This window comes from Rhinoderma darwinii, chromosome 7 (assembly GCF_050947455.1).
Source record: "Rhinoderma darwinii isolate aRhiDar2 chromosome 7, aRhiDar2.hap1, whole genome shotgun sequence".
In the NCBI taxonomy this organism is placed as follows: Eukaryota; Metazoa; Chordata; class Amphibia; order Anura; family Rhinodermatidae; genus Rhinoderma; species Rhinoderma darwinii.
In genome coordinates this window covers 27,124,758-27,264,781 of record NC_134693.1, presented here as the reverse complement: position 1 = coordinate 27,264,781, position 140,024 = coordinate 27,124,758, and the positions used below count along the sequence as shown (strand labels likewise).

Below are 140,024 nucleotides of genomic sequence, written 5' to 3'. Positions count from 1 at the left end.
TGGTAGAACATTTTTAATCAAGACTATATGCAGACTTTCTTCCTTTTTTATTGTACATGCCCATTTTCCAAAAAAAAAAAGAAGAGGTTGCTGTCTCAGGGTGGGGTCAGGATTTACAGGCTGTAGAGCACATATATGTTTTACTGATAACTCTTTTAGTGTTTTCAGTATTGCGTAATAAACAAAATTGTAAAACTTTCTACATATAGTACATCTATCCAGTTTTAGCAATACATACAACAGCAAATTCATTATAACAAAACTTCTAATTGGCCCACAAAAATGTTAATGTTTTACATTTTTGTCATCTTACAAAAAATCTCATCATCTACCGAGACTGAGGCTGGTTCATAGTTTTCTTAATTAAAAGCTCATGAGAAATGACAAGTTAAAGTGGAACTGGCATATTTCACTAGGAAAGTGTGAAAGCTTTGTTCTGCTTTCACAAGGTTTACGTTTTTCTTTATTGTATATTTCGTGTTCTAATATTTGGTTCTAATGTATGGCTCAATGGGGCAAGAATAGGATTTGTACACCACACCCCCATTTTTAAAGTATCCCTGACCTAGATACTAAACAGACATGTCTACATGTTGAGCAAATGGCGCAATATATGTAGCATGCATTACACTTTTATCTGGTCCCATAAGTACTCAGAAAGCTCCACAGACTCATATGAATGTCATCAGTGTTTTAGTAGGATCTGGCAGTAGATACGTAGTACGAACGTAAATGCTGACTTTTACTTGGAAAACTCTGCTGGAGAAGTCTATCCATCTTTCTGATATGATGACAGGGCATTGCGAAAATAATTGTACAGGCATAAATGGCAATGGATGCCCGCCGACTCCAAAGCTAAGTACAGCATTAAGAGAAATGAGTGTTAGATCTACTAATATGAGAATTTCTGCCATGACAGCTGCAATAGGTTTCAACAATCTCAAACCACTTCTGCAGGAATAAAGACAACACTGGCATGAACCCAATAATTAGATTTTCTTAAATTAAATTCATAATAATGATATAGTATTAAAGTCTGTGGATTTGTCTGGGAAGATAGCTGCTAGTCAAACACTATATGATGTGTATGGCCCGCATTAGACTCTCTAGACAATGAAGATGATCATCGATGTACCCTAATGAAAAAGAGCTAAAAGACTTTAGAAATATATAGGTAACCATTGCCCAAAATTATCCCACTGGTGCCTGAAGACCATGATAATCTGGGGTAAACGTACTGCACTATACAGAAACCATTAATGCTGTATCAGAAGATATGGATGAGTCTGAAAACAAGGATAAACCATTTTGGGCAATGGCTCCAGGGTAAATTGATTGGTTCTATATACCATCTGATGTTCTTTAGGTCATGTTGTGAAAGCTGTATGAATCCTCTATCTGTGCCAGGGAGACTGTCCAGGATCACAATAGATTTTTTTGGCACCTTCAATAAAGTCAAAGAATAGCATCATCCAATTATTACTTTATTTTTATTAATTTGGCCTAAATTATTATGTGCTTGTAAAGCTGGAATACATCCTTAGTATTGGGTGGGGACAGCAGAAAGAGGAGTCCTAGAGGCCAAATTTCAAAAGGAAAATCTTACATGTCTCATTACTATTCAATACACGTTTGGCAATCCAAAAACACCCTCTCAGCACCCCATCAGCATCACTTTCTTTATAATAATAATAATTATCATTTAAGAACCAGACACAACCTTGGACACTATAGATGCGCAAGAATGACAAATTGTCAGAAAATCTTTCCCCAGTGTTTGTTCTTAGGGGCTTGAGAAAGACCACACAATTACGATTGGTCGAAACGTTGCTTTTTTTGCTACTGATGTTTTAAAAATGAATACCATGTGGAACATGCTGGAGATGTGCGCTGTTGTCCAGACACTGGTGGAAAGATTACACGAAATCGGTAAAGGTTTATCTGATATATGACGACATAACACTATCCCATATACCGGGGCTTGTGCTGCTTCACACTTCTCTTTTTATAAAATTGACAAACCCTGTCTTAGAGTAGAGTCCAGGCCTATTGGTAAATACTGATCTCTAACCTAATACCACTTTAGGACCACAATGTTACCACGTCCTACGGCTTAGATCTCTCATGTGAATAATGGAATCCTAGAATTTGGCATCCCGGCAAGAACAAATGCAAAACATTAAGGATGAGTCCTGGTCACCATGACTTTTAAGATGGTGGGACATCAATTTACTCTTTACAATCTGCATTATTCTCACACTAAAAGAAACAGCGGGGAAAACATTTCCAGCAGATATTTTTAAAACCGATTCCTATAAAAAAAAAAAAAATTGCATTTTTGGGGCTGGATTTATGTTACATACAGTTTTTTTAAATAACATTTTATCCTTTTTGTAATGAATGGAGAGAAAAAAAACAACACAAATATGCCATGGATTGGGCAGACTGTGGTTAAAAGGAACAGGTCCATAAAACTGCTGTCCCCACTAATTTATGTGTGTGAACGGGATTTCATATATTCCCATTCACACTCAGAAATACCTTGTTGGATGTTTTATGAGGACACTCTAGCATACAGTATTTATGTGGACACTCTAGAACTGTTTTTAATGAAACGCACGCACTTCACGGGATGCCCTCATTATAGGCCATTTGGGAGCAGGGCTTATGTGTTAAAGGTCTCCCTGAAAGCAATACTCAAAACTGGACAATTTCAATATATTGAGTCATAAACATCTCCATAATCTACAATTACGTGGCATGTCCCTTTCTCAATGTATCTCAAAAACATTCCCACATCAACACAGAAAAATCAAAATCAATATTTAACATTGATTCCTACACACATTTTAAAATGTATCCATCATTTTTTTACTACCCATACACAAAAATCACAAGTAGGATACTACAACTCCCACTGGGAACCAGAACAAAGGGGCTGTAGCGCTCTCGAGCACTGTCCCCTTCGTCGCTTGTTGGCCTCCCGCGCCTTCACATGGGAGATGCATTGCGCCATAGACTGGAACATTCACAATGACTATTCAGAGGACAGGTCGGATAATGACACCATTTCTTGCAGGTCCCTTTGTATCGACAGGAAGCTGTCCAGATAACACATTGGGGATAAGAAATAATGCCAGAACTTTCAGTTTCTGCCTGAAGTTACATTTTATATACAAAGTAATCTAAAATATATTTATTGAAGCAGTATGTACAAAATAAACAGCTTTATGAAATGTCCTATGTTTATTACATTTTAATTAAAATATGTGGCTCCCCTACAGGGCTTTAGAACTTGGGTTTTCAAACTATCAGTCTGCCAACTTTTTCATTGTAAAAACATTGTACTATGTTCTACTACTATATAACTTTTTTCCCCTCGAATAACACACACACGCACACACACACGCACATGCACACGCACATGCACACACACACACGCACATGCACACACACACACACACACACACATACACATATATAAATTAATTTTTTACACCGTAATACAGTATATATTTCACTTTTTTTTTTAATCCATATAAACCACAATCGGTTTTGGACAACCTTTCAGTGGTGCAGAGTCTTAATACCGAACCAATAGAGGTACATGAGAACATACTGTGCCTCCATATTGCCTCCTATTTCTTACAAAGGCACACAGAGGTTTTAACAGTAAGATTTATACAGAATTCGACAGAAAATATTAAGGCATGCTCCATCAGATGTCGTATTATGGAGGCATTCAACACTATAAGCATTGCTTACCCGGGAGACTACACCCATATGGAGATATCATACGGCAACACATGGACAGGGTCTTAGTGTGCCACTGTACGGGCTGCGTGTACAAAGCTCTTCTGTGTGTATGAGCCCTAGGAGGGATCCCTCTCCCATTTTGTGATGTATCCACAATAGTATCTTATATAAAAAAAAATCTCAAGCAAGCTTAGATTTTTTGCAACCCTCATAAGGTCGCTTCGTAACTTGTGCACAAAATTAAGTCACCATGTAGCCTAGGTGGTAAATTGCATAATTGTGCAACATTCTTGTGATTTGTATTTGTCATGTAACACTTGTGCTAAAGTCATGCAACAAAAGCTGCCATGTAGCGCTGTGCAGCCCTCGCATTAAGGGTATGTACACACAGGGTGGATATGGTGCGTAAAAGTACCAGCTGGAAAACCATACCAAATTGTGTTGCAGTTGTTCGGCCGGAATGTCCAAATGTTTAATCCCATGTGACTGCTGCAGCATTTGATTGGCTGCAGCATTCACATGGGATGAAACGTCATCCGAGGAGGCCAGCCTGGACGAAGAAGCACAGAATTCTGGGTAAGTGTAAGATTCTTTTTTCTTTCTAAGGCTATGTTCACACAGAGTTTTTTTGACGTGTTTTTTTACGCAGAAACCGCGCTGCAAAACTCGTCAAAAATGGCCCGAAAATGCCTCCCATTGATTTCAATGGGACATGCCCTATCTTCGGGTGTTTACGCCTCTGACATCCCATTGACTTCAATGGGAGGCAGAGCAAGTGTATTTCGCAGCGTTTTATGCCCGCGGCGCTCAATGACTGCGGGCGAACAACAGTGAAAAACGTGGCGAAAATCGGCATGCAGGGAGAGGAAAATCTGCCTCAAACTTCCAAACGGAATTTTGAGACAGAAATTCCACCTGCAAAATACTCAGTGTGAACATAGCCGAAAAATGGCCAAAAAATCGGAAGCAGAACGCCTCCAAACATACGCCGTTTTCAATGGGAAAACGGCGTTCTGTTCCGACGGAGCGTTTTTTGCAGTGTTTTTTTACGCGTAAAAAAACGGCCGCGAAAAAGAAGTGCAGGGAACTTCTTGGGACATTTTTGGAGCCGTTTTCCATAGACTCTATTGAAAAAAGCTCTAAAAATGGCCGTAAAAACGCAGCGAAAAACGCAGCGAAAATCGCGAGTGGCACAAAAAACGTCTGAATCAGGAGCTTGAAAACATCTCCTTATTTTAAGACATTTTTGACTCTGCGTGTGAACATACCCTCAGGGTATGTTCAGACGCAGTGGTTTCAGACGTAATTCGGGCCGTTTACACCTCGAATTACGCCTGAAAAACGGCACCGTTACGCCTCCAAACATCTGCCCATTGCTTGCAATGGGATTTACGGTGTTCTGTGCCCACAAGGCTTAATTTCACGCGTCGCTGTCAAAATACGGCGCGTAAAAAACGCCCGCGAAAAAGAAGTGCAGGTCATTTCTTGGGATGTTTTTGGAGGCGTTTTTCATTGACTCCATTGAAAAACAGCTCCAAAAACAGCTGTAAAATACGCCGCGAAAAACGCGAGTTGCTACAAAAACGTCTGAAAATCAGGAGCTGTTTTCGCTTGAAAACAGCTCCGTATTTTCAGACGTTTTTTGCTAAGCGTGTGAACATACCCTCAATTGCGATTTTTGCGGCGGATTTGTAGCTTTTCTGCTGCAAAAAAATGCAACATTTGCTATTTGTTGCGGGTTTTACCTCCCATTGAATTCAATGTGGAAAACCTGCAACAAAAGACCAGCGATTATGCAAATACAATTGACATGCTGCGGATTAAAAAAACGCACCGCCGGTCAATTTCTGAGTGGTTTTCCACTTATCATTTACACAGTTGTTCAAATCTCATCCACTCTGCTGCAAATGTATTATACTGCGCTTTTTCCGCAACTGAATACGTTGCGGATAATCCACAGTATTTACGTGTGAACCCGGCCTAATAGATAACAATTGAATTAAATAAATAGGAGGGGTTGGTGGATTTACTTTATTTCAAATTAGGAGGGATTATTCCCTTTTATAATATGTTACAGTTCTTTTGCTTCTGGAATTCTTTATGGTATTCCATTTGTATTATTGAAAACCACGTAATAAAAAAAAGAAATAAAGTAGAACAAAGTAGTAAAAACCAACAAAGAACTAGTTATACTCATATCTCATGTGATCAATTTATTTTGTGAAACTCGTATATAAATCGTATTTCATTTTTTGTTTTACTGTTGTGGTGTTTAATTATATACCAGCCAATAAAATGTATATATGGAATTTACATTTGTAACTGTTCACACATGGCTTCATTTTTAAACTGACTTCAATTAATTATGGCAGATCCCTTTGACTTGTAATGGAGTCCACCAGGTTTTTATTGGGGTTCTGATATTTCTGGTAGCAAGAATAGCGCAGCAGACTACACTACTCTTGCTGTCAAAAATGCTGGAGCCTGACAGAAAGGGTATGTGCACACACACTAATTACGTCCGTAATTGACGGACGTATTTCGGCCGCAAGTCCCGGACCGAACTCAGTGCAGGGAGCCGGGCTCCTAGCATCATACTTATGTACGATGCTAGGAGTCCCTGCCTCGCTGCAGGACAACTGTCCCGTACTGTAATCATGTTTTCAGTACGGGACAGTTGTCCTGCAGCGAGGCAGGGACTCCTAGCATCGTACATAAGTATGATGCTAGGAGCCCGGCTCCCTGCACTGTGTTCGGTCCGGTACTTGCGGCCGAAATACGTCCGTCAATTACGGACGTAATTAGTGTGTGTGCACATACCCAAAGGGAACATTAATGTAAACAGGGACCTACCAGAGGCATAGCTGTGCTTTCCACCTATACACTGAGTTTTTTGCCGGAGGAAAATTCTGCCTCAATATTCCGGATTTTGAGGCAGATTTTGACCTACCTGCATGCCGTTTGCCGCGATTTTCGCTGCGTTTTTCTCTCACGCCCATTGAGTGCTACGGGCAAAAAACACTGCGAAATACGCTTTCTCTGCCTCCCATTGATGTCAATGGGAGGTCAGACGCGTAAACGGCCGAAGATAGGGCATGACGCTTCTTTTTACCGCGAGACGGTTTTTCCGCTCGCGGTAAAAAAACGCCTCCGTCTCCCATTGAAATCAATGGGAGGCATTTTCGGCCATTTTTTGGCGTGGTTTCTGACGCGGTTTCCGCGTCAAAAAAAGTGTCAAAAAAACTCTGTGTGAACAGGGCCTAAGGCAAAAATTCAGTTTGCCGTCCTAACTAAATACCCTTGATAGGGCATAGTTGCTTGCTGGCGCCTCCTCTGGCTCCACATGCACCACCAGCCAACACTCTCAGATAAGGGTGTATTCACACGGCGCAGTTTCGCAGCATTTTTTTGCTGCGCGGCCGTAAACCGCGCAGAAAAAAGCATACGTTTTTACCGCAACTTTCTGCGGTTTCAGTGTTAACTGCAAAACTGCAGCAAATTGTAGTTAAAAATGCATGTGTTTTTTCAGTGCGGTTTTCGGCCGCATTGCAAAACCGCACCATGTGAATACACCCTAACAAGATGCAATTATAATTTATCCAGTATCTGATAGTCCAGAGATTATGATAGTTTGGTAGTTGTTTCAGGCACAAAATAAAATAATCTGGAATCTCGCAAAACCAGTGGCAGAAGAGAAGGAAAGAAGGCAGAAGGAAATCACTTTGGGTGTATTCACACTATTCGGTTTTGCTGCGTTTTTTGCAGCGCGCCCGAAATCCGCACCGTGTGAATACATCCTTAAGTAAGTGAGTGGCATATTTTATATCAGATTCTTAATTTGGGCTTCATATTATTATTATTATTACTACAAATATATTATGTATAGTTTTCTATATTATGAACACTTTACTATGATCATTCTGTAATCATTAATATTTAATAATTTGGCATCTATTAAAAGAATATGACTGTATATCTGCAGTTCTATCTACTCAACAGTTATTACCATACCTTCATCTTGAAACTGATAGAAATACTGAAGACATGAGTCACAAATAGAGGAATGGCAGCTTATCTGACACCAGTCGTCTTCTCAACAACATAAAGATGCAACATGCAACAGTATCCGATCCTCCCGGTTGAATAATTTCACTGTACGTCAGTACCTGGAACTGACGACAATCATGTTTGTTTCTTTTTTCAATTCATAGAAAAATCCTCTGTAATGATTCCACACAAGCGTTCTACCCAGAGCACAGAGGCAATAAGAGTTTTTCACGTCAGAAATAGCATGAAATAGAAAGCAGATGTGCCAGGCCGATCATTCCTCAACAATGTTTCTAGAATAAAACATGGCTACAAGACATGTCAAACAGCTGAAAGCTGCCTCGCACTATTGCCAAACCACAACACCAATGAAGTTTATAATCATCTCCGACAATATCAGACACATAAGGAAAGAAAATCACTTGCCTTTCCTTTGTGGTTGCTTCATACGTCCGATAATCAAACACATACAGATGGGCATGAATGGTAATCACTTATAGTCTATTCAAGCATTGCAAATGTTACTCTGAAGACTGGCGTTTTATACGCCGATTTTTAGGGTATGTTCACACACTTAACGAAAAACGTCTGAAAATACGGAGCTGTTTTCAAGGAAAAACAACTCCTGATTTTCAGCCGTTTTTTTAAGCCACTTCCGTTTTACGCTGCGTTTTTTACAGCCATTTTTGGAGCTGTTTTCAATAGAGTCTATGAAAAACGGCTCCAAAAATGGCCCAAGAAGTGACCTGCAAAACGGCCGGTTAAAAAAACGGCTCGTTGGAACATAACGCCGTTTTTCCCATTGAAATCAATGGGCAGATGTTTGGAGGCGTTCTGCCTCCGATTTTTCAGCCGTTTTTCTAAAATAAGCCGTGTGAACATACGCTAATAAGAAACTAACTGGAGTAAGATGCAACGAAGAGGCCCACACTTTTTAATAAGTTTGTTGCATCATCGGCTGTCCATGTGCCACTAAATCAAATCTACGCCAGCAAGGAGCTGGCGTAAATTTCTGCTATCATTTATGCCAGTTTCTGGCATAAATTATAGTAAATACTATGGGCCACAGGTGGCCATGCCCCTTTGCTACGCTCTGTCCACTTTTAAAAAAAAAATGTCAAGAGTGCTGGAAACAGTACGAAATTCGCAATTCTTTCAACTTTTGGGCTGTTTGTGACTTTTCTATGCCAGAAAACTGGCGTAGAAACTTCTGGCTGCCTGCAGTCACCACTACCCTGCTGCATACTTTTTTATCATTCAGTGCCATGCATGAAGCTTATGAAATATGCTTGAAAGCTTCCCCTAGTGGTGGCTGCAGGTAGCCAGAATATTAACATTTAAAAAGAATCTGTCAGCACGTTTAGGCCCCATGAACACAGCCGTGTCCGTAATCACGGTCCGTGATTGCAGGCACAGCCGATGGCCGCGGACAGCCACCCGCATTTGCGGGTCGTGCTCCCATATAAAGTATGGAAGCATGGTCCGTGAAAGGCAAAAGATAGGTCCTATCTTTTGCGGAGGATTTCTTCGACCCGGACACCTTCCCGTAAATATACGGGATGATGTCTGTGGACAATAGAAGTGAATGGCTGTAAATACGGAGCGGTTTTCAAGGGAAAACACCCCCCGGATTTTCAGCTGTTTTTTTAAGCAACTAGCGCTTTTTGCGCTGTTTTTTACGGTCGTTTTTGGAGCTGTTTTCCTATTGAGTCAATGAAAAACGGCTCCAAAAATGGCTCAAGAAATAAGTTGTGTGAACATACCCAATGTCTATACAAGGGATTCAAAAATCTGCCTCAAAAAACGCTTCAAAAAAGCCTGGATTTTAAAAACCTCCACTAAAATCCTGAAAGAAATTTGGATGCAGATTTTTTCTACTTGACAAAAAACTCTGTGTGAAGATATCATGTGTTCACCCATATTTGTGATCCACATTCAGCGTTTTCTATTGCCCTCCTGTGCTGCACTTGGCACTCGTCTAGTTTGTATGTAAAGTATATAGAATCGGAATAAAGTCTGGTGCAAGTCAAGTAAAATTTGATGTATTATCAAAAAGTCAGTTAACCATGAAGATTTATCAAACACTTCTGAGGAATACAACCCATACAGATTGACAGAAATATTCTTTGGGACCACTAAATGAATGTAAATACCCTTTGGCATGTCGCATCTTCGGCGTGCCACAGGCTACATACTGCCTTTCATTAAGATCACTTCTTCCATTAGTCTGAATTCTTCCCTCTTAGATTTGGGTGTGTCAAGGTTTCACTGTAAAAACCAAATTTTGTTAATATGTTTTCTTTCCAGTGGAAGAAATTAAAAAGTTCTGAACAGTGTGTCCGATTTTCCACTCACATGCATACGAGCATGATGTGAATGTATGGCAGTAACCTTCTCATTGTCATGGGCCGTCATTCATAGAGCAAAGCACGTATAGATTGAGAAGAGCAGAACATATTAACACAACTGCATAGACATGGCACCATATGATAGAACAGCTTAGGAACACAGATTGGGAACCAAATTTGCCTTTATGTTCTGGCTTCTTGAATCCAGAATATGTATAGAGGAATTTCCTACTCCATTTACCTTTCCACAAACCAACCCAATGTAATAAACTACCAACCAGACATGGCCTGTTCCTGAGGACACTCATGTCTCTCTTAGTGCCATCATTGGTTCCTCAGCAATATCTCCAGATATCTACAAGTCTCCACAAGTCTACAGGTAGTCTTTAGCGGGTAGTGGAGAGTGCAGGCTTCTTGGACTGTCAATTCGATGATGCCAGACACAAGATTGCCTGACACTGCTAAAACCTCGACCTCCTTTAAAAATAGCAGTTATGGTAGCATCATTTCACTTCATCGCCATGGTAGTCAAAGCGAATTGTGGTCCCAGAACGAGGACTTGCCTAGGTCAGCATAAGTTTGAATCTGGTTCCTCACCACAAAGTCTTTCATTGTTCCATGAAAAAGGATAGGCCATCAATATTTGATTGGTAGGGGTCCAACTTAGCTCCCACAGATTTTTAGAATGAAGGGGCTGCAGGGCTTGAATTTAAATGAGCTGCAGTACCAGGGATAGCCACAACCATACGTACGGCACTGTGCGGCACTTTCTGTGGCCCCTTCATTCTGTGCTTATCAGTGGTGGTCCTTCAAGGGAAGTGTGGCTTTTTTTGTTAGTAGCAGCTTTGCCGCATGTTTATCAATATCTAGAGGCAAGGAATTTCACATGTATGATGGGCCAGACCTGGCGCATATTGGCCCACATTTACTAATGCTGTCTAATAGTTAGACGGCGTAAAGTTAGTCACAAAATGCGCCAAATTTGTCACAATGGTGAATGCTGTATTATGTTTTTGCCACATCTTGCATGACCTGTTAGACACTTTTCTGTTTCTTATACCACCTTTGGTTTGGCTTAGTTTGCGGCAGAATTTTGTGGCAGTTTTTTGGCCCATTTTGGCGCATTCAAGCCATGCCTCTTCCTTGCTACACCTCACCCACTCTTTGAGATATTTTTAAAAGTGTATAGTGCAGTGCAAACATCAAAATTGTGCCTGGATGCACCAAAATGTGCCAAATTGTGCCCAAACATTGGCACATTTTCTGACACATTCTAAACATGTCAAATTAGTAAATCTGCCGTTTTATAAAGAGACATTTATCTATCTATATATATATAAGCTATGTGATAGACATTACTCAAATATATGACAGAATTTAGATAGCACCAGTACTTGTCCCTGTGCCATTATTGATACATTTTTATCCATTGGGGGAAATTGATCTAAACTAGTGCAAATTAAAAGTGGAGCAGTTGCTGATAGCAGCCAATTAGGTCACTGCTTTCATTTTCCAAAGGACCTCTAGAAAATGAGAGCTGGAATCTGATTGGTTGCTGTAAGAGTCCCGCTTTTCCCTTGCACTTATTTTATTAAACTTTACCCCATTGTGTACACTTGCCTGCTGATTTCACCCATGAGAAAGAAAACATTTTAAGTAACTATTTACTAAGCACCTGCGAGGTCTATCAAATCTAATCCAACTTGTACCACCATTACTGAAAACAATAATTTCTCCCATGATGCCAGTTCACCTGTTCAGCAGCAAAAGATCAATCACCATGAGAAAAGTATAGAAGAAGCCAAATAGAGAAAATGGCCTCAGTATATGAATAGTGTAAAAACCAAACAGGAGCGCGCTTAATTTTACTGTAGAGAAAACGAACGTATTTCCTCATAAAACCTCCAAATATGCCGTTATTCTGATTTACTAGCTATATAGGTCCAGTGCAGGGAGTCATAAATTACAAGCTGTTTCTTTAACATATATAGCGCTGCCAAAGGTGATCCCATGTTGTGAATATTTCTCAGCTTATGAAGGGAGAGTTTTCTATTTGTGGGAAGGCAGAGAACTTTGTACCATTGTATATAGTGATGTTGGCAGCATGGTGACTGACAGTGCCACATTTCCACTGTAATATGGAAACATGACGGAGCACTTCAGGAACGTGAGGATCCAAATAAACCAGACTATGTACGGTATCTTCACAGACAGGGGTGGGCAACAAACAATTATATGGCAGCCACGGACAAATAAGACGGATACAAGTCACCACAATGTAGGACAGTTTAGGGCCCGTTCACATCAGCGTCACACTTCCGTTTATGGGTTCGGTTGGACCTTTCCGTCAGGGGAACCCATGAACGGTAAGGCAAACGGAAACCATAGCTTCCGTTTGCAATACCCTTGATTTCATGGTAATGCTTCCATTTCAAATGATTTCCGTTTGTGTCCGTTCCGTAAGGTTCCAGTTTTTTTTAGCGGAAACAATAGCGTAGTCTAAGAAAAGATGCTGTAGATCTGTTATTTTATGGGCAATATAAGTATAGTGAAGGAAATAAGTATTTGATCCCTTGCTGATTTTGTAAGTTTGCCCACTGTCAAAGTCATGAACAGTCTAGAATTTTTAGGCTAGGTTAATTTTACCAGTGAGAGATAGATTATATTTAAAAAAAAAACAAAACAGAAAATCACATAGTCAAAATTATATATATATATTTATTTGCATTGTGCACAGAGAAATAAGTATTTGATCCCCTACCAACCATTAAGAGTTCAGCCTCCCCCAGACCAGTTACACGCTCCAAATCAACTTGGTGCCTGCATTAAAGACAGCTGTCTTACATGGTCACCTGTATAAAAGACTCCTGTCCACAGACTCAATTAATCAGTCTGACTCTAACCTCTACAACATGGGCAAGACCAAAGAGCTTTCTAAGGATGTCAGGGACAAGATCATAGACCTGCACAAGGCTGGAATGGGCTACAAAACCATAAGTAAGACGCTGGGTGAGAAGGAGACAACTGTTGGTGCAATAGTAAGAAAATGGAAGACATACAAAATGACTGTCAATCGACATCGATCTGGGGCTCCATGCAAAATCTCACCACGTGGGGTATCCTTGATCCTGAGGAAGGTGAGAGCTCAGCCGAAAACTACACGGGGGGAACTTGTTAATGATCTCAAGGCAGCTGGGACCACAGTCACCAAGAAAACCATTGGTAACACATTACGCCATAATGGATTAAAATCCTGCAGTGCCCGCAAGGTCCCCCTGCTCAAGAAGTCACATGTACAGGCCCGTCTGAAGTTTGCAAATGAACATCTGGATGATTCTGAGAGTGATTGGGAGAATGTGCTGTGGTCAGATGAGACTAAAATTGAGCTCTTTGGCCTTAACTCAACTCGCCGTGTTTGGAGGAAGAGAAATGCTGCCTATGACCCAAAGAACACCGTCCCCACTGTCAAGCATGGAGGTGGAAACATTATGTTTTGGGGGTGTTTCCCTGCTAAGGGCACAGGACTACTTCACCGCATCAATGGGAGAATGGATGGAGCCATGTACCGTCAAATCCTGAGTGACAACCTCCTTCCCTCCACCAGGACATTAAAAATGGCTCGTGGCTGGGTAAACCAGCACGACAATGACCCGAAACATACAGCCAAGGCAACAAAGGAGTGGCTCAAAAAGAAGCACATTAAGGTCATGGAGTGGCCTAGCCAGTCTCCAGACCTTAATCCCATCGAAAACTTATGGAGGGAGCTGAAGATCCGAGTTGCCAAGCGACAGCCTCGAAATCTTAATGATTTACAGATGATCTGCAAAGAGGAGTGGGCCAAAATTCCATCTAACATGTGTGCAAACCTCATCATCAACTACAAAAAACGTCTGACTGCTGTGCTTGCCAACAAGGGTTTTGCCACCAAGTATTAAGTCTTGTTTGCCAAAGGGATCAAATACTTATTTCTCTGTGCACAATGCAGATAAATATATATAATTTTGACAATGTGATTTTCTGTTTTGTTTTTTTTAATATAATCTATCTCTCACTGGTAAAATTAACCTACCCTAAAAATTCTAGACTGTTCATGTCTTTGACAGTGGGCAAACTTACAAAATCAGCAAGGGATCAAATACTTATTTCCTTCACTGTATTTACTAAAACAGACATGTCAGGAGAGGTGACATGTCCTCTTTTCTATTTGGTTGCTAAATATCGACCGTTCATACAGAGGGACAATGGAATATGCTTAATTTATACTTAGAGAAAGGGAAGTCCCATACTACTTGGCACTATCTACCTCGTGGAAAGATGGTATTTATGTGAATCCTTCAGCAATAGACAAACTGTATTCTGATTTTACCATTAAATATGTATAATGATGTTCACTATTTCCATCTCTGGCCAGGCTAGTAAGTGTTCCTCTCTCGAAAATGAATGGAACCAGAAGTCCTGGTGGTCCTGAATTGGCTTAATTGCTAGGCACTGCCCAAAAACACCAGTGATGATAACAATTGATGTAGAAAAAAATACCATGGAATGGCAGTGGCTGGGGAATGGTTTTAAACAGGATGAATAGACCAAGCAAATTCTGCTACTTTCAAGCAATCATGACAGAACTGGTGAAGACTGATGCAAACTAATGCATTAATTTAAAGAGGCTCTGCCACCACATTATAAGTGCCCTGTCTCCTACATAAGGAGATCGGCGCTATAATGTAGGTGACAGTAATGCTTTTTATTTAAAAAACGATCTGTTTTCACCACTTTATTAGCGATTTTAGATTTATGCTAATGAGTTGCTTAAAGCCCAAGTGGGCGTGTTTTTACTTTAGACCAAGTGGGCGTTGTACAGAGGAGTGTATGACGCTGACCAATCAGTGACCAATCAGCATCATGCACTCCCCTCCATTCATTTAGGCAGTGCATAGGGATCCTTTTAGATCTTTATGTGCTGTCTTATACTAACACATTAACAATACTGAAGTGTTTAGACAGTGAATAGACATTCCACGGGATGTCTATTCACAATCTCTGCACTTCGTTACTGTTTCTGTGGTAGTTACAGCAGAGCAAGCGTAATCTCGTTGTAACCTGTCATCTACAGCGTAATCTCGCGAGATCACGCTTCCTCTGCTATAACTACCACAGAAACAGTAACGAAGTGCTGAGATTGTGAATAGACTTCCCGTGGAATGTCTATTCACTGTCTAAACACTTCAGTATTGTTACTATTCCTTTCAGTTTTTAATCCATTTTTGGTCATAAAGTTACTTTATATTAGTTCAGCGTCAAGAAATTAAAAAAGTCACCCACATGCATTATAATAAGAACCCCAATTGGATTGAGATTATTAAAAGTTATTACAAAGGTGTTTTGCAAATCTCCGTTCATCAATGCACTAGGGCGCAAGGACCTTATGATAACTGGAGACTGAGGAGCATGCGGAGAAATTTGGCAATTTAATAAATACATTTTATATTGCACGTTTTAGTGCAGTGCTGACAGATCAAGCACAGGCTGAAGTATTAAAGGTACGTCATTCATTCAGTGCACATTGAAAATGCTACCAAGTATGAAAAGCCGGACCCTGCAAGGAAATTCTGAGCTCATCTGGCAGATTCTAGAACTACTTAAGAAGTTTTATTCTCACTTTAAAGTGAGAAAAACGTCTTAATTAGAGAACTGCAGAGACCATCCAGTTCTGTTTTCAGACTTTAACTTGAAATGTCACTTTCAATTAGTATAAAGACAATTTTCTATATTCCCATTATTAATTTCCTAAATCTATATAGTAGAAAAATAAGCCTTACAAAAAACAAAAATCTGAATCAAACCATGTAAGTTACGTGGAACCTAAGGGCTCCTGTGACCTGGTTAGTGGTTCCCCAAAAGACTGCAACAGCGAGCGTTGTCATATTTACACCATAATTGGGGTAGTTGTGGGGGTGCCTAAGGAGGGAATTTTTTTCAGGGGTTCCCTCTTGGTAAAAAGGTTGACCTGGTTTAGTATGGGGGTGCTTGAATGTATCTAATATTTTTTTTAAAGATGCATGCACCAGGACAGAGGGGTAGTATTTGAACAGAAGGGGTAGGGGTCTATAGACATCAATATATCCCTTTGGATAATCTGTCAGGTGGTTTGGAAATGCAGGGGAGGTTAGTCACGTATTTAATGTCACATATTGCCAGTTAAAAATTCTAAAGTTTTCTTTTCTCCTTTGCTTTATCTGTGCCCCACGTTTACAAATTTTTCTGCTAATCATCTTCTAATCAAGAGCATTCAGGGGTTTGGACCAATAACTATAGATTTTGACTGCATTATATTGTTCCGATCCCTTTAAAGAGGCTCTGTCACCAGATTTTGCAACCCCTATCTGCTATTGCAGCAGATCGGCGCTGCAATGTAGATTACAGTAACGTTTTTATTTTTAAAAAACGAGCATTTTTGGCCAAGTTATGACCATTTTTGTAGTTATGCAAATGAGGTTTGCAAAAGTCCAAGTGGGTGTGTTTAACAGTAAAAGTACAAGTGGACGTGTATTATGTGCGTACATCGGGGCGTTTTTACTACTTTTACTAGCTGGGCGTTCTGAGGAGAAGTATCATCCACTTCTCTTCAGAACGCCCAGCTTCTGCCAGATCACGCTGTGACGTCACTCACAGGTCCTGCATCGTGTCGGACGAGCGAGGACACATCGGCACCAGAGGCTTCAGTTGATTCTGCAGCAGCATCGGCGTTAGCAGGTAAGTCGATGTAGCTACTTACCTGCAAACGCTGATGCTGCTGCAGAATCATCTGTAGCCTCTGGTGCTGATGTGTCCTCGCTCGTCTGACACGATGTAGGACCTGTGAGTGACGTCACAGCGTGATCTGGCAGAAGCTGGGCGTTCTGAAGAGAAGTTTTTTGAAAATTTAGTTACATTATGGTGGGGTGGGTTTATCAAGTAGGTTAGCTGCCAGATCCCACAGATGGGCTACCCCTGCACCTCATTTAGAGTTTGAGAAATATTTTGTATAGTGTATCCAATCAATAATGTGCCTGAAAAGCAACACCACATCATATCCCCTGATACTTAGGCGCTTCATTCTCACACCCTTCCTTGGAAGCATGAGTTTGGAACATAAAGATTGCTATTGCCATATTATAATAATTGGTCTTGAAAAACTCATAATTAAGACAGGAGTCATGAAAGATAAGGGCAGGTGTTTACATCGTTTAAGTTCAGGAAGAATTTTGGCTATTAGTGGGTTGTATTTTAGTGAGGACTATGGGTGTTTTCCGATCTTGAGTCCCAGAAAGGTTACATGGGAAGTTGCCTATATTATCCCTGCTTTGGAGACTCGGCTAAAATGATGGAGCTCCATCATTTTACCAGAGGTCAGTGATACAGAATTTAAGCATGGTTATGGATAGAGGATGTTAGATTTAACAAATGCACTTTTATGCATCTCTCAAAACTTTCACGATTGTTAAAATACTGTATAGTATTAAAACTGTATTGAGAACCTAAGGATAACTTGCAGGGGTTTGTTTTTTTTAATAAATTTTTTTGTTAACAAAAAAACAGAGCACAATTGATCTGCTGACGGATCCTATTAATTTCTATTGGACTTAAAGAGGCTCTGTCACCACACTATAAGTGCCCTGTCTCCTACATAAGGAGATCGGTGCTATAATGTAGGTGACAGCGGTGCTTTTTATTAAAAAAACGATGTGTTTTCACCACTTTATTAGCGATTTTTAGATTTATGCTAATGAGTTGCTTAATGCCCAAGTGGGCGTGTTTTTACTTTAGACCAAGTGGGCGTTGTACAGACGAGTATATGACGCTGACCAATCAGCCTCATGCACTCCTCTCCATTCATTTACTCAGCGCATAGGGATCCTTTTAGATCACTATGTGCTGTCTTATACTAACACATTAACAATACGGATTCACACGAGTGTGTGCGTTTTGCGTGCACAAAAAATGCAGCGTTTTGCGCGCGTTGCACTGCCGTGTGTCATCAGTATTGGCTGCGTGGCTGCGTGATTTTCACGCATATGCCATGCTTATGACACGCGGTTTTGAAGTTTAGAAAAAGAAATTAAGGAAGTGCTTTTATTTTTTCCTTCATTTCTTTATCTACTGTTGCGCGAATCACGTGCGACACATGGAAGTGCTTCCGTGTGCCGTGCGCGATTATCACGCACCCATTGACTTCAATGGGTGCGTGATGCGCGAAAAGCGGCCAAGTATAGGACATGTCGTGAGTTTTACACAGCAGACATACGCTGCGTGAAAATCACGGACTCTCTGAACAGCCCTATTCACTAACATAGGTCCGTGCGACATAAAAAATGTTCATGTGAATAAGGCCTAATTCAGTAGAATGGGATAATCTATCCTATAGATTATCCATTAGAATTTATTAGATTTATACCCCTAGCCTTCTAAGACGTGTCGGAATTTTTCCACTGAAAATGTTGCTGCAGATTTGTTGCGAATTTGCTGCAACATTTTCATATTTGACAGGTAAGGGTATGTTCACACGCAAAGTCAAAAACGTCTGAAAATACAGATCTGTTTTCAAGGGAAAACAGCTCCTGATTTTCAAACTTTTTTTAAGCCACTCGCGATATTCATTATCGCTGCGTTTTTCTTGCCGTTTTTTACGGCCGTTTTTGGAGCTGTTTTCTATAGAGTCTATGAAAAACGGCTCCAAAAACGGCTGAAGAAGTGACAGGCACTTCTTTTTCGCTGCCGTTTTTTACGCGGCCGTTTTTCAAAACGGCTGCGTAAAAAAACGGCCCGTCGGAACAGGAAGCCGTTTTTCTCTTTGAAATCAATGGGCAGATGTTTGGAGGCGTTCTGCTTCCGATTTTTCTGTCGTTTTTCGGGCGTTTACGGCCCGAAAAACTTCAGAAAATAGGCCGTGTGAACATACCCTCATTCTGACGTTGTGGATATCACAGCAGACTTGCTGCAGATTTCAGCCTTTGCAATGCAAATGCTGAAATCCACAGTGAAATTCCGCTACTTCTCCGCAACATAAAGAGCATGCTGCGGAGGGAAAATTCTGCACCGCAGCCTAAATTCCGCACAGTTATTTTCCACAACATCTCAACTAAGTTTCCTAAAAATGTATAGAAACAAATGTAAAAAACAGCTGCTGCAGAATTACACTGCAGACTGTCCACAGCGGAATTCAACAGCAATTCCGCCACGTCTGAATGTGCCCTTAAAGTGCATTGGGACTTCACTTTGAGAACATGGCAGGAAGGGTCTACAAAAGGGCTGGGTTCACACAGATCTGTTGTGGAGAAAAAAAAACACATTAAAAACTGCAATGAAATTACACTGTGTGAACAAGGCCTAATGCATTTTTTGCATCAGTTTTCCAAACTGTTAAAAGACCCTGCACTTTTTCTCCTGTATCAGAGCAACTTCTTCCTCGGGGCTTACAAAACCTGTGTCCTGCGGCACCTGATCAATGCTGCTAGAGCATGTATAGAAGTTGGGGGGACCCTCCTTAAGAAACTTGGTGTACTGAGTTAACATCTTGATGTACATGCAGGACTTGGTAGCCTGGCTGCAAAATATTACCTCCACCCTTATATAAACCGGTTTTCACTAGATGGAGTTCCAGAATACAGGTGACTATGTGACCTTCATGTTGGAGCCAGTAACCGAACAACTCATATAATATTTTTTTTACTCCCTCCACCACTTTTTTGCGTATCCCTTTTCTAATTGTCTTCCTTTCCAATTCATAGCATTGTCTAAAGTCCCCTTCGTCTACTATTGGTATCTTCCGATCTGATCTGCTCGTCTGCCTCATTCGTTTGTATTACATTGCCTACGAGCCTTCCTGATATTTTGTACTTCTTGTCATATGCTTCTACACAACTGTTTATAATACTGGAAAAAGTTCTAAAGAATTTAAGGCATGTTCACACGTGGCAGAGTTTTTCCGCTGCAAATGTTGGTGCAGATTTGGGGCAATTACGCAACGAATCTGCACCAACATTTGCATATTTGACAGGTAATTCAGACGTTGCAGAAAACACAGTGGACTTGCCACAGATTTCAGTTTTTGCATTGCAAAGGCTGAAATCCGCAGTGAAATTCCGCTTCTTCTCCGCAACAGAGGGAAAATTCTGCACCGCAGCCTATGGTCCTCAGCGGAGTGTTCCGCAATGTCTGAACGAACTTGCCACGTGTGACCATGCCCTTATAAAAGAGAATGCTTCCCAATCAGCGTAGGTTAATAGCTAAATAAATGCCTGAACAAGACGCCGGTCCGGCGTTGAAACGCGTATCAGCACATCCTTTTTTATCTCTTTTTATTGTTTTATATATACGTAATGTCCAATAAAATATTTATATTTCATCCAATGGGTCTGTAATGAACAACGCACCAGTTACACGGAAGCGCCCGAGACAAGGAGCTATTTTTTATCCCAAAAAGCAAGTTTAAAGACCACGTCGAGGAAACTCCAGCACAGGAGGCATCCACCGTGGGTCCGCTCCCAAGGCTAGCACAGTGTACCGGAACGTTCACCAGACGAGCAATAAAGTCAAGTTGTGCTGATGATCCTGCACAACCATATCAGGTGAGTCGATTACAACTTCACCATACAAAAGACATTATCAGTACATACAACATCACCCCAGCAATAGCTAAATAAAGTAAGGGGGGTTTCGATGCTATATGCGAAATGCAGGGACTCTAAGATGTAACAATCATTCTGGAGGCTGCATTGCTCTCACCACAAGAAAATGCATTTGCACATTGTACCATTTTCCAGGGTTAGATCAAATCCAGGATCCTGTTACGGATTAGGAAGAATAGCAAAATTAGGTTCAGCTGGTTCCTTAGGATTCGACCAACTGAATCCTGATATGTAAGCAATTTTAGTGCACAAGACATCACATTATCAGTTCCAGATGATAATATATTGCCCCTATAAAACAAGAGTAGCCTTTAGGCTTCTGGTCTTAAAGACTTTGCTATGACACAAAGCTTCTGCAAAAAGCCCTTTATTTAATTGCACACTATTTGAAATACTAGATTTAGTTCCCTGGTCAAATTCTGAGCAAACTTTGTCCTGTAATTTTTAGATTTGAAAAGAGGCAATAACATTTCTATTCTTTTCTTATTGACTTTACTTTACTAGTAAAATATCTGCAGATATAATTGTACTCCAGGATAACTGCTGTTGTGTTGGTTTTTGTTCATAGACTAATGTATTGCTAGAAGATGGTGGCACCTGTGACAGATTTTAAAATTTGTGAATTTTTTTATTTTGTCACAACTTGAACTAAGAAGAGCTTGTACTTCAATTAAAGAGGCTCTGTCACCACATTGTAAGTGGCCTATCTTGTACATAATGTGATCGGCGCTGTAATGTAGATTACAGCAGTGTTTTTTATTTAGAAAAACTATAATTTTTGACAGAGTTATGAACGATTTTAGATTTATGATAATGAGTTTATTAATGGACAACTGGACGTGTTTTACTTTTTGACCAAGTGGGCGTTGTGGAGAGAAGTGTATGACGCTGACCAATCAGTGACCAATCAGCGTCATACACTTCTCTCCATTCATTTACACTGCAGATAGTGATCTTATTACATCACTATGTGCAGCCACATAAACACACTATAACGTTACTCAAGTGTCCTGACAGTGAATATACATTACCTTCAGCCAGGACGCGATGTCTATTCAGAATCCTGACACGTCTGTAGCGTCTGTGTGATATTTACAGCAAGGCAAGTGTAATCTCGTTTTAAATGACAGTTTGCCTTGCTGTAAATCTCACACAAACGTTAGCGAAGTGTCAGGATTGTGAATAGACATCACGTCCTGGCTGGTAGTGATGTCTATTCACTGTCAGGACACTTGAGTAACGTTATAGTGTGTTTATGTGGCTGCACATAGCGATATAGCTATATCGCTATTTGCTGTGTAAATCAATGGGGAGAAGTGTATGACGCTGATTGGTCACTGATTGGTCAGCGTCATACACTCCTCTGTACAACGCCCACTTGTTCAAAAAGTAAAACACGCCCAGTTGTCCATTAAGAAACTCATTAGCATAAAGCTAATATAGGTCATGACTCCGTAAAAAATGATCGTTTTTCTAAATAAAAAACACTGCTGTAATCTACATTACAGCAACGATCACATCATGTACAAGATAGGCCACTTATAATGTGGTGACAGAGCCTGTTTAAGGTCAGAGGCGAGACAAGATCTCTTGTAGTCCAAGACAGGTGTTTCTGAATGCATCCCACCACCATCCTCATGATGGACATTAATTTTTGATCTCCCATAACTAGTAACACCTAGTGTTCTTAATAATAATACATACTCCGAATTTAAAAAATGTAATGGTTGATCACTGTTTGTTATTGTAAGTCATGAATTGTGCCTCTTCCATAATGGCGCCCTAGTCAACCACTTACGCCGTTTACCCCTTGTCATGGCCCCGGTATAAGAATATTCCCCTTGTCTCTTCTGCAAATAACTGGCGCAATGAGATGATACAAATGTCACAGCATTGGACTATATGGCCATTGGGGTATTTTTTCTGCCATCTATATAAAAAAAATGCATTTCTGCCAAAGCCAAGCAGTGTACAGAGCTGGATAGTGACATTACAGAGGGTGGGATATCAGATGGAGGAGATTGTGTAGAGAGAAGGTATGCCGGATGTGCCACAGATGTGCCCTCAATGGCACCTAAATGTATAAAATATCTTTCCCTTTAAGAGGATTATTGCATTGACACAAAGCAGGGGAGAAGGCTAAATTGAAGGGGAACTTATATGGTTTTGAGGGCATTAGACAGTTGTTAGTGCTAAGAAATTTACTTAGTATTTTTTTGTCATTTCCAAGGCGTTTTTTTTTTTTGTCATGTGCAAAAGGTTGTATGGCAGCACACAAAGTCTCTGTGGCTCCAAACTATGGAGTCCAAGTCCCACATAGGGCAGAATAGCTCCATAATATGGCATTCAATTTTTTCTGTCGTATTAGGACCCCATGGAAGTCTATCAAAACACATTGATGTACACTTAAATTCTCCAGAGTGACCCAACGATCATAGACCAAGCACAAAATGGGGATGTTTAGAATCCCCACATATAGGAAATGTCTTAAAAAAAAATCCCTTATTTTAGTTTTAGTAATACAACGGTTCAGGCCTATAATATCCGATTTCCATAGTAGCGTACTGCACGCATTGACTTATCTCCTTTGTAGGTGGATCTCCGTTTCCCGTTTTAAGGATTTCACTCCCTTTCTAAAGATATACTGGTTGCTATGGATACACAACCTAACATTACAATCTTTTAAAGTGTGTGTCCCTAGCAACCAGTCTGAATTGGTGCTGAGGGCAGAGAAGGGTTAAGGGGCTTGCAGATGGTTTTTTACAAGGTTTGAACTGTAAGCCACTATGTCCTTTTAAATGCCATGTGTCCTTCAAAAATATGTGAACCTCTGTTCATCCACAAATTTATGTAGTTGGATGGAAACGTAGGGATATTTTCACAAATCATGGTTCTATAGCAAAGTACAAGACCTGCTTTGTGCTTAAAGGTGCATATGACATGTCTACGGGGTCGGAGTGGTGGGCCCAGACTTTAACACAATAATAGGCCTAAAGGTCTAGCAGAAACCCCCCTTTTGAGGTTACTAACCACTTGCCACAAGGGTCTATTTCTTAGGGGTTAATTCACAAATAACCTATTCGATCCTATTGATGATATGTCCTGTGTGTGCAATGATAACAACAAAGATTATGATACGATTAAACTTGTACATGCTCATTCTCTGTATAGATGGAGGGTGGGCCCTCAAGATTATTTCCTCTCGTGGGCCCAAGATACCCCAGTCCGATGTTGCATGTCTACACGTACTTTGAATTGGTGGGGATCTGATCCCTCAGTGGCCCTGTCAACCAGGGAAGGAAGGAAGGAAGGAAGGGAGGGAGGGAGGAAGGAAGGAAGGAAGGAAGGAAGGGAGTGATGGATGGATGGATGGATGGACTGGGGAGAGGAAGTAGAGCTTTTTGGAGCAACGGTGACGCCCTCATTGCACCAAACTCCTCATTTGCATATTATGAATAAACGTATATTTCTGCAACAGAGCCACGCATCTGAAAAAGGAAAACAGCATTATATTCGGGTGATGCTACATAATGTTACTGTGCTGCTGCTTTTATATGGAAATTTCTGGTGACAGACTCACTTTAATGGTAGACTTATATACGACCCCATTCTCCAATAGATCATTGTACGATTCTGAAAAATCAAGTCCGCGTTATTTGCTCATCATAAATTATCTCTTAGACTAAGAAGAATGGAGGAATGCAGAGAGAAAGAGAACCAGTTCAGAATGGGCATGATAGGAGTATGAACAAGCACAACTTATAAACTCCAGGTTTTTCTGTGTGATTTTGGACATCATTTTCTTGAATTTTTCCCAATCTCCACTCTAGAGAAGAATGAGCTTGGAGACTTTAATGTTTCAAGTTAAATGAAACCTGATTAAAAAAATATGTTTTTAATAGAGTGAAACTGGCTGAAGCCACACAGCATCAAACAGAGGGAATCAGTGCCCAACAAACTGGCTCTGCTCGACTCAAACAATCACTGCATTAATAAGAAACACACAGCAACCGCACAGAATGAACTAATGTACAACAGAGTCAGAGAAACTGCTTGTAATTGATCAGAATGAATTCTTCCAACTGCCCAGTAATTACGGGCTAATGCACTCAATAGTCACTTTTCTTCTTCCCATGGGATCTAGAGTTTTCTCATTCTTGATAATGAACAACCATAGAACACTTAGGCTGGGTTCACACGACCTATTTTCAGGCGTAATGGAGGCGTTTTACTCCTCGAATTATGCCTGAAAACACGGCTCCAATACGTCGGCAAACATCTGCCCATTCATTTCAATGGGTTTGCCGATGTACTGTGCCGAAATGTCATTTTACGCGTCGCTTTCAAAAGACGGCGCGTAAAATAACAGCCTCGTCAAATAAGTGCAGGACACTTCTTGGGACGTAATTGGAGCCGTTTTTCATTGACTCCAATGAAGAACAGCTCCAAATTACGTCCTTAAAAGACGGCTCACAAAACGCCAATACATGCAATTACGTCTGAAATTACGGAGCTGTTTTCTCCTGAAAACAGCTCCGTAATTTCAGACGTAAATGCAGTTATCGTGTGCAAATACCCTTAATGTTAATTCCCATCAGGTAATCCCATGTAGCTTTCTTGCATAGTCCTCCAATGGAAGAAGATTTTCCCAAGTAGGAAAATCATCTATATCAGTGGTTGTCAACCCAACATATTGTGGTGGACTTAACTCCATCTAATGGACTACATCATATTCAGCAAGGGCTGGATCAAGAGGTAGACACACACCCACCTATGACTTTTTTTCTTTACACAGCTGTAAACGGTTGTGTTTGTGGGATGGAATTTTCCCATATATTTTATTAACCCCTTCCCATAAAACAATGCGTCTGGTACATCGTAGTGCGGGGGGAATATATGGAGCGCGCTCATGCGCTGAGTGTGCTTAATACGCTGCGGGTGTCGGCTGTGTTTTACAGCTGACATCAGGGACTAACGGCCAGGAACAGCGATCGCACCGTTCCTGGCTGTTTAACCCCTCAAATCCTGCGGTCAATCGCGACCACAGCATTTAGGGTGTTGAAAAGAGGGGGGTGGCCCCCTCCGACAGCTCGTCACTCCCCCCCTTGCAGTGAGATCAGGGGGTGATGATGGTTGTCATGACAGCCCAGGGGCCTAATAAAGGCCCCCAGGACTGCCTTCACTCTGCCTCTGCTTCAGAAGCCTGTATAAATGACAATATATATTAGTATTGCAGTATATTGTACCAGCGATCTAACGATCATTGGTTAAAGTCCCCTAGAGGGACTAATGAAATGTATAAAAAAAAGTGAAATAAAGTTTTTAGTGGGGAAAAAAATAAAAAAGTTAAAGTTAAAAAAAAAAACCTTTTCCAATTTTTCCTCTAAAGTAATGTAAACAATAAAAAAAAGTTAACAAAATTGGTATCACTGCATCTGGAAAAGTCTGAACTATTAAAATATAGCATTATTTAATGTGCACAGTGAACGCCGTAAAGAATAAAACATTTAAAACACCAAAATTGTTGTTTTTTGGTCAACTTAGCTTACAAAAAAATGCAATAAAAAGTGATCAAAAAATTATATGCACCAAAAAATAATACCAATAAAAACTCCAGCTAATCCTGCAAAAAAGAAGCCATCACACCGCTCAATTGATGAAAAAAAAAGTTATGGCTCTCAGAATGTGGTGACACAAATCAAATGTTTTTTTAACAAAAAGTTTTTTTACGTTAAAAGTATTAAAATATAAAAAAAACTATATAAATGTGGTATCAACGTAATCATATTGAGCCACAGAATAAAGTTGTAGTTTTTACCGCGCGGTGAAAGCCGTAAAAACGAAACCCAAAAAAACAATTGAGAAATCTACGTTTTTTCCAATTTCAGCCAGCAAATATTTTTTTTTCAGTTTACAAGTATATTATATTGTACTTTAAATGCTACCAATAGAAACTGCAACTCCTCCCGCAAAAAATAAGCCCTAACACTACTCTATTGATGGAAAAATAAAAGAGTTATGACCCTTGGAAGGCGGCGAGTGAAAAACGAAAATGAAAAATCCAACAATGACTTCGTCCTGAAGGGGTTAAGCTGAGGACTAAAAATCTGAGATTTGCTTATGTTTTGGGCAAAATACCTATGGAATGAACGCAAACCACAGACATATAACAGGCCTATACATACAGTAGATATATATATATATATATATATATAAACACACAACACAACTTTTGAAAGTGGGAAAGACACCATAGTGCCCCCATAACAGAAGAGAAAACAGAGCAGCTCTTTTGTTGGCCATAGATCTCAGTGTGCAGGAGCACTCAGACCTAATCTTATGCAGAGGAAAGTACCATATAAATTTCCGTTCCCCTGGGGGAGGGGTCGCACATCCGAAAATCGATCCACCACCACCCAGATGAAACTGCAACCAGCAGAGGGAGGCAGGTCTGTGATAAAGTCCATCGCTATATGCTGCCAGGGTGCATTGGGCACAGGCAATGGCTGGAGCAGACCAGCAGGTCTGGAATGGGTGGCCTTGTTGGCTGCACATACAGCACAGGAAGAAACGAAGTCTACAATATCCTTGGGCAGAGTGGGCCACCAGAAATGACGAGCAATCAAATCCCGGGTCTTACGTAACCCAGGGTGACCTGCCAGTCTAGAGGAGTGTCCCAAGCGGAGGATTCTTCCACGATCAGCCAGGTGCACAAAAGTCCTCCCTGGAGGAATGTCCCCAATTTGCAGGGGATTGACCGAGACAATGCAAGATGGATCGATAATGTTCTGTGGACTCTCAATGGTGTCTTCTGTCTCGAAAGACCTGGACAAGGCATCGGCCCTCACATTCTTGTCGGTCGGGCGATAATGAAGCTCAAACTGAAACCTTGCAAAGAACAGTGACCACCTGGCCTGACGAGGGTTCAGCCGTTGGGCCGTCTGGAGGTAGGTCAGATTCTTGTGGTCTGTAAAAATCAAGATCGGATGAGCTGCGCCCTCTAGTAGATGTCTCCACTCTTCCAGAGCCAATTTGACGGCCTGTAACTCCCGATCCCCAATCGAGTAGTTGTGTTCTGCGGAAGAGAAGAGCTTGGAAAAGTATCCACATACCCTTGACTGGCCCTTGGGACCTCGTTGGAACAGGAGTGCACCAGCACCGACAGAGAATGCGTCCACCTCCAACGAGAACTGCAGAGAGACATCTGGATGATGGAGGATAGAGGCAGACGTGAAGGCACACTTCAGGCTATTGAATGCGGACTCTGCCTCGGGAGTCCACACCTTGGCGCTCATACCCTTCTTCGTAAGGTTAGAGATGGGAGAAGTCAGTGAGGAGAAATTCTGAATAAACTGCCTGTAAAAGTTAGCAAATCCCAAAAAGCGCTGTATGGCCCTCAAGCCTTGAGGACGTGGCTACTGCAGGACAGACTTTACCTTCTCAGGGTCCATCTCGAGACGTCGATTCGAGACGATGTAGCCCAGGAAGGGTAGAGCATCCTTGTCAAATACGCACTTCTCCAACTTGGCGTACAGACGATTCTCCCTTAACCGTAGCAGAACCTGGCGGACATGTATATGGTGCGTCATAGGATCTGGGGAGAAAATCAAGATGCCATCAAGGTAGACTACAACACAAACATAGAGGAAGTCACGGAAAATGTAATTCACAAACTCCTGGAAGACCGCGGGAGCATTACACAGGCCGTAGGGCATTACTAAATACTTATAGTGTCCATCACGGGTGTTAAATGCAGTCTTCCATTCATCACCCTGGCGAATCCGGACTAGGTTGTAAGCCCCACATAGATCTAGTTTAGAAAAAATGTTTGCACCACGTATGCAATCAAACAGTTCGGAGATCAGTGGCAACGGATATTTATTCTTCACTGTGATCTGGTTGAGACCTCGGTAGTCGATGCAAGGACGAAGAGAGCCATCTTTCTTTTTGACGAAGAAGAACCCGGCTCCTGCCGGGGAGGAAGACTTTCGTATGAAGTCCCTTTCTAAGTTCTCTTTCACATAAGAGGACATGGACAGAGTCTCTGGCAAGGAGAGAGGATATACCCTACCACGGGGAAGGGAAGCACCAGGAATCAGTTCAATAGGGCAGTCATACGCCCGATGTGGGGGCAATGTCTCCGCCTCCCTCTTGCTAAAGACGTCCGAAAAGGCAGCATAATGACCCGGCAATACTACCAGAGACTGAGGCAGCGAAGGCTGAGCCGAACGAATCCGCACCAGGCAACGACCTTGACACTCAGGGCCCCACTGCAGAACCTCTCCAGAATTCCAGTCCAGGACTGGGGCATGCAGATGGAGCCAAGGCAGGCCCAGCAACACAGGGTTAACAGCTTTGGGCAGGACATAGAAAGGCAGAAGTTCGGAGTGAAGAGCTCCCACTTGGAGCCTCAGTGGCTTGGTCACAGCTATAACTGGGTCTGGTAGAGGTAGTCCATTTACTGAAGCTACCGTCAACGGGCTCTCCAGAGGGGTGGTGGGCAATTGCAGAAGGTCCACCAGATCTCTGCGGATGAAATTAGCAGTGGATCCAGAGTCCAGATACGCAGAGATCTGATGCGTTCTCTCGCCGGACACTATGGTCACAGGTATGGACAATTTAGATGGAAGTCCATCTTTACCCAAGGTCGTCACTCCAAGCAACCCTAGGTTTTGGAATTTTTGGGGACACAGGCGCACCAGATGGCCATCGAGACCGCAATAAAGACAGAGTCCAGATGTGCGTCTTGCGTTGTCTCTCTTGGGTAGATAACTTATACTGATCCGTTATTACCGATTTCTTGGGAGGATCGACATCTGAGGACAGCAGGGGTTGCTGCAATGTAGGGACCAGACTAGGAAGGGCTCCCTCCCGTTGAACCTCTTGGAGGCGTTCACGGATCCGTATATCAATCCGGGCAGACAGAAGGATGTAGACGGCAGATCCCGGGCGGCAAGTTCGTCTTTAATTCTGGAAGATAGCCCAAGCCAGAATGCAGCCACCAGAGCCTCATTGTTCCATAAGAGCTCTCCCGCCAGGGTGCGGAAGTGGATGGCGTACTCATTCACGGAGGTGTCCCCTTGGCGCAGGTTAATCAAAGAGGCAGCTGCAGATGAGACCCGTCCAGGCTCCTCAAACACCATGCGAAAAGTCCGGAGGAAGGCAGGGAAGTCACGGGTCTCTGGGCCTTGTCTCTCCCAGATAGGGTTCACCCATGCAAGAGACTTTCCGGTGAGGAGAGAAATGATGAAAGCGACACTGGCACCATCAGACGAAAATGTCCTAGCATACAAGCTGAAGTGGATCAGGCATTGATTAAGAAAACCACGACACGTACTTGCTTCTCCATCATAGCGGTCAGGAAGTGGCAAAGAAACACGTGGGCCAATACTGCCAAGAGGTGTAGACTGAGGATCCACATTGCCAGGAGGTGTAGTAGGAGGAACGGCAGCTTGTGCCCCCTGCCGACGCGCAAGAATATTCAACGCCTGGAGGAGTTGGTCCTGTCGAGACCAGAGGTCCAGCATATCCGCTCGCATCTCCTGTGTCGTCGTCATAGTCTTGAACCGACCAGCAGGGTCCATGGCCTGAGCGTACTGTCACGAAGGGTCTGTGGACCCACTGGGCCGTACCGCCTTGGCGGTAAGGCAGCTGGCCAACAGGGCGCAGGTCAGAGTCTATAGTATATAGGGTACCTGTGGCAGCACGGACAGTAGCTTGGCAGGAGCTAGGCAGCAGGTAGACGTCAGGCGTGGAGAAGCAGACAGGCGTGGTATACAGCACAGCACGACATTTGCATAGACAAACTATAGGGATCACAACAGTGCCCAGGCATAGAACTAGGGGGCTGGACCCTTCTTATAGTCCAGGGTACTCACGGGTCAACGTTCGTCCATGAGGTCCGGTGCGCCCGCTGCCCCTTTAAGAGCGGGCAAGAGCGTGCGCGTGCACCCTACGGGATCTGGCAGAGGTGAGTGGACGCAAGCGCTGGCGTCTCCTGAGGAGGAGGCTGGGGCCAGCGCTTGCCGACTCGTGGCTGCGGCTGTCAGGGGGAGTTTGGAGCTGACAGCCTGCAGCCACGGACATTACACCATCATTGTCAAACCCAGGTTTCCAATGCATATTTAACCTCCTCTAAAAACTAAATCTATTTTGGATTGAAGTATTTACCAGGATTTACATGGCCAGACAATACCAGGAAAAGTACTCGTTCATTATTACATTACAATATTCAATCAATTATTTTCTAACATAATTTTTCTTGCACTGTGCATAGGGATGGAACAATAAAAAATAAAAATATAAAAAATACGAAAAATTTGCTAAACTAAACAGGGATAGTTAAGGAACATGTTACATGGAAAGAGTAAATAAAGACCTATGTAGGAAAGCCTGGATTGATGAACTGGAATAAATAGTCCCTACAATTGATGTGGAACCGCAAAGGTAACTCTACGCAGAAGGGACTTGCATAATCCGAGGAAGTAAAACAGCATGTTCCTTGAGGTGTACAATACAAAGATTTGCATGCTATCCACACTACCAAACATAAAGAACACAAGGGTCAGATATCAATGATTGGCTTGTTGGCTTTACTACAGGGTAAATCATCCAGCCTTAATAATCCATGAAATTGGATAGAACTTTTTTCCTTTTAAATGTAACCGTTCATCACTTTCATTGGATTAAATAGATGTCAAAAAGTGCTAGTTGATTAGAACTGTTGGTCGTAACCTGGATCCAAATCTTAAGGTATTTATCTCGACTGAATGGCTTTTTAGGTATGGCAATGCCAAGTAGAATAACAAAGTATGGACAATCTTGCACCTCAACAGTTGCTAAACCTTATACCGTAAATGTAGCATTAATGGGTATATAGCAGATCCCAAACCACATATCTCAAACTTATATGTCAGATAATATTTCATAGGAGATCCCATACCCCACACCAAAAATTCCACTTGACTACCAAGACCATTGTTTCCCTTTGCATCATTTTTTATTTATGAAACCACTGGTGTTACTTGAAGTTCCTAGACAAAAATGCTCACAATAATACCCCACTACGGGAATAATAATCGTAGTGTCACAGCACAGGGAAAAAAGTGAAGTAACAGTACGGTATGTGAATAGTGACAATCTATGTAAAAGCGCTATGGAATATGTTGGTGCTATATAAGCAATGGTGAAAAAACCACAGTAATCACAGTGATGTCACACTGAAGCATAGTTGCCAACTTTTAATTTTTTTCCAGGGACATTTAGGGTGTGGCGTCTCTGGTGGGTGTATTTTATGGAGGCGTGGCTTATCTGATGAGGGCGTGGCTTTCCAGAATTTCTGCATACAAATAAACAAACAAAAATTTCCGCATTAGTTTGGCTGACAACTATTTTGGCAGCCGGTATCTCTCTCTGGTTTTCCGGTTGTATACAGGCAGGTGATGTCTCACTTTGTCACTAGGGCTAAGCGATATGTGCTGACGACTGCTGGTAGTGTAATAACCAGCGTAGATAGTGCCACACTCAGTGCCCCTTGTAGATGATGCTCCACACTGCCCCCAGTAGATAGTGCCACGCACTGCTCCCTATAGATAATGCCACATGGCCCCCCTGTAAATATTGCCACGCAGTGCTCCCTGTAGATAATGGCACATCGCCCCCCCTGTAGATACTGCCGCACACTGTTCCTTGTACTGATTGCCACACACTTCTTTCTGTAGATAATTCCACATGGCCCTCCTGTAGATAGTGCCACAGTGCCCTCTGTAGATAGTGGCACACATTGTTTTTTTAGATAGTGCCACAGTGCCCTCTATAGATATTGCCACACATCCCCCTTGCAGATAGTGCCACACAGACCCTTTTTAGATAGTGCCACACAGACCCCTGGTAGATAGTGCAACACAGCCCCCTGTAGATAGTGCCACACAGCCCCCTGTAGATAGTGCCACACAGCCCCCCTGTAGATAGTGCCACACAGCCCCCTTTAGATGATGCCAGACAGCCCCCTTGTAGATAGTGCCACACAGCCCCCCTGTAGATAGTGCCACACAGCCCCCCTTTAGATGATGCCAGACAGCCCCCTTGTAGATAGTGCCACACAGCCCCCCTGTAGATAGTGCCACACAGCCCCCTGTAGATAGAGCCACACAGCCCTTCCTGTAGATGATGCCACACAGCCCCCCATATATGATGCCACACAGCGCCCCGTAGATGATGCCATAGAGTCCCCCTGTACTTAATGCCACACAGCCTCCCCATAGATGATACCACACAGCCCCCCTGTACTTGATGCCACACAACCCCCTTGTACATGCTACTAGCACTCTGCCTGGGACTCCTGTTCTGCTCCTGACATCACTGCCCATATATGGACAGTGATCAGGGGCTTCCCCAGAGCAGGAGTCTCGGAGCAGAGCACTAGTATAGTCTCTGCTCTGGGACTCCTTCTCTGCGGAAGCTCCTGATATCACTGTCCATATATGAGCGGAATCCGAGGCAGAGCATCAGCAATGCTCTGGCCGGGGATTCCGCTGCAGGAGGTGCCCTGCCCTGACGTCACTGCCCTTATATGGACAGTGAAGTCAGGGGCTCCATCTATGAGCGGAATCCCCGGCCAGGGCATCGGCAATGCTTTGGCTGCGGATTCCGGCGCTCCAGGAGGAGTCAATGGCAGAAAAGGAAGCGGATAGTTTCCTGCTCTGCCATAGTATTCAATTGGATCTGTGTCCCGAGGACGCAGATACAATTGAATGCAGCAGTTGCCGGGACACGTCCCGGGATAGTAATTTGCCGGGACTGTCTCTGTAAATTCGGGACTGTCCCTGCAAATTCGGGACTGTTGGTAAGTATGGTGAAGGGATGATGTACACAGTGATGTTAAGGTACAGTAATCATGGTCACAGTGTATTACTAAACAGGAATAATAAGTGACGTCACAAAACAGGAATAGCAAACACACTTATGACACAGTACATGGATAATAAACACTGTGAAGCCATAAGAAAGAGTTATTCCACACAGTGATGTCACAGTTTGGGAATAATGTACACAGTGATGTTGCAGAATAGTGATAATAAGCACAGTGATGTCACAGCTAATGGCTAAGGACCATGTGATGTCACAGCACAGGAATAATAAAAAATAGCATCATAATACAAGGATGATGCACACAGTGATGTCACACTACTGGGCAATGAACTCAGTGATGTCACAGTAAAGGGATAATTAATGCAGTGATTTAATAGTACAGGAATACGATAAGGGTATGTTCACATGTGCACGTCCGTTACGGCTGAAATTACGGAGCTGTTTTCAGGAGAAAACAGCTCCTGAATTTCAGACGTAATGGCATGTGCAGGCGTTTTTCGCAGTCTCCATTACGGACGTAATTGGAGCTGTTTTTCTATGGAGTCAATGGAAAACGGCTCCAATTACGTCCCAAGAAGTGACATGCACTTCTTTGACGCGGGCATCTTTTTTACACGCCGTCTTTTGACAGCGACATGTAAAAAAAATTACCGTCTGCACAGTACATCGTAAAACCCATTCAAATGAATGGGCAGATGTTTGCCGACGCTTTGGAGCCGTATTTTCGGACGTAATTCGAGCATAAAACGCCCGAATTACGTCCGTAAATAGGGCGTGAGAACATACCCTTAAGGTAAAAGATAATGCACACAGTTATCTCATAGCAAAGAGAATAAAAGCTGCTATTGTCTTATATATGGCCTTTCAGCCCCCCTCAAGAACAAGTTCCCAGGTGTTTCTGCAACCTCTGCATACCCTATAATTTATACCTCTAGATTAACCCCAACCTGCAACAGAAGAACACAGATTACAATGTTTTAAAAATTTATCAGAAATCCTGCATTGTATGCATATCCCAGTTCTAAAATTATGTATTTCCTCCATTTATGATTAAATCACATTATTGAGGTAATTTAAATATACAACATTATAAACCCCCCATACTTTTCAATTTCATAAATATATTAACAGGGTTTTCCTGTCCCATAAAATTGATGGCCTTTCCTGAGGATAGGCCATTAACATGTGATCGGTCGGGGTCCGACTCCCGGCACCCCTGCTGATCAGCTAACGGAAGGGGCCACGGCAAAAAAGCGCTGTGGCCTCTTCAAAGCTAACCAGGCACAGCACTGTACACTTCCATTGCGGCTGTGCCTAAGATTGTAGTTTAGGACCCATTCAAGTCAATGGGACTGAGCTGCAATCCCAGGCACAGCCACTACGGATGTGTATGGAGCTGTGCGTGGTAAACATTGAAGAAGCCGCAGCCTTCGTCACCTCTTCAGTCAGCTGATCGGCGGGGGTGCCCGGAGTCGGACCCCTACCGATCTGATATTGATGACCTATCCTAAGGATAGGCCATTAATATAAAATGTCCAGAGGACCCCTTTAACAAAAATTTACTGTACTTATGTATACTGAATGGGCTAAATAAAATGCCCGGAGAACCCCTTTAAGCTCCACAAAAGTCAGATTTCTCTTATGTTGACCTTTTTTGATTCTTGCATTTGGCATTTTAGAAAAGTTTATTCATCTTCGTGTTCAGTTAGAAAACGGCACACTGAATCACTACAATTTCATACTACAGAGCCGTAGGCTGTTGTATGATGCTTCGTACTGTATGACGGGGCTATTCGCCCCTAGAAGAAGTCCTCTGATGGAGTATATTGCATATACTTACTGTATTGTGTCTGTTTGTAATGGAGGAGAACTAAACAAATAGAAAACAGTAAATCCCTAACCACATAGGCACATATTATGCAACAGCATATCCTAGGAGCACATAATAAACAAATTATATAAGAGTAATTCCCGAATCTCATACCGAACACATAATATGTAGCTCATCACAGAAAACATACTGAATGCATATAAAATAACAGAGGAGCAGAAAATGAATTCCTCCCATACTATAAAAACATACTGATAGGTTTACTGGATTCCTATGAAACCCTCGCATGTTTTTGTGTGTGTGAAATAGGGAAATTATGGGGAATTGTGAGGCCCACTAGGGATGGGAGTGATTACAAAGCAGCTGTAGAATATGTTGGCGCAATATAGATATTTATGCCACTTTGGGTTGAGTGGTGCGGTCTTCAAGAGCTCTGGTTACCTGGTTATGGTGGCAATCACTTAGATAGCCCCCCATATCATTACCATGGGGGTTTGCACAGCTCAGAAGATTTGAATCCCCATTCATGGGACATTTTAAGACTGTCTTCAAGTTCCCCAGGATTGTACATAAAACCTCCCAAAAAATGACCACTTTGGGGAACATTTACATAAACCTACACCCTTTAAGGCCCCATGCACACGACTGTAGTTTTTATCCCATTAATTTCTATAGGCCACGGATAACTTTCTGTATATTTACAGATGTGTGTCCGGGCCGTAGAGATGATCCAAAAAAATATAGAATATGTCCTATTCCTTTCCGCAATTGCGGCACTGACTCACCCATAAAAGTCTATGGGCGCGTGCAGAATTGCGGACGACTACTAATGTGCATCCGTAGCCGTCTGTAATTGCGGAAGCATTGTTATGCGACAGTAGAGGATTCCCCAAGAAAATGGCGCCTGTGCGATCATGTGACATTTTCAAGGGGTTGGGACATGTTGGTGAAATAATTTGTAGCCTCCCTTTTTTTTTTTTGCGGATCCGTAAATATGGCATTCGGAGAGCGTGCCAGATATACAGATGACTATTTGCGGACAGTAAAAAAACACTACGGTCGTGTGCATGAGGCCTTAAGTCCCATGCACACGACCGTAGAATCCGTCCATAATTGAGGACCGCAATTATGGACCCATTAATTTCTATTGACCACGGGCACCTTCCCGTATATTTACGGGAAGGTGCCCGGGCTGTAGACATGTCCTATCTTTTGCTTTTTACACATGCCAAAAATGCGGGTGGCTGTCCGCGGCCAGCCGTGTCCGTAATCGCGGATCATGATTATGGGCACCACCGTGTGCATGGGGCCTTATGTTTGTTTTGCAGGGGAAATTCCACAAAAATTGGACAGTAGGGAGTGATCATTTTACAATACACAGAGTATCTACCTACTGTGCCAGTCATCCAGTGTGAGTAGAGAATTTAGGTGGAGGGATGTGTCAGAGCAAACAGAAGAGAAACCAACACACAAACATGGGAAAAAAATGCAAAGTCCATAGAGATGATGCCCTGGTGGAATTTGAGCCCATGCAAACTATTAAGCCAACATAATGCCAAATTATTGCATGTGTCATTTTTCTCTATTGTCTATTCATTGATTTGAATCAACATTTGGCCTTGAGAGTCCTCCTGCCAGTATACAAATGGAGATCATTTTGGCTGTAATTTCTCGGCTGGCCTCAGAACTTGTTGAGTCGCCAACATTCTTACCCGTTCCAGAACTCGGCATGGTCTGATTCATGAAGCTGGGTTGTGTATGTGTACCTTGTCTTGGATACCGGCATGTGGATATCATTTATGGCTATTACCACTGAAAGCTTGTCTTTTCTATTTGTGTTGGATTACATCAACTTCAATACTTCTGGGTTTCAAAGAATTTCTCTCGATGAAAGTTATTTTGCTTTAAACATAAAATTGTCCTGTCAATTCCCTATAGTGATAAACTTGAATAGAAAAGATAATATGTTTCAAATACAAAAATACCAAATAAGACCAATCCAACAAGCTTTATTGCAGAATATAACTGATCATGATTATGAGTACACATATTGCCAGAGACAGGCCAAGCTTCTGAGAAAAACATTTTGAAAAAAAATTTGCTTATATCAGATATAACCATTAACAAGTACACACATACACATATACACACACACACACACACACACACACACATACACACACACACACACACATATATGTAAATGTGTATATTTATATATATATATAAATACATATATATATATATATATATATATATATATATATATATATATATATATATATATGACACCCATGGCTGCGGAGCGTCAGGATTACTCATCCCCCAACAGCCGCAGCCATGGATCAATGAGCCCTGATCCGCATCTCCTCCTGAGGAGACACCAGCGATCACTTCCGCTTCACTCTACTGTGTCCCATAGGGTGCGCATGGGTGCTTGTGCCCGGCCTTAAAGGGCCAGCGTGTGCACCTGAATTGTATATCAAATTAGCCCATGATCACCCTGGACTATAAGGAGGGCCCTCTCCCTTCCTTCATTGCCTGAACGTTGTTGTGTTTACCCGTGTTAGTCTTTGCAAATGGTCCCTTAGTGTTTTCCAGTTCCCAGTGTTCCCGTACCTGCTACCTGTATCCTGTATCCTGTGCTACCTTGTTTCTGTGCCATTGAGCGTTGCAGTCGTGTTGTGCCGTATACTATGCCTTCCGTGTTACACCACGCCTGGTGTCTGCTTCTTGCCAAGGTCCCATCCGAGCCTACCATCGCTACTGTCTGAAGTTACCACAGGTACCCTTATTCGAACGATAGACTTAGACTTGGTATCTTGTTGGCCAGCTGCTATCCCGCTACGGCGGTATGGCTCAGTGGGTCCACGCACCCATCGTGACAATATATATTAATTACTCAGGAATCAGGGACATTTTACCACATAGGTGCCCCCATTCCTGAAATTTTTATACATATAGGTGCCCCCATTCCGTCTACCCCCACATTTTCCTGAGTGAAAGCTGCAGCAAAATCACACGAAGTACGTCATGGGGCACTGAATCAATCTGCATTACCCCCAATGTCTCAGTATGTGTCAGATACAAATGCCTCCTACTCTGCAGTCATCATGTGCATGAAAGCACACTTATATACACTCATCACATTTATGGACACATTCATATGCACTCTTTCCACATAAAAACACACACTTATATGCACATTTCCACATAGATGGACACACTCATATGCAAGCTCTCAACATACATGGACGCACTCGTATGCATGCTCCCCGTATACATGAATGCACTCATATGCACGCTCCCCACATACACGAATGCCCTCCTATGCAGGGACGCACTTATATGCACGCTCTCCACATATATGAGTGGACTCATATGTACGCTCCCCACATACATGGATGCACTCACATGCACGCTCTTATTATACATGAATGTACTCATTTGCACACTCACAATATACATGGTCTCATTCATATGAACGCTCCCCAAACACATGGATGAACTTATATGCACGCTCCCCACATACATGGAAGCTCTCACATTAATGCTCTCCACATAGAAGAACAATCATATACTCTCTCCACATACATGGATTGATGCACATTAATGCTCTCCACATAGAAGAACGCAATCATATACTCTCTCCACATACATGGATTGACTTATATGCACGCTCCCAACATACATAGACGCACTCATATGCACGCTCCCAATATACATGGTCGCACTCATATGCACGCTCCTAATATACATGGGCGCACTCATATGCACGCTCCCAATATACATGGACACACTGATATGCACGCTCTCAACATACATGGACACACTCATATGCACACTGCCAATATACATGGATGCACTCATATGTATGCTCCCAACATACATGGACACACTCATATGCACGCTCCCAATATACATGGACGTACTCATATGCATGCTCCTCACATGCATGGTATCTTTCATATGCACGCTTCCAACATACATGGATGCACTCATATGCACAGTCCCAATATACATGTCCGCAATAATATGCATGCTCTCCACATACATGGAAGCTCTCCTATATAAGCTCACCAAATACATGGACACCTATATATGCATGCCGCTCTGGATATGTAATATCCGCTCATATAATGTAAATAAAAGTATTTTTGTAGTTTGCACAACCCCTTGTCAGACAATGGATCCTCCGCTGTAACCAGAGGATCTTGGGGGATGCCTAAGGGCCAAGCTACTATATAATTCCTCATAAATACATGTCTAAATAGCGGCCAATCAATGTGCATCCATCTTTGATTTAAGTTTACACTATAGGTCTTCCACATCCAAGAGTTGTGCTTGACATGAATCTCAGCTCTAGATAATAGAGGGATGTCCTGAATGTGGGACCCTTCTTACAGACAACATTTTCAGAAACTTCTATGTGATGGTTTGGATAATTATTCTGATACTGCCCAGTGTGCCCATTTAACAACAATAGCAGATTTATAGCAAATGTTGCCTATTCTCTATGAACTCCGAAATGTATAATTGAGATGCTGCTTCCCGTGATGTCATATTTCAATACATTTCAAAAAAGTATCAGATTATGTAACATTAACAATGACTGTTTGGAGTACTTATCTGCTTACCTTGCAATCTAGCTGTGAGGATCGGTGGTCATATCGCTCTATTCGATCCTATGAGTGATTGTGCTGGGAGAGTGCTATGACTACGCCGCATCTCTAGCCCTTCTGCCCCATGCACACATAATTTGGCCTATATTAAATGTTGCATTCAGTAATCTGGGCAGCTATGGTAAACAATTATTTCCCTCAACGGAAATATTTTGCATAGTTGGAAAACGTATCCTTTAAAAACATTTTCTTGGCAAAATATCATTACGATTATATTCATAATTTTCAACAGAATTCCGAATGTTAGGCAATTCACAATTGTTTTGATCTGTGCTACAATTTTGATTTTGGCACATGTTTTTTTGATAAATGTCCTAATAAAAAATAAAGGGAGATGGGGTAAAGTATCTCAGTATAAACCTAGCATTTAGAGTTATCTGGGAGAAATTCTGCTTCGAAGTTATTACTTAAAGGGGTTGTACCAGAATTGACAATCATCAACTATCCACTGGATAGGTGATAGTAGGTGATAGTTGCCTGATCACTGGGGGCCCCACTGCTGGGACCCCACCAATCACGAGAGGCCGGGTCTTGAACCCACCGATCATCCTCACTGCACCCCCGGGCAGTGAGGAGGTGCATAAATGAAGCGGCAGTTGAACAAGCACCCGCCGCTCCATTCAATGTCTATGGGACTTATGGGAACAGCTGAGCGATGTACTCAGAGGTTTACGTAATTCCCATAGACTTAGAATGGAGTGTCAGCGCACATTCTTGACCGACACTACATTCAATGTCCTCCTCACTACAGTCCAGCAGTGAAGAGGAATAGGGAGTTTGGGACCCCCGTTCTCATGCTTGGTGGGGCCCCTAGTGATCAGGCAATTATCACCTATCCTGTGGATAGGTGAATTTTGGGGATTCTAGGTATACACCTTTAAGCTAGCCATAGACCATTAAGAATCCCTCTCCCCATCCAACCAGAATATAATGTTCTTGGTTATTGGGACTTTGATAATTCATGACTACCAACCAAGCAAAATAAGTCCAATAAATGTTCCAAATGATTTAATAGATCAGTTAAGAACAATTATTATAGCAGCATATACATAAGGATTATAATTTAGTGAGTTGACTTGTTTAGAAAGCCCATTTTCAAATACCCTAAAAGGGCTCATTTGGGACCTCCATCAAGTAGATGGAGTAGAGAGCGGTTATATAGCATCTTTGCCTCTGGAGGACCCGGCATGAACGTGCATTACACAGACAGCCCAATGTTTTCTATGGACATTATGTAATGCTTCACTTCCCCTGTGGAGGCACTACCTGCTACAAGATTTTCCCACAAAATTCAGCTGATTGCTGGGGTTCCAGTGATCAGCTAATGTTTAGTTGGAACTTCCTAAGAAAAAAGATGGCAGACAACCCCTGGAGATAAAAGCAGACAACCCCTGGTGATAATTGTGACACATATGTCCAGCTTTACTTGCTGTACTGTACATGCAGAGATTAAGTTGTATGTAAATCAGCCATAGTAAAAATTTCAATCAGAAAACCACATTACCCTACGTTCTATTGGCACAAAAACAATATTTCCAACCTGTGGTGTTTTATTTTTTGCTCTACAAATTGCTTGGGTTTTCTCTAAGTGCTGCCTTGTATTTAATTCACTTCGCCTTTGTAAAAAAAACATGCCCCTTTTATCAGCTTTTAATACCCCAAATGACTTAATCAAGACCACATGGCTCATGAATATCGTCTGTCAAACTGTATTAGACTCATGCTCACAACTACAAGTCCATGGGCAGACACTTTGTCATGAATGTGCCTTGAAAACATTATATCTTCCACGGAAAAATCAAACCACGTGTGGCCTCTGACCGAGACAGACTTACAAAAATGGGACTTCAGGTATTATCTTCTGCATTCCAAAAGCCTTCAAATGCTCATAATTAATTGCGTACAAAAACTATTTTACTGTACTGGATGCTGATTTGTATGCAATGATCAAACAGTTTCGGAGCCTGCAAGGCACCTGTTAATAGGAGACTGCTGCTTCTGGGCTTATGTCAAGGGGGATCTTCCAGTAAAGTAGTAAAAAGGTTAGCAGGGTGCTAAGCGCTGTTATTAATAGGAAGGTCATAAAGCCAATACATACTATTTATTTTGTGTGTTTAATAGTAAAAGTGTTGGAACAGGCATGGGATCAAACACGGCTCTGGAGAAGCCTACACCTCAGAACACACATATTCCTCATCTGTTCCTCATTAACATTACCGAAACGCGTCATACATCCTATTCCAGAATGTCACTGGTATTTTCTGCGTTCTCAGATCTTCAAGGTTTACGGAATAAAGGGAAGACACAATTCAAAGCCGCCATCATCACATGGAACAACAGTGCTGGTGATGGCATTTATAGGTTTATTCTCAACCCTGTCCAGTAGCACATAGCCAATTAATGGTATATAAAAGAAGATAATAAATGCTTTGAGAAATACATTGTTATGACTTTTTATGATTTAGTGGAAGATCCAAGAAGAGAAAGGATATGCTTAGCTCTGATCGGACTGCCCATCGAATAAGTGCGTCAGGAGAGCGAAGACACCGGTGACCAAAGGTTCACACACAAATCCCAACTTAGTGGGAAGAAAACAAACTGGTCTAGATAAGAGTAGGGCTACACAGAGATTTCATCCTTTATCTGCACGTTTATATGTGCACTACTATGGGGCTGGCATTACTACTTGTGGTTTCCGGGACTAGGACACCATAGTAAACTGGACACCAGGGAGAGATCAGAAAGTTTTTTAAGTCCCGACAAACCTCCTTTCCCTTTCTCTGCCCTTAGTTAAAGGAGAAATTCACTCATGTCTGATAGCATACATTCTGATGTGTGACAAGACCCCTATGGATCTGGACCACCACTGTTCTTTTTCTATAGAGAGCTCAGACATTCCTATTACTGAAAATCTGACACATAATACTAAACAAAGATAAATCAGTCGCATCGTGCTTAAGTTTTATTTTTTAAGATTTATAGTAATATAGTAACAGAAATCTCCGAACACTGCCAAGGGGTTAAGGCGCTCTATAGAGCTCTTACCTCAGTGCAGAGCAAAGCAGTCGCCCCCCCCCCCCATACAGTGCCTAATTATCAGCGTCATATAGGATGGTGTTAAAAAACAATATTGTAAGTTGGGCAAATAACACTTCCATACACGTCTAAATAACAATACTATAAAGTGCCGTCAACAACATATACTGAAAAAATAATATGCTTTACGGTGCCTAAAGGTCCATTTACACCAGCCAATATGAGCTGTGAAAACGAGCGACGACGAGACAGCTCATTGATCGGCGCTAGTTTTCTCCTTTCACAATGAACAATGATTGGTTATGTATGAGGACGAGCGATCATTACTACGTTAGTTAGTTCGTCCCCATACATTTCCATTATGTCGGCAGCATATCACCCTGTTTACACAGGGAGAGGTGCTGGCGAAAAAGATAATATTTATTGCTGCATAAACGAGCAGATCAGCCAATGAATAAGCGTTTGCTCGTTCATCGGCTGATCGTTGCTTTGTTTACACAGGCCAATGATCATGAATGAGGGTTTATATGAACGCTCGTTTGCCTGATCATTGGCCAATGAAAAAGGGCCATAAATAGCAGTGCCACACAATGCCTAAGTAAATACCACCATACAGTGCTCAAATAATACCAACATACAGTCACCAAATAACAGCTCCGTAGTTCATACCTAGTAACCATATTGGCTGACATTACTAAGCAGAAAAGTTGAGAGCATCTTGTCAGTAGTCATTCCCCATCTTAGGTGGTGGTATTAGATTTCTCTAAAAACATTTTTAGGTAGAAAACCCCTTTAAACCATAGGGGAAGGGTTCATTTAGTTTGCTTTGCCTCGGACACCATTTGAACTTGTTTGCCCCTGCATGGACCTCATCTAGTGAAAAGCTCAAGTAAACGGCAATATATAAATCTGACCTAAAAGTAAGCATGATTTTCAACATGAAAATTTACATAAGAAAACAAGTAATAGATTCCAGTATAAAGCAGAACAGACGATACTAATGACACATATTAAAATGTGAAACTGCTATAAATTATATAGTGCAAATAACTCAAATTGGCAGTAAAAAGATCCTCAAACTGATTTTGGAATAAAACTATAAAATGTAATGAAAAGTCAAGACAGATGTAAATGTCTTCTAATGGATCGAGCGTGATTCTAGGGATGAACGCACATTTACAACTCTTATATAACTTTAGTTCATCCATTGTCCACATTTGTTATATACAATGAGTCTTTGTTGTTGCACAATCATCTCAACATTTGTATTACTTTGGTTTCTGCCTCTAGTGTCTTCATGACTAAGGACCTGAGGCCCAGGAGATGGCCGCCCCTGCTATTTTTCATCCGTCTTCTGTTATTACTCCACCTATAGTGAGTTTGGAAGTCTAAGCCAAAACTAGACTTAAGGGCTATTACACGGCCCGACGTGGGCCGTGAAAACGATCGCCGATCAACGAGACAGCTCACTGATTGGCGCTCATTTGCTTCTTTCACAAGAAGCTAGTATTGGGACGAGCGCTCTTTACTACGATCGCTCGTCCCCATACATTTCTATCATGTCGGCAGCACATCTTTCGGTTTACATACAGCGGGATGTGCAACCGACAGCAATAATATTTTCGGCTGCATAAACTTTACAATCAGCCGATGAACGAGTGTTTGCTCGTTCATCGACTGATCGTTGTCCTGTTTACACAGGGCAATTATCCGTAACGCTTGTTTGCCCGATAATTGGCCCGTGTAAAGGGCCTACAAGGAGCAGTAAGTGTTGTAATAAATGATCAACTCTGTTTAAAGGGGCACAATTACGCATCAAGGGAAATCTAAATTAAAACCTTACTCTGACTCCTAAAACTGGTTCATCGAGGTTTGTACTAATCTCCCACTTTTCCCTTAAACCATACAGCAGTCAGATCTACGCTCCTTTCTATAGGAGGTTTTTAGTATTTACGTGTGGGGATCCGCATCATGGGTTTGTCATTTTATATTCTGTATTTTATTTTGTATTTAATAAAGACGTAGTATTTTGCATTATACTGGTTATGCTGCCTGTATTTTGTGATAGGAGTATTTGATTTGTTATTCAGGTGGGATCAATTATTGGAGATTTGTGAGTCCTTTGTTGGAGGAAGTTCCACGTATTGGGTACTTTAGCTTTCCCTATGCCTCCAACACAGACATTCGCTAACAATATAGTGGCTCTACATGGATAAAGGGGTTGCTCGGTTTGGACAATCTCTATCCATCTCAAGGGTCCCCATATGATAAGATACTCGGCTGGAGGAAGTCGTTGGCTATATTGCAGGAGAGATGAAGTGTTATATGGCACACACCGAAATTGATGACTGTATATGTAATTCACAGCCAGGTTCTCCAGAGCGAGAATCCCGCAAACCGAGCCACAAAAGGGTGGACTTGACAAAAAGGGGCGTTTTGGGGGCATTTCTGTGTGGGCATATTTGGAATTTAAATGTTGGGTAGTATGATATTACGCTATCAATGTCACTACTTTGCCCAGTATGTGAGGTACATGCCTAATAACAGGGAAGTTCTTCTCATCATCTGTCCCATTTTATACAGCAGGTGCTACACGCAGTTTAGATATAAGTTCCAGCTTTTAAAGCACACATATTTTTGTCCTCCAGCAATAACAGTATTAAAATTCTGATGTATTCATTGAAGCATGACACTGTGTGACATGATATCATCGCCCATGCATAATATAACACCAAAAACCCTCTTATGTATTTCCAAGATGAAAAAGGGTTATTCCAACATTCACTATCCTGCTGGCTCAATACAAGTTAAAGGGGAACTCCACTTAAAGATACCCCTCTTCCTCTATTTAGTACTTGATATGTATATTCACTTTTTCACGTGTGCTGCATACTTTTCTTACAACTTTGCCGTTTTTATCCTTTTCTATCCAAGACACTTTCTCATGGATATGTGATAGAGTCCTACTTTTAAAGAGTGACTAAAAGTCAGACTAAGGCCTCATTTACACGAGCGTATTATACGCGCGTGCGACGCGCGTGCTTTTCACGCGTGTCGTACGCACCTATAATAGTCTATGGGGCTGTTTAGACGATGCGTGAATTTTGCGCTGCGTGAGTGCGTTGCGTAAAACTCACGACATGTTCTATATTCTTGCGTTTTTCACGCAACACGCACCCATTGACTTCAATGGGTGCGTGAAAACAACGCATGCCACACTGACGGTCCTGCGTTGCATGCGCGAAAATCACGCAAGAGCTGTCAAAAGGATGAATGTAAACAGAAAAGCACCACGTGCTTTTCTGGTTACAAACATCCAAACGGAGTGTCAAATTAGAGATGAGCGCACCGAACTTCACCGGGTTCGGCCGAACTCGTTTTAACCGAACCCGGCAAAAAATGTTCGGGTACGCGACGTCAGGAGACAGTCACTGCCCACGGTGCTCAAAGACTTAAACTGTTTCAGCACCATGGACAGTGACTTTCGATCACAATATACATATACGTGTAAAAAAAAACAGAAGTTCTGACTTACCGATAAGTCCCGGCTCCTTCCTCCAGTCCGACCTCCCGGGATGACAATTCAGGCCAAGTGACAGCTGCAGCCAATCACAGGCCAAGCACAGGCTGCAGCCAATCACAGGCTGCAGCGGTCTCATGGCCTGCCGCGTCATCCTGGGAGGTGGGGCCGGATGACAAGAGAGGGACGCGTCACCAAGGCAACGGCCGGGAGACCGGACTGGAGGAAGCAGGCAGTTCATGGTAAGTTTGAACGTCTTTTTTTATTCACAGGTTGGTGTATATTGTGATCAGCATTCACTGTCGAGGGTGCTGAAAGAGTTACTGCCGATCAGTTAGCTCTTTCAGCACCTTGGACAGTGACGGGCGTCGACTACCTCATCTCTATGATGGCGGCTGCGCGAAAATCACGCAGCCGCGCATCATACACGGATGACACACGGAGCTGTCAATTGCCTTTTGCGCACGCAAAACGCAGCGTTTTTTTGCGCGCGCAAAACGCACACGCTCGTGTAAATGAGGCCTTAGGCTGGAAACTTTTAGCCTGTAGCACAAGCATGTATAACCATTTTTAGATTTTATGGAAAAGGTTTTCCACAATGAACCCATTAATAGAAAGTTTAAATATAACCAGATTAGCAAAAAATCTCAACACAAACAAAATAAATAGCAAGCAGAGAAAGTACATACCGAGATCTAATAAATAAAATTCTTAAAAAAAGTCCTGCATCCTGCCTTATTGTATGTTACCATTACAGATAGGAACTCTACAGCTGTGCAGGAATGGCAGCACAGTCCCATTCACTCGAATGGCACTATACTGCAGTTCCATGCACAAGGGCAGTGAAGGGGCAGCAGTGTTAAAGCAGCACTGCGCTCTCTGGATCGTTGGCGGTCCCGGCAGACAAACTCCCACAGGTCAAAAAGTGATGTCATATCCTAGTGATATGTCATCACTTTCAGTGATGGGAATAACCCTTTACCCCATCACTATTTAGGAATTGTAGGTTGGCATTATGTGGACACCTGATGGCAGTATTGTGTGGGTATTGTATGGAAGTATGATTTGGCACTGTATGGCAGCATTCTCGTTTTAAAGGGGTTTTCCCACTATCATAAATTATCACCTATCCACAGTGATAAGATTTTGATCGCTGGGGGCACAACCACTGGGACCCACTCCAATCGTCAAAACGGGGGACCAAAACTGCCAGATCTCCAAATTGGTCGACCACAGTGAGGAGGACATTGAATAGAGCAACTGTCGAGCATGTGTACTGCCGCTTAATTTAAAGACTGTGAAAATTATGGTCTGGGGGTCTGTATTTAGGGGGTCTATATTAGTTTAAGTGGACTTGGGTCGGTATAAAGGGGGCCTGGTCTGGGGTCTGTATTAGTTTAGGGGTCTTTATTTAGGGATCAGTATTAGATTAGGGGGTCTGGGATCTGTATTTAGTGGTCGGAGTCTGTATTAGTTTAGGGAGTCAGGTCTGGGGTCATTATTACTTTAGGGGGTCAGGTCTGGGGTCCGTATTTAGGGGGTCTGGTCTGATTGTTCTAGGGTCTGTATTTTTTATGTGAAATATTTTTATTTGATTTTCAAGAAAAACTCAAAACAAACATTATATATTCACAGTATATACACTTTGACTGGGTATAATACAAAACTGCACCTTACAATAGGTTCACGTATCAAAAGATTACATATTGCAGTTTAAATAAAAGTAGGGGTCTGTATTTATTTAGGGTGCTTGTTCTGGGGTCTGTATTTGTTCAGGGGGGGTCTGGTTCGGGGACTGCAATAGTTTAGAAGGTCTGGGGTCTGTATTTAGGGGGCCTGGTCTGGGGTCTGTATTAGTTTAGGGGTCTTTATTTAGGGGTCTGTATTAGTTTAGTGGTCTTTATTTAGTGGTCTTTATTTAGGGGTCTGTATTTAGGGGGTCTGTATTAGTTTAGGGAGTCAGTTCTGGGGTCATTATTAGTTTAGGGGGTCAGGTCTAAGGTCGGTATTTAGGGGGTCTGGTCTGCTTGTTTAGGGGGGTCTGGTCTGGGGACTGCAATAGTTTAAAACGTCTGGGGTCTGTATGTATTCTAGGATCTGGTCTGGGGTCTGAATTTATTAGTCTGAGTAAAAAGGGTTGTCCGGGCATGTAGATAGGCCATCAGTATGAAAAACCGGTCCGTGCCCAGACAACCCCCTTCATGTATGGACCTGGGCCTTGGTGTCTGAATTTCTGTGTTTCTATAGAGGCTGGAAATGTCTGCAGAAGCGAGGAGCAAAGATGGCTCATCACGAGAAGTTACCATAACGGTCTGTGTCAGATGGAGAAGAAAAGAAAAGAGAACGACTCCCATCAAGGAAGACATCATTTGTGAGTCACTGGATTTAGAGAGGAGCTGTCACCTCTCCTGACATGTCTGTTGTAGGAAATCCTTGTATTCCACATAAAGGCTTTGTGTACCGAGGACTAATAGACAAATGCGTGTTACCATTCCCATTATCATGAGGATGTGTCCCTACATACTGTCAGCGATGGTTGGAGACTGTCAGTATGTAGGGACACACCCATTTGTCAATGCTCGCACAGAAAGGTGGTGCTCACTATAGACATGGCAGAGCGGAAGTGGGGATGGGGGGCCCAAGTTTGGGGAACAGCCCAGGGCTTATGGTCTACTTAATCTGCCACTGGTCCCAGCGGTGGGGCCCCCAGCAGTCAGAAAATGATCACCTATTTTGTGGATAGGTGATAATTTATGATTTTGAAAATATACCCCTTTAACTTTAAGGGCAGAAGCGCATATGTATCTGTGATTTTTTTAAATAAATAAATATATATATATATAATTTTTTTCTTAATTACGAGAACAACCGTCTCAAATTGGCCGAGTAGATGAATCCTACATTACTTGTTGCCCAGGGCCCAATTTTCTAAAAAAAAATTGCAGTTTCATGGTGAAGATGAGGTTTTGATTATATGATGATTCTACTGCTGTGAAATACAGGCGACTGCAGGGGGAATGCCTTCTAATTATATAATCATGGTCGAAGCCCTGTTGCAGTAGTCAGATCTCTTGTGGTCTAGCTGCTTGACCTAACCACTAGTCAACATAATCTAACAGGTCTGACCACCCAAGTATGTGACAAATCCAAACTTATGTGACAAATTCTGGTTTTTTGAACCAATTTAAAAAAAAAACAACAGAAAACTCCATTAGATCTGTCTTGCACAAGAGACATCGTGATTGAAGACTTTAAAATCTCGCTTATTTCAATAGATATATTTTTGTAACATGAGAAATTCACACATTGTCCAAACAAATCATTAGTTTCATCTGCAAATAAACAGAACTTTTCAGTTTAATTTGAAGCACAAACCCGAAACTTTAATTTCAATGTGGAGAAAATTGTAGCGACAGGATTAGCGCAGCCCTTGTAAAATGTAAATACAGTCTGATCTCATTTTTATATAACAACAAGCAGAAATTAACAGCAGATTTCTTACATTTCAACATTTTCACAAAGATGTATTATTAAGTACAATAAGGAATATTTCGCAAAAAGAACATGCAACGCAGAACAAATCACAAAACAACAATTTTCAGTTTAGGACAATTGTAAAGACAAAATTAGAAATAGTAAATTGTATTTACTCCAACATTATCCAGATCCCTTTGGCTGTCGTCAAAATTAACTTCTCACAAAATTTTAAGAGAAATTTTATCCCAAGAAAAACTCTGCCAGATTACACTTGGAGGCAAAGAATTGTTTATTAAAGCTGTGCTGGAAAATCGAAATATATATATATATATATATATATATATATATATAAAAAAAGATTCTTCACTTTTTGTTTTGTACCCAATCCTTTTTTTAAAGGGGTATTCCCACTTTAAATATATTGGAGGGGATTTACTAAGCTAAAAGCGCCAAATTCTGTCTCCATTTGTGCCAGATTTATTATACGCCTCACTAGACTGTTTTGAAAAGTGTCTAGAAAACAGGGTGGGGATTAGAAAAAATGGGTACAACAATATTGATAGAGAAAATCCACGGCACTCACCCGAATTATTCATTTATTGTTGCAGCAAGACAGGTAAAAGCCGTGTGGATGTGGAGCTCAAGCCTACGTCCGTTTCGCGTGTACCCACGCTTTGGTAGAGGCCATGACAAAGCGTGGGCACAGGCGAAACGGCCGTAGGCTTGAGCTTTACATCCACACTTCTTTTACCTGTCTTGCCGCAACAATAAATGAATAATTCAAGTGAATGATGAGTGACGTGGATTTTCTCTATCAATATTGTTGTACCTATACTTAGCCTTCACCACTGAGCACCACCTGTTGTGAATTTAATTGAATCTGTTTAGACACATGCTTCTGTCTATTACGCGGACTCATAGTGATTCAAGAGCCAAAGCAGTGTTGATCTTTTTCCTATCTTCTGGATATATTGAAAAAATGGGCATGGCTTGAAATGTGCCAAAGTGCGCCAATATTTGTCTAATGTAAGCCAACCAAGAGATAGCGTAAGGAAGAGGAAAGTGTTAAAAATGTCTAGCAAGATGCGCCAAATTTATCATACAGAGTGTAACACTGTGATTAATTTGGCGCCTCTTCTGCCGGTCTGGTCTAGTTTTAAGCTAAGTTTAAGACAGTAATAATAAATCTGACCCATTGTGTAAATTGACAGTGCATGTTTGGCGTAGGCTTCAATTGAAAGATCCACTCACTTGTGCGCGGCCACCTCTGTACGAAGTCTCTTTATGGCCATCAATGGCCACCTTAGCGGGCATCAAGGGCTTTTTTAGGGCAAAGCTCATTTGAAACGTATGTTCACTTTTGGATACCATCTTACAATATATTTCTTTTGCAATCATCCTAAATTGCAACCTCCATTCACAACTCTGCTATTACGATTGGAAGAATTATCCATTTCTCAATGATCGTCTACTAATCCAGAACATTTCATAATCCAGCCCTGTTAAGGATAATTTAATGTTTTTGTTTTTTTACAATAAATATATATCGTACATTTCTTTATTGATAAATAAGCATTGGTGTCAAATTCCATTATGATATAAGAATATATTATACTAAAGGGAAAGTTTTTTGAAGTAATGTCCCCATTCCAGCAGGACCCCCGAGTGACGACCTAGCAAACAAAGGAAGCAGACACGGGGACTCTGCACACAGATTACTGACCGTAGTAGCTCTCGGGAGACGGAATCAATGAGCTCATATTGTAAACAAACTGTTTTCATATTAAAACAAACCCCTCTCTCTGTGTCAGTCCGCAGCGTTGCATCATATTAAAAAGCATCAGGCGAGGCGAAAAATGCGGAGTCCCAGCTGCTGTAATCTATCATAAAACCTAAAATCTGTAAATGATTTATCCGTATACACAGTACTAACCTCTATATTACCTGAGAACAACTGGCAACGATTAAAGCAGAAAATCTTTATCACGCCGAAGCATAAAACCAAACGACTGTGATAACATGGCAATGCCAGTATAATGAACTGTAGTCGTCACATAATGTAAATGTAGGGACATCACAAATAACATATAACCACCAATAATGTCACAATAGGACATGAATGACTACGGATTCACCTCACGTTTTTGACCTATACTTAACGTATACGCCGGGAAAGACTCCTGACGTATATGTTAAACGAAGGCTGTGACGGACTCCTAAAATTAACGTCATCGATAGACCATAATGGTATATGTTAAATGTATACGTCATGAACTCTCATGACCCTTTTAACGATGTGTATGTTAAACGGATAACATTATTATCTCACTGTTAGGCATTTATTACTGGCATCCAACACCCTTAGGCTATTATGGTATCTGTTTAACGTATACGACATGAAAAGCTATTGAAAAGCTCATGACGTATACTTTTAATGGAGGTTTATGACATTATACAGTGGCATACATCACCCATAGGCCCCCATGTTAAAAAAAAAGTGTATACCGCGCGTTGTATGGAATACCATTGTCTACTACGACATTCCATAATTTAAAAAAGAACAGTATATCAACATATGTTAGCCCAATAGAGACAAAAAGGAAAATTTTTTGGCCTCTGTTGGGCTAACGGAACTCTACAGACACATTAGTGTGTACGTCGGGAGCATTAGGGTACATGCATACGTTGCGTGACTTGATGCAGATAATCTGCATCAAAACCACAGGTAAACACAGGTAATTCCACAGGCACTTAATACTGCGGGGGTTTTTTATGCGATTTTAAGTGCATTTTTTACATTTTAATGCGGAAGTACGTGCATTTTTTATGCTATGGATTTTGATGTTTATTTTTATAAACTTTTTATAAACTTGTCAGATACAGTTCTGAGATGGAAGTACAAGATAAATTAACATGCTGCAAATTTTAAAATACACACCGCAGGTCAGTTTATGCGCGAAAAAAATTCTGTAACATGTAGATGAGATTACTTGGAATCTCTTTACTTTGCCGGTACTGTATTACGCTGTGGATTTGCCGCAGAAAAGGCAAAGACGCACGTAATACTCATTGTGTTCATGTGGCCTTACCCACATACACACTAAACATAGGGCAAAAACGTGTGTGGAATCCTCGGCCAGAGTGTTACCGACACTCTTGCCGGGGATTCTGCTTCTAGAGGGAGCTCCTGTCTAGGAGGCGGGGTAGCAGACATAGCAGCTGCTACAGGGCCCACGGCATGAGGGGGCCCGTGCCGCCCGGCATCACAGGCCCCCCCATGCCCGGTGGCACCGCTAGTAGCCGCTACGGCTGCTACAGCAGTAGCAACCCACATTCAATAGCATCTGTGTCCTTAGGACGCAGATACTATTAAACGCTATGGCAAAGTAGGGAGGTATCTTCCTACTCTGCCATTTACTAGGCTACAGACTCCTAGGCAGAGTGCTAGTAGTGCTCTACCCGGGACTATGGCTCTGGGGTTGCCCCTGAAATCACTGTCCATATATGGACAGTGACGTCAGGGGCTCCTCCTGAAGCGGAATCCCCGGCCAGAGTGTCGGCAATGCTCTGGCTGGGGATTCCACTCCAAGAGGGAGCCCCAGAGGCGCTACCTACAGGGAGAGGGGCTGTGTGGCATTACAAGGGAGGGGGGCTGTGTGGCACTACCATGGAGGGGGCTTTGTGACACTACCAGGAAGAGGGCTGTGTGGCACTACCAGGGAGGGGGGCTGCGTGGCACTACCTGGGAGTGGGGGCTGTGTAGCACTACCTGGGAGGGGAGGGGGACTGTGTGGCACTACCCTGGAGGGGGGGCTGTGTGGCACTACCTGGGAGGGGGGCTGTGTGGCACTGTCTACAGAGGGCACGAAATGTATGGGGGTACAAACTGGGGGCCTAACTTCTATATGGGGACAGAAAGTGATGTTTTTTGCCATTTTACTACCACCGTGAGTTCTCCCGCAAAGGGGCCTACTAAGTCTGTTTCGTCCAAGGGCCCACATAAACCTGGAGCTGGCCCTTCTAGTAGGTTTACTGTTTTCTATTCTGGGTTGAGCTTGCTAGTTGCATCACTATATGTCAGTAAATGAACTTTTCATCTGTCAGTATCATAAAAGAAAAGTTAGTGTAAATCATTCTCTGGTCATCACCAAAGCATATACATAGCGGTATAAACGTGTTGATATGGAGACTAAGACCTCATGCACTGAGAGGGATCTGGGCTCAAGCCCCCTTCCTACTTCCTAACCACTATAGCCATGATACACTTAAAGGGATATACCAGTTGAAACAAATAAAATATTTAAGCATTTTTTTGCATAATTAAAAGTTATACAATTATTTTTAATATACTTTCGGTATAAAAACCTCATGGTTTTCAAGATCTCTGCTTGCTGTCATCCAATAGTAACCTTCATTGTTTAGTTTCAGGATATAAAATCCTGTCCTGGTCATGTGATGGACACACAGGTGCAGGACCGATTGTAGTTAAGTTTTATGCATCAGATCTAACAAGCCAAGCACATGCGTGTTCATCACATGACAAGGATAGATTGTTATCTCTTGCATGTAGACAATGAAGGGTCCTATTGAATGACAGCAAGCAGAGATTGTGAAAACGGTGAGGAATTAATACAGAAAGTATATTGGAAAATTGTATAACTTTTCATTGTACAAAAAAATAACATTCATTTGCTGAAACCGGACAACCCCTTTTAATTTAGTCTAATAAAATTTGAGAATATCAGTATTTTGCTATATTGGTAAGAGTGATTATCTTCCATGTATAATAACCTTTTTTTGTTGTTTTTTTTTTTGCTTTTACTATAGATAGCGACGGCCTCAAATAGTTTTACTGACACTTGCATAGTTGAAAGTGGGGCACATTTTAGCAGACGTACACCAAATTAGCAAAAAAAAAAATTGTGTGCGTACTTATGAGAGCTTGATGCAAGCAAATATATAAATATATAGCAATATATACACACACACGTTTCTTGTGGCATTCCATAGGACTACTTGTTAACCTACTCCCAAATCCCAATGAACACAAGAATCTGTTTAATAAGTCAGCTCTGCTACAATTGTATATATACTACAGCAGAAACAAGTTTGTCATGTAGCACAACTCGTTATCATATAACAACATTATCTGCTGTTTTACATAGGACTGCAGGTAAACCTACTGCAACTCAAATCAAACATACTACATCTGAGTAGCTGCAATTCTAGCCACTCTAAAATACAGAAGAGAGAATTCCAGTGATTTTGACTTACCCTTCATGCTGCTGCAGTGATGCCGTGTAGTTACTGGTCCTGTGATAATGCGATTCTTACCCTACCAGCAGAAAGTATACATGTCTTGTGAGAGTACCCGCCTGTGCCAGGTTAGAAGAGACAGCACATAGGCAGAGAGAAGGGTCTGCGGATGCTGGGAGTTATGACTGAAGGAGGTCTCGTCACATCATCAGCTGAATTATACACACACCCCTCAATCTATAACACACACCCAAAAATAAGAGGGATGCTGGACCCCAGTACAACACTGTAAGGGCTTTCTAATGTCACAGTATAAGAGACTACACCTCCAATGTCATATAAATGGACTCTATGGACTCAATCTACAGAGTCGTCTGTTCCCAATAAATTGGATTCTACGCTTAGTTATGCTTATACAGATGAACACATAAGGGTTTGCTGGTTGGTAATTTACATTGTGTCCTAATTTGGTCCCCAAGATGATGTTTCAAGGACAGCTGATGTATGGAAGGGCTGTATATACAGTATACAGACTTCTATGTACATAGTGGATCCATAGAGTCAGGGACGTAGCTACAGCAGGGCATTTGCCCTGGGTGCTGGTTGCAAGGGTGTGCCAACAAGCTACTCTGCCTAGCCAGAGTAATTAGATTCACGACTAGGACAGCAAACTGAATTTTAATTTTGTGTGTGTGCGTGTTTAGTGCCTTTTTTATATTGCTCCAATGCATTTAAAAGAAAAGCATGAAGCAACTTTTAAAATAGTCATGATTAATAATATCTTTTAATAATTTTATGGATACAGCCCCTATGTGTCTTTATGGTTCCAGACTACAAACATAACCTGTGTAGTCAGATCCTGCAGTCATATTCCCTTCCATCTGTCCTATATTCCTTGTTAACCTACCAAATATATGTACATCCATACTACAGTCCCAGAGATTTCTGCTCAGAGGCCAAATTTAATATGTCTATTAGGCAGTGTTCACACTGACTTTTTTTGCTCTACGTTATTATATTCCGTCATGGCAAATGACATTGGGGTAAGTTAGTCTTTTCCGTCTATTAGTTTCTGCTTTGGCAGCTGGAATAGTCTAGACTGCTACATTATTCTGCCTAGTAAAGTAAAAATGGAGACTTGACGTTATGTTGTTTTTACTATGGAAGTCAATGGAGCAATGGATCCCATCAGTAGACATTGCCTTCCAAAGGATCCATTATACTATGATCCGTTAAGAAAAGAAGCGTGGTGCCTTATAGAATTCCAGTCAATATACAATTTTGCATTAATTAATCCCTCTCCTCCTTTTTTTCCTGCCCCATGATGTCACATAATTTCTGCCATTTTAAATATTTTCTACCCTGGGCTGAGTGTTGCTGGTGTATGGGTAAGGCAGGGCCACTTGTTAAACACCTCTATTATAAAGCAGGGTGCAGAGAATACAGAATCAAACCAGTCGGAATAGGTGATGGACACAGCTCAGCTCCTATCCCTTCCTGCCAAGTGACCTTTGTGCATGTCACAGAGCATGCCCACAACACTCTGCCATAGAAGTCAATAGATTGTTCTCGGTCTTAGCTTTCTTGTGTCCATGTGGCTGCTGTAAAGCAAATCTCTAGACTGCTGTAAACAGCTCAGAGCAGAGGCTCAGGCAAGATAGATGCTCCGTAATATTCCATCGATGTCCGATCGACGTTTCTTATCAGACGTAAACAGTCTAAACCATTCAGAAAAGCAAAGGAACATTTCTTCAATATGATCATTTGAATGGTTACTGTACCTCATTGTGTGTTCTATTTATTATGTGTAATACAATATTGCTAAATTGGTTAAAGCGCTCGTTTTGGATGGTGCCCTGTGCGGTTCCTTCTGTTGGCAGCTCTCATTCCATATGAGATACTGTCATACAGTGTAAGAGTAACCATACTGTGCCTAGTTATAAGTGCCATAAAGTATAGTGCCTAAATAACAGTATTAAACATTGGCCAAATAGTTCCATTCAGTGCTCTAGATAACACGGCTTTATATTACTGTGATGTTACACCGCCTCATATTGCTCTATAGGACAGTCTATGAATCAGTAAGATACATGGCTCTCCCCATCTTAACAGAAAATTGAATATGCTGCAGTCATATTGCATTTTTATTTTTATTTTTTTTTAAGAGGTCACATAATATTCCAAAACTAGTTCAGTTCTATCACAGCGACCACAGTCTGATATCCTCATGATCAAATCCCTATAGGAGCAAAAACATACATAAGTCCTACCTTTACTGTACAAAAGACTGTTAATTCCTGGCATTTCACTTCCCTTCCAGGGGGATCTTCTGCATCTTCGTTCCTTACACATCTTTGTCCCTTATGCTGCACTCCCCTATATGTGCTCTGTACACCTTTAAAGCACCCTGTGTAACGCTACTGATACCACTTTTGGAAGCATACCTGCGCCCCCTAGTAGTCGTCATGTAGTACTGCAGGACAGCCACCCTATGTCATTGATCCCCAACCACCGGGCCGCACACCAATACCAGTCCGTGGATCATTTGGTACCGGGCCGCATTATCCGGTATCTGCCCCGGTGGCCACAGGGAATTCCAGACGAAAAACGGCACCAAATTGTGTTGCAGTTTTTCAGCTGGAATGCCCGCCATGCGGAAAACTGCTGAGCATGACTGGAGGAAGAAACAGACTTCTGAGTAAGTATAATTTTTTTTTCCCCCGTGTTGCATTTTTTTGCAGCAAAAACAAATGCAATAACTGCTATTTCTTGTGGGTTTTACCTCCCCATTGAATTCAATGGGGAAAACCTGAAACGATATGCTACAGAATAAAACTCTCCACCGCATGTCAACCTCTGAGCGTTTTTTCCGCTATTTACGCAGCATGTGGATAAGATTTGTCCTATCTCATCTACTTTGCTGCTACTGTATTATGCTGCAGATTTTCCGCATCTAATTCCGTTGCGGAAAATCCACAGTATTTACGCAAAGAGTGAACTGACGCGAAACACCTAGCTCCACCCCCCGCCGGTCCATGGAAGAATCGTCTTGCATGAAACTTGTCCTTGGATATAAAAAATAAAAAAAAAAAGGAGTTGGGGACCGCTGCCCTATGTTACATAATCTAGTTGCTACATTTAAAAAAAATCAAAAAAAAATCTAAAGTCACATAGTATATTGAAGAAAGAAAGGCTGTTGAAAATACTAATTATTGAAATGACCTAAATTAAGCAAATATTAGGTCGGGTCCTGACAGGATGCAAATGTTCTCGGGCATATGGACGTCATAGAGCGCCCCTTTGGCCCACGATGAGCTGTGGAACGGAGAGTCGCTAAAACAGTTGCTCTTGCAGACACGAGTGAACGGCCACATGCGATACTACATTTCCCCTACAAATTTCTAGCCGCTGGCAAATTTCCCCAGCAAAATCAGTTTCTGCCTGGTGTTAGACAAGATGGACCCAAGTTGATAGGTAAATTGCTATGGCGTCTTCAATCTGTGAGACAATTCCTTGAACGCAAGGCTGATTTAGGTAGCTTATACACCCTGAAATTTGCAACTTTTGCCAAAAACTTTTTGGGTTGTTTTCTATAGAAATATCCCTTGCCTGAGAAACAAAATAGTAAAACTGGTCCCTGTAGCAGTAGAAATGGCTGCACTAGTCTACAGTATTTTGTATATTTTACTTCATTAGTAAAATATTAACGTGGACTCTGATTTTCAGTTAGATGTGCCACAAATCCGCCCGAGAATTAGCCCTATTCAATTGGGCTAATCCCGTTTTTTTTTCACGTAATCCACATCAATTGGATGACCAGTCACTTAATTTTGTGCTGCAGATTCTAAATCTGTACAGAATAATTTCTGCACATTAACAAGCGGATTTACCATTGAAATCAATGGGAGTCGTTTTTTGTGAATTTCGGCATGGAATATATGCCAAAATCCGTGTGGAATGCAACCTGTGTGAACTTACCCTTAAAGGCTCACAAATGTATCTCATACACATTGAGCCCAATTTAACAGTATGTTCTGGGAGAATACAAGGAGAACATACAAACGCCATGCGGACATATATTCCATGCCCTGTGGGCTTCTACATGGGAGTGATAGTACTACAAGGATTGGAAATTGCTTAAACCTTTGTCTAAGGCATACACACAAGCACATTGGTTTTGCGCCCCCCGCACCAATCCATGTAAAGTCACGGTCGCGTGCATGGGGCCATAGAAATGAATAGGTCTGCAATTTATCCGCAAAAAAATGTGGATAAATTGCGGTTCCAAAAGCACAGTCATGTGCATGAAGCTAAAAGCAAGCCGCAGCAGTGCTCAGTTGATTGACGCGAGTCCGCCTGCTGAAAGTCTTCATGATTAGCCGATATCACTGGGGGGGGGGGGGGCTGCAGGAAGCCGCAATCTTGTCCGTGGTCGGATTCTAACCAAGGACTCCAGTGCTGCAAAGCAACAGTGCCACCCACTGATCCACCATGCTGCCCAGTTGTGCCACCCCCTTTATACCATCACATTAAATGAACTTGGACAGCACTAAAATAAATCCATGTCCAACAACAAATAAAAATAAATAAATTGTACAGATAAAAAATAATGTCTGACACTTTATAAGCTCCAAAACTGTTGGCCTTTAATGTTGTAACGTCGATTACACTTATTTTAAAAATTACAAGTCAGACAAAAACATAGAAAAATATCAGTTCATAAAGAGACATGAGACAGGCAGACAAATAAATAAAGCTCGCAACAAGAAGTGCTGGTGGTTTATTTTACAGTGAGAACTCTTATTGTGATGTAAGTTTTGGTGAAGTCCAGCGGCAGATTTACACGATCACACAAGCCGTCTTCCAGCAGAGGGATTATTCCTTGAAGTCAAGGAACTGCTGCAGTTTTTTCCGATGTTCTGAAGATACAGGAACAGCACTGGATAAAAAGAAACAGGTCCAGGATTAACGCCAACAGTAAGGCCGGGTTCCCACGTAGCGCAAATAGCGCTGAATTTCTGAAACTTAATTCTGTGCATTTACAGCAGCAGCAAAGTGGATGAGATATGAACAAATTTCATCCACATGCCGATGAGATTAATCCGCAGCACGTCAATTTATATTGCGGAATCATTGCACTTTTGTTGCAGGTTTTACCCATTGAATTTAATGGGGAGGTAAAACCTGCAACAAATGGCAAATGTTGCAATTTTTGCGGCGGAATCATTAGATTTTGGCCAAAAAAACATTGCAAAAAAATTTATTAAAAAAGGTTAAGAATTACCCCCTGGGCATTGTCCTAACGTTTTTCTCCGTGCAGCCTGGCCTCCTAAGGTGACGTTTCATCCCATGTGACTGCTGCAGCCAATCACAGGCTGTAGCAGTCACATGGAGTCATCACAAGAGGTCGGGCTGCGCAGAGAACAGAGCGACGCGTTATGGTAATGCCAGTGAGGTAAAGCTTTGGGTTTTGTTTTTTTTCCACCTCTGCCTTCCCAAGTAAAAATCTGCACCACAACTTGGTGCGGTTTTTCGGCTGGAATTCTCTGCGGGTTCTAGTTCGGACATGCTTGGTACTTTTACGCAGCATATCCGACCTGTGGGAAAATACCCTACAAAGGGGTATAATGAAAAGTTCTCCAATTGTCCACTACACTTTCTGTATCAAGTCCTCAAATTTTTCAAGATCTCTGCTTGCAGTCAATTTATTAGGAACCTTCACTATTCACTTCCAGTAGATAAAAGTCTGTCCTGGATATGTGATGATCACACAGGTGCATTGGCCATCACAGAACAGTTATCTGAGACGAGTCGTTACAAGCAGAGCACTTGTGTGACCGTCACCAGGACAAGGACAGATTTCTATTTACTCTTAAGTAAACAAAGGTTCCTAATGAATTGACTGCAAGCAGAGATCTTGAAAACGTTGAAGAATTGCTACAGAAAGCGTACTGAAAAACTGTACAACTTTTAATTATAAAAAGAAACCCAAAATCCACTTGTAATTAAAATCCAGTGTTAGACATTTGTGGCCACATCACAGCCCCTCCCCATATTATATTCTTACTGTAAGTGCTCTCCAAACGTTGTGGTTATCCTGTAGATTGCCGTCTTCAGGGTGGATCTCACAGCGAACCTTAGCGTCTTGTAGGTAGAATCTACTAAACTCGATGTAGGTCTGGCTGGTTTGCTGGAGGCATGTGGAAGTTTAAAATGTTTTTCTACAGCCTGGAATATAAAGAGTCCAATAAAACAGCAGCGAATTTTAAAAAGAGAACATCGCAGCTCTCCTGACACGTATATTTTAGTAAATACTTGTATACCCCATTAACCAGATTTTCCTAGTACTGTGCAGTTCCTCTGTAACCCCTCCAGAAAATTAATAAATTGACAACTGGGCGTTACCCCTCCCCATGTCAATGGGATTCCTATACAGATCTACACGGCAGTGATCGGACAATGTCAGTGTGTAAAAATACAGCCTAGTGACAACACCTGGCACATGTAGTCCAACTCTTCAATTTTGGGTGGGGGCATATTCTAACTTTTTGCCTCATGCACGTAGAAGCTCCTGAATTGGTGTGGCACTCACCTCTTGTAGAGTAAGAAGTGTGGCAAGTATAGTGGAGAGGGTGGTCTGTACCACTCCCATTCGGTCTTCTGAGAAAGATGCTGCCACTAGATGGGACAAAGCTGAAAAACCACCAGAAATACAGGGATTACTATACAAATAAATGGGGCAGTCTAAAGGGTTAAAAAAAAAAATTGATCGTGCTAGAGATGCATTTGTTAAAGAGTCTTACGAAACTTAAAAGAATAAGCAGCACATGTAGAAGTGGTATTAAAATTAACTGCGCCATTTACTGACGCCACTAAACATGACTGTGGCTGCGTGCCAGAGCTGCAGTACAGAAACAGCCCATAACGGTTCTGATCAACAACCACAAACCTGCACAGGGGTTCGCGTTCTCAAGCACGTTTATACAGAGGGAAATGAATGGCCATGACAATATACCAATGTGAATGAGTATATAACTTAAATATAGAGATTCATCAATAATGTGTAATATCAGACATTATAGGCGTTCTAGGAAAGTAAAGATCTTGGAAATGGTTAAAGGAGTAGTCGTCCAGGATTAAAAATACACAGCTGCTTCCTTCCAGAAACAGCACCACCCCTGTCCAGGGGTTGTGTCAGGTATTGCAGATCAGCTCCATTAAAGTGAATCAGGCTGAGCTGAAATACCACTCGCAAACTCAGGACCGGTGTGGTGCGGTTTTTGGAAGAAAGCAGCCATATATATTTAAAAGCCTGGACAATCATGTTAACCCCTTCAGAACTGAGCCCGTTTTGGCCTTGGGGATACAGCCGATTTTTTCAAATCTGACATGTGTCACTTTATGTGCTAATAACTTGGGAATGCTTTTACCTATCCATGCAATTCTGAGAATGTTTTCTTGTGACACATTGTACTTTATGTTAGTGGAAAAATTTGATCAAAGAATTCAGTATTTATTGGTGACCAAACACAAAACCGAAGAGAAAATTTGCATTTTTCTGAATTTAAAGCTATCTGCTTGTAAAACATATGGTAATAGTTACTAATTAACATTTCCCATATGTTTAATTTCTCCCGATTACGGCAATACTTCATATGTGGTAATAAACTGCTGTTTGGATACACAGCAGAAGGGAAGGAGCGCTATTTGGCTTTTGGAGCTCAAGCTTGCTGGAATGGTTTTCAGGTGTCATGTCGCATTTGCAAAGCCCCTGAGGGACCAAAACAGTGAAAACCCCCCCAGTAGTTACCCCATTTGGGAAACTACAGCCCTGAAAGAATTTATTTAGGGTATAGTGAGCATTTTCATCCCACAGGTTTTTGGCTGAATTTAGTGTAATTAGGCCGTGAAAACTTCTATTGCTTTTTTTTACAGCGTTCACCATGCATTATAAAGGACATCTTTAATTTATTCTGCGGGTCGATGCGATTACGGCGATACCATATTATATATATATAGGTTTTTTATGTCTTATGGCGTTTGCACGATAAAATCACGGTTTTTAAAAAAGTTTGTTTTTGTGTCAACATATTCTAAGAGCCATAACTTTTTTATTTTTCCATCGGGAAAGTTGTGTGAGGGCTTGTTTTTTGCGGAACAAACTAGTTTTTATTGGTACCATTTTTGGGTACATGTGAGATTTTGATCCCCATTTATCCAATTTTTTGGGAGTTGAAGTGAATAAAAATAGTGATTCTGGTATAGTTTTTTTATTCGTTTTTTTATGGTGGTCACCGTGTGGGATAAATAACATTATATTTTTATAGTTCAGTACGTTACGGACGCGGCGATACCAATTATGCATAGTTTATTTTTTCTAATATCAAAGGAAAAAGGGAGGTTTTTTAAAAAAATTTATTACTTTTAAAGTTTTACTTTTTTATAAATTCTTTTTTTTTTTTTTTTTAGTCTGTTGGATCGTTGTTACTTATGTATTGCAGGGTATCATACCTGTCAGTTTGAAACTGACAGGCAGCGTATTAGGTCTTGCCTCTGGCAGGACCTAAATCGCCTTCCACAGATGGCAGACCAGGAGGACTTTTTTTAGGCCTCGAGTTGCCATAGCAACCATTGGCACCCGCAATTGCGCCGCAGGTTGCTGATGTTAGTGTAGCAACTTAAATGCGGCAGTCGCTATTGACCACTGCATTTAAGGGGTTAATCGGCGGGGATCACCCAATGTTTTCGGCACGGCTGTCTAATAGCCGGTTACTAGCTGCGCGTTGTTCCGGGCAATACGGTCCTTTACCTGCAAAATTGTGCGGCCGTTAATTAATGCACCCTTTATTGCCCGCAACAACGCGCAGCCATTAAGAGGTTATTTGACAGCCGTGCCGAACCTGGTGTCGTTGCAGTTGTTGGCTGCTTCGTGTGGCCTTACCCGTACATGGTTAGGAAATAACCGGGATCAAGAACAGGGTTCACGCACCTTCCATAGCCCAAATGTGGATCTGTGAATCAGCAAACACTTCCTGACTAGAGGCCTCTGGATGCTACAAGGGAAAAAAATAATATTTTAGGAGCAGATCTGTACAAATACACATCATACCAAAGAATCTTATACAGTCGTCCTCCTAAACAACCGCAGAGCACGCGGCGTCCATCAGAATCACCACCAATCAGCATTTTGTAAGACAAAAGTATGTAAACCCAATGAATTCTACGCATGAGAGATAACGAAGCCTTTATATGCTCCTGACAAAATACATGTATTTTTTTTCTGGATGTCTGGATTTATTTGATTAAAGATATTAATACAAGACTCAAAGTTGTACAGTGAAATCCCTTTAATCTGGCATCTGATAATTCGGCACTTGTTTTCTGTACAGAACTACATTATAAATGTGCAATTTCACAAGACCAAGCCGAGAAAACCAATGAGGAAACTTCTCTGAAACACAAAGCTATAGCGTCAGATCTTGAGTTAACATTTTAGTTTGTGCTTCTAAAGATTCTCTGCCCATACAAGCGAGTTTTTATTTTTTTATAGTTTTCTATAACGGTCTAAAAAATGCAGAATATTTGATAATCTGGTACCCATTAGGTCCCATTGATGCTGGATTAATGGATTTTAATGAATTTGCAGTGTTACATTTATCAGAGGCAGGGGAGGGGGTATGTGTGTTACTCGCATGGCTAAGTACAAGGTTAAAGTTTTCTTTTTGTACTTAAAGGGGTTTTCCAGTGAGAAAAAAATAAATTGATGGCCTATCCTCAGGATAGGCCATCAGTCTCGAATAGGTGGGGGTCCGACTCTCGACACCCCCGCTGATCATCTGTTTTAAAGGGGCCGCGGCGCTCTTCGGATGCTGCTTCACCTTCCTTTGCGTCACTGACCCGTACTGTGAAACGCCTCTTCAATGCAGCGGATTGGTGGCGGTGCTAAGAGCCGGACCCCTACCTATTAGATATTGATCCTGAGGATAGGCCATCATTTTTTTCTCTCATTGGAAAACCCCTTAATATGCTTTGTTGTAAGTCTATGACATTTTGATAAACTTGGCACAGAAGAAGAACTTCAAATGGGATACTGCAAAATAAAAACGAGTCAAATCTCTCACCTTGCTGAATATGTACATAAACAAAACTCGTTTTGCAAAGAAATTTTTGACCTAAAAATAAAAAAAACAAAGAATAAGGAAAAGGCAACGTTTTCTACTTATACTAAATTGTAGGTGATAAACATACAATGCTAATCTACAAGTATTTATATTGATATTTAGTTCTTTTGCACACGGCAACAGCACTTCTTAAAGACCGTTTTGATAATCGTGCTTTTACGTCCACCTTTACAGTTAAGTTTGTTTTTAATGCTCTAATGCATCTAAAAATGAAGGAACTTTTAAATGGATTTCCTAGCTTTGTGTTTATAGCGCCAATGCATCCGCTACTTCTTGCTAATATACCTTTGGTGGAAGAGAGTATTAATGCAATATCAGACTACACAGGGTGCCTTTGTAGTCTGTTACCATGGAGACACATCGGTCTGAATAGGAGCTGTAGACACAAAATGGTAGGACATTTTGAAATCAAGACATTTTGAAATGTTGCCTAATTTTTTCAGTTTAGATGCATTGGAGCAATAAAAAATAAAAAATAAATAGCTGGTTGCAAAGGTGGGCATAGCATTTAATTCCTTGGTAACAAGAAAAATAACAAATATCTTAAAACATTCTAGAGATAGATGATGCAAGAAGCTTTCATTCCTACTTTTAATCACATATTAGGAAAGATCAAAATGGAATTAAAAAGGTGGCCACAAGGCCTGTACATAAAACAAGCAACAAATATGAATAACTAATAAAGTTCACAGAAAATACAAAAACTTTATTGTCCAGGATATGCTGTACACAGCTGCACACCACAGATCTGGCCAAGTGTCCATCCTAAAGCCATCATTGTTCAGCTGGTCCCACCACTAGGGAAATATCATGAGCTTCTGGTTGTCGGCCGTGGCATGTTCTTAGCCCTAATCATTGCATGGGGCGAGAAAATCAACATGTATGACCAGCATAACATTCACATCCTGCACCTACCTGCTCCTGTTTGTTCTGGAGCCATGCAAAGAGGACACGCTGCCCGTCACTGCTGATCGGGCTAGACCTGGTTTTAGAGACTGGAGAAACTTCTGAGCCGTTCCTCTGGAGGTCTAAAAAAAACAAAAAACAAACAATAATAATAATACATGTGAAGAATTGATCACTGTGTTCTGCCTAGTGCAGGGCCTGAGGGGAGGAGCATGACAGATTCTCTCTGGTGTTCTTTGATCACCTGTGTCATGCTCCTCCCCCTCAGGCCCTGCACTAGGCAGAACACTGTGCATTCGTTTTGCCCAGGGTGTACCTTATTCGGTTAAGGGGAATATTTTAGTCAGAGAATCTAACGTAAGTGTGGTTCTAGAATAAGAGCTTAACAAATCAGGATTTCATTACGCTCAAACTATTAAAACTTAAATCCAAAAAGGCGGAAATTATAATGACCAGTTCTCTGTTGCTGCTATGAACTGGTGTGCTGCTTTATTAAAGTGGAGCATTTCTAGAATTACCAGAAAATTCCATCACTCAATACTACACCCCATTATAGCACTGATCATCAATCCTAAACCCTAAGCACTTAAGATTTCCCCCCCCCCCCCCCAGAACCTCCCAATCTAAAACTGCTTGACGAATATAAAACATCTTCCGACAGACATATTGATTGCAGAAATCAAACTCGTCTACCATGGTAGAAAACAGGGTCTAGTCACAGCTCTGAGGGTGGAGAAGACCTCTGTGTATAGCAATAGTCATACATCTTCTACAGAGGACGAGTAGCAATACAAAGGATCTCTCAGTGACAACAGCAGATCACACAGTATGATGGAGATTTGTTGTGGTCACCCACTCCATATAAAGATTGTTGCTATGCAACAGCCAAGTCAAATTCTGGGGGGTATCTTATTATGCAGAAGGACTCAAGAAACTACACGATCTGCAGTCTGCGGGATTTCAGGTGAGAACTCAAATAGGAAACTCTGGTTTGCACTGGATTTTATCTACATTTTTAGGAAATCCAGTCACATGTTAGATGTAATCCCCACAATATAAGCACTGGGGCCATGAATTCGTGCACTCACCAGGGCCACAAGTCCACAGCTTTGTACCTCTTCTCAGAACATGGGGGCTCTGAACAGATCCATGCCATGGAGAATTTGGGTCCACAACACCAGCGATGCGACCAATCGCAGGAGAGGCAAAGGGACTTCCAGAGTCCCATTTTGCTTTGAGAGAAGTACCAGGCTTCAGGAGTGAAGGGATAGGGGTCCCGGGAGTTAGAACAAGTTTTGGTGAAGGGTCGACCATGTCATTAATGAAGGAGGTGCCTGAAAAATAAAATAAACGATAGAAGCGGAAAGCCTGTAAGCAGAACTCCAGCCACAAAGGAAAAACGTCAAAGAGCTTTTGTTGATTAATAAGAGAAGATGAAAAATGACCACATCCATACTGATGTCAAAATATAATATATGTCAGAAAGCTCCCACAATAAGCAAGTTGTTCTGCATGATTCGAAAGTAGAATGGGCATATCGGTGGGCAACAAGTTTAATAAAAACATCAAAATCCACCATCACTGGTAGCCCCAGATATGTACATCGTAGGCTAACTTTACACTACATCTGGCCATACAGTGGATAGTCAAATTGTGTTTTAAAGAATTAACAAATAAAGTGCATATTGTTAAACTGCAAATGAACACAACCATACACCTATATACCGGTTTTCTCAATGTTCCTAAGCCAAGTAAGGGAAATTGTGCACTTCTTGACTGGTTTCCCTACAAATTACAGCAGATCACATAGTGTCAATGAACTTCTCCAACAAGTAGGGATTGTCCAAAGCCTAGAAGACCTTTAATATAACCTGTAGTTTTTGGTGGATCGAAACAGTGCAGCAGCCCACCCTTCTCAGTACAGTCACACAAAACAACTTTTGGGTGTCTAAGTCAGGAGAGGTGGACCGGTGTTACACAGCTGTACCAATTTTATATTAAGAAGTGCAGACAAAATACTTTACATTTTGCACTCACAGGTATAAGGATTTCATAGAGCAATCTATCATGACAAGTTATATATAGTAGATTACTGGCGATGGGTTGTATATACAGGGATCTATTCGGATATATTTGGCGTCTGGAAGGAATTTTGTCCAAGTATAAGACAATTGGAAACTACTTTTATATATTATATATAGCGCCAACATATTCCGCAGCGCTGTACAGAGGTCCTCACTTACTGTCCCCATTGGGGCTCACAATCTAAATTCCCTATTGTTATATTTTTGGGGTGTGGAAGGAAACCGGAGAACGCAGAGAAAACCCACGCAAACATGGGGAGAACGTGCAAACTCCATGCAGATATTGTGGTTGGTTGGATTTGAACCCAGAACTGCGAGACAACAGTGCTAACCACTGAGCCACCGTAATTTATAGGGGTTGTTTGGCTTCCTCTTGATCAACATTGCAGGATAGTTGGCTGAACTTCAAGGGCTTCTTTTTTCAACCTTACTAACCATGTTACTGTAGAATAACCATGAAATGGATAACATGACTCGAATACTGGCAATTAATTTACTAGCAATAGATTCAAACAAAGCATTAGTTACGCCAGGAGAGGGACATACCCGAGCTGCTGGAAGATTTCCTTGACTCTGAAGAGGATGATGAGAGTTTCACACGTCCATTACTTGCAGCGGCTTCCTGGTGAGCAACAAGTCTTAATGTCAAATTGGTTAAGACACTGAGGCATTCCCTGGAGATCGCGCTCCAATTGTGAGGATGTCCTCCTGTCAAACATTAAGTGAAATAAATTAGTCTGGAAATCAGTCAGTCATTCTACGGATAAAAGAAATGGACTCGGATTCCTATGTTTTCAGGCGGCACATACCAGGCTGGCTGAGGCTGAACACTTCTTGTCTTCGAGATGGAGAATATTGAGATAGGAGCATTAGGTCTTGGAAGGCCAGATACTGCGGAGGACAAAGAAAATGCATCAAGGCAATTACAATAATTCTCATCTCTATCCGTTCGTGCAGACGCAAACTAGGAAATGACATATTACGGCATTTAGTTATTAATAAATCTCCATGACATATCGGGACTGGCCAAAACTCAATCACAAGGTCGCCACGGAAGCTCGAAATACTGCCCTGGTGTCCAGATTTTTCTCCCTGGTTTTCATTGCATATGACTGGGGCTTTCGCCTGGTGCACGACGCTGGATGTGGTCAGTGCCAACATCCAGCTCCATTGGTAGAAGCCATCATAGACTGGAGAAGGCAGACAGCGACTGCCACATAGCAGTACCGTGCGCTCCTCCTGCATCAGTCACTGTTAGTAGAGACCAATAAAGAAATCTATACAGCAGCAGGCAGCTAGTATGAAGCTTCCTGCCAAAAGAAGGTGCAACCCCTGGAACATGGTGGGGGGGGGGGGGGATTTCTGACTGCCAAACCCCATAACTGTCCTGTGATCTCTATACACAGATCATAAAAAATTTGCTCGTTAATATTTAATTCATTAGCATGAGGCATAAGTCACTTTATTTTAAGTCAAGTAAAATAAAAACACAAAAAGTTTAGTAAAAAAACAAAAACAAACAATAACTTCCCAATCCTACCGCTACCATTTTATATAACCGCATCTTAAAGCAACCCCAACCCACCAAGTGCTAGAATTAAAAGAGTTGCCTAGACCAGAGTTTCTCAACGTTTCTAAGTCAAGCACCTTCTACTGAAACAAGTTACCTCAAAGTACCCCCACAACTATGATGATACACTGTGCTGCCTATTGAATACACAGTATGAGTACTCCTTGGGGTAGATGTAGCACAGATTGAGAACCAAGTATCTAGACACCCGCCTTGTCATATATATCCAACCTGGCAATGAAGGCGGATTGTGGGGGGGGGGGGGGTCCAGCTGCTGAAACGCTCAGGTGTCATTGACCGTGAAACCGCCGGCGTCTGTCCGCCAAAGCAAGAGCAGTTCTTTGGAGTAGCTCGCCATTCTGATAAGAGGGAACGATGTAGGGGAATGCCTCATCATGGCATCCATATAGAACAACGAAAACATAGAAGCCGCCACTCACTTTTAGTAGAGGAGAATTACAGCTCATGACGTTTGGGAGACATTTTGCTGCTTCTTCAGGAAAGGCAGTCTGCACAGGAAACACGCGAGTCTAGAAGCATAGAAGGGTTGAGGCCATATAAGCAACAAATCTACTGTAATAGCGGCAATCCTACAAGTCGAAGCTTTATCATGAAAATGAATACGTGTGAAACATGGGAGTTACAAAGAGTTGCTGAATTCAAAGGGGGAACCATAGTTTGGTGGGCTAACATGACAGAAATACCACACATTTATCAGTTATCGAATTAGCCTTGTTGCCCATAGCAACCAATTAAAACTTCAATTTCATATTTTAGTGTGAAAAATGAAAGCTGTGCAGGGATTGGTTGCTAGGAGGAACAAGGACAGGTTTTTCTATTGGACAGTTTTAATAAATGAGGCCTAGATTCATGTATAGGGAAAGGAGCCATTGAGGTTTTCTACATAAAATATTAGTAGACAGCAACATCCGTAATATGAACCACAAGCTCTGCCAGATATACGCTGGCTACGATAGTCACTCATCTGTATAATGGATCTTATGTGTAGGGGTAAGGCACTCAGGTCGGGGTCCAGTTATGTTTTTGGCACTAAATATACGGCTCGCCCACGGAGCCTTATTAGACCTGTGTGAACAGAGCCTTATATGAAATACAACACATCTATCCTACTGACCTCTGTAGCGTAAATCTGGAAGAACAGCCACACAATATACCAGATGGTTAGAAGGAACACGCCAGACAGCCAAAGCTGGTAAAATAGCGACAAATCAAAAAGCCCACGAAGAGTATCCAGTGGTGGCAAATGTCTGCACAGAACACACAAATGTCACGTCTGTGATTACTATACGATCAGGTGTGAAGGCATTTTATGGCTTTTACGGTTCCCACCATGGAAAATACACCAAAAAAAAGACAAAAACTTACTGATCTATTTGGAGATTTAGGACTGCTTGAATCCATTTCCGAGGAATATAGCCTGAAATTTAAAGAAAAATCTATTTTATGAGAAATGTGCATCTAGATATTTTATGTATATCTGTGTATGTAACAGGATACACTAAAGAGGTTTTCCCATCTTGAACATTTATGCATAACCACAGGATATGCCATAAATGTCCGACAGATGTGGGATCCGCCTCTGGGACCTGCATCTATCTCTAGAACGGGGCACCTTACCGCCATAAGGACAGAAGGTACGGCCGGGTGGTCCTGTTCTAGAGATAGGTGCAGGTCCCAGAGGTGGCACCTACATCTATCGGACAATTACGGCATATCCCGTGGATATGTATAAACGTCCGAGATGAGAACACCCCTTTAATAAACATACCCAGAATAAAATAGACAGCGGTGAAGTTTCGGGTCAGGTAGAAAGACCGGATACAGCTATGCTTCAGAAGTTTCGGGACACTCTGCCGGAACTGCAAATACTTGAATTGCTTATTAAAGGATGAAAAGTTAGGGTTATAAATTTGTAAAACTGTAGATCTAAATGTTAAATCAGTTCTATAGTACAATAATAATCCTTTAGACTATGTGCACTTTCGCCCTTCAGCTATCACCCACTCAACTGATCTCACAATGATAAAAGGAGCAGACGGCACATTCAGTTTTATTGCAGAATAGTGCCGCAGTCTCCTCTCCTATCTGTAGTCAACAAGCCTGTTTTTTTTTTATCTTTTCCGAAAATGCGGAGGAACGACAACCAGTGACCGACTTCAATTCCCATGATGCAAAAATAACCTATTATGTAGGCCATAGCTATCCTGTTGGCATAGGTTCCGGCATTGTACCTATTTATTCCCCCACTGTACTGAAAAAGCGCAATACTAGGGGATCCCACAAAAAAAAAAAACAACTGTATACTGTGCATTTTTTTACAGTGGGTGTCAATGGGCGACGTATGCATCTGTATGGCATATAGTTGCCTACAACAGGGCTAAACGCTCAGCATAGGACAGAAAAGTGTGAACAGAGCCGAAATGTATTTTAGGGCGTTTCTCAAAGTGCAACTTCATAATATAATCAGCTTTCCAAAATAACATATACAGTTTTGTTATTTACCCCTTCCTGCACTAAGCCTGAAGCAGGCCCTAATAGGCTGCCCATCAGTGGATACATGTGTTTTGTGGGAAAACCCCTTTAAGGGGGTAAAAATATCGGCAGTGATATAATAGATACATGAACGTGTTAGTTCTTACCTGGACAGATGGAAAAGACAAGCAGTTCATATTGCGAATAAAGTACAGCAGGCTGTAACCGTAACCCATAAAGCCTCCAGTCAGCAGCAGAAAGAGGTAACGTTCATTCAGACACATTGCCTGACTGTTGACTTCATGACCACTGATGAGATCAAAAAACACATACAGCATTAGATCAATTGTACAAATCTCTACATTATAAACCACAAGGGCCACATACGAACTTACCTGGGGTCTGGAATACATGGAACATTCAGGCCTTGATAATGACTTTGACTCAGGACGGTGCAGCACCAAAACACCAGCACCCCCATAATGGCATGTACGACAGAGTGAAGCACATGCTGTGGAAGCAGGATCAGTCCAATCATAGAGAGCCGGGAACTAGGGATGGCAGGCACCACTGTGGATAACAGCAATAGCATCATATATAAATCATGCTGGAGAACATTGTGTCTCAGGTGGCGCTGCAGAACTTGATAGATGTCCGAGTGTGCGCCAAGCATCATAGGTGAAGCCGCATACTTATAGGAATGGTCTCTTAATTAAGAGACACACATTTCACATTAAAAAGGGTTTTTTCCCATAATCAATATTTATCACCTATCCACAGGATAGGTAATACATTTCTGATCGGTGGGGGTCCGACCGCTAGGACCCCCACCGATCACGCGAACGGACTTACCTGGCCATTCTTGGGAGCTCCATAGGAATGGAGCAGTAGTACGCATGCTCAGCCACGGCTCCATTTATTTCTATGGGTGTGCCGAAGATAGCAAGGTAAGCTCGATCTCGTGAACGATGTGGGGGGGGGGGGGGCAGCGGTCGGATCCCCACCGATCAGATATTTATCACCTATCCTGTGGATAGGTGATGAGGATTATGGGAAAACCCCTTTGATAGTGTGACATCTCTTGTATGCAAAACTGCAGATGCCAGGACTTGGTCAAACTATTTATTAATTGCTGTGTATTGAAGGGGTTATCCGGTGACGTAAAATCGATGGCCTGTCCTCAGGATAGGACATCAATATCCGACTGGAAAGCCTCTTACTCTCGGAACCCACGCTCAGCTGTTTGAAGGGGCCACGGCTACTTCCCCTTCATTGCGTACACAGCTCCGCACTGCACAACGCCGTGCACAGTACTACAGCTTCGTCCATTCACTTGGATCGGGGAATTCTGTAATACTGTGCGCAACCGCCATGCACGTGATGGCGTTGTGCAGTACGGAGCTGTGCAAATAATGATGCGGGAGCAGCGCCCGCCGGAGCACCTCAGCCCCTTGACATAGCAGATTGGAGATGGTGCCGAGAGCCGGACATCCACAGATCCGATATTGATGGGCTTTCCAGAGGATATGCCATCAATTTTATGCCATCATATAAACCCTTTTAAATGCAACTGTTGTTACTTCAGGCTGGGGAGGGACTGACTGTAGTGTCCTTTAATGGGATTACTGAAAAGAAGCCAGAAATATCCCTGAAACGTGTAGAAATGATAATAGCATCTCTGCTCAGAAGTTATACTTGTTTAAAGGGGTATTCTGATCTCTATTATTTATGGCAAATCTACTGTTTGCCATAAATGACTAAAGGTGGAGGCCATATATAATGTAGTGCAATGCTTCATTGTCTTACCTGAATGGAACTGCACATTGAAGGCACACTGAATAGCCTGCAGTACACATAGGAGCAGCAGACAGAAGAACGTGGAGCTGCTGAGGCCGTCCTTTATGGAGTCTACAGCAACCAAGAAAGCCATGATTAAATGTGTGAGTATCGTAAACCAATAATATAACCAATTATTTTACAATAGAGAACCCCCTGGACGGCAGAATGATGGATTTTAGTAAAGAAGAGGACATCAAGCCCAGCGTCTGAGGTTGTGGACAGCGATAAGTTGTAGTTTTATGCGGCGACCATTCAATTGAATTGTCATTTATAAAATACATGGACACACAAGGTCTTTCAGAGTGGGAGAAAAACGATTCTCAGCTGCTCCGGTTTATAAAAGGACCCCCCTCCCCACACTATAGTCATCCATATGCCCCGATACCAGTTTAATTTAATACAAATTTACGTTGGATTGAAAGCGGAGATTCAGTGGCTGCTTTACTCACGTTAAACACCAAACAGTTTCCCTCGCACATAGACAATATGTATCACAACATTGCCCAAAACACCCCTCCCCCACAGTATTACAGAATTTTTTATTTAAATAATGTGTTCCGCTTATTGGGAAAATATGTAAATGTATTCCCTCCAGAAAAAAAATCTATAATTCTCTAAAGCTGCCCATACACATTCGATGTATTTCGGCCAAACCCACCAATTTCAGCCGACCACCTAATGTTTATGGCGGCGTCCCGACTCTCCCCGGACGTCAGATGTTGGGAGAGAGAAGGGTCGGGCATGTTAAATTTCCAAATGCCCGATCCTTTTGTTTGTTAGTAGATAAGCCTCTGTTAGACAAGCCCGGCAGCGGCTCCCTCTCTTCTCTCTATTGAAAACACACACAGGCTTGGCCGAGCCGAGCATGCAGTGTATGAGAGAGTCGTTAGGAATAGCCGTTGGTTGAACGATCATTCAGCCAACAGTTATGGAAAGTGCATGGCCAGCTTTAAATGTATGGCTACCCTGTAAATTAAAAGTGGCGACTCACAATAGCTTTATGCCATATCAACTACTACGACCCACCAATCCCAAAAATAAGACTCAGTCAACAAACCCAGGCCAAAAATAATCCAGCACTATGGATCAAAATATGATGGGCACATTACAAGTCAGTGAGTTCAAAAACTGGATCATGATGGATCCATTCTTAAAGCCATGACGCTAAAGTGATCAGAACCTTAGAGACCTAATCGTTCCTTTCTGAGGATGATCATCTACAACATCCTGTAAAATAATACTCCATACACTGCACACAAATCACTCACCCATGAAGCATTGTGCTGGATGGAAGATGTGGAATCTGCTAAGACAGATGAAGACCAAGCAGGTGAGTGGCAACAAGATAACCGCCCAGGCAAGACTGGCTGCCACTCTCCATCCCAATACCTGTAATACAAGAAACCAGTGACATGATTAGATACGAAACACTGCCATATTGTATTTAAAGAAGTCATCTTATCAGGTCACCCCCTCAAAAAAAACCTCAGATATTCATGAGCATAAAGCGATCAGCCATAACATTAAAACCTCCTGCCTAATATTGTGTAGGTACTCCTTGTGCCCCCAAACATCTTTGACCCGTTGAGACATGGACTCCACACAACCTCTGTAGGTGTCCTGTGGTATCTGGCACCAAGACGTTAGCAGCCGATACTTTATGTTCTGTAAGTTGTCAGGTGCGGCCTCCATGGATCGGACTTGTTTTTCCAGCCCATCCCCCACATGCGCGATCAGATTGAGATCTGGGGAATTTGGAGGCCAAGTCATCACCTTGATCTCTGTCATATTTCTTAAACCATTCCTGACCAAACTCTGCAGTGTGGCAGGCGCATTATCCTGCTGAAAGAGAGCACTGTTATTAGGGAATACAGCGGTCATGAAGGGGTGTACTTGGTCTGCAGCAATGTTTAGGTAGATGGTACGTGTCAAAGTAACATCCACATGAATGTCAGGAGCCAAAGATTTCCAGCTGATCATTGCCCATATTACCACACTGCCTCTGCCAGCTTGTCTTCTTCCCATAGTCCATCCTAGTCCCATCTTCTCTCTCCGCAGGTAAGCAACGCACAAGTACCCGGCCGTCCACATGATGTAAAAGAATGTGTGATCCATAAGACCGGTCCACCTACTTCCATTGCTCCATTTCCGATGTTCATGTGCCCATTATTGGCGCTTTGGCAGTGGACAGAGGTCAGCAAGCTGCGATGCTCTGGGTTCTGACACCTTTCTATCATAGCCAGAAGTAACGGATTCATTAATTTGAGCTACACCAGCTCTTCTGTGGTATCGGACCAGGCGGACAAGCCTTCACCCCCCCCACATCAATGAGCCTTGGGTGCCCATGACCCAGTTCACCGGCTTTCCTTCCTTGAACCACTTTTGATAGGTACTCACCACTGTATACCGGGAACACCTCACAAGACCGGCCGTTTTGGAGATGCTCTGACCCATTTTTCCTTATTCCAACACATCAACTTCAAGAACTGACATGTCGCTTGTTGCCTGATATATCCCACAAATTGAGGGTAAGGCCACACGGTGCGTCGTTGATGCGGTTTTGTTGCATTTGAAAACCGTATGCGGTCAACTGTGTGCGTTTTTCTGCCTCTGTAATGCTGCAGTTCTGGTGCGGGTTTTTTACGCACATCGTTTATGGACATCGTTTTCACTTGTGTTGAAGTTTGTTAGGTGCTTGCAATGAACCATTGTATATAATTCATAATTATTATTTAAGTTACTTATATAGTGCCAACATATTACGCAGCGCTGTACAGAGGTCCTCTTTTACGGTCCCTATTGGGGCTCACAATCTAAATCATTGCAGAACCATTAGCCAAAACACAAGCAGTCCGGCAACAACATTGGCAGCGCGGTCATTAACCACATGCGGTCGGACATTACGAAGATGGGTTCAACCGCACAAGAAGACTTTCTATTGAGCCCCTACTCCGCTACATTGATTTCCGGAAAAAGCCAAACAGAAACTAAGAGGCTCAGCGCTCAAACGAGCACTTTCTGCCACTTTGTTTTAGCGATTGGTGGGGGTCTCAGTGCTCGGACCCCCACCAATCAAAACTTCTGACATGTCACTATGACATGTCAGAAGTTTGTTGAACGTTTAGTTACACTTTAGAAGCTAAGTCTGTCATTGGTCGGAAACTTTAAATTTGTCACTTTCAACGGACTGTATACCACAGGCTGCCACAAGCCAACATTTGCTGGCAGGTCTGATATAAAATTTCTTTCAGCCAGGCAGGAATGACTCCTGTTGTTGCAAAACTACAACTCCCATCATGCCTTGACATAGATTCTTCACTATGCATAGCCAGCCCGCAGCAAGACCTTCTAATGGCTTGGCCTTGTAGTTCCCTAACTATGCAGGGAGACAGCTCGGATACGCTGCAGGCACATGTCGCGCTCCCCCCTCGGCCGGGCCCGCGCCCCTCGTACCTTTCTCTCTCCGATCACATTCATGTCGCTGCCGCTTCCCACATTCAAACACTCAGCGCGGCGTGAGAAGAGAAGGGCCCTTCCAGGGCTGCCTTCCGCACTGCCTGCGTGAAAAATGCCTACAGAACATCTGTAGGGCTGTCCCGCCACTTGCCTGACGGGATGTTGGACCTTCGATTTAGGACTGCCCTATCCGCTGTCTGATTTTGATATTTTAAACAAGCACAACTTTATTTAACAGAAACACAAGGAAAGTGATACTTCTTGTGTTCTGTTTTAGTTTTGCATGCCCAGTCCTATTACAAGCTATAGGGTGGATACCAGTCTGTGACGTGTTGTCTTTTAGTTAAATTAGATCAGTAGAATAAATATGAGGTATAGGCTGCAGTTAAGGGAACCTGTCATCAGTTTTGACAACCCTGAACCGCTATATAGAGCTTAGAGAGACATTTCAGAACATATCCATGTATAGCAGCAGTAATGAAGCATACCATAGAAAAATACGGTTTACCAAATCCTACACTAAATGCAAATTACTCTTGAAGTGTCTGCTGGGCATTTCTTAAGCAGGCAAGTGTCCAGCGAACTTGCGGCAGCCCCTACATCTAGGCTTCATTGACATCTCATTGCAGGGGACAGCGGATGACGCAGGAGGTGTCAGATGTCAATCAAGTCTAGATGAAGGGGCTGCTGCCAAGATCGCTTGACACTTGCCTGCTAAAGAAACGGCCAGCGGACACTTAGAGAGTAATTTGCATATGGCGCAGGAGTTGTTAAAACTTATTTTTCTAAGGTGTGCGTTATTACTGCCGCTGTACATGGATGTGTTCTGAAATATCTCTAGCTCCTATATAGCGTTTTAGGGTCGTCAAAACCGATGGCAGTTTTCGTTCCACGTTTAAAACTTTTCTCGCCCATGGTAAACAAAAGCCGCATGTGATATCGTTTGAGAAAAATACATGTGGGGCAATGTAAATGCTCAATATATGTCTCAATAAGAACAATTTTTCATGGGAAAATGTTCTTTCCGAAGAGTGTTCCAATTGCAAAAATATCAGAAAGCTTTAAACCGTCCATACATATTAGATTAAAGGGGTTTTCCCACTGGGTGCCCCACCGCTAGGACCCCACCAATTGTGAGAATGGGGTCCCGAACTGCTCGACCACAGGAGGACATTGCGCTGCTCAGCTTCAATGGGTTAACTCCAATCCCCTTCAGTAGTACATGGAGAAGAAAGGATGCAGCGGCACTCCAGAGAATTCTAAAAGATGGTGTAGGCTTTATTTACCCATAGTATATGAAAAATGCATTCTTCATATACTTTGGTTGAATAAAGCCTACATCATTTTCTAGGAATTCTCTGGAGTGTCGCTGCATCCATTGTTCTGCCCTTAAATAATATATGATGTATTAGTACTTGCTGTACTGTTGTATTGTTTTTGTGTTTTTTTTATGATATAGGCCAAATATTACGGTCTAGTTCATATGATACCTAGAAAAAGAACCAACCAGGCAGCACAATTCACATATAGCAACCTTCTTCCCCAGACTGGGAGTCAAATAAATTCCAGGGAAAAGAAGAACTAACGTAATAAGTGATCAGTAACGGGGATGTAGCAGACTCCAGTATGTGGTACAGCTCCGTAATTCAGGAGGGCAGACAGACAATCCAGGGTTCAGCAACAATTATGTAACAGAGTCGAGTACATGGTACAGTTTAGGAGGGTAGTCAGACAATCCAGCGATGTAGCAGAGTTGATTATGTGGTACTGAGCAGTAATCAGGAGGGCAGTTAGTCAATCCAGGGTTAGGATACGTGATGTAGCAAAGCTGGGTGCGTGGAACTGAGCAGTAGTCAAAAATGTAGTCAGGTAATTCAGGGTTGGGACATGGTGATGTAGCAGAGCAGGATGCATGTTACTGTGCAGAAGTCAGTAGGGTTGTCAGGCAATCTAGACTTAGGGTACGGTGAAGTAGTAGAGCTTGATGCGTAGTACAGAGCAGTAGTCAGGATCGTAGTCAGGCAATCCATGGTTAGGGTATGGTAAAGTAGCAGAGCTGGGTGCGTGGTTCTAAGTCATTAGGGTAGTCATGCAATTTAGGGTTCGGTAACAGTTATGTAGTAGAGCAGAGTATGCGTACAGGGGATGATCCAAGAGAGTAGCCAGGGACAGAAACAGGTCACAAGTAAAAAGTTTAAGTTCAGGATAGCAAAACCAGGTTAAGGAACAAACACTGATAAATGGCACTGAGGCCAGTGTGCATGGGATTTAAATAGAATGCCTAGCGCTTTGACCAGTCGGGCATCCTTGTGCTCTGCACATGCACTGCCCAACATTCTTGCCAGCCCTGCCGAGAGATTCATTGCAGCGGCGGCCAGCAGGGAGAGGCATCACTGGACTACGGTAAGGTAAGTATATTAATTACACCAATTTTGAACAAATAGAATAAACCAGTCGCTAAGGTCAGAATTAGTATCAGGTTTCTAGAGACCTCAATGAGTTGACCTTAGACCAGATCATATTAAGTTTCTCCATATTAGGTTTACAGATCTGTCCACTGGCTACTGAGTTAACAACAGCTATGTATTGTGCCATTACGTCTCCAGTTGGCTCCGCCCAGCTTTATCCAGGTGGCCCCATGGTGGTCGGCCATTGATTACACTTTTATGCCATGACTAGCTGACATGCCTTCAAAAAATGGGTGTCCGCAAAAAGATTATGATGGAATTAACAGAATTACATTTACTTGCTAGTGGAAGTGAACATATGTCTTGGATCGTGTATCATTTCTCGTGTAGCAGGAGGATTTGATCCTACCAATCATCATTGGTCACTGTCTATTGTGGGACAATTATAGAGACAAGATTCTCATCTCATGTTCTTGGCAAACCATATGAAGAAAAACATTTTAAGAAACAGCTGCTAGCCCCCAGCAGCCTTGTATCACACACCAGCGGTAGAGTAGGACAATCTTGTATGGATTGAGAAATGGTCTGTAACTATTTTATAATTTTTAAGAAACATTTTTAAACGAAGGAAGAACATAGTAACATAACATTACATTGTATTTGTCACTAGGACATAACCATTTAATTTAGGACATTGTCAGTATATGGTGGCCCACCAATGTGTCTAATGGGGGTGGATAGGGTGTTGTGCATGTGCCACTGGGAGCTCCACACAGTATATTACAAATGTTTAGCACCTAAGGGCTGATTCAGACGAACGTTGCGTTTTTGCGCGCGCAAAAAAACGCGGCGTTTTGCGCGCGCAAAAACCACTTGACAGCTGCGTGTGTCATCCGTGTATGATGCGCGGCTGCGTGATTTTCGCGCAGCCGCCATCATAGAGATGGGTCTAGTCGACGTCAGTCACTGTCCAGGGTGCTGAAAGAGTTAACTGATCGGCAGTAACTCTTTCAGCACCCTCGACAGTGAATGCCGATCACAATATCGAGAAACCTGTTAAAAAAAAAGAAAAAGTTTGTACTTACCGAGAACTTCCCTCCTGGCTGTTGCCTTGGTGACGCGTCCTTGGTGACGCGCCTCTCTTGACATCGGGCCCCACCTCCCTGGATGACGCGGCAGTCCATGTGACCGCTGCAGCCTGTGCTTGGCCTGTGATTGGCTGGAGCTGTCACTTGGACTGAATTGTCATCCCGGGAGGTCAGACTGGAGGAAGAAGCCGGGAGTTATCGGTAAGTCAGAACTTCTTTTTTTTTTTACACGTTCATGTATATTGGGATCGGAAGTCACTGTCCAGGGTGCTGAAACAGTTTAACTCTTTCAGCACCCTGGACAGTGACTGTCTCCTGACGTCGCGTACCGGAAATTTTTTTGTCGGGTTCGGCCAAAACAAGTTCGGCCGAACCCGGTGAAGTTCGGTTTGGTTGTCCGGGTTCGCTCATCTCAAAGACACTCCGTTTGGATGTTTGGAAACAGAAAAGCACGTGGTGCTTTTCTGTTTACATTCATCCTTTTGACAGCTGGTGTGCGAAACAGTCGGTTCACACGGAAGTGCTTCCGTGCGACCTGCGTGATGCGCGAAATACGCGGAGATATTGAGCATGTCACGCTTTTTGCGCAGCGGACAAACGCTGCGCAAAAAGCACGGACTGTCTGTACTGCCCCATAGACTTGTATTGGTCTGTGCGTGGCGCGTGAAAACCACGCGGCCCGCACGGACCCAATACACGTTCGTGTGAATCCCCCCCTGAGAGTAGGGCCACCTGCGCACAGGACGGAAATGCTGTAGCGGATTAAAGTAACAGCCATGTGGATGAGATTTGAACAAATATCATCCGCATGCTGCAGAACACTTTCCGCATGGTGCAGATATTAAAATCCGCAGCATGATTAATTCTGTTGCGGATGTTCACAGCAGGTTTCTCACTTTTCAATGTAGAAGGGCTGAAACCTGCAGGAAAATCTGTACTTTACATAGTGGGTTGGTAAATTCTTTACATTTATTGAGTTCAATCTTTGATGTTTACAAACCAGCTGATCCAGATGAGGGCAAAAAACATCATTTGAAGGCCTAGTCCAATTTGTCTACAAATTGTGGTGAAAAAAAAATCCCTTCCTGACCCTGTATTAATAATCTACACTGTAAATATCAGTAATCTTGTGCATTTTGTTCCTGTTAAATCAAGTCATTCCACAATCACCAAATAAAGTTCCTTGTGGGGTCGCAGGAAGCAATTATAAACAGTGAAACCTCTTTGGGATGGCCACCCAATATTGATTTTAAGCTGGACTTTCAGGGGGGGTGGTCTTCTCAAAGAAGATGGGCTGTATGCAAAGTATATGGTGGAACTGAAAATTTGCCCCAGGAAATGTGGTCTGGATAAGAGGGCCGTCTTCTCAAAGAGGTGGTCTTTTGGTGAGCCTTACCCTTCAGTTCTATGATATCCTTCGGAGTTAGTGACAGATATTGCAAAACTCAGTATGCCATAAACACCTCATAGGTGGGTCTCCAACTTCTGGGACCCCCACCTAAATGTGTGTCAGGTTCCTTCTCTGGCACCATCGCCGATCATGACCATGTCCATCACAGTGGCTGCTTTCCCCAATGAATTCAATAAAGAGGTATCAGGCTTCAAGCAGAATTAGATTATTTTTGGAATTCCCATAGACTACGATGTATTTATGAATTCAATGGGCAGAGTGGCTGCTGCAAAATCGGTGATTGGTGAAAGTCCCAGAGGTGGCACTTGACCTATCACACATTTATGGCAAACCCTGAGGATATGCCATAAATACGTAAGATGGGGATGCCCCCTTTGGTGTTTTTTATTTTTAGACCCGTGATTTGGTAGAAGTAAATGTTTACTCCTTCCGGACAGACATTACCTCCCTGCTAATGGCAAGACATTGAATTTTAGTAAGAGTAAAATATAACGTTTAATAAAGTTCATTAAGAAAAACATAAATAAGCTAAAAACGAACAGATATCCGTAAATATCAGGAAACGTTGTCTACACTAGACTCTGGTTGTCAGGACTGGTTGCGTAAAGCCCTGTAGTAAGATTTCTGTGTGGTGTCCGCAGATATTGGTGGGGAGTTACTGGTGTCCAAAGAAACTTTTCTCTTCTCCAGCTTAACCTGTGATGCCTGTGAGCTGGTGGATTCTCTGGAGACTTTCTTGTAGGTGGTTGGTAAAATGACGGGGATGGACGTGGTTGTTTGTATAGACCGGCTTGTAACCTTCTTGGCATCTTCTACGGATTTCTTGAGCATCAAGTGAGCCCTTTCCAAGTCCTCTTTTTCTTTCCGACACTCATGCAAAAGCTGGGACAGCTGGGTGTTTTCATTAGACAAAACCTGCATTTTGCTTTCCAGATCCTGAAGCTGAGTCTGCAACTCAGATTTCTGTTTCTGTGTCTTAACAATAATGGGGACCATTTCTCTGAGCTGCACAGAGAGGAGCTGGTTGTCCTCTTTTAGATGAGAACACTGGTCTTCCTGCTCATGTAGCTCCTTGATAATATCCTTGGTTGTCTTACCTTTAAATCTTGGATTGCCTTCTAGGCCCAGGTCTAATTTGAGTTTCTTCACAGTTCGGTGAAGATTTTTGTTTTCGCTAGTCACTTCTTTAAGCTTGACTTTCAATTCCTGGATCTGACAGCGTGAAGACACCTCAAGACGCTTCAGTTTGTCCCTGGCTGATTCCTCTCTCCGGAGGGCATCATCTCTCTCCTTTTGACACTTCTGCACAAATCGACTTACTTCATATGAGGACATGTAGGACCTAACCAGAGGGTACCTAGGCGGATCAGGGAGGCTCACTTCAGAGGAGGATCTACAAGACATCATATAGTCAGCAGATATCACAATGGCAATACAAAAATTAGGGTGTATTTATGCGGTAAACTGTTTTTTAAGCCAAAACCAGGAGTGCATTCAAATAAAATAAGTAGTATCTGCCCTTTAAACGTTCTCTCCTTTTATGATCCACACCTGGTTTGGCTTAAAAAACGGCATTAAAAAAAACTTGATAAAAACCTTTTACGTGTGAATACGCCCTAAAGAACAGTATCTGCTATTAGAATCATAAAAAAATGGCTTCCTTACTTGTTTTGTAGTTACGTTTTTGCTTATTTCAAATACTGGTAATCTCTATCATTCAAAGTTGTAGATTACGTGTAATAATTAGTTTCAAAGTATTACCCTCTGTTATCGTTATATGTGAGAATAGCATTCTGGGCATTTCATAGGGCATATTGCTTTTGTGAATGCATTTCATATGATGTGTATGTTCTCAGTATTGTTCCTGTCTTATAGGCTAAGTCCAGCTTTGCCACCACTATTTTTATTATTCCAATGCATCAAAATGAGAAATGTTAAATATCCCTATGTTTTGTGTGTACAGCTCCCATGTATATCTATGTGTCTCCATGGCTACAGACTACAAACAAACCCTGTGTAGTCTAATCCTGATGTAATACTCCCTGTACCCTACTTCTTACTAACATACCGAATGTATGTTGGCAACCTAGGCAGTTTTATGCATACTGTATACAGTTTTAACACCCTGCCACATTCTTGGATATAGTGATTGTGTTGTTTTTCACCATTTGTTGGTAGTCCATTAGACGTTTTGCATCAGTGCCCAAAAGTTTTTTAGATTTGTCTGTGTTTCTATGTGTGTGTAAATATACAGTAAATTCCTTCAATCTGGCATCTAGTGAGTTTAAAAAGGGTCCTATTATATAAAAACTGCAAACAATGTGGCATTTCACAAGAACAGAAGAAGAAGATTGAGCAGAGAGAACACATTTTGAAGCAAGAGACGGGAAGAGAAGGATTATATGAAATCACTTGTTCCCCTAGGCAGGATTACATGTAATCAGTAAGTGGTCAGGAAGCAGAGTGTGAACAAAAAGTTAGAACGGGTTTACGGGACCACGTTCTAGAGATAGGTGCGGGTCCCAGAGGTGGGACCCGCATCTATATGACATTTATGACATATAATGTGGATATGTCATAAATGTCCCGGATGGGAAAACCCCTTTAAGATAATCGGTTTGTCATAAGCAGACAACAGTTGGGTGTGGGAATAAGAGACATACTTGTGTTTTATACTAGATTGTGATCACATGCGTCGCATTTTTTTTTTTTTTTTTTAAATATAAAAAAATCTGGACCATTTGTGATTCCAGATTACAATGTAGACTTCAGTGCTGAATTAAAGGAATGACACCAATCCCATAAGTGAGTGTACAGCCAGAACGTAATATATAAATAATAAATCTGAGCAAGCATGTCCTAGCTATACGATGCTATAAAATAATACACAATATGGAGGTACAACACATAAAATATTAGAGAATTGCACTAACAGTAATATGGAGTGATATGGGAATACCGCAGAGCAGCTGCAGGGAATGGAAGTTCTCCACAACTACCTTGCCAGTCCATCAGCAGGTAAGAGGATATACTAGGGCTGTAAATAATGGAAGGATTTTCGTAAGGAGTTTCTTTATATTCTGTTAATAACAATATATTACTGAATTGCTTGTGCATGTTTCGAATATTTTATGCAAAGAGTTTCCAAACATCAGACACGCTATATATATATATATATATATATATATATATATATATATATATCTATATGCACGACCATATCTTACCTGCCAGCCACTGAACTCATATCATAGGAGCCTATAAAAATCTTGTCTGCAGATATTGGAGCACCGGAGCTGAATAATTACACCTGGAGGATCCTGGTAGCGAAACCTCATCCAGGCTGACAGCATCGCTTACAGCGGCTGTGTAGAGTTACTGTCATTAACTAAGAAGAATCCCTCCTGGTTACAGCGGACACTTTGCAGACATCACACTAATTGATGCCTGGTTACATCTACATGAGAGACTCCGGAGCTGCCTACAGTTACCGGATTCTAGTTTCTTACGTACTTTTCCCGATATAGAGACATTGGTGATTAATGAAGCGACTTTTACAGCCGCCAAACAGAAGAGGATGAAGTGGTGTGAAATGGACACTTAACATGAACCTGCACTGCAAGTTACCGAATGTACAATGCCATGTCGGTACTTTCTGAAAAGTAGAATTAGTAAGAAAAGGTCACCGCAGTACTCATCTTTCTTCGTCAGCCCCATAGACATTGAATGTAGCAGCAGGGCGCATGTATAAGGGTATGTTCACACGCAGAGTCAAAACCCTCTCAAAATACGGAGCTGTTGTCAAGGGAAAACAGCACCTGATTTTCATACGTTTTTGAGCAACTCACATTTTTCGTGGCGTTTTTCACTGCCGTTTTTGGAGCTGTTTTCATTGGAGTCTATGAGAAAACGGCTCCAAAAACGTCCAAAGTGTCCTGCAATTCTTTTGACGAGGCTGTAATTTTACACGCCGTCTTTTGACAAGCGACGCGTAAAATGACAGGTCGTCGGCACAGTACATTGTAAAGCCCATTGAAAGTAATGGGCAGATGTTTGCCGACGTATTGGAGCCGTTTTTTCAGACGTAATTCGAGGCATAAAACGCCTCCATTATGTCTGAAGATAGGTCGTGTGAACCCAGGCTAACCGTCGCTTCCTTCACACTCCTCCTGACTGTGGTCGTGCAGTGAGGAGGGACGGAGGGCTCGCGACCCTCGTTCTAGTAATGGGTGGGGTTCCCAGTGGTAGATGATCATACATTTATCATCTATCTTGTGGATAAGTGATACATGTCCTTAATGGAAAAAAACCTTTAAGGCTGGGTTCACACGACCACATTAACGTCCGTAATGGACGGACGTATTTCGGCCGGAAGTCCCAGACCGAACTCAGTGCAGGGAGACGGGCTCCTAGCATCATAGTTATGTACGACACTAGGAGTCCCTGCCTCTCCGTGGAACTACTGTCCCGTACTGAAAACATGATTACAGTACGGGACAGTTGTCCTGCAGCGAGGCAGGGACTCCTAGCGTCGTACATAACTATGATGCTAGGAGCCCGGCTCCCTGCACTGAGTTCGGTCCGGGACTTCCGGCCGAAATACGTCCGTCCATTACGGACGTTAATGTGGTCGTGTGAACCCAGCCTTAAATGTTGTATAAGGCTACGTGCCCACGTTGTGGAATTTGGGCAGAAAATCTGCAGGTAAACGCAGGTATTTCTACAGGTAAAATCCGAACCCAATAGTGTGGGTTTTTTATGCGTATATAGGTGCATTTTTAGGCTGCGCATCTTGGTGCGTTTCTTTATAAAACTAGTCAGATACAATTCGCAAGCATGTCAATTTACGTGCAGAAAAAGTTTGCAACATCTAGATCTTGAAATCTTATTTACTTTGCTGGTACTGTATTACTCTGCAGATTTGCTGCATGAAAATCCGCACGGCAAATCCGCAAGTAATACGCATCATGTGCATTTGGCCTAAAAGTGAAAAAAAACAAAACCGGAAAAGACAATTATCTTAACGCGCTGCCTAAAAACAAAAGACAAGCGTGAAGTTGGTGTATTTTGAAAGTTTTGGCTGCAATACCAGATACAGCCATTGAACAAGAGTAGCACTGTTTCTGGAAAGAAAATCTATTTTTCTAATCTCAGACACCCCCTTTACGTTCTCAAAAAATTCCTGTCCCTACAGGGGTTCCTACACGGCTTCCTCCCATGCATCTGTATTATAACATAACTAGGTAAGTTTATATGTCAGCAGTCTGGGAAAGCTGGGTAACAAACCATAAAAGAGCTGTAATGGTGGTCACATAGTTTTCCCAGAAACATGTAAACTTCTGTTCTGCAAGGACTAATACTAATTCCATATATTCACTACATGCCTTTAGATGGGGCACATTTGCAACCATTTTTTAATTACTGCTAATATATTTTAAGTAAAAATAAAGCAATAGGCTAACGCTACGCGGCAACTTTGTAGCCGTCCGTTATTATGGAAGCGTTGCTATGCGACGTCAGGGGATTACCCAAGATTCCACCTTTTTTTTTTCACATCCGTAAATACGGATGCACTACAAACCTTATTTACGGACATCCTTCCATAAATGCGGATGATTTACGGATGACTATAAATGACTACGGATCCGTATTTACAGATGGACGTGTGCATGGGGCCTTAACCAGTATTTTTCCAAGTTCAGTATATTGTGGTGCAAACATCTTGAAGGGTCAGGCAGCTGCAGAACAAGCCGGATGAGCAGTCTAGACCAGAATCGAAGTGATAGCTTAGTTGACTTATGAAATGGAAGGTTGAAGATAAAACAATTCTTGAAGAAGAAATCTAGGAAAATTCAGACCTGGAAGAAATTGTACACGTCTCATGAAATGAAGCAACAGAGCCCCTCATGTGGGATAGAATTGTTTTATTATATTTTTATTTCATTAATGCGAATGACAAGATTCTGCAGAAGAGAGGAGCGCAATAAAATGATGGCTGGCTCCTTATCTGACGAAGGCTTGCTGCACACGGCTGTGTTCAGTCTGTGAGACACGGACCACATGTCGGCCATATTTCCTGAACAGAACACAGTTCAGGGAGCCGGACTCCTGGCATCTTAGCCATCCATGCTGCTGGGAGTCACTGCCTCCCTGCCGGACTAAAACCATCATTACAGTATGGGACAGTATTCCTGCGGAGAGGCAGGGACACCTAGCATCATAGATCACTATGATCTAGGAGTCTGGCTCCCTGAACGGTGTTCGGGCAATATGACCAAAATTCAGTCCATATCTCACGGACCAAACACGGCCGTGTGAAGCAAGTCTAATGCTGAGGACATCCTTTCGTGGGCTTTCTGGCAATGCCACATGTCTCTTCATCAGCTGCTCTGGCGTAAGATATAGAGGTGGAGATTCACATATAAAAATTAGTGCAGACAAAAACCTCCAGTTCTCTTCTGCACTAGTTTTCATACATGAGGCTCATACTGTATAGGTAGATAGATCCAAGGACTGGTCATTGTATACAGCAGCGGTCCCCAATCAGTGGCACTGCCGCAGTGTGTCAGGGGACACTGGGAGTTGTAGTTTCACAACAGCTGGAGAGCGACAGGACGGTGACCACTATTATACAGTATAACTTAGTGGCATAACTGCAAATCAAGACGGGTCAGCTCAATATCAATCCCAAAAGCTGAACACCAATTTTGGATGACGCTTATAAATAGATATGTAATAATTTATGATGAATTCTTATTAGGCATGATGTGATAAATAACAAATAATGTGAAACATACAGACTCCTAATGGAAGAACTTTTTTTTTTTTTTTTTTTTTTTTTTAGATTAATGTTTCTTTCCCTTTAGGGGGGATTCACATGAGCGTGTATTCGGTCCGTGCGGTTTTCACGCGGCACGCATGGACCAATACAAGTCTATGGGGCAGTACAGACAGTCCGTGCTTTTTGCGCAGCGTTTGTCTGCTGTGCAAAAAGCGCGACAGGTTCAATAACTCTGCGTATTTTGCGCATCACGCACCCATTGAAGTCAATGGGTGCGTGAAAACCACGCAGGTTGCACGGAAGCACTTCCGTGCGAACCGACTGAAACAGCACACCAGCTGTCAAAAGGATGAATGTACACAGAAAAGCACCATGTGCTTTTCTGTTTCCGACCATCCAAACGGAGTGTCTTTGCGATGAGCGAAGCCGGACAAGCGAACCGAACGTCCCCGGTTTCGGCCGAACTCGTTTTGGCCGAACCCAGCAAAAAAATTATCGGTACGCGACGTCAGGAGATAGTCACTGTCCATGGTGCTGAAAGAGTTAAACTGTTTCAGCACCATGGACAGTGACTTCCGATCCCAATATACATGAACCTGTAGAAAAAAAAAACGGAGTTCTGACTTACCGCTAACTCCCGGCTTCTTCCTCCAGTCTGACCTCCCGGGATGACAATTCAGTCCAAGTGACAGCTCCAGCCAATCACAGGCTGCAGCGGTCACATGGACTGGCGCATCATCCAGGGAGGTGGGGCCCGATGTCGAGAGGTGCGTCACCAAGGACGCGTCACCAAGGCAACGGCCGGGAAGTTCTCGGTAAGTACGAACTTTTTCTTTTTTTTCCTACAGGTTTTGCGATATTGTGTTCGGCATTCACTGTCGAGGGTGCTGAAAGAGTTAGCTCCTTCAGCACCTTGGACAGCGACGGCCGTCGACTAGCCTCATCTCTATGATGGCGGCTGCGCTAAAATCACGCAGCCGCGCATCAGACACGGATGACACACGCAGCTGTCAAATGGTTTTTGCGCACGCAAAACGCAGCGTTGTTTGCGCGCGCAAAAACGCAACGTCCGTCTGTATCTGCCCTTAGTCAGTATAATAAAACGCCACTGATGTTTTAGAAGAAAGTCTTCACACAATACACTAGCCAGAAGTGGAAAATCTCCATTGTAGTATACGGTCATTTAATATAACCTCATGGTAACTGGGGCAAACATGGCAAAGACTAGAGGAAGACCTGCAAGCAAAAAAATAGGAGATTGACTGAAAGTTCAGCGGAGCAATAAACTATAAATGTGCGCAGACTCCCCTGTGCAAAATAATAATTGAAGGGATTCTAAATATTCATATAAGTAAAAGGTCTTATAGCAAAGCACTAGGAAGAGGGGTTGGACATTATATCATGTGCATCTAGAATGGCTATATAGCAGTGACACATACACTGATCTCTATCAAAAGATAATAACCATATTATAAAAGAGCCCAAGTATACAAACAACTGTATGGCGATGAATGTTCATTAATACGATCGTTCGGTCCCCATACAGTTTACATAATGTCGGCAGCACGTCCCTTGTTTACACAGAGAGATGTGCTGCCGACATCGATGATTTTCAGGGCAGTATGAAAGATGATGTTGAACGTTTGCTCGTTCGTCAGCTAATCGGTGCGCTGTTTACTCAGGGCAAAGATGAGGAACGAGCGTTTATATAAAAGCTCATTCGCCTGATTGCTGGCTCATGTAAATGGGCCTTATAATGTGGTGACAGAGCCTCTTTAAGTGGCCTATATTGTACATGATGTGATCGCCGCTGTAATGTAGATTACAGCAGTGTTTTTTATTTAGAAAAACAATCATTTTTGACGGAGTTATGACCTATATTAGCTTTATGCTAATGAGTTTCTCAATGGACAACTGGGCGTGTTTTACTGTTTGGCCAAGTGGCCGTTGTACAGAGGAGTATATGACGCTGACCAATCAGCGTCATACACTTCTCCCCATTCATTTACACAGCACATAGCGATATATCTATATCGCTATATGCAGCCACATAAACACACTATAACATTACTGCGTGTCCAGACAATGAATATACATTACCTCCAGCCAGGACGTGATGTCTATTCACAATCCTGACACCTCGGTAATGTTTCTGCGAGATCTCACAAGATTACGCTTTAAACGGTCATTTAAAAACTAGATTATGCTTGCCGTGCTGTAAATCTCACACAAACGTTACCGAAGTGTCAGGATTCTGAATACACATGACGTCCTTGAGCAACGTTATAATGTGTTTATGTGGCTGCACATAGCGATATCGCTATCTGCAGTGTAAATGAATGGGGAGAAGTGTATGACGCTGATTGGTCAGCGTCATACACTTCTCTGTACAACGCCCACTTGGCCAAAAAGTAAAACACGCCCAGTTGTCCATTAAGAAACTCATTAGCATAAAGCTAAAATAGGTCATAACTGTCAAAATGGATTGTTTTTCTAAATAAAAAACACTGCTGTTATCTACATTACAGCGCCGATCACATTATGTACAAGATAGGCCACTTATAATGTGGTGACAGACCCGCTTTAACACAAAGCAGATTACAAAGTTAGAGCACTACATTGCCTCAGTTATATGAGCCATATTTATATGAACATCAAGAACCCCTTTAAGCAAATATATTTCTGATGTTACCATCCATTTAAAAAATTATAATATGGAATTTGGCAGTGACCGTGCTTATAAGCTATATTTATTATCACGGGAAAATAAAAGGATTGTCCACACAAAAAACAACTCAAGTCTTTGGTTATATTACTATAGGTATTTCATATTTAAATAGTGCAAATTTCCTGTAAAGGGGCATTGATGGCCATCTCTGACACCCCCCCCCCCCCTCCAAGATCAACAAAGGCGTCGTTCCTTTAATTAATGTTTATCCAGGCCCTGCACGGTGTCCATACATTCATGTCAGGCACTGCGGTCCCTTTGTCCTGCTTATCAGTTGGTGGTTCTGGGTGTAGGATCCTTAACTATCACAAATTGATGGCCTATCCTGGGGACAGGCCCTAAAAGGTTTATTCCCGAAAACCACATTAATATTTGAAATAAACTTGACATCCCAAATCACGACTCCATACTTCCTCTGCACATAAGAAAGCACAACGACAAATTACAGGCATGTAGTGTCTTCTATTTTCATTGGATAATATATAATAAAAAATAAAATCAGCCATTCAATAAATTATTATATAAAAAGGACAAAAACCACCAGTAGAACCCAGAGCAGCTCATCATGTGACAGGTCTGAGACGAAGCATAGAGCGTCCCGCCACCAAATAATACGGACGTTTGGACCCAACTTTTCCACTGTGAATGAGTGAAGAGACTAAGATGACATCTGAAAAAAAAAAAAAAAAAAAAAAAAGGAGATCTAAGTTAATTTCAGTAATTCAGTTCACAAAGTGAAACTCGTATATTCTATAGAATCATTACACACAGAGGGATCTATTTACAGCATTTTTTTATTTTAATGTTGATGATTATGGTAACAGTAAATGAAAACCCAAAATTTAGTGTCTCAGAAAATTAGATTATAGAAGCCCAATTTCAAAAATGATTTTTTAATACCGAAATGTAGGCCTACTGAAAAGTATGTACAGTATATGCCCTCAATACTTGGTTGGGGCTCCTTTTGCATGAATTACTGCATCAATGCGGCGTGGCATGGAGGTGATCAGCCTGTGGCACTGCTGAGGTGTTATCAATGCGGCGTGGCATGGAGGTGATCAGCCTGTGGCACTGCTGAGGTGTTATCAATGCGGCGTGGCATGGGGGCGATCAGCCTGTGGCACTGCTGAGGTGTTATAGAAGCCCAGGTTGCTTTGATAATGGCCTTCAGCTCGTCTGCATTGTTGGGTCTGGGGTCTCTCATCTTCCTCTTGACAATACCCTATAGATTCTCTATGGGGTTTAGATCAGGCGAGTTTGCTGGACAATCAAGCAGTGATACTGTGGTTGTTAAACCAGATATTGGTACTTTTGGCAGTATGGGCAGGTGCCAAGTCCTGCTGGAAAATTAAATCAGCATCTCCATAAAGCTGGTCAGCAGAGGGAAGCATGAAGTGCTCGAAAATGTCCTGGTAGACACTGCGCTGACTCTACCCAAAAAAGGTAGGAAAGACCACTTGCAAACTTGTTTCATTTTTTTTAAATGAAAATTAAAAAATAAAAATAAAAAAAAAAGTGTAATATTCTTATCTTGCAATTAGGAAATGCTTCGGAAAAGGATTACCATTACCTCTTATTAGCGACTCTGTGGTGTCCCTTTGGTCATATTAATAATAGATGTCACAGTGTGTTGTACATGGTCACTTTCTGGTTGATCGAAGAAATATTGCTTTGAAAAAAAACAACAATAAAAAACACATTATAAAATATATTTTATAACTCTACTGGTGGAATGCAGTCTACATGAAAAAGAGTTAACATTAAAAAACTAAATAATGAAAACATTTCTCAATAGTCACCACACACACACACACACACACACACACACACACACACACACACACACATCTGGGTCTTCAGACCAGCAGCTCTATGTTATAGAACAGTGATGCCCAAATGGAGACACAATAGTGATGCTATTATGTCCAGATGAAAAAAATACCTATCTATATAAATCCCTGCGTCAATGATACATTTAAGTGTAATCTTACCCCACAACCAATTCCTAGCAGCACATGGAGAATCATGATGGCCACAAGAGTGGAGATGGCGACTTTTCGATTATCCTCACGTACAGCCGGCCAAAACGTCAGCATCAGAACAGCTCCAGACAAGCACATGGCTAAAGACATGAGGACCCAGCGGAGGATCTCAGAATGGACAATCCACAATATCTATATGAAAGAAGCGCAATTGGAAGACATGTAAAAAGTCAAAAAGAAAGAACAAACAAAAACAGATCCAATAGTCAACGAAGAAACTCAATATTTTACATTGTGTGGTGAAGACACTTCTTGTATTTTTATCTTGGTATATTCTTATTATGAGATTTGACAAGAACATTCACAGCTACGAAACACAAGAAATAAATTGTTGCATTGCCAGCGCTTTGCTCGGTTTGTGCAGGTAGCACTTTAAAGGGCAACTAAACTTTCAAAAAAACTTCTGACATGTCAGAAGTTTTGATCGGTGGGGGTCTGAGCACCAATCGCTAAAACAAAGCGGCAGAAGACCGAGCCACTGAGCACCTCTGCCGCTTCGTTTTGGTGATCGGTAGGGATTTCAGTGATCAGACCCCCACCGATCAAATCTTCTGACATGCATGTCACTATGAAAGTTTAGTTACCCTTTAATACTTGCTCCCTCTGTAAGTAGCCAGTCACTGCATGTTTTAGATCCTCATCTTATATACTTAAACAGTGCACGGTTACCGGAGAACGGTTTAACCCATTCAAGTACAGCATGATCAACTCTTGGGTTTACTCACGGAAGTGGGAATGTAGATGAAGAGGGAGTAGCCATAGACACACACAATCTCCAGGAAGGAGTAGGACACCATGCTCATTACTTTACTATGTCGCCATGACAGGAAACCCCAAAGAGCCAGCGGCACCAACCAGGCATAGGCATAGATGGCTGTGGCAGCAATGGATACTGCAAGAAAAAAAAAAATGGTAATGGGTAAGTAGTACCCGACTAATGCTGGCGATACAAAGACAGTCCTCAGGGTTGAGTAACAAAGAAAATCTTGACTGCTCATCAATTGAATGGTGAGGGGGTCTCCTGCTGTTGTTCTGTGGCTGTCAGGGCATGCTGGGAGTTGTAGTTTTGCAATAGCTGGGGAGCCATAGGTCGCAGACCACTGGACTGTTGTGTGTTTTTGTTGTCACACCCTTCTTGGTTTTGAATGACAAATTTGAGGCTAAATCTCAGTCAAATCCAGACACCAGGAGATCTTGACAATGAAATGCATTTAACCCCTTAAGGACGCAGCTATTTTGGGCTTTGAGGACACAACAATTTTTTTGTTGTTTTTTCATCACTGCCTTCCCAGAGCCATAAATTTTCCCTTGACGTAGTCGTATTAGGACTTGTTTTTTTGGTGGGACGAGTTGTAGCTTTCAAATGACACCATTTTGGGTTACATCCGACTTATTAACTGTTATTCATTTTTTATTGGGCGGGAGGGATAAACAAAAAATAATAATTAACGTGTTAGTTTTATATAATATGGGTCATTGCGGTATTACCAATTATGTATGTTTTTCATATTTTTAATTTCTTTCCATAATAAAGAATTTTGTAAAGGGAAAAAGGTTTTCCTTTGTTTAGTTTTTCTAGTTAAATTTTTTTTATAAATGTTCAGAAGAAAAATTCTTAGTTCCACTAAGGGATTTATTGTCCCTTTTATGCAGTGCAGGGTATTATAACGGAGTGCAAAACGGACAGGTGACCTAACAGGCATACACACATAGAAGACCTGGGGTCATTCTTTAGGCTCCCGGTTGCCATGGCAACCCATCAGCACCCCCATAATTGCGTCATGGGAACGCTAATGGGTGATCACTATTGGCCGTGGCATCAGGGGGGGTTAAATGGCCGGGATCAAAGTTATGTCAGATCCCGGCCTTTGCAGCAGAGTGTCAGATGTCATACACAGCTCAGCTCCTGCGCCTACATCATCCCTGTGCTGTACAGTTATGGCGATTTGTGCCAGCGCCGTAAATGTACTGCACATGTCGCCAAGGGGATGAGGCTGCGGATGGTGGGAGGACACACCGCACCAACAAATATTAATTACAGTTTAGCCAATTTTGATTCCTGGTGACAATATGAATGGTGTTTCTCTGGTCTTCTGTTTTGGTTTTCGGCCCTCTCAATGAGTGTCCCTCAGTGATAACAGCTGATCAACGGGGGGGGGGGGGATCAATCTAAAAAGTGTTTGACTGTGAATAGGGCGGTCCCATCAAGATCAGAGATCCAGCAGACGTGCCAATAGGCAGCTGATCTGTTTAGATCACTTGTATGTGGGCCACATACTCAATAATACCCCACGTGCTAAGAGTAGTGTAGCAGAGGAATTATGGACCACAAATATGTCTGTGTTTGAACACCTACTGCTTTTCCTGGCTGAAGAAGTAGAACGTTCAGATATTTGTGTTAACAACATCCCCCTTTCTCAAAAAATGGCAGTGTTAAATGCTATGTAAACCTTAGAACACTTTTTTTTTTTTTTTTAATAAAACAATGTATCATGGTGTTTTAAGCAACTTTAATTGGTTTTTTTTATTTAAAAAATGTGTACTTTGAGATACAGCTTCTATGTATCATGGACTCATAGAAGATGCATCTTGCATTGAAACCCGAATCCGTCTGGTCAGCGGGACGGACGTTCAAAACTTAGACATGATTGATAACAGCTGGATTCTGCGTGTCTGAACCGCTGTCACTGAAGCCGTCAGTCCCGCGACCTGATGGATTTGGATTTCAGCGCAAGATACACCTTCTATAGATCCAGGATACACAGAAGCTGGATCTCAGAAAGTACAAGTTTATTTTTATAAAAACCACTCTTTGGCCGGCTTCACACTGAGTTTTTTGCAGGAGGAAAAATCTGCCTCAAAATTCCATTTGGAATTTTGAGGCAGATTTTCCTCTGCCTGCACGCAGATTTGAGTGCCTCGGGCATAAAACGCCGTGAAAAACGCTTTCTCTACCTCCCATTGAGGTCGATGGGAGGTCAGAGGCGTAAACACCCAAAGATAGGGCATGTCCCTTCTTTTTCCCGCGAGCCAGTTTTTCCATTCGCGGGAAAAAAAAACGCCTCCGCCTCCCATTGAAATCAATGGAGGCATTTTCTGACGTTTTTTTTGGCGCATTTTCAGCATCAAAAAACTCTGTGAACCCAGCCATAAGGTTACATTAAACATCATAATATATTGTTTTATTAAATAAAAATAAAGCGTTCACAGGTTTACGTAGCTTTTAAGTCTAGAGAATTTCGGATATGGAGTAGAATAATCTTGCTAGGTCTGCGTCTAACATTTTACACATAAATGATGTTAATGTCTCACGTTTCCGATCATCAGTTTTGAAGTTCACTTGGGTGTTCGCAATGGGAAACTCACCTTTTCTGAACTCTGGCACATAGTGGTATTGAGGTTCTCCCCTGTGCAGCAAGAAATTGGATAAATTCCCACTGATTGTGATGGTAAAAATCAGCGTGGCACAAATCCAGATGGGACCTTGTAAAGAAAGATACAGTCACTATACACATTATAAACTACATCTGCAGGGAGATAATAATAATAAGATGCATAATGCTCTAGTCTGGGTATGTGGTCTTAAAGAGGCCCCGTCATATTTTTCCCATAGGGAGTTCCATATAAAATACGTTGGGTTACCCTTGGTATATTAAAATAAAAAGCGTGTGGTAATTACAAAGTTTTTTCTGCTGAATGTTTGGTTCTCTGCTTAGAGAGTGGCCCTGCAGCTTCTGTATAAGTAATGGCCAATTGTATTAGATATCCTGTTTAAGGCAACCATAGTATGGGGCAGGTCCGTTCTACTAAATGTCCCCAAAAAATTGTGTGTGTTATGAGTCGGCTATATTCATGAGTAGAGGCTCCACCGGCCACTCTGCAGGGATTGATGGCTGCCATGTATACATGCAGATACACGGCGGCCATCAATCACTAATTAGAGAGGGGGAGGAGCGCTCCCCTTGTGAATTCAGCAAACTCATAACCCCTGTCAATCAAACATGGATAGGCCTTCAATGTTAAAGTCCTGGTAAATCCCTTTAGGAAGCTTCCACCCCCCCCCCCCTTTACAAAATAATAATTTAGTGAGTGATGAAGCAATTCCATTTTCATAAATCAGGCCTTATTCACACAACCGTGTTCGGGCCGTGATATATATGTGTTCGGCCACATTTCTGAGACCGAACACAGTGCAGGGAGCCGGGCTCCTAGCATCATTGTTATGTATGACACTTGGTGTCCCGGCCTCTCCGCGGGACTACTGTCCCATACTGAAAACATGTTTCCAGTACGGGACAGTAGTTCTGCGGGCAGACAGTGTCTCACAGCGTTATAGATAACTACGATGCTAGGTGCCAGGCTCCCTGAACTGTGTTCGGTCCGGGAATCGCGGCCAACATGCGGTCCGTATATCACGGACCGAACACGTGCGAATAAGGCCTTACTTTGAGAGTTCAAAGTAGCGTGAAAGTGACATCCAGATAAATTAGATAACACTTACCAAAAAGATCTGGGTTACTTCTTACATACAACCTTACAAAGTTCCTTCCTGGGATTGGTAAAACAGAGCCTTTTATCCTGTCAAGAACCTGACAAAATATTGGATAATTGGAGACCTCTGAATAATAACATTAGGACAACTAATGAAATATTGTACTTACCTGGTATGTGTCAACGTCAAAAAATGTCTGATAATATTCAAATGTCCAGAAAGGAGCGATCTTCTTTGGTCCTGCAAGCAGCTGTGAAACACAAACCAAAAAATCTGGATGTATGAACTATGAGGAGAAGTGAGAGTTACACGATCAATTTTCTGCACCAATTTTACAAACCCCTTATGTAGCTACTTCAGCTGGGGGACCTCGCTCCTTCTACCCTTTGTATGGGGACTTTCCCAACACCCTCCATTCCCCTCCTAAGATACATATTTCCCCATCACATGCATCACGATCATCTTTACATGAAAAGACAGGTCACTGCTCCCCACTCGTCATATCGTGGTGCAACGAACACTCAAAATAAATCACTGATGACCGGAAGAAACCCAGAATATGGACCACAGGGTCAAAACAACCCCCTTGCCCTAAAAAGATCAATTCAAAAATCTTAATTTTAGCTGCATTTTCCAGCAGGCTTGGACTATGGGAAGGCAGTGAAATAGCAAGAAGAGACGCTCTCTTTCATGGTAAAGATTTAGCACGAGACGGTCAAACAGAATAAACTTTTTATTTGTATTAAAACAATGCGTCTTGAAGCTGCATCAGCTTCTTTTTTAGGTACGACACTTATTAGGAAGTGGCAGATCTGTACCTGAAAAAAACAACAACTGTCTTGTCCAGCCACGTGTAGACCAAATGAGGGGTTAAAGGGTTTTCCCAAAGCTAACTTTAATGACCTGTCAATTTAGACAGGTCTCAGTCAGGTCAGTATGGCCTGGAAGATCCCCCACCAATCTCTAGCAGGTCCCTAGTACTATAAGAAAGCACCTGCACATTTCTATAATTCTCACTTCTTTATTAAAGGGGTATTTCAACCATGGATTATGTATCTGAAGGGGCTCCAGAACCCCCACCCATCAGAAAAACGGAGGTGCGGTGATCTCTTTTCAGCCAAAGTGGCTATCAGCGGGTGAGAAAGGGAGAAGACGCAGGAGAGCAGATAATGTCATCTATGGTTGGAATACCCCTTTAAAGTCAGAAACCAAGTTGGGACCAGTACTTTTTTTTTTTTTTAAAGATGGAAGAGGTCCAGCTACTAAACCATCACGGACCTTATTTTTATGAGGTCAGAAAAGTTCGTTTTGTGAAAATCCTTTTCTATGTACACCTTTGAATTTTTGTATTTTTTTTTTAAATAAAAATTATTCAGTTTGTTTGGTGCAACTTTCAAAATACTTTATTACAAATTATTTTTACCTTTTGAGCTACAGCTGCTTAGTATCCTGTATATAGAGCAGCTGTAACGTGCATGAAGACCTGAATCGGTCAGAACTGCGGGACTGACAGGTGCAGTGTCAGCGGGTTCTGCGTGATCCAGCGGTTAGGCTGAACGCACACGTTGCGTATTCTGTGCCGATTTGCTGCGCGTATTTTCATGTGGAAAATCTGCAGCGTAATACAGTACCAGCAAACGAAATTGGATTTCAAGAAATCTCATGTACACGGTGCAGATTTTTTCTGCACGTAAATTGACCTGCTGTGTGGATTTTAAAATCTGCAGCATGTCAATTTATCCGCTTGCGAATTGTATCCAACTAACTTTACAGAAAACCGCACCAAAATCCGCAGCATAAAACCGCACCTATTTCCGTATTAAAATGTAAAAAAACGCACCTAAAAATGCATCAAAAGACGCACCATTAGCTGCGGAATTACATATGCATACCTGCGGCTTTGATGCGGATTTTCAAATTACGCAATGTGTGCATTTAGCCTTACTGATCACATCTAAGTTCATAACTGAGATGTGATCAATTACAGGTGAATACTTTGTGTCAGACACGCAGGACCCTCTTTCACTGAACCAGTCAGTCCCGCAGACCTGACGGTTCAGGTCTCAGCGCAAGATACAGCTGCTCTGTATACAGGATACAAAGCAGCTATATCTCAAAAAGTAAAAATAATTTTTAATAAAAAGCAGTTTGAAAAATGCACCAAACGCGCTAATAGACATTTTTATTTAAAAAAAACAACATGATTTCAAAGGTGTACAAAGCCTTTAAGTCCATTGCTTAATTCACGGATTGAGCTGAATAATGGGGCAGTGCATTGGAAGCCTTAGGGTATGTTCACACGAGGGCGTCCGTTAAGGCTGAAATTACGGGGATGTTTCAGCCTGAAAACATCCCTGTAATTTCAGCCGTATTGGCATGTGCAGGCGCTTGAACGCCGCATCAATTACGGCCGTAATTGGCGCTGCTATTCATTGGAGTGAATGAATAACGGCTCCAATTACGCCCAAAGAAGTGACAGGTCACTTCTTTGACGCGGGCATCTATTTACGCGCCGTCATTTTACAGCGGCGCGTAAATATACGCCTCGTGTGAACAGACAAACGTCTGCCCATTGCTTTCAATGGGCAGATGTTTGTCAGCGCTATTGTGGCGCTATTTTCGGGCGTAATTCGGGGCAAAAACGCCCGATTTACGTCCGTAAATAGGCCGTGTGAACATACCCTTAGCATGATACTGATATACTGCTCTTTAGGATTCAGGCTACTTTCTGTCATTACCTCTGTTTTATCAGAATCTTCATTGCCTAACAGGTCATCTTCTTCTTCTCTAGATCTGTGCCCTTGCTGGGTACCCACAGTCTCATCTGGGTCACCGATACTCACAGTAGTGGCATCAGGATTTGCAGCTAATAGATTAGTCGCATCATCAAATTCTTAAAAAGAAAAAAAGAAGAAACACAAATGGAAGCCGAAATCTAAATCTGGTTAATAAAGTAAAAAGCAGGCGAGAAAAGCCTTATTTGACTTCAACAATCGTCCTCGCATCTCTGCCCTCCGATCAGTGCCAATATGGCCTTGAGCTGGAGAGAAGGGTAATCTAAGATGGACAGTTTGCTAGGTATGAACCGCTTGACAATCCCATAGAAAGCCTGTAGCTGCTGGGCAGCGTATTTTTAGGTCTCATCTCCAATGAGTCAGACATTCAGCTGCATTACTAATCAGATTTTTCTAAAAAATACATTTAAGTAGATAATTTAAAATGAAATTCCAGCTAAAGGCATTTTCCCCCAACATAGACATTTATGGCGTATCCACAGAATATGCAGGTCCCACCTCTGGGACCTGCACCTAGCTATTCATAGTGCCCCCCTGACCCCGTCCTACCTTCTCTTGCTCTCCGACCACTGGTAGTAGCTTAAATATAAGGTTTTAGACCTTAAAGGGGTATTCCTATCTTGGACAGTTATGTCATACCCACCTACACCTATCTCTAGAACGGGGCCCCCTGACCCCGTCCCTTTGCGGCTCTCTGACCACTGACTGACAAGGTGGTTGGGAGTACGGAAATAACCAAGCTCGCGCTGCTAAGCTGTTTTTGTAACTCCCACTCACTTCTATGGTAGCTATGAAAACAACGTAGCTCACATGTGTCCGTACTCCCAACCACCTGGTCAGTCAGGTAGTGGTCAGAGAGCCGCAAAGGGATGGGGGTCAGGGGGCCCCGTTCTAGAGACAGCTGTAGGTAGATATGCCATAAATGTCCAAGATAGGAATACCCCTTTAAGGTCTAAAACCTTATATTTAAGCTACTACCCCCATGGTATCTTCTTCAGTGCTAGCAGCTTTTTAGCTCTGCTCCATTTGTGATCTGTGACTGCGGCGTAACAGAATGGTAGTTTTGAGCTGCAAACGAAGTCTTAGACACACCTCCTGTCTCATCAGGGGCTGCTTGTCTATCCCTCCGCCATGCTTTACACTGCATGCTTTGGCAATTGGCTATTGTTTGAATTTGTACTGACCCAAATAAGAATCAGTAAGGAAGTAGCTTGGAATCCTGCTTTTTAGTTATGTTGGCCTGAGAGTCACATTAAAAAGAAAAAAAAAAAAAGAAAACAACAATGAATGGGACTGAACTGCAATTCCAGACACAGGCCATTAACAAGAGTGGCGCTGTTTCTAGAAAGAAAGGAGCCTCTTTTTTCTACATTCAGATAAAATAGAACTATTCAAGCCGATATGTTTTTCGCTGGGCTACTTTACCTTGAAACTTGAAGTCATTTCCAGTCTCCATTCATTCACTTTGTTACTACCTAGTTGATGCTGTAATAACCTTAACCAATATAAAACAATCAGTTATTATTCACACACATCACATTGCTATCTAAGTTTATAAAAAAAAAAGAAAGGTATACCGTCTGCTTTGAAGGGTCAGTCTTTTTTCTCCTCGGTGACTACTGGACTGTCGAAAGCATCAAGAAGCTCATGTGACATGTTCTGAGACTCTGTACACCTTTGAGGGAGTTTTTTTTAGTAATGAATATATTAGTCAGTGTATTTAGTGTAACTTTGTAATGCGTCTTTATTAAAAATTCCTTTTACTTTTGGAGATAGAGCTGTTATGTGTTCTCTATACAGAACAGCTGTAGCGCTAGTTTTACACTGAATCCGTCAGTGCCGCGAACCTGATGGTTTCAGTGTAAGTGGGTCCTGCTTGTCTCGGACACGCAGGATCCACCTGTATCGCATCTAAGTTATGAACTTAGATGTGATCGTTTACAGGTGGATCCGACACGCCAACACTGAATCCGTCAGGTCCGTGGCACTGACGGATTCAGTGTGAAGCGAACGATACAGCTGTTCTGTATACAGAACACATAACAGCTCTATCTCCAAAAGTAAAGTGAATTTTTAATAAAGACGAATTACAAAGTTACACTGAACACACGGACTAATATATTTGTTACTAAAAAAAAATGCCCTCAATAATATTTAAAAACGTCCGGCTTCTAAGTAATCCCATAGTGTGTCATACAATTGCTTCCTCACGAGCTGAGAAGTATCACTGAGGGAAGTGCTACATACTAGAGCCACAAAGCGGTCTCCCCTCCTGACAGGTCTATTTTAGGAAATACTTGTATTCCCCATGAAATAACAATTCTGAAACATATTTTCTAAGAACTCTGCGTTGTGCCGTTTCCTCTGTTATTCCTCCTAGAAATTTATGAATAAATTGGCAACTGGGTGTTCCAATTCATTGTCAAAGGGGCGTGTCCCTACATTCTCACTGTCTGCACATGGTCAGAGTGTAGGGACACACCCAGTTATCAATTTATTTATAAACTTCTAGGAGGAATGACAGAGGAACTGCGCAGCGTAGAGTTTTAAGAAAGGATGCTCCAGAATTGTTATTTCATGGGGGATGCAATTATTTGCTAAAACAGACATGTCAGGAATGGTGACAGCTCCTCTTTAAGGGACATGTAAAGTAGGAAATTGAACCCAAGAGTTTGGCATTATTGTGGTGTTGGACATTTCTACACAGAACTACATCTTAGCGCACCCACATACAATCTTTGCTGTTTGTTGTCACCACTAGGGGGCAGATTTGTATTCAGCTTATATAGACCTGTGTAAAAGACACATATGGATCAGCCTCCCATGGCGAAACCAGAAGGACGACGCTTTATAAAAAAGGAAAACATTATAAATAGTTCATTTAAAAAAAAACAAAAAAACCTGTAGATTGTGAGTATTGGTTGTTCTGATCACAGTTTCCATTCCAGTCATTTCATAAAATTGTGGTAAAGACTACAGAGACTATTTGCACTGGATCTCAATGTGTGAAACTCAATGGGGAAGGGGGGAATTGATTAAGAAGCAGAAACCTGATTGGCTCCTTTATTATTCCCTTGCTTTTTTTTGTCTGCTATGCAATAGTCACTAAATACATCGTCGCATCACATTGAGGAGAGGTCAACGGAAATTGTGTACAATATTTATTTTAATTTATGTAAAAGAAAATAAAAGAAAACTGTGCAAAGCTAAAATTGCTCCAAGTTGCATTTTAGAAAATTCAGTTATCTGTGTATTCTGGCCTCAGGCGACATTCACACTGCACTATTTGTTTTTTAGAAAATCCGCGGCAGAAAAGGGCAGCTGAAACTCAGATTTTTGCAGCAGATTGGCCAGTGGATCCAGACGAGTGGTTAATTGGAGCTCATCCGCGGCTTTTTACCTTTGTAGATTTTAAAATTTGCGCCACGTTCATTATTCTGCACAGATATTTTCCTGAGAGTGAAATACCCCATTCACATGCATTGCTGGAGGGATGTTGGCGGGATCTGTCAGGATTTAGGCGCGAAACGCATGCATAACACCTCTTGCACACGATCGAGTTCGGACAGTGAAAAATAGTCCGCGTCTTGGGTGCATTTCCCGGCCCGACCGCGGTACAGGTAAACGGGACTGGCAGCATAGACATTTATGATGCTAGGAGTCTCTGCCTCCCCACGGAACTGCTCTTCTGTACTGAACAAAATGATACGGTAGGGAACAGCAGTTCCTTGGGAAGACAGAGACTCTATCGGTGTATGCTGCCAGGAGTCCCGTTCACCTGTACCGCCGAGAAATGCGGCGGACACGCAGACTGCTTTTCACAGCCCCGAACTCGGTTGTGTGCAAGAGGTGTAAATACGGACACAATCCTCAGCGTCTGAACACGGCCGAAGAGAATAAAGAGAAATAGCTACATTTTCTCTCCGTTTTTTTTTTTCTTACACCATTTTTTTTTTCATTTCTCTACATCAGAGGTTCCTAACAGAGCCTCCGTCGTAGATCCGCTTCAAAATGGCGTAAAAAAATAGCAGGGCGTGTTTTCCCGGTAAAACAACGCAAGTCATTAAAGTCAATAGGTTCAGTCGGGTACCATCGGTGTCAGTCGTGCGCCATATCCGGCACTTCCAGTTTTCTTATTGTTCTGCTTCTATGACGGAGCAGAATAACGGAAACCCCGAATGAAGGGGTGAACCCAGCACCCTGGTCTGTAACTTGTGGCTATCCCGGGCATGCTGGGAGTTGTAGTTTCCCCGTTGAAGAGGCACAAGCTGCATACTACTGATGTAATGTCTACTTTGCCTGAGTAACAGCTGTCTCTTCGTGCTCCGGCTCCTGCACCTGTATACAGGAGGCTTTCACGCCTCGGCACAGTCTCGTCTGTCTCTACAACTTGCAGACATAACCTGGTACAGACCAGAGACGCTAGTGATTTGTGCTCGGTGACTCGGCATTCACAGTCAGGCATGGCGACAGCGAGACATCGGCAGCCAGCGTCACCCGTCACTCACACAACAGCACAGAAATAATCTGATGGCGGCCACATAACTGCAGGGTCTACATATACAATACATAGCATGAGACACTTACGGATCCAGATCACGTGACGATGCAGTTGTTGCCGGAAGTCGGTGCGCAATTTATCACGTGAACGCCGTAAGCTAATCAGATCACAGCTTAGGATGCCGCGCCCCCCGGACGTTATAAAGAAGCCGGATCTCAATCACGTGATCTTCGTAACCATTGGATCTACTGTATGAGATGAACTATAAGTCTCAGCATTTGCTGTGTGCTGAGCAGTATCATTTGCTAGAAAAACTATATTATGCCACAAGCCACAGAGGCTGCGATTGGACTGTACCTTGCAAAGAAAAGTTGTGTTCAATCAAATAATGAGTGGTTAAAAACAACAAATGTCAGCCTAAGGTCTAAGATAAACACAAATAGTCCTTATAGGGTTAAAAGACAAATATTCTCCCAAGGGATTTTTTCGATTTTGCATCGCCACATTTTTGTTTTATTTTTTCTTCTACGTAAATTGAAGACTTGATTTTTGCGGGATGATAAGTATTTCTCAATTTTGGGGTACTAATAACGTAGTAATTTTTGCAGAAAAATAAACCCTAAACAAACTTTTTTTCCTTACAGAAGGTTTTAGAATTGAAAAATAATAAAAAAAAAAACATCATTATTGGTATTGGCGAATGTGTAACGACACACACTATAACATTATTTATGCCACACTGAAAACGCCGCACTAAAAAAAAACTTTAAAAGCCCGCCAAAATAGCTGTTTTTTGTTGATACCATCTCTGTAAAAAATAAATAAAAAGTAATGAAGAAGTCGTATGTACCCCAAAATGTTTCCAATGAAAACTACAAGTCATCCCACAAACAACAAGCTCTCTTACAGCGATGTAGACAGAAAAATAACAATGTTATGAGTCTTGTAATGCGGTGACACCAAAAAAAATATTTCGTATAAAAAAAAAAAAAAACGTTTTTCTAGAATAAGTAGTAGAACATAAAAAAGATATATAAAGTTGGTATCGCCGTAATCGTCACGACCCACAAAATAAAGTGACCATATTTATAGTGCACGGTGGACGCCATAAAATAAAATCTTAAAAAACAATGGCGAGATTGCTGTTTTTTTCCCATTCCATCCCCAAAAAATAGTAAAAGTTAATACATTATATGTACCCCAAAATGTCGAGATTAAAAAAATATGACTAATAAAAAAATAAAAATAGATCATTAGTCCCTATTCAGACGACAGGGATAATCTGACATGTCTATGGGGCTATTCACATGGCTGTTTTTTTTTTTTTTTTTTTTTAATGGACCTTGTGAACGGCTCGAGGAAAAAATAGGACATGTCCTATTTTTGCCCGTTTTCCCGGATCCCTCAAAAGACTCAAGTCTAGGAGAGTACCGTGAAAACAGGAGCAAATCGGTTTTGAAAAACTGTAGTGTGAATAAAGACAGATCTGTCATGTATCCTGTAAAAAACAGACAACAAGATGCCAATGTGAACAAAGTCTAAGCATAATATATCCCTATAACTATAATAAACAAGATTAATGTATATATGGCTCATTCCCAGCAGTGAACGGTGAGATGTCGGCTAAACATGAAATAGTACAGCTGAACCAATGGGGTCAAAAAAACATACCCCGCTTCCTAGCCTGAAATCTCACATTAACCCCTGTACATAGACGTCATAAAGGGGGAATCCCCCACTTGGGACCCTCCTCATTGTGCCAGAATGGAAAGCCATGTACATAGCCGATCATCCATTTGATGCCACGTTTCTCCTGTAGCAGACATTTTCAGTGGAAATGTATGACGCAGCTTCCCCCAGCGATAACAACTAATCGTTAGGGTTTAGGGAAACCGGAACTGTGGCGATCAGGCTTTATTTTAATAGTGGTTGTCCTGTCAAAAAATAAGCGGCTGTCAGAAGTGTCTGGTGGCGGCTTGTCTTCCTCTCCCCATTGACATAAACATGCACGCTCAGCCGAGTATGATCATGCGCTGCGTTGATCCAGAGGAAGGCAAAAAAAAAACTATGGGGCAGTTGCTTCCCGACTCTAAGTGTATGTTCACACGGCAGCCTCCGTTACGGCTGAAATTACGGAGCTGTTTTCAGGAGAAAACAGCTCCGGCATTTCAGACGTAATGGCATGTGCAGGCGCTTTTCGCTGCGTCCATTACGGACGTAATTGGAGCTGTTTTTCTATGGTGTCAATGGAAAACGGCTCCAATTACGTCTCAAGAAGTGACAGGCACTTCTTTGACGCGGGCATCTTTTTTACGCGCCGTCTTTTGACAGCGGCGAGTAAAAAAATGACCGTCGGCACAGAACATCGTAAAGCCCATTCAAATGAATGGGCAGATGTTTGCCGACGCTTTGGTGCCGTATTTTCGGACGTAATTCGAGGTTAAAACGCCCAAATTACGTCCGTAAATAGGGTGTGAGAACCCAGCCTGACTATGGCAATTAGAAAAAAAAAAATGGATTATTTGCTGCCTTTTTTCTAAGTGGACCTATAAGAGTAAAATGGAAAATGAAAACTTATTCTAGTCTGAATTCACACGGTTACGGTTTTGTATTCTCTGCAGCAGACATCGGAGTCGGCACACAGCTTCCCCCAGCCATGACGGTGATCAGATGATTACTGCAGCAGGTCGCCTTAAAAATGTTGTTGTCCAGTTAGGAAAACTCATTTAATGGCTATGTGCATTTTTGATTGGAATTATTATTTTTTCATTGATCCAATGTTTTGTGTTTTCAAGCACTTTTCAAATTGACTTTTATTTTTTTTTTAAACCACTTTACTTTTTACGATACAGATTCTATCTATCTATGTATCCTGTATACATAAAGGCTGTATCGCTCTCTCCAAGCCGATTCGGCTGAGAGCAGGTCCTGGGTGTCTCTGACACACGGGATCCACCTAATATCGAGCATATGTAAGTTAGACGTCATCAATGTTAGGTGAATCCTGTGTGTCAGAGACACACAGAACCTGCTCCCAGCAGCTGTCAGTTCAGTTGAACTGACGGTATGGTCTGAGAGGGAACATAGAATGGTCTGTATACAGGATACATAGAAGCGGTGTCGTAACAAGTAAAAAAAAAATTACAAAAATGTAATAATTAGAAATATCCTTTAGCCCATCCAAAAATGTGATTTAGCCCTTTCACGTCGCTAATCTGTAGATTCGCGTCATTAAAGGGTATTTAAATACGGCACCCGCACACAGGCAGAGCGGGCGCCATAGCCGCCGAGTCTCTGCTGTGTAGCACAGCAGGAACCCAGCGGCAATGCTTGTGATCAGAATAATTTCCCTTTCACGCGGGAGCCAGTGTACTCCACTAGCAGCTGGGAGCCTTGTGAAAGCTCCCAGCCCTGCTAGAGGAAATTTGCTATTGATACACACTAATTTTGCCATAGACTGCAATATTGTGATATTGAAGTCTATGGCATAAGCGATCTAATGATTGCAGGTTCAAGCCCCCTAGGGGGCTAAATAAAAGTTTTTTAAAAAAAATTCTAATCACCCCCCCCTTTCCCTAGATCACATATAAAAAGAAATAAACAAAAATAAACATAAGCACATTAGGTATCCCCACGTCCGAAAATGTTCGAACTATAAAAATATTTAAAAAATGTAACCAATACGGAGACTGCCGTTGTGGGAAAAAAGGTCAAAATGGCCGAATCACACTTTGCCACTTCAAATCCCACAAAAAAATTTAATAAAAAGTGATCGAAATGTCAGAGATTCCCCAAAATCGTATTAAAAAACTACTTCTTTCCACATACAAAAAGACGCCTTACACAGCTCTGTACACAAAAATATAAAAAAAAAAGTTATGGGGGGGTCACAAAATGGCGATGCAGAAAAAAAAATTATTTTCATTTTTTTTATTTTATTTTTTTAAAAAGGTACAAAAACATAACAAAAACTCTATAAATTTGGTATCACCGTGATCGTACAAACCCGCAGAATAAAGATAACGTATCATTTTCACCGTACGATAAACACTGTAAAAACGAAACCCATAAGAAAATGGAGGAACTGCTGGTTTTTTTCCCCAATTCCACCCCACTCTGAATTTTTTTCCAGCTTCCCAGTACATTACAGATAATATGAAATTGTACCATTAGAAAGTACAATTTGTCCCATAAAAATTAAGCCCTTATATGGCTGTGTCAAATAAAAAAGTCATGACCTTTTGAATGCGGGGAGGAAAAAACAAAAGCATAAAAATGAAACATTAGTCTGGTCCTGAAAGGGTTAATAGAAAAAAAATCCATTCAAAGGTGTACATAGCCTTTAAGGTCGATTTCTACCCAGAACTTACTTATACATGGAAGTAAGGCTGGATTCACACGAGTATGTTCGGTCCGTAAAGGACGGACGGCCGCAACACACTGCAGGGAGCCGGGCTCCTAGCATCATAGTTATGTACGATGCTAGGAGTCCCTGACTCTCCGTGGAACTACTGTCCCGTACTGAAAACATGATTACAATACGGGACAGTTGTCCCGCAGCGAGGCAGGGACTCCTAGCGTCGTACATAACTATGATGCTGGGAGCCCGGCTCCCTGCACTGTGTTCGGTCCGGGACTTGCGGCCAAAATACGTTCCGTTTTTTACGGACCGAACGTGCTCGTGTGAATCCAGCCTAACCTTTTATAAATGCAACATGCATGGCTATTAAAGCAGTTGTATAATGAGAGAGAACCCCTTTCAGAAAGTAACCACCGCTGATTTTGCTGAGGTAAGCTGCAGCCAGCCAAGCATTTCCCTGGCTGCTGAAGGTAAAATGTAGGATTACATGGCAGCCATTCAAATGAATGGCTTTTACAGAGCGACTTACTGTTCTGACTCATAGAGGTGGCTCCTGAGCTGGGGAACCCCCTCTAGGATATCCATGTGCCCTAATAGGGTATATGGACAGGGATTGTCTTGGACAACCCCTTTATGAAAATAGCCCCTAAATACTAATAACCAGATCCTAGATACGGGAGTCCTTTGTCGAGCTAGAAGCTTTAGGGTATGTTCACACGCAGTGTTTTCAGACGTAATTTGGGCATTTTACTCCTCGAATTACGCCTGAAAAAACATCACCATTACGCCTACAAACCTCTGCCCATTGCTTTCAATGGGTTTTATGGTGTTCTGTTTCCAAGAGGTGTCGCTGTCAAAATACGGCGCGTAAAAAGACACCCGCGAAAAAGAAGCGCATGTCACTTCTTGGGCCGTTTTTGGAGCCATTTTTCATTGACTGCATTGAAAAACAGCTCCAATAACGGCCGTAAAATACGGCGCGAAAAATGCGAGTTGCTACAAAAACGTCTGAAAATATTTTCAGACGTTTTTGGTCACTGCGTGTGAACATACCCTTACTCACCGCACGGACTCCTATTTGGGGTAGCAACTCTCAGGGGCCAAAAATGGCAGCCTATCTCGATAGTCCTTGCTTGACTTTTGGGTTGGGGACCCAAGACAGGCCAGAACTATACCTAAGAAATTGCATTGTGTGTCACTATAATACTGCTCGGTCTTTAACCTCTCAGGGCACAGATCATATTAGTTAGTTTATAGCGCCACCATATTCCACAGCCACATTAGTCCCGGCTACCATTAAACTCCTTCATTTATATGGGCTGCCTGGCTACATACATATAATTCCCTCCCTTCAATGAGCATCATGGTGGTGCCCACAGGCCTTCTCACATGAAACATGGCATCTTGATATATTTTATTTGCAACTACACACAATATAATCTATTTATCCATCGTACAATATAATGAATGTATGCGTCTGCAGATATAAATTGTGATTCCAAATCTTCCCCTTATTTCAGAAAACATTGCCGGGTCCTCGGAGGATGAGTAACATCTTGAATCATGTGTTTCTGGATAAGTCCTTTACACGGATCATCTGATACAATGAGTTTATATTACGCTCTCTGCCGATACACTGCGCACGGAGACAAAATGATCGTATCCGGAGAGGATCACAAAGCGCAAATGAACTGCCTGCACCCCAGGAACCTGTTGGAAAGAATTTAAAGTTTTTTGAGTTACAATGTTTAGAATGTCAACAACATTTCCTATTGTTTCAAGCATTTCCCAGCATGACCCCGGCATATTCAGAAAGTATATTGGAACATTGTAACTTTAAATTATACCAAAAATAACATTCATTTGCTGAAAGTGGGCAACCCATTTAAATGCCTGGTGCTGATTGCACCCCTGATTAGTTTAACTAAATAAAGCTTTACCAAAAGCTTTTCCTATTTTTTTCTTAAAGTTTGATTATTTTTAGAGAAAAAAAAAATATATATAACATACAGCTTTATAAATTCCAACAAAATATAAGCACACATCAATCTGCTTAAGGCTGTGTTCACATCAGCGTCACCCTTCCGTTCATGGGTGGTTCCGCTAGACCTTTCCATCTGAGGAACCCATAAACGGAAAGGCAAACGGTAACCATTTGAAACGGAAGCTTCACTATTGCAATCAATGGTAATGCAAACGGAAACTATGGTTTCCGCTTGCCCTTTCGTTCATGGGTTCCCCCGGCGTAAAGGTCTAGCGGAACCCATGAACGGAAGGGTGACGCTGATGTGAACAGGCCCAAACTTGGGCAGTTTATAACTTCTATCTCCATCAAAGCTCAATGTCCTCCACATCTCCTCTGCACAAAGCCCACACAAATTCACATGATGCCAGGGCAAACCAGTGGAGGAACAGAAAATGAGGATGATGACAACCTTTAAAGGCTTTGTAAACCTTTGAAGGGCAATTGTTTATTTAATAAAAAGGTGAATCAGTGTGATTAGTGCAACTTTCTATATAGTTTTTATTAAAAATTAGATTAACTTTTTGAGATACAGCTGCTCTGTATTCTCTATAGAGAGCAGCTGTATCGTTTGCTATGACCTGAATCCATCAGTCCCACGGACCTGATGTGTACAGTGACAGCGGGTCCTGCGTGATCCACCTGTAATCTATCACATCTAAGTTATGAACTTAGATGTGATAGATTAGAGGTGGATCCTGCGTGTCAGAGACACAGGACCCGCTGTCACTGAACCCGTCGGTCCCGCGGACCTGACAGGAGCAGGATTTAGATCTAGATACAGCTGTTATGTATAGAGAATACAGAGCAGCTGTATCTTAAAATGTAAAACATTTTTTTTTTTTAAACCATTTAGAAAGTTGCACCAATCACACTGACTAACCTTTTTATTTAAAAATAAATAAATTGCCTTTTAAAGGTGTACATAGCCTTTAAAGTCTGGCCCGGAACACTGTTCGTGGTTTCATACTTACAGTGATCTCCTCTGATTGGTACTGTCCTTCCACATGTTCAAATTCTGGAATTAAGAAAAGTCACATTATATAATGATAGTACTCAATACTATACAGGGTTCAGAAACATGTACATAAGAAAATATACACAATGCATTGTGTATCAGGTTTAAGCTCTTAGGTTTGACAAAGACCTTTACAGCATAACTACACTTTTGCTGATATTTACCGCAGAACACTTAAAATTGTGTCAGATGCTCCTTAGCAACAGACGGCAAACTGTCACCTCGTCATCATAAATAAATGGTGACTAACAAAACTGACACGTTGTGGTATTGATAGAGGAACTGTTATAATGCCTGTGAGGGAAATCATTGCAATACCGGAGGTACGTCTTAAGTAGAATAAACATGGCAGCTCTCACCTCTCTCCACGCATGGCTCAAAGTTTGTTGGTTCTTTGGATGTACTGGTAAAAATGTTTAAGCTGCGTACTAGAGAAGAATCAAAAGAGAAAATTACACATAGGTCGAAGGTATCGCGGGACATCAGCATCATATAGACGAATAGAGAAATGAGATTTATTGACTTGCCATGTACTTTAGAATTGTTTTCTGCTCTGACTGTCTCTACTACTGCAACTGGCTGCCATTTTTGCATGTTTCCCTTTGTCTGGCAGTTTTTAGTTTGGGGTATGGTATAATTTGTAACAAACATGCGTAATTTCCAAAAAACCATAGTGCAGCAGACACCGGTTCAGACCAGTTATACATTGTAGATAAATCTTTCAAAAGGAGCAAAATGTTGCAGATGTGACATGTGATTACACTTGCACCAAATTATCATACCGCTCAGTCTGTGTACATATGGTGCACGTCCTGTGACTGGTAAGTTTTGCACCATTTTTGCTGGCAGAAATGACCCTTTTAATGCATGTGCCACAATGATCGCAGCTAGAATAGCTAAAATCTTGGTTAAAGCACTCCTGCATTACTTCTTTATACCACTGTGTGGCAGCACTGTCACATGTCATAGCACCATCACTCTGTATTCCTCATGCACACAACCTCTGTCCATATGGCCATCATACAGCAGCTTCATCTCTGGCAGACTCAAACTGTCCATGTATTACATAGACGGACATTCAGCTGAATGGCCACAATATAATACTACATTTCCCCTCCAGCGATCGCTGTGTGGACAGAGGAGGCTTCTCCCAGCATTATAAGCTGTTTGCCAGGGGTGCCGGAAAATGCGACAACTGCAACATGAAAGGGGTTGCCTCTGATAAGACAATCCCTTTAACAGGTACAACATAAAACATTTGTTTTCACAAATAACATTCATGGCATTTTAATTTGATTTGTTGGAGCCTGCCACTTATCGCAACAACGTTGCCCAGTCCCGACAGAAAGAGTTGGCTGCACATGCGCATTGACTCTCTGTATAGCCTGTGTTTCCTATAGAATCCCAATAAGGACTAAGACCTCGTTCAACATCTGTGATTCCGTTGTTCTGCTCCGTCAGAGGAGCAGAACTATGAAAACAACAGAAGCCCCGCTTCCATTGTATGACGGGCACCATCTGCGACCGACGGAAGCCATTGACTTATATGGGTTCCATTGGGTTTCCGCCAGGGTTTTAGTCGTTTTACCAGAAACAATAGCGCAGCACGCTTCGCTATTGTTTCTGGTGTTTTCGTCCAGTTCTGTGACGGAGACCCCTAATGGAGCCTCCAAAGCAGATGAGAACAGGCCTGGGCTGAAGAACTTACTTAATGAACTCTCAATGAGGATTTTTCCGATCTTCTGTAAGCCATTCATACTGATAATGAATTCCTGAGGAAACATTCCTGTTGTTGTCCAAAATGTCTCTGGATTTCTAGAAAGAGGGGCAGAAATTCTGTCATTTAGTGGCAACAAAATATGTCCAAATTAAAGAGGTTAAAAAAGATTAAAAAACAAAATAATTTTTGGGTTCTATAATAGGGCTGCTGATAACAGAGAACGATTCAGGGCATAAAATTATTTTTATTATTATTGTGCAATGCATTTCAACGCCACCCCACAAAATAAATACTTACCCCCAAAACAAATATGAAGCTTCGTGCAGACAAAAAGTTGAGCAGTAACCATAGCAACGCACCATTTTCGGAACTGCACTATATAAGACTAATGTTATCTGATTAGTTGCTATAGGCAACTGCTCCGACATATGCCTGCACAACGTTTTATACATGACGTCCATTATAAGGGGCACATATTACAGCAACGTCCTCCCTAAAGAATTTAGGTTTTTGCACAGCTCACCCGTCAATAATGTGCTCGGCCGGGTGTCTCTCATCGCTGGAAGTGGCCAGAGACACCAGCGCTCCCACCGAGCTCAGACACAGGTTACCCGCCCGGGTCATGTCATCGGCATCAAGGGACTCATATCATATATAGATTCTCGTCTTGTTGATATACTGTTACTAGGAAACCGGGAGCAACTTCCGGAAGTGATACCACATAACCCGGAAGTGCACGTGCAGTTGGTCTTTGAGACGTCGAGAAACGTTCCGAGTGACAAAGGTTCCGGAAGGCTGTGTAACCGGGGACAGAGGTGAATGTAATCTCAGAAGTGTACGCGGAGGGACACACACACACACACACACACATACTTATGTTGTTATTATAACTGAGCTACTAAAACAAAATTATACCGTGCTAGAAAATAGTCTCATTGTTATTATACTGCTTTTTAAAACTTTACAAAAGTGCTGTTATCTGATGTGAAATCGAGCACTGATCTTACTTCCCTGCATTTAAGTTATTAGGCATTCAAAAATTGACGTTTTCCAGTTAAATGTAATTATTTTTTAGAAAAATCTGATTAATAAGGCTGTCCAAGATAGGGGACAGCAGGTTTCCCCAGCAACTAGGCTGTCACTGATTCCTAGGGTCTTCAGCTCAAGACTGAAATGGCGCTAAGCTGATGCACACAGGGGGCAAAGAAGCTGGTCGGTACTGAAACCATACATTTTCCTATATGATCTAGATTTATTAATCAGATTTATGTAAAATAAAAACTCAGGTGAAAACCTTCGTGTAGTATATTAGAAAATTCTACTGTCCTCCAAATATCTGGATAAAGCAGGTCATAGAGATGAAATTTAATTGATACAACCATAAATCTGTGATTAGGCCAGAACAATCTTGTGTCCTCGAGAGAAGATCTCCGAGACATCAGCTCTATGTACGCAGACCTTGTCTATGGATACGTTATATGTAAACAAAAAGAGCATCCATGTAGTCGCAGTCCCTCTCAAGAATAAGTATATCACAAAGTAAAACCGTGTTTCTATATACTTTATAATAAATGGAACATACTCGAAATATATTCAGTACTGAAAAGCTTATGCATATGCTTAACATATTGACATGTTCTTTAGGATCCACCGTCTGAAGAGGAAGCATTCATAAAGTAGTTGTGCGCTTTGGACTATCTCTATTTGTTAGAAAGATCTTTTGCCAATAATCTCATCACAAAGTGTCCCCCTTCTGGGACCCCCATCGATCAACTGTTACATGTAAAGAAACCTAACATTAAGTGTTTAATGTCCCTGCAGCGCCACCACAGGGGAAACAAAGTATTACACAGTGTCCATTGAAATCAATGGGTGCAATGCAGGACAGGACGGGTCCTCCAGAGCAAGGGACACTCTTTTTAACTACTCTCTACTCTGGCCAAGAGATGAAGATCCTGATCAGAATTCCCTAATAGGATACAGTATACGACATAGGTTTTCGAAACTAGATGACCCCTTTAAGGCATAAAACTGTAGGCACAGCAGATTTCTATGGCAGCGGTGCAAAACCATGATTCAGAAAACCACCAGACCATCCTGTTGTCACTGTATACAAAAAACGCAATGCAATTGGTAAAAAGCTGAGTATTTTAAGTAAATGAGAGTCTCGATTGTTATAAATCATTCTCTTATAACAATAATTCTTTTTTTTTTTATCCCATTTCTTGCAGATGTCACAGTCTTCAGAATTTCAGGGAAATGAAGACACCGGGCCTGTCTATGTGCGGGAAAAAGGTCAGCTGTTTTTGGCAGGATCTCATTGTACCCAGATTAGGACTCCTCCTGTTAGACTCTTCTCCAAAGGTTTTTCGGTGGAACTGTGTCTTAAACAAGGGGACACTTGTAAACCTAAAGAGAAGCCATTTATTTTTACATACACCGAGCAGGGGAGCTTACGTTACTCCGCTAAGCCCTTGTTCACTTTGGCTCTTGATCTCATTGCGGATAATATTCAACATGTGGACTCCCTGCTTGGATTTCCTGAACAAGTTGCAGAGAGACTATTCACAGCTGCAGAAGCCAGGCAGCAGTTCTGCCATCCCCAGAGTGGCCTTGTAGCCCTTCGCAAATTTACAGAGGCTTATGGAGATTTGATGCTATCATCACTGTGTCTGCGGGGCAAGTATGTATATAGGTTTTATAACTAGGAAGCACTATGACATTTAAGGAGAATCACTTAACATTGATGAAGGTGGTTCTGGAATTGTGCACTACTTAAAGGGAATGTCTCACTAGAAATTTTTTATTTTCAGTTAAACAGTTAGTATTTAAGTGATTAAACATTATTTTAATTTTTTTGATTTTTTTCACAAGTCAGGAAATATTATAAATTAGATTCTAATTTATAACATTTCCATGTGCTGGTCACTAGAGGGAGCAATTCCAAAAATTGCAGCATTGCAATGTCGTAAAGCAACCTCATTGCTTTATGCTGCAAATTTGGTGTAGACACACACGCTCTAGTGTCCTCACACAATCCCCCCTCCCTTATTCTGGCTAGTGCCAGGAGAAGGAGGGGGTTGAATCTTCTAATCCTCCTACACTGTGCATTCGCTCAGAAAATGGCAGCACACAGTGTAGGAGGATTAGATACAGTGGTAATCAGACAGTATAACACGAACATAATACACACATCACATACACAAACATAACTTACCTGCTCCTGCCGCCGCCGCTGCTGCCTCCGATCCTACTCCTCGCGTCTTCGCTGCCTGGAACATATGTCCGGAAGCTGCGACCGGAAGTAGTCATCTTACTGTCCGTCTGTGGCTTCCGGTCCACATGAAAATGGCGCCGGATGTCGCTCTGCCGAAGACCTTCCTTTTGAACTGTGTGGGAGCGGCGCATGCGCCGTTCCCACACAGACGGCGTACGCTATGGTGAATGGAACGGCTCCCGTTCGCATTCTCTATGGGGCTGTATGTGCCATATTCCATCTCTGTATGTGTCGTTAATCGACACATACAGAGATGAAAAAAAAAATGGCATCCACTATAGTGAAGTAAAAGAAAGAAAAAAGTAAAACACAAATAAATAAAATTTATTATAATAACATACTAAAAGCAAATTTATATTAAAAATTTTTTTTTCGCGACACCTTCCCTTTAGTAGTACTTGACTCTGATACTCACAAGAAACTACTAGTTCTTAATTTTTAAAAGGGAAATCCTTTCATTAAAAAAAAGGTTTAAATAAGTGGGCACATGTAGAACTCTAAATTGCTAATATAACTCCGACCCCCTGATGAAAATTTGCACTCAACTCCATAAACTAAGGCTTTTCCTGCTTTTATGGTTTTCTCCACATTACTACATTACATACCGTGCATTCGGAAAGTCTTCAGACCCTTTGGGTAAATTTTTCACATTTTGTTATGTTGAGGCCTTGTGCTAAAATAAAAAATAAATCATTCTGCACTCAATACCCCATAATGACAAAATGAAAACAGAATTTTTGAAATTTTGTGCAAATTTATTGAAAATGAAAAACTCAAATTCCGCATGGACATAAGTATTCAGACCCTTTGCTATGACACTTGAAATTCTGCTCTGTGGGCCTCCCATTTCCCTAGATCGTCTATGAAATGATTCTACATTTTATTTGGACTTCACCTGTGGTAAATTCATTTGAATGGACGTGATTTGGAAAGACACATTCCTGTCTATATAAATTCTCACAAAAACCAAGCCACCAAGCCTGTAGAGCTCAGAGACAGGATTGTGTGGAGGTACAGCTCTGGAGAAGGGTACAAAAAAAATTCTACTGCACTGAAAGTTCCCAAGATCACTGTGACCTCCATTGTTCTTAAATGGCAAAGTTTGGAACAACCAGGACTCTTCCTAGTGCTGGCCGCCCCACCAAACTAAGTAATTGGTGGAGGAGGGCCTTGGTAAGAGAGGTGACCAAGAACCCAATGGTTGCTTTGGCTGAGCTCCAAAGATCCTGTGTGCAGATGGGAGAAACTTCCAGAAGGTCAACCATCACTGCAGCCCTCCACCAATCCGGGCTTTATGGCAGAGTGGCCAGAAAGAAGCCTCTCCTTAGTAAAAGACAAATGAAGGGCTGCCTGGAGTTTGCAAAAAAGCACCTAAAGGACTCTCAGACTCTGAGGAACAAGATTCTGTGGTCTGATGAAACCAGAATTGAAATTTTTTGGCTCAATTCTAAGGCTGGATTCACACGAGCATGTTCGGTCCGTAATGGACGGAACGTATTTCGGCCGCAAGTCCCGGACCGAACACACTGCAGGGAGCCGGGCTCCTAGCATCATAGTTATGTACGACGCTAGGAGTCCCTGCCTCTCCGTGGAACTACTGTCCCGTACTGAAAACATGATTACAGTACGGGACAGTTGTCCTGCAGCGAGGCAGGGACTCCTAGTGTCGTACATAACTATGATGGTAGGAGCCCGGCTCCCTGCACTGTGTTCGGTCCGGGACTTGCGGCCGAAATACATCCGTCCATTACGGACCGAACATGCTCGTGTGAACCCAGCCTTAGCGTCATGTCTGCAGGAAACCAGGCACTGCTCATCACCTAAGTCCTGAGTAAAGGGTCTGAGGACTTATGTCAATGCAATATTTTAGTTTTTTATTTTCAATAAATTCGCAAAGATTACTAACATTCTGATTTCACTTTGTCATTATGGATTGTTGAGCACAGAATGATTGGGAAAAACTAGATTTTTTTTTAAAATTTAGCACAAGGCCTCAACAAAATGTTAAAAAATGGAAAGGGTTTGAAGACTTTCCGAATGCATTGTGTGTATATATATAAAATAATCATTGTTGTAAATGTTGCACAGGTACTTGTTGGTTTCTGAGAAGTTGGAGGAGATCAAATCATTTCAAGGTCTTCACAGTTTGGACTTGTCATGTTGTAAACTGGGGGATGAACATGAGCTGTTTCCACACCTTTCCTCTGAGGCTTTGGACAGGTATGGTAATTGTTCTTCCACTTTACCTGATGCAGATTTAACCTGGTAATGAAAAGCCATGTGCTATTCTGTAAATAGTAAAGATGTTCCCTACTTTTAGAATTTTTTTTATTAATAATGCGGTTGGAAACAGGGAATTGTATGACCTTACTTATGTCTGTGGCCAGTATAACTGGTTATCGGTTTTCATGCTTCTGTCTCCGCAGCCTGAGGGAGCTCTACTTAAAGGATAACTGTCTATCTGATATTGGGGTCAGAAAGCTGACGGCTCCTGTCCGAGTGCTGCAAAGAGGCCTTAAGAAACTGACACATCTAGACATGTCATGTAAGCGTCTTGTTTGTACTGTCCGGGTTTGGGTGGATAGACCTCTCACACATTATTAATATTTTGGATATTTATGTATTACAATTTATGCAGATGTGATTATATATATATAAAAAATTGTAATCCTAGCAATATAGGGCGGTATTGAGGGCTCGCTTACAGGAAAGAAAGCTCTGCTCTCTATTACATCAGGTCAGCTGCTTAAAAATCCCACAAGGCAACTGATATTGAGCAGGGGTTGTCACTATAGATGTAGGTATACAGAGGTCCTCATGTATGTGACTTACTGGTGACTCAGTTGTGCAGATTCATTTTTTTTTTTTATTATAACACTTGCTGACAAGTCCACGTGTAATACTGTATGTCAGAAGCACAATGTATACCTTGGTAGCATGTTCTACCTAAAACGGGTATTTCTGGTTTAGCCTCTGCAAAATTATATTGTAATCTATAAATCATCAGAATCCTATCATACTTTAGATGGCAGAAAAACATGAAAGTTGGAAATAAACAATCTAGCAGAAAATCGTGAAGTGTCGGTTCTGTGCCATTCACATGAAAGTCCTTGCGCATCCACTGCTTTTCGTTAGTTTCTCCCATTTTTATGCAGTGAAATTTATGTAAAATATATAGTCAATCTTTTGTATTAATACAACTAAGGAGAGGTTCAGTCTTCAGAAAAATACATGTTGCAGAGAAGAATTGCGCATATAGATTTTTAACAATCTGTCAAGCTACGTGTCCATCTTTGCTCAACTTTTACTGTCTCTTCTGTAGGTAATCCAGAGATCACTGAGACGGGGGTGACGTTCCTGCTTGTATTTAAACAGCTTAAGTTCCTGGACGTTTCTGATACAGGTGTGCAGGTAAAATATCTCATCATAAACTTGTGATTAATTGCTCACATTTTGGCCAGATCTGATTGAAAACAGAACTTCCCTTTGCTTTAAAGAGGCTCTGTCACCACATTATAAGTGCCCTGTCTCCTACATAAGGAGATGGGCGCTATAATGTAGGTGACAGCAGTGCTTTTTATTTAGAAAAACAATCTATTTTCACCTCATTAGGAGCGATTTTAGCTTTATGCTAATGAGTTTCTTAATGCCCAACTGGGCGTGTTTTTACATTAGACCAAGAGGGTGTTGTACAGGGGAGTGTATGACGCTGACCAATCAGTGACCAATTAGCGTCATGCACTTCTCTCCATTCATTTAGACAGCGCATAGTGACACTGTGTTATTCACTATGTGCTGTCTTATACTGACATATTAACGTTACTGAAGTGTTTAGACAGTGAATAGACATTCCTTCCAGCCAGGACGGGACGTCTATTCACAATCCCTGCACTTCGCTAACGTTTGTTTGGTACTTACAGCAGAGCAAAGCGTAATCTCCCTGTAACCTGTCATTTACAGCGAGATTACGCTTGCTCTGCACATGGCCGGTTGTACTGCTGCTTCTGAGATAAATCCGACAGCACACCGCTTCTTGCTCTCTCGTCGTCGTCGTCGTCCCTTCTCTCCGTGTCGGAGATAGCAGCAGGGTGGGGAGGTGGTTGTACACTGCAGATCAGAGCATGAAGAGGGAGCAAAACACCCAAGTGTTCAGGCAGGGCAGATCACACAGGCTAAACTGTATAAAAGTGTAGATGGGGGAGAAAGCACAGGGGGAGGTTGTGAAACATAAAGGCTGTGTATCTATGTAAAGAGAGAGAAGAGCACTCATGACACACTCTGCAGGGGAGGGGAAAAGGAAATTACAACTCCTTAGCATCCGTGTCTGTCAGCACAAGGGGGAAGAGATCCATCATGGGCTGTAGAAGGAGAAAGCAGTACAGAAATGTAGCTGTGCTGATACATGAGAGCTTGTGAAGGCAGCAGCATCTTGGAGACACACACCTCACATTCAGCACCTATTACTGGGGGGGACATGTCCACATAAGAAAAGTCTGAAACTAGAAGCAGGTTGCAAACTGCATATCAGGGGGTCTGAAAATTAATGAAGGAATGGAGATTGCAGCCTGAAACTTAGTTCAACTTTTTTCACTTTCATTTCATTTTTGTCCATGTCAAAGGCATCTATTACCTTTAAAACATTCTGCCAATAAACTCGGTCTACAGTCATAAACCCTGAAAAATCTCACATATCTCTATTATGTTTTGTTCCCTATAGGATCCCATTGCGACCTGTAAGAAAATACAGACAAGGGTGGGCCTGCTCCATTCTAAGAAGCCTTTAAACCAGTTTGATCATGGGAATTGCAATACTCAAGGCTGGGCCGAGCAGGTAGCTGTGTGCAAACTCTACTGCCACTCTCCGGTTTGCATTGTGATGTTGTTTACTTAGCTCTTCACAACTAAGCAGAAATAAAACAGACAAAAAATATATTAAAGGGGTTTTCCGAGATAAACTATCCTCCTGATATTGAGCTTAGATCAGATTCAAGATACACTTTGTAATTGACGGTATTGGCTGCTTTTTAGCTCCGCTCCTTTAGGGCACAGCTATGATCAGTGACTGCATCTTGGCTTTATAGTAGCCTGTAAAGGAAGTGTAGTGTAGTCTTAATCATACCGCCTGTCTAATCCGAGGCTCAGGCTGCAGTTCTGTCTCCCCTTTATACTTTATATTGCAACTGTGTGAGCTCCAATTGAGCGCTATGTATAAGCATAATCTGAGCAGGAAGTCTGTGCATATTCGGATGATTTCCCTCAGAGCAATGATCGTTTGGGTATAATCTAAAAGACCAGTGAAAAGCTTTTCCGGTAATTGCCGCACGTATGCTAGCGAGATGAGCCTCAGTAAGTGTTAGAATTTGGAGAGCCACTTTATTTTTTATAATATTATGTTTTTGTATTTTAGCTGTTTTGTCAGTGGGATCAGTTGGTACGGTCTGCCATTAAACCAAAGAAAATAATGAAATCCCGAACAGCAGCCCAGCAATTCTGTAAGTATTTCTGAGAAATTAAAAATTTGAAATATACATCAATCTACAGTAGATACAGGAAAATTCTGATAATCGGGCATCCTCAGACTGTAGAGATGCTAGATTGTTGGAAATTCAGTACAATTGGATGTCTATACACTCACACATATACATACCATGGTGCTTTTACTGGGACTCAGGGCCGATGCGACATTCTACAGGATAATAGCTTTTCATATTTACGCAAAACTTTACACCTAGTACACGAAACAGGCACCACCAAAGAGGCAATCTGGGTGTAATGCATCACCATGTACCCCAGAGTGTCCCTCATGATGGATTTATGCAGCTCCCATTAACCTTAATAATAAACTTGTATACAGTAAGGTCCCCCTAGTGGTGGCTGCAGGCAGCCAGAATTTACTTTACAGCTTTTTGCAAGGAAGAAGAGTATTTGGAGCATCAAACAGATCTCTGACCCCCATAAAGATTAATTCGGAAATTAATCAGCAAAGAATTTTTGACCTCGTTAAATAATATAATAAAGGATAGTCGCATTTTAAACAAATACATAACAAAGCTGCGAATCGTGGCTTGGTCACAAATGTAATATTTGTTTGAAAAAAATGTGTTGCTCCTATAGATGGAAAAGAAAAAAAAAATCGTGAAGATGTGGAGACACCAAGGTTAAATGAGACACCTACCGTCACCACAAAACACCTACAGTTCTGCAGACCAGAGGTAGTGAAGAGTCCTGCCCCAGCTGCATCTCAATCAGGAGACTATCCCGTAAAAAGGGCGAAGGAAGAAAAACACCTGGAAAATGCAACTTCCTCTCAACCTGCAAAAGAGTCACATGTGGTTCTTACAACAGAGGACTTGGATTTACTGAACTCTTACTGAGTCACCTGAAATCTGGCCACCTGTACATGACCAGCATGATGTCCTGGGCACTCCCGAATACTCTACTATTGCAGTGGATTGCAGCCTGAGGGTATGTGCACACGGCAGCGTCCGATACGGCTGAAATTACGGAGCTGTTTTCAGGAGAAAACAGCTCCGTAATTTCAGACGTAATTGCTCGTCCTCGCATTTTGCGAGGCGTCATTGACGGCCGTAATTTAGAGCTGTTCTTCATTGAATTCAATGAAAAACGGCTCAAATTACGTCCAAAGAAGTGTCCTGCACTTCTTTGACAAGGCAGTAATTTTACGCGTCGTCGTTTGACAGCTGTCAAACAATGACGCGTAAATTACAGGTCGTCGGCACAGTACGTCGGAAAACCCATTCAAATGAATGGGCAGATGTTTGCCGATGTATTGTAGCCCTATTTTCAGGCGTAAATCGAGGCATAATACGCCTCGTTTACGCCTGAAAATAGGTCGTGTGAACCCAGCCTGAGACTACAACTCTTAACAGGTTGTTGCAGCCATTACAGTAGATAATCAGGTGCTCTTCTATTTCTAAAGGCTGGATAGATACTTTGCACTTTAAGCCATGTTGGGCTATGTTTAGACGTGTCTGATTTGCAGTTTGATGTACAGCTAATTTGCGTGTGGAAATCTGACGGCTTTTTCGGCAGGGAATTTTTTCCATGTCTGCACATAGACGTGTATTTCGCACTGATATCAATGTGAGGTGGTCTTGGCTTTGAAATGAATGGGAGGCAGATTTCACATGGATTTCAGACCGGAAATCCATGTGAAATCCGAAACATGTGAACTTGACCTTATCTTTGGCTACTGCCATTTGTTTAGATTTACAGCAAGCACTTGACTGAATTTGCACTTCATAGGTTTTACTGTTGAGTTGGAAGATAAATCTCATATGCGTCTGGAGAGTAGAACCATCTGTATTTTTTAATTTGGGGGTTTTGTTTTTTCTTTTGTAGTCCATAAGTTGTCATGTTCTGACAAGTTGTTAAAACAAGTTGTGCTGTTATATCTGTTTTTTTGTAGAGTAAAAACCAATATGGGTGCCGTTGTTTCTCTACGGAGCCACTCATCTTTCCTAGACTCCTGAATGGCATATCTACCTAGTTATACAGTTAAACTCCTCTCTCAGATACTAAACAGACTTTCCATTTAGTGAGCTGGGAAAGCTGGATGTAATAGCGTGAGGTGTTATTTTCCATTTTACTTGTGTATATTAAATTCTAGTTTTATACTTGGAGTTGTTTGTTTGCTGTTTAATCGGCTTTACATTTGCTAGATAATTTCCACTTGTGCTTGTATTATTTTTACAGATCGTTCATACAGTAATAAACTTTAAATTTTTGCATTCATAGTAAATCTCTTGTGTTTGCTTTAAATAGGAAACCCTATCTGAGATAAAGGCGGACTAAGCAAAATACTCATGCTAAGTGATCATATTGTACAGCTCACAGAACCAGAGTTTGCAGGACTTTTTCTGGACCTGGCATCCTACTGAAAAGTACATTTTAGAGGAGTCTTGTGTGCTACTTTCTGTCAGTTGTTCTTATCCAATCAGCATCACCAGGAGTGATCACAGCAATGCTGGTTGGCTGAGAACAACTGACTGACTCACATGGCTCCTCCCAAATGTCCTTTTCAGTTGTATGCCGATTTCCCCCCACCCCCCCCCCCCCCCAACTCTGGAGCAATATAGTGGGAGCATTTAAAAACCCACAACTTTAACCCCTTCTCATTAATAACCATGTTCAAAGAACTGTAGAAAATTAATTGTCCATTTGGGAAAATTTGGCAAAACTTCAGTGTTTAATAAAGCCAAGACGATCTACAATAAAAGTCATAACTCAAACTTTATAGTTGTTTCAAGGGGCCACAACAAAAAGTCAAGTGCATTTGTTAATTTCCAGCAATTAGATTTAAATACATTTGAGCCATAACCAAGTAAAGTGATTAAATGGAGTAACCCCCCTAAAACATTTTCTGACAAGCACAGTGCGGGAACGGATAAAGAAACCGTTGCGACTCCACATCATAATCATAAATATTATATCCGGAATATATAGCACACACATCTATTATGCAGTGCTCTAGCATCAGTAGGTGCAGCGCTAAAAGCTGATCAATAAGGCACGGACCGTTCAATCCAAGGCGACCAATAAGTGCTCGTACTAATAACTTGTATGTAGAATAAATAAAAACGATTGTTTATTGTCTCTAGAAATCTAGTTCACTAAAAGGAAATTTAATAGACCATTCTGAAATTGTTTCCAACAGACGGTTGTTTTCAGGAAATTGTACCATGTAAATTGTAATTGGGTTACTGATTCCCTATGTAGAGAGTGACCTCCTCCAATCAAGTGTTCTAATATGAAAAAAGATGCATGGTATTATAGCAGCAGAAAAAAAATACGCAATCACACATCTCACAGGATATAGGCATAGCTGTCCTGCTGATGTCTTCTATTCAGGAAAGAAGGAATTGCATAAGAGAAGATATCCTGTGACTATCCCGAGGTCCACTTGGATGTGGGTTGGTTTGATTACATGAACTTTAATGTAAGGCTATGTAATCAGGAATATATAGATATGTACATATGGGTATACAAGTAGAAGTACATTGGGCTGTTGATATTGTCACTTGCATTCGTACTCATCAGACCAGTTTACACAGTCTTGGACTCCATTGCGACACAAAGAAGTGGGGATGCAGTTGCAGTACTGGTAGAGCACTGGGGTGCATGCCCACCAATTAGGCTGACAGGAGGAACAAGATGCCACTAAGAGATAAAGACAGAAAAGAGAAATGTTACCATAGAGCGCAGTCCAGGAAATAGAAATGAATGGTACACAAATGCTGGGGGTTCCTCGCGTAGCAATACTGTTTTATCAAGAAAACCCTCCAGCTAACCAAGTTCTTTCTTAGGCCGGATTCACACGAGTGTTGCGCATCTCGGACGTGAAAAACAGCCGTTTTTCACTTCCGAGGTGCATCTGTGTTCTGCGTTGCGGGACGGAATATCACGCATCCCCTATAGACTAGATTCTATGGCGGGATGCGTGAAGCGTGACAAAATAGGACATGTCCGGTTTTCTTACGGACCCTGGACACAGTCCGTTGAAACAACGGCCGTGTGAACGGCCCCATTGAATTACATAGGTCTGTGTGACGGCCATTGGTTTGACGGCCGACACACGGACATATAACAAGTTCGTGTGAATAAGGCCTAATGTCTTATTCACATGAACGTGTTAAACGTCCGTGTGACGGACCTATATAATTCAATGTGGCCATTCACACGGCCGTTGTTTCAACGGACCGTGTGCAGGGTCCGTGAGAAAATAGGACATGTCCTATTTTTTCCCATGTCAGGCATCCCTCCATAGATTATAGTCTATGGAGGATGCGTGATATTACGTCCCGCAGAGCACGGATGCACCTTGGACGTGAAAAACTGACATTTTTCACGTCCGAGATGCGCAATGCTCCTGTGAATTCCGGCCTAAAGGTGTATACGCACATCAGCAAAATCGAAAACGCATCGAGGTAAAAACGCATGCGTTTTTTTCATACAGTTTTCGCCTGTGCAGCAAAATCGCACCGTGTGGATACACCCTAAGGCCTCATGCACACGACCATAAGGGTTTTTACTCTCCGCAAATACATATCCGACGGCCACGGACAAACATCCGTAGCCCTCCGCAATTGCAGAAGTCTATGGGCGAGTCTGTGCCGCAATTGCGGACAAGAATAGGACATGTTCTATATTTTGCGGATCATTTCTACGGCCCCGACACACATCTGTAAATATTCGTAAAGGTGTCTGTGGCCAATAGAAATGAATGGGTCCGTAATTACGGATGAAAATTACAGTCGAGCGCATGAGGCCTTACTAGTTGTCTTTCCTTACCTGCCCTAGTCAACTGGAAGCAATAACACACAACTAGGACCCTATGGAATACTGCGACCGGACTACTCACCTGGTAATAACTACTAAATGTTCACAGCATAACAGGGTATCGAGCATTTCTGTGTATATATATATATATATATATATATATATATATATATATGTGTATGTTCTGTCCTCCCTGTTATAAGTTAGTTAATTCCCCCTCGTGAGCCTTGATTGGCTTAAAGTCCAGAATCAGAAAAGAAACAGTGTTGTTGTTTTTTCCAGAAACTGTACCACATCTGTCCATTGGCTTTGTCTGGTATTGCAGTTCAGCCCAATTCACTTGATTGGGGATGAGATGCAATACCAGGCACAGTCAATAGACAGACATGTTGTTTCTGGAAAAAAACAAACTAATTTTCTGATACTGGACACCCCTTTAAGAAGACTGAATTTCAAGGGTATACATGTTGGGGACATTTTATACCACTCAGATGAGTGGTGAAGTATATAATTTCTAAACCTGTTGAGACAATTCTGTCTAAGCACTACTTAAAGTGTACCTATTGTTACAGAAAAAAGTAAATAATTGCTCCTTAGGGTATGTGCACACGCTAGCTACCTTTTACGTCTGAAAAGACACTGTTTTCAGGAGAAAACAGCTGCCTCGTTTCAGACGTAAAAGCTCCTCCTCACATTATGCGAGGCATCTGACGCTCGTAAATCTTGAGCTGCTCTTCATTGACTTCAATGAAGAACGGCTCAAATTACGTTGCAAAGAAGTGTCCTGCACTTCTTTGCCGAGGCAGTCAATTTACGCGTCGTCGTTTGACAGCTGTCAAACGACGACGCGTAAATTACAGGTCGTCTGCACAGTACGTCGGCAAACCCATTCAAATGAATGGGCAGATGTTTGCCGACGTATTGTAGCCCTATTTTCAGGCGTAAATCAAGGCATAATACGCCTCGTTTACGCCTGAAAATAGGTCGTGTGAACCCAGCCTTAGGCAGCCATAGACGTGCTTTAGATGTAGTGCAGCCAGAAACGTGGTTTTGATGATCATATTTTGGGTCTTTGTTGTTTTTTTTTTCTTTCTGCTGGTTTCTTTAAATGCATCGTTTCTTTCTCCATGCTTGCTCAGTGGGCAGACACCTCCTGCTGTGATTTGTGCTGCCAGCCATTCAGATGTCTCCCCAAGCTGCTGAGGCAGAGACTGCAGCTGCATCCCCCTCCTCCCTCTTTCGTCTTTTATTTACTGTTTTACACTAGACAGATTTTTGGGTGACTGAGGAGTTTTCTGAAAATATACAGCGAGGAAGAGGAGATGTCCCTTCCCCCTAATAAGATGTAAAATGTCATATATTTCTTAGTAATACTGATTTATGCTTAGCTGATTTATAGCGATACATATACACCATGAGCTGAATGAACAAGAACCTTCACAGAGCTCCTCGACCTTCATATGTATCTGACTTCTACCATTCAGGAAATTCATATTTTCCCTTACACTTACATGACTGAGACTCATCAGAACAGTCTCCACAATTATTAATGCCATTACACTTCAGGTTGCTGTAGATCCAGAATTGAGGATTTCCACATCGAAATATTAAATATCCAGGTAAGTTATCAGGCAGGTTACCTATGGAGCACAGCACAATAAGGAGAAAATAATAATCATGATTGTAGCAAATAGTATTGGAATTACGTTCTGCGTCTCCAACATAAAAAAATTCTCTGAAAACAGTTGTTAAAGGATAATAGAGGCAATTTATTGAGGCTGGCTTCTCATACGCCAGTCTTCATCTAAGAAAGTTAGAGTAAGATGCACCTAATTTATTAGGAGGAGCACACCTCTTAATAAATTAAGTGCATCTCCGGTCGTCCGTGTGCCAGAAAATCAAGTCTACTCCAGCTATGAGCTAGAGTAGATGTGGCAATACATATACTATAGTTTATTTATCGGCCCGAGGTGGCATCGCCACCTTTTGTTAAGCCCCGTTCACTTTCTTTAAAAAGTGGCAGAGGCGACGGAAAAATTAAAAATGTTAAAAATTTAAAACAACATTTTTTTAACGCAAATTGCAATTTTTCTGCCATAGAGTGTTTCATAAGACTACTGAGAATTTAACACACTCTTCGTCACACTATTGGTGCATCTTTTGCTATCTGTAGTCTAGTCTTTGCCCCTAAAGACCATCTCTAGTTCTATTCATATGCAGTACGGAAAGTAGCAACTACATTAGATCAAACGATGCGGACACTTCAGAAGACAGATTTTTCAGTCAGAGAAATCTGTTGCCGATTTGGTCGAGAATTCGCTGCAAAAATGCAAGGCTGACCCTCTGAATTCTGCAACAGATTTGCGGTTTTATCTGCCACGGATCCACATTCAATTGGGCTAATCTACATGTTGCCACCCAACACGGTTTTTGTACGGAAAATTCTGATTTGAACAAAGAGCGGATTACCATTAAAATAAATAGGACACTTTTTGCAAGCAGTTTTCACACACACTTCAGTGTGGAATACGTACGGTTTCCACACCAAAATCTGCAGGAAAATCCACTGTGTGGACATTGCAAGACACTGACTGCACTCCCTGAATTCATCTTACAATAGGCCACCAACCGGATCTGGGTTGCTCCTACCACTATCATATACAAAAAGTAAATGGCCCATAATTGTTCTTAAAATAGCTTTATTTCCAGGGTTTGTATAGGCCTCCTTTCAAAAACTGTCAAAACAGGCCTCGTTGCCCATAGCAACCAATCAGAACTCTGCTTTAATTTCTTAAATTGCTCTGGGAAAATTAAAGCTGCACTGTGATTGGTTGCTATGGGCAACAATGCCAGTTGTTCTGTTAAACCGTTTTGTTGAATGAGGCTCATGTGGTCTACTTTTTTTTTCTAGAAACAGCACCATTCTTGCCTTTATGTGGCGCCTGGTATTGTAGTCCAGCCTTATTCACTTGTTCCAGTAACATATTGCACTACACACCCAAATGAAATTGCCAAAATGGTCACTGCCAATATTAAAAATGTTTTATAGATATTAATGAGAACGCAGGGACGGACCATTGTAGCATGTGTATGATTGTTTACATATGCTGCCTCCCTGGGATATGTGCATATTCTTTTGTTTTCTGTCATGACGAGCTACTTTGTAGCATTTGTGAATGATCATACACAATGGAGGATATATATCAAACCTGGTGCAAAGCAAAAGTGGAGTAGTGGCCCATGGCAACCAATTAGATTGCTGCTTTTATTTTCCAAAAGGCCTTTGAAAAATGAAAGGTGAAATCTGATTTGTTGCCATGGGCAACTACTCCACTTCTCCTTTGTACCAGTTTTGATATTTCTCCTCCAATATCCTCTTTGAAGGACACGCTATATTATGGCCACCACATATACATGGCTATGGGCTTTCATAAATACATAAGAGTTTTACTTACTACATAGAGAAGTTGCTTCATCCTCCCCATTGCCACAGTCACTAGCAGAATTACAGACCTTAGATGGCAGCAGACATGTTTTCCGGTCATCACATAGGAATCCAGTGTAGTTATCTGATGTGACACAGTAGCGACTCTCTGAGGACAGGTAGAGAGTAGAGACCATATTATTATACGTCAGTATACACCACTCATCTATCATAGTTACCATTCATTATACTAGTACGAGTATTAGTAATGGGCCAGCACAAAGGTATGACATCCAGAACATAGTAGACATATATAAAAGCTAATTATCCAAATTATACCATGAATATCCCGCCATCTTTTACTTTACCTGGTATCTATAAAAACTCCATGTGAACAGGGCCAAAGGATTCCAATAATAACTCATCAGCAGAATACTGGCACTGTTTATGGAAGCCTGCATTCTCTAATTCCCTGTACTCCCTGTGTTGCTCACGGGAACGGTCATAATACCCATCAGCAAAAGTCTTTTTACTTTTTAGCATTAGATGTTTTCATTATTTGTATTAATAGCGGACAGTCTGTACAGCTTCAAACTCTATATAAAATACCTATAATGCCTGGGTCTTATAGCAAACATAATGCACATACGTTGATGGATCTTGTTCTGTGTGGTGCATTGAACTGACTGCTTTTGACTTTACTTTTTGAGTTGTGTTTCTTTTCTTTGGGTAGTGGGTGGGAATCATTATTTTGCCACATTCAATGAACAGATTGTTCTTCTGATCTAAACTCGGCACAGACAGTACATTTATTTTTTCTCCTGGATTTAGTGACTCAATATCAACTTGCCTCGCTAGCCCTGTATCTAAATACCATGGCCAAGGCAGGGTGGCTTTTTGGCATCTACCCTGGCAGCTAGCACTCTCGACACATGCCTCTCTAGCCAGCTTTAGCTACGCCACCGTATAAAGCCCCGCTGCCAATCACAAATAGATGCAAGGAAAATCCCAGCAACTGTGCACTAAACAGTTAAGCATGCAGAATAGTTTTATAATTAGTACAAATTAGATTATGCACTGGTACAACAGTTTTGGTTGGAGGTTAGAAATTTGGCGTTGGCGCAGGATATTCCTCTAGACCCTCTTCATTATCTCCTGAATGTCCCTCCTAGGTCTTTGGGGAAACCATTAGCCCGACTCTTTCGACACTTTCTCACCGCCGCTAAGACGATAGCTTGGAAATGGAGACAGACCGCCCCTCCCTCTCACATCGACTTAGTAACTAGAATTAGGGAAATTCGCACAATGGAGCATATGACGGCCTCTATTGACAATGAACTGGACAGGTTCAAAGTGGTGTGGGATCCGTGGGACAAGCATTGGTTACAGATATCTCAAGATTAGGTTGTAGATTGAGCTCTGACTATCCCTCCTCCCCCCCTTTTTTTTACTCTTGTGTCTTTTCCCTGATGTCTTGTTTGTCTATTGGAATTTACTGCGATGTCAAGTGAATTGCATGGCCTTCCCATGCATCTTTATGTCATATGTATATTTTGAAAATTTTCAATAAAAATACAGTTGAAATCAAATTAGATTATGTAGTTAATGTGGCTTATTCCAGGTACATACATGGCTTCTAATATGCTTTAATATATGTATGGTACATAATAAATTGCTGAAATGGCGCCCCCCCACCTGCGAGAAGGCCTCAAAAGTTCACGTATACTACAACTAGTTTGCTTCCTTTGCCATAGATATATGGGAATATAGGTATAGTAATGCTCATATTGACTGTACGCATCAATTATTACCTGGGGTGCGTGCAGGGAGAGCGAGCACGGCTGTACACACGATAGCAGCAGCAACGATCATCAGAATGATTAATATCACGCCTATGATGCACACACATCTTCTACTGCAGCCACAACACCCATCTGAGAATAATAAAATGTTATTGGTTAGTAAAGGTCACAAACACTGAGCATAGACCACAAGGGAGCGACCAAAATGTATAATCACCCTTCTCATCCCTTGAGAGCATTGTCACTGTAGAGCCCAATGAAGAAGCGTCCATACTTCTCCTCTGTAAGAGAAAACACAGTATGAAACAGTTCTTGGCATTTAAAGGAGGTTTATATAAAACAGATCAACACCAAACTGTTCCTGGCGTTTAATTGTAAAGTGTAAGGCAGGGTTCACACCTGCGTCAGGTCTTTCTGTTTTCTGCTCCGTCAGAGGGGCAGAACAAGGGGAAGACTGGCAGCAACGGTTCCGTTGCACCGCAGACACCACCCAAAATAAACAGTGTGAAGATACCCTAAGTCGGTTCCAAATCTGAAGCAAAATACTGACCAAAATACTGCCATGTGAAAGTAGCCTAAGTAGGAATAAGGAGTATATAAAAAAACTTTTATTACGCTGATTTTGTGAGAATTAATCTTGTAATTATTATAATTGTGTTTTTGTCAGGGGTTTAGCTATCGATGGCAGAGTTTGTATTTAATTGAAAAAAAATAAAAGCTAGATGTTGTAGATCCGGTATTCTTAGCTATTTCTGCACTCAGTCACTCGCCTGCATTTCTTACAATACACAGTAATTTATGACATAGATTTGGCAGGACATAGAGCAGAGCACATACGACACATTTTATCACATGTTACAATCTGCTTCCTGTTACAAGTTCTGCCAAGACGCCATTATACACCTCATAAAGTAACTAATTGGTCCTAAGACAATGAGTACGGATCAATAGGAGAGGTCAATACTATTCATATGGTTTTGTATAGAAAAGACAGACGTATCCTGACAAAGTCAAGTGAGAATGACACTAAGGTTGGGCTCCCGTGTAGAGTAAATGCTGCAGAATTTCCACAATGGAATTCTGTGTGGAAAATGTTCTGCGTTGCGACTTTCAATTCTGCAGCATGTCAGTTTATGCTGCGTGTTCTGTGCTGAGATGCTGCGCGTTTGGCCCGTAAACTTCAATGGGGAGCAGAAATTCCACAACCGATTTGTTTTGTTGCGGTTTTTACAGCGTTTACGCAGCTGAAATGCAGTAAAAACCGCAGGTGCACATATACTTTGCTATAATCAAAATTGAACACTAAATCTGCAGGTAAAAACACTTTTTGTGACGGATTTACCAGCGTTTTTCTTGAGATTCTGCTGTAGATTTTCAGTTGTATTTCTGTTCTGATGACGGGGAGGTATGTCAGCACATATTTATTTTTTACTTTATGGAATAACGTAGTAGACTACACTATTCCATAAAGAGGCATCCAGTATAAAGATGTATACTAGGCGGTATACTTTTTTTTTTCTACAATTGGCGACATATGCCACTGTATGCCTATTTAGTGGATTGCGTCAGAAAATATTCCCAATGTATACCTCATTGTGTGAACAGAGCCTTAGTATATATTTACGTGAGACTTTTTTCAGTTTAGCACAGAAAAAAAACTGCATTTTTGTCCTTGATTAAAAAAAAAAAAAAAATGCTGCAAAACTTGTGAGAAAATGTTAAGAAAATACGGTACATGCAAATATACCCTTGAAGGGGTTCTTTACTATCATGCCTTCTGGCTGCATACTATTGAGATATGATAGGTACTGGATTAGCAAGTATTTTGGATTATCAGACAGTCAAAGAAAAGTATCTAAAACTTTTTTTTTGTGTACTTTGTTTAGTTTATGTAAAGCAAAAGCAAAGAAAGGCGTAAAACAACACTGTATCCATTGTCAAATCCCTAAAGCCTCATGCACACAACCGTATTACCGCTCTGCGCAAACTGAGTGTTTTGGAGCAGTAACATGGCACCCATATATGTCTATGGGGCTCGACTGTACTGATTTGACTAAAGGTATATATAGTATGTCAGATGGCAGAACAAATGATTACTTAGATTCCGTATTATGTGCAGTAGGCATTCTACCCTAGAATTGCTTCTTGGGGTGCAGTATGGAGGCACCATCCCTCCGTATAGTCTCTGTTCACACGGCTCTGCATGTGGTCTTATGCCCATGGCAAATAAAAAAAAAAAGGGCATTACAGGATAATACATAAACATATTTTTTTTCCAAGACGGTCATTTAGTGTATTTTTTTACTAGTAGGCCTAGTAGTTTCTCTGATTATGTTTTACTTTTACCACCATATAGCTTTTTACATTATCTCAGTTGCTGCTTTAGGGAAGAAAAACAATTATACTCAGCAGGGCCTTTCACCGAAGGCCACAATGAATACTTTGCATTACCCATCACCCATTCAGAACTATTTCCTGCGGTTCAACTACGTCTTCGGTTATACTTCTATGTACATAGCATTCATCTGCCCCTTACCTGTAGCTTACATAAAGAGTGAAACCTCTTACTTTATATATATATATATATATATATATATATATATATAAATATATATATATATGGGAAACACTAATCACCCTCCACGCTGAGGCTTTCCAAAAAATGTAACAAAAAAAAAACCAGGTGATTTACTTTAAGCTTATGCAGCGGAAAGACCAGGTACTATGTAACTACTATAAATAAATATGTTGCCCATTCTCTCACCTGGGGATACGTCCGGTTCATATTTCCAGCGCTTGTCTGATCCTTTAGGTTAGTAATTCAGGTTGTAGTTGAACACTTTACCCCTAAAAGTCTTATTGTTCCTCCACTAAACTTGTGCTGATACAAAAGGCTGAGGTTTAGGGCTGGCCCATGATCCAGGTCTCCTGGAAACCAGAGAAACACTGGCAGGGCTGTAGCTGAGAAGACTGGACACCCGTGTATATAATTAGTCACTTGCTTGTTAACGACATAGTTGAAGTGAACGAACATAGGAAATACTGAGCATGGGGGACCTGCTTGTGGGTCAGTGATGATCATTACTTGTGGCTATAGAATGTAGGTTGTGGAGTGACTTGTTAGGTTATGTTCACACGGGCTATTTTCAGCTGTTTTTCGGGCCGTAAACGCCCCGAAAAAACGTTTGAAAAATCAGAAGCAGAATGCCTACAAACATCTGCCCATGGAAAAACAGCGTTCCGTTCCCACGGGGCGTTTTTTACAAGGCCGTTTCTAAAAACGGCCGCGTAAAAAAAAAGCCTCGTAAAAAGAAATGCATGTCACTTCTTGAGCCAGTTTTGGAGCAGTTTTTCATTGACTCAATAGAAAAATAGCTCCAAAAACGGGCGTAAAAAACGGCGCAAAAAAAAGAGTTGCTTAAAAAACTTTATGTTCACACGCAGAGTTTTCAGGCGTATTTCGGGGCATAAACGAAAAACCGCTAGCTAAATGCCTACAAATATCTGCCCATTGAAATCAATAGAATAAAACAGCGCGTAAAAAAACGCTCCGGAAAAAGAATGAACATGTCCCTTCTTGAGACGTTTTTGGAGTTGCTTTCAATGTCAATAGAAAAACAGCTCCAAACAGTCTAGAAAAAACGCCTCAAAAAAACGTTTTCAGCTTCAAAAACAGCTGAAGATCAGAGGCTGTTTTCTTTGAAAACAGCTCCGTAATTTTCAGCCGTTTTTAATCTTGCCTGTGAACATACCCTTTCAGTATGTTCACACAGCCTATTTTCAGCGGTTTTTTGGGCCATAAATGCCTCCGAAAAATGGCTGAAAATACAGGGGCTGAATGCCTCCAAACATCTGCCTATTGATTTCAATGGGAAAAACTGTGTTTAGTTCGTTTGGGGCATGGAAAAGAAATTAGAATGGTATATAGTCTCGCCCAAACTCGAAGGCCTCAAGAGTTGCCCAGAGATACGGCCATTCGATGGAGTCAAAAGCCTTAGCTGCATCGAGGGAGATGACCGCTCTAGTCCTTATGTTGTCATGTGTTGCCCCGAATGTTCATAAAGAGACTTCTAACAAAGGAAAAAAGCCAGTCTGGTCGTGATGTATTAGCGTTAATATTACCGATTTAAGCCTATCAGTAAGTCTCTGAATTTAGGAAAAAGATGGGTCAATAAGAATCGCAGTATCTGACATCTCTACCTGGCTTTGGAAGGACTATAATAGTGTCCTCAGCTAAGGTTGGAGGTAGGCAACCTAAATCCTTAGCCCTGCAAAACATTTTGCACAAATGAGGGACTGAAAAAAAAAAAAAAGAATACTTTTGATAAAGTTCCCTGGGAAGGCCATCAGGGCATGGTGCCTTCCCCTTCCTCAGTAACGGGTAGGTAAAGAAGCGCTTGATGTTCAGCTGATATGGTGGGGGGAGGTATCATATCAAGAAAGTTTCATGATTCTCGATACATAATTGCAACTTGCGCGGCCTATAGTGTCTGGTAATAGTTCACAAAACATTTCAAAGAACCATCAGGAGCAGTTACAGTAGTAGCCATAAAAGTTAGTTATAACTGGAGTGTATGTATCTCTCTGGATAGAAAAGCTAGCACCTTCCCAGGGCAGACCCCGTGTTCAAGAACTGACAACAGAAGACGACCTGGCAGTTTCTATTTGTGAATCACTTACTGCAGACTGAGCCTGCTTATATACGTTCTCTCTGCGGACTGTGACGGTCTCTAAACCCAAGGTCACCCTGAGGGAGTTACATTTAATTGCATTAATTCCAGAAGTCAAGTTTTCACGAACATACGCCTTGAAGGTGTGCTGGAATGTCTGTCGACTTCACATTAGAACTACAATAGGATCAGATCGCTAGGGATATATTATGGTCTTCTGGAAAGAGACTGAGCCAATATGAATTTAGGTGCCACCCCTTGAGTGGCAGTTTTGATTCCCCAGTCAACTTCCAGCATCCTACCTTAGCAAAAACATAAACTTGATAGAGCAGTTTAAAATCCACACAGCAATGTAACATTTTATGCACGTGAAGCAAGAACAGTAGTCGTAAATTCCCTTCCACCCCACTGTGCTTCAAAAAACGCTGAACAGAGAACAAGTAGAACGATTAAGAACACAAGTTTTTTTTTTTACCAATAGAGACCCAGTTCACGTGACCTCTGGCTGACGGCCACCCCGTCTGGCGGGTCCACAAAAGCCAATTCATTGGAAGACATCTTCAGTGTACGGGGAGGGGGGGGGGGGGGGGAGCATGGAATATTTAATATTGAGGTCTCAAAGCTTGCATTTAGCTGCAGTGTACTTTGCCCTCTCTTTTTGGATGGCTAGGTAGACTGACAGATTAGCTTTCTGAACTGTTAGCATGACCAGAGTTACTGGACACCTAAGGACAGCATCTTGTTCTCTTTAATGGTGTAGTTTGGCAAAGAATGTCTCGGGCGTCGTGCCTGTAGGGCCAGGCGTAGGGAGGATGCGTTGGGCTTGAAAGCAAAAGTGGACGAGAGTTTATCTTGCCCAAACATAGTAATGAGACAGTTTTCCAGGAACTTCGGAAGATCAACCCTCAACGCCTTCAAGGAGGCCCACAAAGTCCAGATTAGCTCGACATTGGCGGTTTTCCTGATCATCCATCTTGGCCAGAAGTTCCGTGTATTTCCATTGCAGTTTTTAGACATTTTGGAGGCACTTGGGACCTCAAGATCACCTGATGCAGGTTTTGAACTCAGTGACCAGGTCTCTGAGTCTTTGCATATCCTGTGAGTGAGACTTCTACTTTGACCTAGTCAATCCTGCTGGTAAGTACGGCTTTAAGTTATGGCTTCCAGGA

At 41.9% G+C, this 140,024-nt stretch overlaps 5 protein-coding genes across 10 annotated transcripts; 1 reads left to right on the top strand and 4 right to left on the bottom strand.

Moving 5' to 3' along the window:
- Window positions 1-60,254: 60,254 nt before the first annotated feature.
- On the bottom strand, window positions 60,255-78,170 carry NDC1 (NDC1 transmembrane nucleoporin). Of its 2 annotated transcripts, none has more exons than XM_075833044.1 (18): window positions 78,014-78,170; window positions 75,829-75,949; window positions 74,528-74,629; window positions 73,117-73,291; window positions 72,889-73,030; window positions 72,018-72,126; window positions 71,615-71,666; window positions 71,364-71,496; window positions 70,669-70,758; window positions 69,468-69,549; window positions 69,205-69,366; window positions 67,690-67,908; window positions 66,584-66,696; window positions 65,609-65,659; window positions 64,477-64,540; window positions 62,080-62,180; window positions 61,555-61,715; window positions 60,255-60,426 (listed from the first exon to the last, which is right to left on the bottom strand). In XM_075833044.1, the coding sequence occupies exons 1-18, from the start codon at window positions 78,035-78,037 to the stop codon at window positions 60,363-60,365; spliced, it is 1,965 nt and encodes a 654-aa protein (XP_075689159.1). In that variant the 5' UTR covers window positions 78,038-78,170; the 3' UTR covers window positions 60,255-60,362. The 2 variants fall into 2 exon arrangements, with proteins under 2 accessions (XP_075689159.1, XP_075689157.1); XM_075833042.1 differs by having other exon boundaries at window positions 67,663-67,908; window positions 78,014-78,169.
- A 14,336-nt stretch (window positions 78,171-92,506) lies between these two features.
- YIPF1 (Yip1 domain family member 1) lies at window positions 92,507-106,442 on the bottom strand. 3 transcript variants are annotated; one of them, XM_075833039.1, is made up of 11 exons: window positions 106,349-106,412; window positions 103,339-103,385; window positions 103,187-103,256; window positions 101,705-101,859; window positions 99,136-99,216; window positions 98,976-99,063; window positions 97,841-97,957; window positions 95,200-95,366; window positions 94,424-94,606; window positions 94,003-94,101; window positions 92,507-93,102 (listed from the first exon to the last, which is right to left on the bottom strand). In XM_075833039.1, exons 3-10 carry the CDS (start codon window positions 103,215-103,217, stop codon window positions 94,009-94,011), a joined length of 915 nt encoding a protein of 304 aa, XP_075689154.1. In that variant the 5' UTR covers window positions 103,218-103,256; window positions 103,339-103,385; window positions 106,349-106,412; the 3' UTR covers window positions 92,507-93,102; window positions 94,003-94,008. The 3 variants fall into 3 exon arrangements, with proteins under 3 accessions (XP_075689154.1, XP_075689155.1, XP_075689156.1); XM_075833040.1 differs by lacking the exon at window positions 106,349-106,412 and adding an exon at window positions 106,176-106,311; XM_075833041.1 differs by lacking the exon at window positions 103,339-103,385 and having other exon boundaries at window positions 106,349-106,442.
- Window positions 106,443-112,023: 5,581 nt separating this feature from the next.
- IFT25 (intraflagellar transport 25) lies at window positions 112,024-116,125 on the bottom strand. The gene is made up of 5 exons (XM_075833038.1): window positions 115,907-116,125; window positions 115,372-115,478; window positions 114,023-114,091; window positions 113,620-113,663; window positions 112,024-112,332 (listed from the first exon to the last, which is right to left on the bottom strand). The coding sequence occupies exons 1-5, from the start codon at window positions 116,005-116,007 to the stop codon at window positions 112,234-112,236; spliced, it is 420 nt and encodes a 139-aa protein (XP_075689153.1). The 5' UTR covers window positions 116,008-116,125; the 3' UTR covers window positions 112,024-112,233.
- LRRC42 (leucine rich repeat containing 42) lies at window positions 115,130-125,328 on the top strand. 3 transcript variants are annotated; one of them, XM_075833036.1, is made up of 8 exons: window positions 115,130-116,198; window positions 117,615-118,066; window positions 120,749-120,880; window positions 121,087-121,205; window positions 121,983-122,071; window positions 123,378-123,491; window positions 124,068-124,152; window positions 124,775-125,328. In XM_075833036.1, the coding sequence occupies exons 2-8, from the start codon at window positions 117,615-117,617 to the stop codon at window positions 125,032-125,034; spliced, it is 1,251 nt and encodes a 416-aa protein (XP_075689151.1). In that variant the 5' UTR covers window positions 115,130-116,198; the 3' UTR covers window positions 125,035-125,328. The 3 variants fall into 3 exon arrangements, with proteins under 3 accessions (XP_075689151.1, XP_075689152.1, XP_075689150.1); XM_075833037.1 differs by having other exon boundaries at window positions 115,130-116,218; XM_075833035.1 differs by lacking the exon at window positions 115,130-116,198 and adding an exon at window positions 116,846-117,516.
- Window positions 125,329-127,505: 2,177 nt separating this feature from the next.
- On the bottom strand, window positions 127,506-136,990 carry LDLRAD1 (low density lipoprotein receptor class A domain containing 1). Its single transcript, XM_075832148.1, has 6 exons — window positions 136,950-136,990; window positions 134,403-134,466; window positions 134,195-134,317; window positions 132,415-132,552; window positions 130,471-130,599; window positions 127,506-127,840 (listed from the first exon to the last, which is right to left on the bottom strand). The coding sequence occupies exons 1-6, from the start codon at window positions 136,968-136,970 to the stop codon at window positions 127,698-127,700; spliced, it is 618 nt and encodes a 205-aa protein (XP_075688263.1). The 5' UTR covers window positions 136,971-136,990; the 3' UTR covers window positions 127,506-127,697.
- Window positions 136,991-140,024: the final 3,034 nt, after the last annotated feature.

What these genes read in the sequence shown, in the direction of transcription:
- NDC1 (XM_075833042.1), bottom strand. Translation starts at nt 78,037, where the DNA reads ATGAATGTGATCGGAGAGAGAAAG. An exon ending in CAATGTGCAGTTCCATTCAG is followed by an intron (nt 73,292 to 74,527) that starts GTAAGACAATGA and finishes TGTTATCCACAG; the next exon opens with TGGTGCCTGCCATCCCTAGT. An exon ending in GCTGTGGACTTGTGGCCCTG is followed by an intron (nt 66,697 to 67,662) that starts GTGAGTGCACGA and finishes TGTTTTTTTTAG; the next exon opens with ACCTCCAGAGGAACGGCTCA.
- YIPF1 (XM_075833041.1), bottom strand. Translation starts at nt 103,217, where the DNA reads ATGGAGACTGGAAATGACTTCAAGTTTCAAG. An exon ending in TCATCTACATTCCCACTTCC is followed by an intron (nt 94,607 to 95,199) that starts GTGAGTAAACCC and finishes TCTTTCATATAG; the next exon opens with ATATTGTGGATTGTCCATTC. An exon ending in TGCTAGGAATTGGTTGTGGG is followed by an intron (nt 94,102 to 94,423) that starts GTAAGATTACAC and finishes TTTTTTTCAAAG; the next exon opens with CAATATTTCTTCGATCAACC.
- IFT25 (XM_075833038.1), bottom strand. Translation starts at nt 116,007, where the DNA reads ATGACCCGGGCGGGTAACCTGTGTCTGAGCTCGGTGGGAGCGCTGGTG. An exon ending in TGAGCCATGCGTGGAGAGAG is followed by an intron (nt 113,664 to 114,022) that starts GTGAGAGCTGCC and finishes TCTTAATTCCAG; the next exon opens with AATTTGAACATGTGGAAGGA. An exon ending in ACCAATCAGAGGAGATCACT is followed by an intron (nt 112,333 to 113,619) that starts GTAAGTATGAAA and finishes TCTTTCCAACAG; the next exon opens with GTTCCTGGGGTGCAGGCAGT.
- LRRC42 (XM_075833035.1), top strand. Translation starts at nt 117,436, where the DNA reads ATGGCAGCGGTGCAAAACCATGATTCAGAAAACCACCAGACCATCCTG. An exon ending in TTTCTGATACAGGTGTGCAG is followed by an intron (nt 122,072 to 123,377) that starts GTAAAATATCTC and finishes TGTTCCCTATAG; the next exon opens with GATCCCATTGCGACCTGTAA. An exon ending in AACAGCAGCCCAGCAATTCT is followed by an intron (nt 124,153 to 124,774) that starts GTAAGTATTTCT and finishes TTGCTCCTATAG; the next exon opens with ATGGAAAAGAAAAAAAAAAT.
- LDLRAD1 (XM_075832148.1), bottom strand. Translation starts at nt 136,970, where the DNA reads ATGAACCGGACGTATCCCCAG. An exon ending in TGAACCGGACGTATCCCCAG is followed by an intron (nt 134,467 to 136,949) that starts GTGAGAGAATGG and finishes TTTCTCTTACAG; the next exon opens with AGGAGAAGTATGGACGCTTC. An exon ending in TTCTGATGAGTCTCAGTCAT is followed by an intron (nt 127,841 to 130,470) that starts GTAAGTGTAAGG and finishes TTTATCTCTTAG; the next exon opens with TGGCATCTTGTTCCTCCTGT.